This window comes from Amphibalanus amphitrite, unplaced genomic scaffold, assembly GCF_019059575.1.
Source record: "Amphibalanus amphitrite isolate SeventyFive unplaced genomic scaffold, NRLGWU_Aamphi_draft 001744F_arrow, whole genome shotgun sequence".
Taxonomy (NCBI): domain Eukaryota; kingdom Metazoa; phylum Arthropoda; class Thecostraca; order Balanomorpha; family Balanidae; genus Amphibalanus; species Amphibalanus amphitrite.
The window spans coordinates 1-116640 of NW_024883237.1; the positions used below are offsets into that span (position 1 = coordinate 1).

The 116640-nt window shown below is 49.8% G+C and overlaps 8 protein-coding genes and 1 long non-coding RNA gene across 16 annotated transcripts; 3 read left to right on the forward strand and 6 right to left on the reverse strand.

The window, feature by feature from the left end:
• The first annotated feature begins 1432 nt into the window (after positions 1-1432).
• On the forward strand, positions 1433-21445 carry LOC122374942 (ceramide synthase 6-like). Of its 2 annotated transcripts, XM_043354019.1 has the most exons (9): positions 1437-1554; positions 1965-2077; positions 6867-6975; positions 9387-9479; positions 10853-10981; positions 13987-14105; positions 16830-16904; positions 19805-19949; positions 20363-21445. In XM_043354019.1, exons 1-9 carry the CDS (start codon positions 1462-1464, stop codon positions 20522-20524), a joined length of 1038 nt encoding a protein of 345 aa, XP_043209954.1. In that variant the 5' UTR covers positions 1437-1461; the 3' UTR covers positions 20525-21445. The 2 variants fall into 2 exon arrangements, with proteins under 2 accessions (XP_043209955.1, XP_043209954.1); XM_043354020.1 differs by lacking the exon at positions 16830-16904 and having other exon boundaries at positions 1433-1554.
• Positions 21446-21735: 290 nt separating this feature from the next.
• On the reverse strand, positions 21736-35169 carry LOC122374946 (trichohyalin-like). Of its 4 annotated transcripts, none has more exons than XM_043354031.1 (12): positions 35142-35169; positions 29993-30136; positions 29431-29539; positions 29049-29261; positions 28146-28863; positions 27670-27748; positions 25660-25993; positions 25285-25464; positions 24189-24370; positions 23667-23879; positions 23140-23295; positions 21736-22795 (listed from the first exon to the last, which is right to left on the reverse strand). In XM_043354031.1, the coding sequence occupies exons 5-12, from the start codon at positions 28753-28755 to the stop codon at positions 22663-22665; spliced, it is 1887 nt and encodes a 628-aa protein (XP_043209966.1). In that variant the 5' UTR covers positions 28756-28863; positions 29049-29261; positions 29431-29539; positions 29993-30136; positions 35142-35169; the 3' UTR covers positions 21736-22662. The 4 variants fall into 4 exon arrangements, with proteins under 4 accessions (XP_043209966.1, XP_043209965.1, XP_043209967.1 ...); XM_043354030.1 differs by lacking the exon at positions 35142-35169 and adding an exon at positions 32146-32248; XM_043354032.1 differs by lacking the exons at positions 27670-27748; positions 35142-35169 and having other exon boundaries at positions 29993-30142.
• A 4441-nt stretch (positions 35170-39610) lies between these two features.
• On the forward strand, positions 39611-40523 carry LOC122374938. Its single transcript, XR_006255307.1, has 2 exons — positions 39611-39910; positions 40155-40523. It is a non-coding gene; the product is annotated as an uncharacterized LOC122374938 (long non-coding RNA).
• A 4623-nt stretch (positions 40524-45146) lies between these two features.
• LOC122374943 (protein FAR1-RELATED SEQUENCE 2-like) lies at positions 45147-54828 on the reverse strand. Of its 4 annotated transcripts, none has more exons than XM_043354023.1 (4): positions 54714-54828; positions 48493-49421; positions 46308-46448; positions 45147-45888 (listed from the first exon to the last, which is right to left on the reverse strand). In XM_043354023.1, the coding sequence occupies exons 2-3, from the start codon at positions 49390-49392 to the stop codon at positions 46371-46373; spliced, it is 978 nt and encodes a 325-aa protein (XP_043209958.1). In that variant the 5' UTR covers positions 49393-49421; positions 54714-54828; the 3' UTR covers positions 45147-45888; positions 46308-46370. The 4 variants fall into 4 exon arrangements, with proteins under 4 accessions (XP_043209958.1, XP_043209959.1, XP_043209956.1 ...); XM_043354024.1 differs by having other exon boundaries at positions 46298-46448; XM_043354021.1 differs by having other exon boundaries at positions 46308-48177.
• An 8165-nt stretch (positions 54829-62993) lies between these two features.
• Positions 62994-67498, forward strand: LOC122374944 (golgin-45-like). The gene is made up of 7 exons (XM_043354028.1): positions 62994-63087; positions 63439-63684; positions 64017-64355; positions 64653-64852; positions 65152-65280; positions 65567-65798; positions 66242-67498. Exons 2-7 carry the CDS (start codon positions 63454-63456, stop codon positions 66392-66394), a joined length of 1284 nt encoding a protein of 427 aa, XP_043209963.1. The 5' UTR covers positions 62994-63087; positions 63439-63453; the 3' UTR covers positions 66395-67498.
• Positions 67499-70805: 3307 nt separating this feature from the next.
• LOC122374940 (pancreas transcription factor 1 subunit alpha-like) lies at positions 70806-79650 on the reverse strand. Its single transcript, XM_043354017.1, has 3 exons — positions 78945-79650; positions 72699-72828; positions 70806-71821 (listed from the first exon to the last, which is right to left on the reverse strand). Exons 1-3 carry the CDS (start codon positions 79305-79307, stop codon positions 71679-71681), a joined length of 636 nt encoding a protein of 211 aa, XP_043209952.1. The 5' UTR covers positions 79308-79650; the 3' UTR covers positions 70806-71678.
• A 19731-nt stretch (positions 79651-99381) lies between these two features.
• Positions 99382-108358, reverse strand: LOC122374941 (testis-expressed protein 10 homolog). The gene is made up of 7 exons (XM_043354018.1): positions 107882-108358; positions 106450-106653; positions 105608-106151; positions 101380-101489; positions 100725-100974; positions 100146-100377; positions 99382-99796 (listed from the first exon to the last, which is right to left on the reverse strand). The coding sequence occupies exons 1-7, from the start codon at positions 108074-108076 to the stop codon at positions 99427-99429; spliced, it is 1905 nt and encodes a 634-aa protein (XP_043209953.1). The 5' UTR covers positions 108077-108358; the 3' UTR covers positions 99382-99426.
• A 543-nt stretch (positions 108359-108901) lies between these two features.
• LOC122374945 (gastrula zinc finger protein XlCGF57.1-like) lies at positions 108902-112384 on the reverse strand. The gene is made up of 4 exons (XM_043354029.1): positions 112148-112384; positions 111699-111863; positions 110849-111050; positions 108902-110537 (listed from the first exon to the last, which is right to left on the reverse strand). The coding sequence occupies exons 1-4, from the start codon at positions 112343-112345 to the stop codon at positions 109495-109497; spliced, it is 1608 nt and encodes a 535-aa protein (XP_043209964.1). The 5' UTR covers positions 112346-112384; the 3' UTR covers positions 108902-109494.
• Positions 112375-114912, reverse strand: LOC122374939. The gene is made up of 5 exons (XM_043354015.1): positions 114822-114912; positions 113748-114177; positions 113267-113438; positions 112743-112794; positions 112375-112389 (listed from the first exon to the last, which is right to left on the reverse strand). Exons 1-5 carry the CDS (start codon positions 114876-114878, stop codon positions 112375-112377), a joined length of 726 nt encoding a protein of 241 aa, XP_043209950.1. The 5' UTR covers positions 114879-114912.
• Positions 114913-116640: the final 1728 nt, after the last annotated feature.

Here is a 116640-nt window from a genome sequence, read left to right on the forward strand (position 1 = left end):
TTTCGACTGCACGACAGCCCCAAACGTGCCAACCGTGGTCGTCAGTGCATTGCATTTGCACCGTCGCTTTACATTTGGAGGCGTGCGCACTGCGCATGTGGTTTTTGTGGCGACTGACTCCTAATTGGGCCGCGGCTCAGTGGTGTGTGCAATGTGCGTAACCGTCGTCATTTTCCTCCTGATGACAGGTGCTACAGTCTCCTACTCCTATTTCACCACCTGCTGTTTGGAGACTCTCTCTCTCTCTCTCTCTCTCTCTCTCTCTCTCTCTCTCTCTCTCTCTCTCTCTCTCTCTCTCTCTCTCTCTCTCTCTCTCTCTCTCTCTCTCTCTCTCTCTCTCTCTCTCTCTCTCTCTCTCTCTCTCTCTCTCTCTCTCTCCCTCACTCTGTTCTCTCTGCGCAGTCGTGCCCCGCGCCGTGTGTTTGTGCTGAGTTTGTTTGGACGCTTCTTGTTCGCTCCAACTGGCACCCCTTGAGGCCGACTTTGTGAGGTTTTGCCACATCACGACGTGCCTGGGGCGGCTGGCCAGACGACTGAGACTGGTGCTCCCACAGATGACAGGCCTCTCAGCTGGGGCCGGGTGAGGGCCCAGCTTGCAGTCGGGCAGTCGCCTACAGACAGCGCTTCACTCGCTATGTTTACATTGCGATGGAAGGCTGACCACGTGCCCGATCGCTGATCTGTTAGGAACGGATCACGCTTCGCTGATGATGAAACTGCGTCAGATTTACGGAAGCGGAGATGTGAAGCGCCAGGGTAGACAAATTTCTTTGAGATAAAACTCGTAAATGCTCTTTCAAAAACAATGGCACTATGTGTGATACCTTTGTAGCTGCTTTAATATCACCCATCAAAAGCTACATGGTTTCCAGGGAACCATAAACAAGATGTCGCTGGTAGCATGGAAGATAAATGAAGGCTTGTTTACCACGGCTCATGGTGTTAAATCTTGTTGACCGAATGATCTTGAATAACTCGATAGCCTTGATGTCCTGATTCAGTACGACCCTCTGGTATGCCAACACCACCGTCTTGTTGAACATATAATATCTGCCACGATTTCCGGCATGCATGCCATCCCAATCGGCGTCCATCAGTATCCCACACAGGGTCGATCTGCACGACCCATCGTTCTTTGTCTGCCCGCTGAATTCGATTCGGGTCGTCTGCCCCGCGCTAGGCGTTGTTCCTTTGTTTGCTCACCATTCTGCGTCTTGCCTTGCCTCACCCGATCCCTGTTTCGCTGCCGAGTGGCAAACTTCTGTAGTCTTTGTTACCGGCAGGCTGATTCTATCGTATTCGATATGATGAACTCCGTCACACGAACGTCTGAATGTCATTCTCCGTGTGAGGAGCGTCACGGACCATGCTGAAGCCGTGCTGTGACTGTTGTCACAGCCCTTGTGACACATGTGTCTGATGTTATGTCCCAGGTTCATCTGGGCGCCGGTGGGCCGGTCTATGGGCTTGAAGGCGATGCGCCCCAAGCGGGTCGCCTACAACGAACTCCTCGAAGACGCCTACCGGAAAAGCCGGAGAGTATCGCATAAACAGGTAACTAACTGCCGAGATATCTAGTTGTTCTAAGGCCGAATTACGCCCCCATGCCGGTTTTGACGACTGACGGACTACCAGACCGCTTGGTAGGTAGGGTCGAAGGGAACGGGAGGGCGAGATTGATGAAGTCGAAGTCTGAAGGGAGGTGATCTCACTGTAAAGGATTTCACCATCTCGTATCCGTCGTGTCATAGTTATGTACTATTTAATATGAAATCTTTGTTATTCAAGATGATGCAATATGTAATTCGGACTTTTTATCGACATAAATAATCAGTCGTTCGTGCTATTCGGAACTCCTTCAGAGACCAATAGCTGATAAGACTCGTGTAGACGCCGATAGCTTCAGCTACCCGGGCGCCGAGAACTCTAGCTAATTACCATCGCTCGTGTCTGCGTGACTGCAGGTGCGGCAGCTGGCGAAGGAGCTGGACTGGACGGAGCGCCAGGTGGACCGGTGGCTGCGGCTGAGGAAGCTGCAGGACTCGCCCAACAAGCTCACCCGCTTCACAGAGACCGGGTGAGTCGAACGTGCAGCTCATTCAGTGAGCTAATTATGAGATAACCGACCGGGTGTGTTCTGTCTGAGATGTCCGGTACTCGAGACTAACAGGACTCCGAGTGACACAAGATATTGGATAGGTTAAGTCTGTGCAGCGTCTGGCGAACCGAATAGAACTGACCGGCGAACACTGGACTGGGCGAGTCTGTCCAAGTGGATTTGTCCAGCAGTGCCTGGTCCTCGTGTGCTGCGATGTCCCCTGTGGTTTAGTGGGCTGATCGCTGACCTGGAAAGCTTTAATGGACTAGGTGTTTGGTGTCACGGGGCGCGAACGACATAATAGGTTCGGGAAGCATTCTGGATGGAAAACGACCATTGCAGTTGGTGCGCTCGAAAGCACCATTAAACAAAAGTCCGGTAAGTGCTCTTTGCAGTTTGGAATATCGTTCGACGCTTTCGCTGAGACTGGTAACTAATATAGCTCCTGCCGCGTTGCAGGCACGCACACATATCTCATTATGGATGACACTGTATAAAGGTAGACGAGGACAAAGCTTCATATTGTCACTGGGATCATAACATGGAATTAGCTCATCGATCCGCTATGATCCGGCTTATTTTCGGAGATAATGACGCAGAACCCGACGTCAGTATATACGCGCCGCTGCAACAAGGGCTGCTATTTTTGACGTGACTCATCTGAAAGCTCGGGCACATCGGCACAAAAAGTGCCGACGGACGCGGTGCGGCGTTCTTTAGTGCGGCGCTGAGCACGCATGTGTCCCGATTGCAAAGCGGTGAACCGGGAGCTCAATGCTAACCTATGACGTCATCAGAGGCATAGGAGCAGCTCGGGTTTATGGGAGAGCCGATGGCGCGGACTGAGACATTCCTGGCCTCATTCCTGGGTAGCGTCATTGCTCAGTGCCGCGGGCGGTCGCCTGGGCCGATGGGCAGCGGGAGGGGCGGTGCACGTGGTGGGGAGGGGAGGGGTCAACACTCAACAGCTGTTGCTGTGGGGATGGATGGGCGGACGGTAGTGGAGGGGGGGGGGGGGGGGGGCTCGCGCCGTGGTGTGACTGGTTGGCTGACACCCCGTCCTAACTCACCACTGTGTTAGACCGGCCTGATTCACTGGATACCCAGTGAGTCATTGTGAAGGGGTGTGGTCCGGTGGCGACGACAGCGCTGGGAGCTATCGTTATCGATTGCTGATGACAGAAGGGCATATTTATTAGTTACGTCAAGAGTGGAGCTAAACTGCACTGAAAATCAGCTCACGAACTACCTGCTGACCATGTGTTATATGGTTAAAAGGCGGACTTTCGGGACCCAACCCAAATTGCGCGTCGTCACTCCCGGCGTTCTTTGACCGTGCTGCCCGCTGTCACCGCCCCATACCATCGACCCCACCAGCTCGTACCGACCTCAGTACCCGCCGACTCGCCGTCAACCCTCTCCGCGTGCCGGCGGCGAGCAGTGCCTTCCTGCGCGTATCGGAAATCGACGGCCATCGAGCGGCGCCCGTCACGTGCTGGCTGCTGCGATGCGGTGCTGCGACACCGGCCGCCGGCCTGACCTAATCCAATCGAGTCCGGCTCGAGACCCAATAGTCGGCCGGATATGACTGACCCGCCTTAACTGAATTCAACCTGACCTGACCCGACCTGGCGACCGGCCTAATTTGACATAAGGTTCTGACTCGACCCAACCAATGCAACCTGAGCTGACCCGACCCAACCAAACCGAAGCTTCCATTCCATTTCATCCTGACCCACCGATAGCCCTACATTTTTCATCAGACTGCGTTCGACCGTATCCTCCGCTCCGTCCCTACACCTGAAGCACGAGGCTCTCGCGGCTGGCTCCGGAGCGGCAGTGACGTCACGATGGCACCACCGGCGGGCGGGCGGGCGCGGCCAACGCCCCCAGATCGATACGGGCGGACGCCCGAGAACGGTTTTCTGACGTCAGCGGCCGTGCCCCGGGGGCAGAGCGACAGAGTGACGGTCAGGAGAGAGGGGTGAATGGGTTGTGGGGGGGGGGAGAGGAAGGATGAGTGGATTGTGGTGGACTAGAGGGTTTGGGTGAATGACGCGGGTGAAGAGCAGAAGCAGAGGGGTCTAGTGGAGAGGGAGCGGGGAAGGGAGGGGGTACTGAGTAGAGGGCATGGGGTGGGGAAATAATCTGCTGATAATTGGCTGTTCGGGGCATCTGCTGGCGGCTGTAGCAGGTAGCTTCTCTTATCACAGAGGAGACGAATTAGGTAAGAATGGATTCTGCTAAATTGATGAGGTTGATGACATTTGATGGCACAATGAACAAAAGTGGTGCGGCTCATTATTATCCCTCGAGTATCGTGGATATTTAATATCAGCTTGTCCTTTTGCAGTATTTTTTTGTGCTACTGCAGTGTGTTCCTTTGAGGCTTGAGCTAGCCACCAATACACCCGTTTTATCGCTAGATATAATGACCGTCATATTTCATTCACTGTCCTTAGTGTGTGTACACAGTACACCATACAATCCAAAATAAGAACACCAGCCCATTACTGGACGGGCGGGTATGTCGCCAATGCACCGGTAGGTCGGTCGTAAGTTGGGTTGTGACGACCATCATGGCAGTCCCGAGTGCACCACTGTTTTTAGGTTACCATGCCGCCAAAGCGTAAGCGTGACAGCCAGTTCCGTTTACTGTAAAAAAGAAAACTGATAATGGAAACTTCACAAGTTAACCCGCGCCCGGCTGGGGGTCCTGGATTTCCACGCCCTGCTGGGGGGGGGGGGTGTTTGAACACCCCCCCTTGTAACTCGGCTCCTGGGCCACGTAGCGATACGCGGAAGGCGGCGTTCGAAAGAGCGTCAAAAATAATGACGAAATCACTTCGGTCATTTTTTTGGTCAGGTCAAAGGTCAGGTCACCAGAGGTCATTGAAGGCGAAATTTCGCCGATTTCCAGGTCGAATGTCGAAAATTTCCAAGAAGCCAACGCATAACTCGGGAACCAATAGAGCTACAGCGCCGCGGAAAAGCGCATTCGATAGCCCTATTAACGCCCTTTCTGAGTAATTCTCTCAGATTTGACCTAACGTCAACGGTTTTGCCTGCAGGGGGCAAAAACTGCAAAAATAGCCGATTTTTTTTTCGGAAACAGTTTTTCTGCAATAACTTTTGACCCAAGCTTTGTACGAGCTTACTTTTACCGGCATCGTGTTTCTCTCGTCAAGACGCATCGAATGAACTATAACTTGACCTTGAAAGGTCAACTTGAAAATTTGACCTCAGGTCAAGGTCATGACCTGACCGGAAATGGTCATGTTGCATATCAGTCGATCCGTATCGTCGAGCTGAACACATCTAAGGCGTTTTCATCGCTCTAGCATGCCTCTATCAAAAGTTATTTGCGAAAAACTGTTAGATACCATTCGTGACCTAAGATGACCTCAGGGCATAAACAAGGGTCACGGACACCATTTTCATGTTCTGTGTGTCTAAACCACTTGTAATTCGGTGTTTGGGAGTGTTTATAATGTCTTTCGTCCAAAAGAGTCGCATTTCAATTTTCTCCCATTGACTTATAATGGGGAGGTCGCGAAATTGACCTGACCTTAGGTCACCGATATCAAAATTCCGAGATATACATTTTATAGATACTGTTACCCTTATCAATCGCTGAAAGTTTCAAAGCGATCGGTCACTCGGTGTAGCTATGACAGACATTGAAACTTTTTATGAGGTGAGGTCACTTCAAGTGACCTGGTGACCTGACCTTGAATGACCTTGGTCTGAAATTTTCACAACATGTGTAGAATTGATGTATGATAAGGTGTACCAAAAACGGCGGCGCTCCGCGCCGCCGTTTTTGAGATATTCGTGAAAAACCACAAGGGGGGTGTTCAAACACCCCCCCCCCCAGCAGGGCGCGGGTTAAATACTGTACCGGTTGATGTGATAAACAATGCTACAAATAACTAATCTAAAATGAATACGATTTACCTGTTGTGACGAAGCGTCGCCTTCCAAATGCTATAGAACCAACACTTTTAACCAATCTCGTATCGACAAAATTGCATGCGACTCGGACCTAAAACCGGTCACATCGCCTGTGTAGTCGTCATGACTTCACCGAACTTGATGGTGGCCACACACGCATGCCAACCTGCCCGGAAGAAGTCATTTTAGAAGTGTCTCAATCGAAACTTTGATGGAGTGTGTGTATTCAAGAACCTTAGCACATACTTTTGCACTTGTGCACTCGTAGAAGTGCACGGACTTCTACGTGTCGTGCATGCCATGATGTACGCCGATATACCGGCATGCCAGTTCGACGCCGGCGTTACTGATACGGGTAGTCACACCACCCGGCTGGGCCAGGCACGTTTTGTGCAGCCACAGTGTATTTAAATAGTCCAGCCTATGGTGCTGCCTGTATGTGCGAAATGGGGAGGGTATGGAATGAGAGAAGAGAAATGGAATCTGGAAGGGTTGTGGTGTGGTGTGTTAGGGATGAGCGAGTAGTTTGGGCCAAGTTTTGATTGGACTATGGTAGAATCCTGACAGATGTATATTGTATGTAGTGCTATCGTATGACCACGTGTTTTTGCGATTTCCTAGTGTTTGGATGTTAGCTGCTGAACATAAATGTGGGAGGATGTTAAGTGTGCGGACTGCGGAGGAGCTGGAATGTCTTCCAGCTGAAGCACACTCCCAAGGTCCATGTCTGAACACATTTGCTGTTGGAACCTTGGTCTGTAACGCTTATTTCCCTTCATCGAAGCTTACTGACGTGTGTCTGCTGTATCTACAGGTGGCAGTTCACCTACTACCTGTTTATCTTCTGCTATGGCCTGCACACCCTCTGGGACAAGGCCTGGTTCTGGGAGATCCGCCACTGCTTCTACAACATGCCGTTCCACGTGAGTACCCGGCGCGGGCGCTTCTGGGACGCGATCGTGGAGATGCAGCACGCGCGGACTCCGTATGCAGTGTCACACGACGACACAGCCTAGTTTTGAATCCTCGTTGATATGCGTTCCGCTGATGAATGTATCGTCTTTCGTTTTAATCGCAGGTTGTAGTTTACGGTTGACAAGTCCCAGGTACAGGCACTCTTCGGACCTGTCCAAACCAAAAATTACGTGGTTTCTTCAGTGTCCTCTGATTTCGGCGCTGATGCCATATGAATGATGACAGCACTAGCGGTGGATCAGGCTTCGACCGTGAATGTAACAATGTTGCATATCGAAGCATTTCCTATCACAACTGTTTCTGAAATACCTGGTCGCGTAACTAGCAACCCACGTCACCTGTTGTTCCGATACTTATGTGGTCTGGCAATGTGCTACAAGAGTCGACAGACATTGCTTGGATCATCGATTATATCGTTTTTGGAACCTTGCTCCCATGATGAATAGGTAACAGGAATTTCCGGCTACTTAGCCGGTAGTCCGTCCATGCTTTCCCACCTGGCCCATACATTTTTAATGGAATCTTTCATAATATATGCTTTCATTAATGTGTATGCTCCAAGCGGGTCTGAGTTTATTTTGGGAGTGAGTCTACACGAGATACATGCGAAGGGAGATGCCTCCGTTTTTCAATGTCTCGTAGAATAATTCGAGGAATTGGTTCGTTGATAGGCTTCCGCATCCTCGTGAGGCATTGTGTCTACTGGCCCGCTCTCGCTGTACTCCCCCCGCTAAAGCTCCGATCATTTTGCGCGCTGGGAGCTATCCCCGTCCAGTGCACATGCCCGTCTACGGTTAGCCCTTCGGTCGGTCGGTCGGTCGGTCGGTCGGCGGGCGCCGGTCTGGGGTCGTCCGGTCGGCCGGCCGTGTGTGCCTTTACGGTTATGGAAACCAACCACGCCAACCCGGCACGCCACGCCCCCCCCCCCCCCTCACCCCGCCCGGCCGCCGGGGGGTGGGCGTGGCACGCCGAGGGAGGGGGAGGGGTCTGATGAGTCTGCAACTATAGTGTCATTTATCGGGGTTACGTTGATGTTTACGTGTTAGTTAATGTCACAAAATGTGGAGGCGTACATTTTGAATCCGTGTGAAACGGAATGTGTCGTAGATTCCTACCCGGCCATCATATTGCATCAAAAGGAGTAGTGCTGTTTATTCTCCTATCCCTTTTGCCCATTCCTGAATGGTATCGAGCGGCGGCGTCTATCGCCGAAGCCCGCGACAGCGTCCGTCACTGGTCATTGTCGACCGTTCGTCTGTCTGATCAATGCGCTATCGACCGAGTGGCACGCGCCCTGAATGGGGACCACTGAGGGCGTGAGCGCCATTCAGAATAGCCCGTCCTATTTGGCACGTGACTGGGAGTCATTGCGCTGTTTGCTCGACAGTTCCCGTGGCCGGCGCTCTGACCGGTCGGCGTGGGTGGGTCGCGTTCCGCGCTGACCGATCGGTTTCGTGCGTCTGTCGGGAATGTCTGTCGTGCCTGTTGGGTCGGCCGGCCGGCTCCGACGCCGGCCTGCGACCCGGGGGAGTGTGTCGTCGGAGTGTGTGTACCCGGTGGTGTGTGCCGTCCAGCGGCGCCTCGGGTCTGTTCGTGACTGGGTAGCTGGTTCGGTCCGAGGTGCGGGCCGGAACTGGCTGTGGAGGGCTGAGACGCTACTCGCTGACGTAGTTTACTGAGGTGTGGGGCACTGTGTGCCAGAATTCTGGGCAGGCGGTCCACCCATGAACAGCAATGCACTGTCTCAGCGCAATAACAGCGGACAGGGCGATCTGCTGACATGTGTGCTCTAGTTATACGACCGTCACTAAAGCTTGCATGGCGGCGCGACACACATAACAAGCCGTGGGCAGGTGTTACCGCACTTCGCTGACAGTGCAGCTCATCGCCCTCGCCAGCGGCGACATTCATTAGGGCGGCGCGTCTGCGCTAAATATGGAAGACACATGTGTATTTTCCGGCCAGTTCACCGAGCACTCCTAGAAGCTAAATGTAACCTTTGAATAATAAACCGTTATCAGTGACATGCTATGCATTTTGCACCGTGACATGCTGGTAATCCTTTGAGTTACGTTGTTTTATGACCAATTACGTTATGTTTCGTGTTATTTGAGGCATCTTCAAGCAAGATAATTATAATAAATGTGGAGAAATCAGTAATAGTTTTGCGCACAAACCGCATCACGTTATAATTTTTGCATCACTGTTTCTTCAAAACTAACAATCGATGGCAAGGTGTCGGCCTTCTACAAGTTATATTTAGCCGTTTCTATACATTAATTATCTTTTCATTCGACAATATGTTTCAAAACCAACCAACATTTATGGGATGCTCTGATAACCCTTTGCTTTCTTTCAGCCTATGGATAACGACGTGTGGTGGTACTACATGTTGTCGCTCAGCTTCTACTGGTCTATGACCCTGCGGCACTTCTTCGACGTCAAACATAAGGTACGGAAGAGATGGGGGCTTACCTGTTAACCCGCGAGTTGCTGGGGGGGGGGCGTTAAACGCCCCCACTTTTTTCGCCGGGCCATAGCATAAAAACGGCGCGCCGCAGGCGCGCCAAATTTTGGGTACCTGTAGGGAATTGATTGAAGTTTATTGTGACAAAGTTTCAAAAAAATCGGTCGGAAAATTTTTGAGATATCGAGGTTTTAGTGACGTCATGATTTCTGAGTTTTCGACCAAAAACGGCATATGCTCAAAAAATCATATAAAATCACAGAATAGACATACAGACATGCCGTAAACGCCATTAAACTGCCAAAACCATGATTAATCAAATGGCTATCTTCGATTATTGATTATCGTTCCGCATTTTCCATAATCTTGAACTGAATCTTGGCAATTTTTCGTGACTTCTTCACGACCATGATATATGCATTTCTTTAATTGAACTTTTTGAGCCAAACACGTACACATATGATAAAATGAATGTCACCATCGTGTTCTACGCCCCAAATTACCTATAAAACATGTGTCACAGGCTGCGAATATCAGTTTTGATTTTCGGGGATATGTGCGTACCCGGTTGACCTGACCTTGACCCTGACCTATGCTTGACTGACCCCTACATGGAGCTGACACTCTTGTAGGCCTTATATGATGAATTGTGCACCGTTTTAACAGAGTTTATGACGAGAGGCGCCCATTGCGAAGTCCAGAAGTCCATGCTACTGAAAGCCCGATTTCAGGTGTTTGACCTGACCTTGACCCGACCTGTGACCTCAAAATTCAACTTTAAAGTACTCATCTGAAGCGTCTCGTCGCGCTCTTTCGTTTGCCGCCTCGTGCGTTTCGCTGCGCCTATTGGTTCTCGAGTTATCGGCTGGGGGCGTTTAACGCCCCCCCCCCCAGCAAACGGTGGGTGGCGAAATACCCCAGCAACTGCCGGGTTAATCCGTAACACAATGTTCGGCTGTTTGCTTCAGATTCTGCCGCGGATGTACCTTAAGCTTTGGTCGTCGTCGCGTGGATGAAATGATAATGTGCAATGAATAACGTTATAACCCACGGTCGCCGTACGTGCATGCGGCTCAAAAATTGAATATATTTCGAGAGGTGGGAAGTGTATCTGTCGCTGTTGTGCCCGCGTTTGTTGTCTGGAACGCATGTAGCCAGGAGTTTGGGCCCGCCATAAACCACTATCCGCCGGCTATAAGAAGACTGTGTTTGCAAGCCTTTTCAGAAATGGTATTCACGTAATTATCTGCTAACGTTTGCGTTGATTTTTGTTTTCTCTTATGCCCTACTTATGTTTTTCTATAATACCTTTTGGTCGTCTTGGCATATCACTTTAACAAAGTGTGTCTTGTCTGTAGGACTTTTGGGAGATGCTGCTGCACCACCTGGTGACCATCAGCCTGCTGTCGTTCTCCTGGGCGTGCAACTTTACCAGGATCGGCACGCTGACGCTCATCGTACACGACATCTCTGATATCTTCCTGCTGGTTAGTTCTTCACAAAGTGCCACCCAGTCCCCCCCCCCCCCCCCCCCCCCAGAGCACTGACGGTACCGGCTCACACCGGACATAAGGCTCTGTTGGGCGGTCAGTGCTGGTTAAAGCTGGACAGAGCCGGCTCAGTCTCGTCGGTTTTAGTTTGTTGCTGAGTGGTGTGATTTAGTGTGGCTTCATACGCATTGTGAGTTTGTAGATCGAATGCAAAGCACCAAGCGAAATAGCACAAAAGTGAGCGATTTCACATCGCTCTATGTAGCTCTTCTCTAAAGAGTAACTTAATCTGACTTATTCTTGCAGTGCCCATGACGCATTGCCATAGGCGTAATTCAGTATCTAACTCAGTCCGGCGGCGTACTCGTCCAAAAATACCGGCTTTGTCTTCAGGTAATCTCGGTCTCATATGATTTATTCATTGGTCCTTGATAGCAAACTTTGCATCCATCTCATCTCAAACATCGAAAGCTGGCTTGAAACTCCTAAATTAGCTGTCCGTGAAAGCACTGACCACAGGATGTGATGTTCTACTTTGCTTTCCCACCTCGGGATGGTGCTGGGAGCTAAACTCGGGCACTTGATCTTTGAGGGGAATGCCTGATAAGTCGATCTATCTTTGAGTGGCTGTAACGTCTAGTTTACGAAGATAAACGCCTAGCATGACAATCGCTCTGTCGGCCGCTGCGCTCAACTCAGTAGGTGACACGAAACAGCAGTGTTCCCTCTGCCGGCTGACATAATCGGCCGTCGAAACAGGGGCAAAAATCTCTGTGACGTCGCCTTCACCAACAACCGAATGCAGTTTTTGCGACGGATAAAAACGCACACACTGATCGGCTTTTTGCTGTTCGAGACACCATTCAGCTATTCACAAGAAAGGATCCGCCTACCGTATTGACTAACAGCCGCTGCGTATATGGATTCTTTGTCACCGATTACATATTGAAGCACCCATAGTAGATGGGTATTGAATAGGACGTTCAAGATGTAGATTGATTACAGGGCTATTTCTGGATAATGACTGGTAGCCTGCACCTTGTGATTATGAAATAATAAGCGATAATTTCGTTCACAAATTCATTACATTGGTGGTCTGCGCTTGTCTGCCGGCCCTGTGACGTGACTAACTTTCAGTTATCAGGACAGAGTCTAGTCTGTATTGTGTATCACAGAAGTCTAAGTATCAGGTGCATCTTTCACAGCTGATCGACTGAATAACTGCTCATGCGATTGCGACGGGTAACTGCGCGTACCCTATAGCCCGGGTCACGACGCCACAACAGAACTCCCCTCCCCAATTCTGTCTGAGGGCCTCTGACGATCGGTATCTGCTCAGTGCAGAGTAGATGCTACAGAGTTATCTCCGGCCTCTTCAGATAGGCGACAATCTGTCCGCCCGGCCGCGCCACGGTGGAGAACTACTCGCTACTCGCAACCAGCGACGGGGGTTAGACCACGTGCCGCCCGTTCCCCGTCCCCGTGCTGCCTTGCCCGGCCCTTTGTCGTAGCTACATGAGGCGGAAATGAGCGCTCCGACGGCATGATCGTTCCAAATTATGGTAATCGCAGCGGACCGGGCGACAGCTGTGACTTGCCTCTATCACATGTGACGCCTTATGACGCGCTGGGACGCTGCTGCTATTTGTCGCGTAAATCATCCCACAGCTGACTGCTGTTTGGATGAGCGGCCGACTGTCGGGTCTTTTAGGGACACTTAAACCCTGACTGAGAGTGCACTATAATGGGAGAAGGTTGTTAGCGAGTGTCACTTACTGCCGGGTAATGGCCTGATAATAGGTGTCGATCGGATGTCTGGGTTGTTAGGAGCGCGGGTGACAGGGGGTGTGGGTGTCTACGTGATTCATAAGGCATGGCTGTGTTGTGGGAGACTGGATCCTCTCGTGATTGTTGCATGCTGAAGCTACCGTGTCTACGCTAATGGCACCTAGAACTGTCAACACTGTTTTGCATGGTTCTTGTGGGCGCATTTGTGGGGAGACACCTTAGGTCAGCTGGTCTCATGACTAGATGAAAAGGCCGATGCTGCTATAAGGGAGTGTGATAGCTCCCACTCTCACCCTGTTTCAATGGGCACAAATCAGAGGCGATTCATTTTTGATTCGGCGCCTTGGATGGTTTCTGCAAGAGGTAGACAGCTTGATGAATCTTCCTAGACTGGAGAATTCGTTCGCCGGGCTCTCTGGCTCCTTGCCACCCCCGACTCTGACCGGACCAATGTGACCTGAGGTGAACTATTTGCTGATCACATCAGACCGGAAGGGGCTGGGGCACCCCCCTCTTCCCTTCTGGGTCTGGGCCGACGGGATACAGCGTCTGCAAAACCCGGGAGATGTGGGGTTGTAGGGAACGGCATAGCGTGTCTCTGGCTGGGGCGATGAAACTCTGTGAACTTGGGAGGGAGGGGTGGAGAGGCGGGGCAGCACTCAGTGGCACTGCAGTCAGAGTGTGATCTTTAGGCATCTGGGGAGATGGTGTCGACAACCGTTATCTGTGCAGGGACGGATAAAGTCTTATTTTGGGCAGATATCAGTTGAGAGAACATTCCAGGATGTGGGATAGGAATTGAGGGAAGATTTTGCTGAAAATGCGTTCGCTTCATACCAATCTGAGGTATGAAGGAAGGTTTCTTGTCAGAAAGGAAGGCAAGAAAATGTGTTCTAGGTATTACAGACCCGAAGTAAGTGTGAGGTGACAGATAGGGATATAAAGTTGTCTGTGATTGTCGAATCGCTGGAAAATGTTCCGTCCAGAAAGGTCTGTGCAGTGTGCAGTGCATAGAACAGGCGCTAGTGTCCGTATCGGCCCTTCCCTCACCAGTGCAACCACACGTGAGCTGGCCACCGTGGCTGTCCCGACCAGCAGCGTAGTATTGTGCGCCTTTCGCCCTCACCATCCCCTTCTACTTTGCCATCATTCCCACCCCTTATCGCGATAAGCCTCATTCTTACTCAGTCGCCCCCTGCATCCGCTGTCGACAGGGCGCCAAGATGTTCAAGTACCTGCAGCTGCAGATGCTGTGTGACGTCACGTTTGCCGTGTTCGTGCTCATCTGGATAGTCACCCGTCTGGGCATTTACCCGGGCTGGATCCTGTACAGGTAGGGCACCGCCTCCGCCCCCGCCCCTGCCGCCGCAGTCGTCATACTGCTTCCCAGCTCCGCAGCCGCTGTGTCTGTCTGTCTGTCTGTCTGTCTGTGTTTCTCTTTCTGTAGCTCTGTCAGCTCCCGTTTCTTTTTCTAAATATTGATAGGAATTAAGCGGCGTCGGCTTTGCATGTGCCGTGACCCGTGACCAGGTCAAGGTCGTAGGTCAAGGTCATGATCGGTGCTGGGCTGCACGTTTGATTAGAAACTAGGCGCTGAGTTCACTTGATATTTTTGTTGGTGGCTGGTCACGTGACACTGTGGTGATTAGCAGTGGTTGGTCACGTGATACCTGTGTCGATTGATGGTGGGTTGTCCCGCGGTGTGATAACTGTGAACATGACACCATGTTATTCATGGTTGTGAAGCTCTTAATAGTTTTCGGTGCCCTTTGGCCGCTGTTATCGTGTTTCAGTGTGTATTCTTTTACCTCTTTTAGTCGAGCAGGCATGATAATTTTTTGACGTTCTTCATTAGATGTGGGTTATTTTTTCTTCAATGTCATTAAGTGGAATGGTTCACCTTCCGGTTCTTCCTGACACCTTAGGTGCCTTGCATAGCAACTAACCTCTGTGCAAATACATGGCATTGCAACTTCTAACTACATATTTTTCACATGCATCACTGAAACGTGAGTCATTTTTCATGGCATATTGGTTTCTATCAATCACATTTTTTATTGTCTTCCAGTCTTGGCATTCGTTTTCGTGGGGGAAACAAGCGTCACTTCGTATATTTTTGCAAAAAAAGCATGGGATGCGGTAGTGGTGTTGAAAAAAAATAGAATTGGCTGTGGTAGGTTGTGTGGAGTGTTGACATTTACAAAATGCTTACGAAGTAAATCCTTTGGACTCTGTTGTGTCAGCGACTGTGGTGTCGTGCCATGTGTAGTGTCCATAGTTGTCTGTGTCTTCAGCTGTGTAATCAGGGTCAGTGATCGAGGGTGGGGTGTATTTTACGGTTCGATGCAGAGTCATTGGTCTGACTTGAGGGTTGTTCACGCGTCGTGGTCTCGTGTGCACTTGTCTGTGTCTATGCGTTTGTGCGTGGGTGTTCTGAGACAGAGACTGCACTGTGCTAGAGGCGTGTTTGTGTTGGGCTGGTGACGGTGACTGGAGTGTGCACTGTGCTCGAGGCGGAGGACTGGCAAGCGCATGCCGCCGCGGGCGGGGACCAAACCCCCGGCCCACCGCGCTGGCGGCTCCGGCCGACCGGGCCCGTACCGGCCGCATGGGGCGGCAGTGGCTGCACGCGCGCCGGGGCCCGGCCCGCGGCCAGACGCCACCGGTCATACATGTGCCTGTCGCCGCGAATGTCTGACTGTTACACCGTCTAGACATATGCGGAGCCTGGTCGTAAGGCCCTCCGCCCGATTGTTCGCGCGCGTATTGCACTCAGCATTTCGCACTCTGCCTGTCTGTAGACTAGTGTTTGGTTGAGTTTGTTTTGTTGAGGCTGTTTTTCAGAACGGTCGCGTGTTCGATCACGCGCCAGCTGACAGCACGGCTGGCCCGGCCTGCTGGCGCCCTGCTGTGACCTGCTGACCTGACCTGACCCAGCCCGACCCGACCCGACCCGACCTGTCCCGTCCTGCCTCGTCCTGCCTGCCTGCCGCGCTGGCTGACGCCGCCTTTCTCGTGCGGGGCACTGGCTGGGGAGTGGGTCCTGCACTGGGGTCGTTTGGTGAGTCCCCTGAGGTCCCCGGAGGTCACTGGAGGTCACTGGATGTCACTCGAAGGTCGTCGGAGCACAGATCAGTCCAGTCATTATTTCCGCGGCACTGTCTCACTGCTTGGTTCGGGCGGAGGTAACGCGTCGCTCGCAGGTACTAATCTATACTGCCCCGGGCGGGGGTTTCAACCCGCCTGGCGTTGGGTGTCGCGTCGAAACGTCCTTTGTGAACCACGATACCTGCATCCTTCTGCTCTTTCTCGTAACGCAGCCAACTTTCGGGCCACCGTTTTGAAATGAGATGTAAGATCATTAAGGCTTATTTAACCATTTGAATAAAAGGCATTTCCCGGACTCGACGCTGGCTGTGGGCTTCAGGATGTCGCTAAAAGGGTTTTCTTCCCCATTTTTACATGACTATGTGGTTGATTCAGGTCTTCATGTTCCCATAAATGGCTCGTTTTGAGAAGCCTGCAATCCCTAGGTTTTTTGCAGATGTCTTGAAAAGTTTGTTTTTCAAAATGCTTCGATTGTTATCAACCTTGGTACTTGCGTATCTTCGTCGCGAAGTCGAAACGAATTTTTCTATTTCCATACGGAGACCTGACTCAGCACTAGTTGCTTTTGTAAAGATGATAACCCTTTAACTTTGCGATCCGCAAGTCAACTTCCCTTGATGTTATCCAAATAATAATCAGGCTTTCTGTTAACTTTGGGCGCATTTCTGGTAACGCTAGATTGAGGTAAGTACAGCCTATTAGGTAAGTCCGGGCGCTACCTTTCTGCCCCTCGGGTGTCTTTGCGTCCACATATTGCACCAGCGAAGGGCGGCGCAGCAGTAATCTAAGTACGGCTGGCTGGGCAGGCAGGAGAGGCAGGCGGGGTCGGCTCGGGGTCTTGTCGGGGTCAGGTCGGGGTCGGGGTCACAGCGGCGCGCGCGCGCCGGCGGCCGCCGCCCGGCTGACGGCCGGCCGGCCGGCTGCGGCGCCTCTTTCTCTCTGTCTCCAGCACGTACCTGTTCGATGAGCCCCCCACGTGTGCACTGTTGCCGACCGGCCTCCCCATCCTGAGTGCCCCCGAACGGTGAGTAGCGCCGCCGAGCCGCCCGCGAGCGCCGGCCGCCCCTCGCCCGCCGCACCGACCGGCGCTCTTCTTCCTCTGGCTCTCTCTATCTCTCTCTTAGTCTGGCTGTCCGTCCGTCTGCCCGTCCGTCTGTCTGTCGCTCTGCCCTCTGTCTTACGCTATTCCACTGGCGTCTCCGGGTCGGCCGCGACTGCCGGTGTCTGGCTCGGGGCGCGGTTTGTGCGCGTGCGGTGGCACCCGTCATGTAACTGTCTGCCTGGTGGCTGGGCCCACTAACCACACGCTGCTGCCGCCGTCCCCTCACAGACTCTGACCCTGCCCGGGGACTCACTGCGCCCCGCCTCTGATGTCAGCAGCGCAGGCAGTGACGCTGAAATGAAACTGAACTCTGAATGAGGGTCTTTGGACGAGTAAACCGAACGGGAGAGCCGGTCTTTGGCTTGCCCAACAAAATGTGCGATAAGTGGCGTAGCCTGGGACCAAAGGCTCGCAAAGAAGGTCCGTTCTCTCTTAGAACAATTTGGAACTTATTCTTAGCTGTGGGGCAGCAAACTTTAAAAGCCGCTGTAGGCCTCCAGCCTTCCCAAATGATAATGCATGCAGGCGGGTTCTGTAATAAAATGTAAGACTGGAGGGGATTGTCAAATTTTGTTTTGTCGCATTCCTTGTTCATGGGATAACAAAATTGGGGGACCAGAGCCTTACGGTGCTTGCTCCTGCCTTCTGGCCGTGCACCCTATCCGTTTCCGCTCCTGCCTAACTGGACCGGATAGTCAGTGCGGCCGCGGCTGGAACGCCCTCTGTCGGGGTATGGGGCGCCCTGGGTCGGGTCCTCTGGTGGGGTGGTGCCCCGAAGGCGGCCTCAGCCCGGCCCGGCCTGTCCCACCCCGTCCTTTCAGTCCTCGCCACACCACATCAGCCCCTCGTCCGTCCGTTTTTCAGACTGGTGGGCCGGCGGCGGCCGAGCCGGCAGTGGCCGCCCCTCCCGCGGCTCTGTCTCTCTCTCGCGCTCTCTCCTCTCTCTGTCTATGCCCTCCCCGTCTGCTCATGGACGCGGTGCTGGTCATGACACAACATGGGCTCGATGCTGCTGTCTCACCTGGACACGCTAACGCCTCGGAGACAGGGGACGGCGCCTCTGCCCTTCCTCCCGGCTAACCCACTCACAGAGACTCGCTGTGTGCGTGTGTGCGTGCGTTTGGCGGTGTGCGCGTGTGATCTACTACACTGCACAGCCCCCTCTAACCTACAGACTTGCCTATCTCAGGCTGGGTGATGCGTGGCGTTGTCAGTCTTAACTCTAGAAATGTGATGCTAGAAATGTAATGACTAATGAGCGTTTCAGTTCCATGCAGGCCATGCAGTGTCAGACATGGTTGGCTGGTAGACCGTATAAATAGTCAGCCCTTGCTCCTGTTAGATTGATAAAGTTGCCAGCCACTTGCTCGCTCGTGGGTTTGTCATGCCTTAATTTTGTTCGTTGTCATGCTTCTGTGTTTGAAGACGCTGACAACTCTCAAACGCAAGCTATTGGTGCTCATTGGAAACATTTCAATCAGACGGCTTCAAAGAGTTGTCAATGATGCCGGATAACCGTGTTTGCCAAGGTCCGGTTACTATAGAAACCAGCTGCAATTTGCTGTAGTTGCCGTCAACATTGAAACACCAAACAGGATCCAAATTTTCGCCGATTTCGTCTGTTATCATTGCAGAGAAGGAAATCATGTGCAGCGGGTTTCTGCAACTGAAATTTTTATGGTAACACTTTACATCAAAGCAAACTAAGCGTCCTAACGCGATCATGTAAAAATGCGTGTCACAAATTTGCTAAGCTATGTGTATGAATTACGCTGTCGTTGATAACTAAACCTACATTTCACAAACTGTGGAGCCATTTCTAGCTTTTAGCTATGTTGTAAAAGACAATTGTACTGCTACCGCTTTACAGGAAGCTACCGTCTTTATCTAACCATTAGCTTATGCCTTATTGGAGGACACGATCATCTGTGTACGAGTACTACGCTACACTAAGAATTTAACTGCGCCATCCTCATCATCACAATATTGCTTGATACTTGATACTACTATTGCTTGATAGTATATCACAATTCACATGTATATTTTAAAATGTACATATTGCCGCCCTCGTATGCCTTTGCTATTTTGTATTATATGCTCTTTCACCCCATACCTGTAATGAACCTAATCCACCTGACCTTAGTTCCGTGTCCGAACCTCGGTTTCGTCGCATATTCATTTTTCACATTTCCTTCATCCCCCTTCCCTATACCTATGTGCCCTGTCTCTTCTCTTCCGCGCCCTCCTTCCTATTTCATTGCCTGTTTAGTACCTATCATTACTAGCATATGCTCATGTTTGCCCTACCCTCTGTCTTTTACCCGAAACTTTGTTTCATCTTTTGTCCTTTCCGTTCTGCGATGCCACCTGCGCTCCTGACGAGGGATAGCCAATCCGTCTGGTTTGGGAACACTGACTGCATCGTGCGTTTAGAGGTTCTCGTATCCTTGCTTTCGTTTTTTTCCGTTCTCTTGTCTTTTTCTTTGTTAACCTGATCCATGTTTAAAGAAATGAACATAAATTGTTTTGACCAGAGCTGTTTTGTTAATCATTTGATTTTCAGTTTGTAGTTCAATATTTTAGCCGTGACAAGGCTTAGGTGTTTTTTTTTTTGCATTAAAATATCGGTGTCAAGTTCGGTTTTTCGGTTTCGTTACACGCTCTGTGTTAGTGTCTATGTCTGTCAGTAGCCTAGACGCATTTCTCTTCCGTGTCCAAATACCGGCAGTGGTATGGCGCCCTGGCTGGGCCATCTGGCCGCGGACGCCGCAGCTCGACCTTGTCATGTCACATATGACAGTGTGTCTGCGTGCCATCCACAGTACCACCATCGACGCCACCTACATCGTCGAGTTCTTCCCGGCCTACTACATCTTCAACAGCATGCTGATAGGCCTGCTGGTGCTGCACTGTATCTGGACCTACTACATCCTGCTGATGGCCTACCAGGCCCTCAGTGCCGGACAGGTAGGGTCTCTGCGCTGCAGGGGGAGGCGGGGCACGACAGGGGTTGGGAGGGTCCTGAATGGGAGTCTATATGGGAGTGGCACTGTGTGGGTATTGGGCGACTGTGTAGGCTCATTCGCCGATGGCGACCGATAGTCGGTGTTGAAAAGATGCGGGTGGCGGTTTTAAAGGTTGTAAAATCAGCAATAGCTCTGATGTGAGTTGTTGGCTGTTGACAAGACTTGCACCCGCGTACTCAGCTTTCCAATAGTACGTAGCGTATAAGTTAGTTTGTTGCACCTCAGTGCAATTTGCACAACTGACCCGAATATCATCGTTTCGAAGTCCGGAGTATTTGCGTTCAGTGCCCTGAGACCCCAGTCCGCCTGTTCCCGATCTCTAACGACTCCCCGCTATCGTCGGCTTGTTCACAGATCCAGGGCGACTCCCGAAGCGACTCCAGTGAGGAGGTCAGCAGCAGCAGCGAGGAGAACGCTCTGCCCAACTCTACCCCGGCCACCAACGGAGTCTCCAAGCCCGCGGCGGCCGGCGACGGTGGCGCCGCTACCGCCGTAGCGGCCGGCGGAGACAACTAGCGGCCGCCGGCTCATCACTCCGACTGGAAATCAAACCTGACTGCCGACGCCGGCGTTCTCTCTCGTGTTTATCCGTGTGCGGGTGGGGGCGGGGTGTGTACTGTGGGCGTCTGTGATGTGCTTAGTAACGTGATACGGTGGTGTGGCGGGCAGGGCGCCGGACCCGGCCACTGCTCGATCCAGGTACGACGGGTGTTAGTTTGCCACCGGGCCCAACAGTCAGTATAGGTGTGTGCGTGTGTCGCGCCAGGAAAACGTGAGAAAACGTGATTGATACTCGCGGCGAAATAGGGCCGCCGCCGCTGTTCCAACGACCCGCGCCGCGCGAAGAGAAATGTTTTATCCACTGACCGCAATCCATGTGTACAAATTACTCATAATTTTGTTTAGTCCGCGATCACTGGCCGGTTGATTGGCGGATTTCGCAGCGCATGAAAGGAGCGGTCTTGTGATGGAATGGTCGCTGAAACCCAGGAAGCTCTGTCGGTGGCATTCTAGAGCCGCGGAACCCGTGTCGTTTTCCATAACGGGCGTGCCCGACTAGGACAAGAGGCTTATTGCTGGGGCAGCTCGACCACTGTCTGTTCTCCCATTGCCACTTCAGTCTCGTTCCAACCGCACTCACTGGGTGAGTCCATCTTACAGCGCGAGGAGGTCATGTCTGGCCGAGTCGTGGCTAAGGGAAGGTGCTGCGCGATTTATCAGACATCGGGCTCCGCCCCAACATTCCAGAACCACTGCGGGGCTGCCGGTGGACAGAGGCCGTGGTCGCGACAGGTACGAACTGTGGGAGCCGGCTGCTGTGGGGGTTATAGCGGGTCCGGCGCGGGTCAGCCGGCGCACGGCCGGGCCCAGTCCTTAATTATGTGTGTCATAATGCCTTTATGCTGATCCTTGTTAATATAGGTTGTCTGAACTGTGGACCTGGTTTGTTAGCGAAGTTGAGTGTGTTAGTTGAATAAGAGTGAAGTGGAAAACGAAAAGGCTAACCCGTGGCGCGGTCAATTGAGCTAGGATTACGCAGCTTGCCGAATTCAGTGGCTGTATGAGCTATAAGATAATTCGATACCGTTGCAATAGTTTTAGGACCTTGGCTGCATTGGGCTTTCACACAAATGCTCCGGGCACACAGCTACTATCACCACACCGCAGTTTCAGCGTGAAATCAAGTTGTGAACCAATGCGTCTTTCCGAGCCTGAAGATAACCAGATTTCTACAAAAGCTGTATTTCTTTCAATGACGGACCACATCACAACACAATCATCTAACGACAGACATTCAGCGGTGGAAATGCCTCCACAATGTGAGGAAGCGCCATCATTGCACTAAAGAGTCGCCCAAAGGTGACGAGCAGACGAAGCCCGTACGTTGCGGGTGGCAGTGATATGGTTCCTCAGTTTGTACGCGTTCTTCTGCACCGGACGGCAGTCACCGGGCACATAACACGGCGCCCAAAAACAGTGACTAACACCCAACGCTGGTTAATGCGTTTTTCACATATTGCACACGAGTCCTTCGTCCGTCAAAAAGGTGTCCGGTGCGAACACACTGATCGATTCGATGCTCTACACATAAACATTTAGAATGGAAATGAGCTGTTGCACAGGACATCACATACATCAGCTGTTCAGTGCTGAATGCTTAAATAAAAATGACCAATAATTATAGCACCTTAGTGCCAAACGACAAAGGGACAAAGCGACCTAAAACGTACACAAAACATTCCACCGCCGGCAAGAGCCGTCGGTGTGAGGACAACAAAATATAGCAAGCTCTCCAATATCGCGACAGATCAAGTTGATATCACATACAGAAAAAAAACAATCGTACGTTTGACTAATTACAATATCCATCATCCGGTCTTCATATCCTGGAAGATTCCTTACAGAAGCATCCAGCCCATAAGGCAGACACACACATCAAATAATATGGTCGACCATCCGCGGAGCTGATTCTTCTGATAGGCTGGAATGAATAAAATGCAAACAGCACCAATCCACGAAATGCGACTAAAGACTTGCTAACTTGCTAAATGCGACCTGCTAAATGTAATAGACTGCTGCGACGGCTTCCAGCTATTGCCACATACCCAAATCAATTATTTATTGGAGCCACCCCACTTACCCAGGGTTACGGATTACAGGATATGGGTCTGTGAGCGGGGTCTGTAGAGCCTGTCGCAGCCGGCGTGGGCAGGTCCGTACAGCACACGGCTCTCCAGGTCGGCCCGCGCCGCCATCCGGTCAAATGTGGCCGACCGGTCACCTGACCTGGGGGTGAGGTGAACGAACGTGAGATAATAGCGGAGAACGATTTTAGAACGTTCGTTTGAGGAGTCATGCACCGCAAAAACCGTATCTCGGTGAGTGCTAGGACGGACATCTCCCTGATCTGTTGTATACCTAGTCGAGTAACGGGAAGCCGCTCCGCCGGATTCGCTACATGTGAACCAAATATCACATCCAGCTAATGCCATACTGATACGTGACACGCCACATATTTATAACAGTAAACAGACCCTCCCTTTACCCCGGCAGTCGCGCCCCGCTATGCAGGAAATGACCCAGCAGTGTCAACCCATGACACCGCAGCTGTAGTTAACCTACGGCCTCACCTGACAGCCTGTCGCAGGTTGGCGGCCACGTGGGCCAGGTGCCGAGACGACATGACGGCCATGTCGCGCTGCTGTACAAACTGCTCCACGCGGGCCTCGTCCAGGCGCAGCTTGAAGCGCGCCTCGTCCAGCACCTGCTCCTCCATCTGACGGATACTGTAAGGCAGACATAACAGTTATCATTCTGCTAACAGGGAGCCTGTCATGTAAACACGCTACCCAAAATAGTCCCTGACGCAGCGAATAGCGATTCTAGGTTTGCAACGAGCTTACCAAATTATATCAGGTTCCTTTAGACATCATGCAAGCAACCTTTTAGTCATGATGAAAGATAACCTGGCGTTCTGCAGTCGAGCACACGATAAGGTTGGAGTTACTTCAGCATGAGACCACTCCATTTCCCCTAGCGTCGAGTACCCCTTCCTTCCCAGCATGTCGCTTTGTTACCCTTCCCTCCAGACTCCAGAGCCCCCTGTCGCTTATTCACTATCACTCTCCTGCCACTATCTTTATCCTCTATCACTCACTGTCGCAGTGCCTGCTGGTGTCTGCTCTGTCTGGTCAGGTTCTCCCGACTGACAGCCAGCCGGCGACTCTCCGCCAGCTGGCGGGCGACCCGCTCGGCCCGCTGCTGGTCCCGCTGCAGCCGGGCAGCTGCCTCCCTCCCCCGGCCAGCCGACAGCTGCAGCTGCCGCTGCCGCGCCTCCCGCGCCTGCCGGCGACGCTCGCTCTCCGTCGCGCTGTGAGGAGAGATGGGCGACTGAATATAGCCTATCTACTATGGTAAATCAAGGCTGGAGACATGCGAATTGAAACTAGAAATGTTGAAATCTGCCGGGTCTACCAGTTATCCAGCAAAGACTTAAGGGCGAAGCTGATATACATTTTCAGGAATTCAAAAACAGCTGTGGTAAACGCATAGCATTATAAATCATATTGCAATCAGGCTTCTCTAAACAGCCAGTGTCGTGAAGTAACGGTGAGTCCACCAACAAAATATTGAACTAGATGACACATGAGTCGCAGAGTACAGCCGACTGCGTGCGTACCTTTTGACGGCGGCGTGCGCGCGTCTGCCGCGCTCCAGGCGGCGCTGGTTCTCGGCGGCCGACTGAATCCGCCGGCTGAGCTCCTCCCAGACCTTCTGACTGCGCCTCTCGGCCGCATCGCCCAGCCGCTGGATCCGCTCCTCACTGAGTGCCAGCCAGCTGGCGTTCAAAGAAGATACGTGCTGAAACGGTACAGAGATGTCAGACACGGTACGGCTGGATCCGCTCCTCACTCAGCGCCAGCTAGCTGGCGTCCAGCTCAGATACGTGCTGTAACGGTGGCAACAGAACAGTGAGACGTAGTACCGCTAGACCCGCAGCTACTCTCTAATTGGTATTGTGTCTAATCCTAGCCTAGCCTAGCTCTCAACCTAGAATAGTCTAGCACTCTCCTAATGCTTTCTCGGTATTCAGAGTACATTCATATTCAGGGTACAGCTGGTCAAAAGAAGCCGATGAAGTGTGCGAAGTACACGTCAGAATCCGTTCCGTTCATCCTTGGTACTTCTTCTTGAAGGTAACCAGCCGACATGTGTCTCAAGGAGCAGGAGCTCAGTGGACAGTCTGCACCCAAAAAGGTTCCGAACATTATCTCATATCGTCGCAGTCCTGAACCGAGGCCGCGGAATGCTGCGGTTATAGTCATATGTTATGCGGTACAGTATACCTTGCAGGTATTAACACTAGCGCCATCTATTGAGAGATAAGTACAACATTGACAACATGGCATGGCGTGGCAGTGACAACTGTGTAATATAGTCATCTTTGCAAAGCAGTGGGAATTTAAAAGAGCTTAGTGTCTGTGCCAGAAATCTATGCTATCCGTTTGACTTTCATTTCTCCTGCAATATCATCCTAACAGCACTCATAGCAAAACCATTCATCATGTCGTCACTCATCAGTACAGAACGTGATGTAAAAAAGCATGTGCATGCATTCCCTTCTTTTTTCCCACCTCTTCACTCCTCCAATGACTGCTCTGGGTAGGTCGCCGGCCCCATCCCGACTGACTTAGATACACGGCCGCCCGTCCGTCTGCCGCCCACTATTCTGACCTAGGTGCCTAACCCTATCCCAACTCCTATCCCATCCTGACCTGAGTGCGGGCCGTCTCGATGTCGTTCCTGCGCCGCTCGGTCTCGTCCATGCGCCGCTGCAGCCGCCGCTGCTGCTCCCGGCGCCGCTCCCGCTCCTCCGACTCCAGCTGCTCCCGCTGCTGAGCCGTCAGCAGCTGCTGCTGCTGCTCCCGGCGCCGGCGCTCCGCCAGCTGCTCGTCCTGTCGGTGGGTGGGCGGCTAGATAAGGGACTGCGGATAGGCTGTCTGTGCTGAATATATCATTATCGTCTAGTGTCGTCTGTCGACAGAATCCTCTGGCTGATAGGCGATGCCTCACAGACACATCCGACACCTACTCTACTACTCACCACCGGGTTGTACGAGAGACGCCCTCATAATCCCTCGATAACCCACCTTCCTCCCTCGCTGTGCGGCCAGCTCCAGCGCAGCGCGCTCCTCCCGTCCCCGTATCAGCGCCGTCAGGTTTTCCAGGCTCTGGGAGTGCTGCTGCTGGAGCTCCTCCCGTCGCCGGCGACTCTCCCAGGCCTCCGCCCGGCGGCGCGCCAGAACCGCCTCCTCGCGGCGCTCTTGGCGCTCCGACTGGCGGCGCAGCTCCTGCAGACACTCCTGCCGCCAGCGCTGGTGCTCCTCGACAGCGTGCCGCTCCTGGAGCCGCTCCTGCTCCTGGCGACGGGACATGAGCTCCAGGATGCGCCGGTCGGATGGACGGACACGCAGCTCAGAGTCGCTGCCGGACACGGAAGTGAGCCCCGGTCAAGGGTGAACCGGGAAACTGCGTATGAAGACTGAGCACAGGGAGCCAGAAGTGGATCGGGAGCCGAGCATTAGCACTAAACACACGAAATGCTGACTATGGCTACCATACATTCCAGAAGCCAGATAATCTGCTTACTGTAACATTTCCAACAGCATGCCAAAGTCATAACGATTGTAACAAAGTAATTAAGAGTCAGAGGTAGAATAGTGAGGGAGCTAAGCTAACGCAATCAACCACAGCAAACGTCATACAAAAGCTGGCAGTGACAACGCGAAGACAACAGTAATGGCCACAATATCCCCACTAGTAACTACACAGGGTAACTACAGGGTACTACTAGTAACTACAGTGTACGTCCTAACACTGAAATGACGCTGACAGTGAACTTGGTGCACGGAGTCTGGTAGCTGCTGTATCCGGCTGGCTGCCAAAGCCCGTCTGTAATGATGGTTTACCACGGACAGCTGGACGGGACGACACTGCATGCTGTACAGTGTATGTACAGTGTACCATTGCACATGACTGGAAAATGGGAAGGGTGACGGCTACGGGTCGACAGTGCAGACCGATATGGTACAATCATAGCAGCGGCTGCGACTGCCTGACGTAGTGATTATTTCTGGGCTAGAATAGCCGCGACAGGCTAGTCAATGCTGCAGCTATGACAGGCTTTCTCTTACGTAGAGAAGACAGTGCCAAACTGACAAAATGGGAGCTAGGATGAAAGGGTGCACCGGAATAACTACAACGGCGATCTGGTAACGAATGCCGTGACAGGCTGTGGCAGATAGTCACAGTAGCGGGTGGGCTGGGTAACTACAGCTGAGGTTGTGATTTGACAGGCTGCCACAGCAGGCTGTGGATGCTCTGCCAGGCTGCCACTTCTGTCGGCTGTGACGGCTGTGGGCGGGTGGCACCGTGACGGCTGTGTCAGGCTGACACAGTGGCAGCCTGCTAGTAAAGGCTGTGATACACTTTCACAGTGCAGTAACTATTATAAACCAGCGGGCGTGTCGGGCCATCTGCCATTAGCCGATGCTGTGGTAGGTCCGGTCATGTAGGCCTGAAAGCCGCCGCTTTGGCAGTTAGTCTGGCAGCTGTGGTAAGCCAGCTGCCGTGCCGGGCTGACACAGCAGACGACATGGCTCCAAACCTACCCACCTGACGTCGAGGTGCCGCAGGGACGCCAGGTCAGCCACGGAGACCGTGCGTAGGGACGGTACGGAGCTCCAGGCCACACTGGCGGCGTGGGCGCGCACAGACACCCAGTCACACGCCCCACTCCCGGTACAGCCATAAACACTACAGTAATAGTGATTGAATTATCTCCTCCCCCAGCGTCCAGTCCCCCAGCAACAAATGGAAAGGTTTTTAGAGTGTTAGAGTGGCGTTGGCAAAGGCAGCTAGGCTAGGTGGCCAGAGAATCCTTAAAATGGACATAAAAAAATTCAGTCGCACATTTTGCTACCTTATAGTAGCACTTGAGTTGTGAGGTTAAGCTGACACTACAATCAGCTAACTAATCGGGGATATTCAGACTAATGAAACAGACATCGAGAGAACTGAGACTAAAAAGTCCTGGGAAGCACCAGTTCGCCTCTCTCAGTCGCCCTTATTTGATCACAACGGCAAGCAGCAGTACCTACCTGTTCTCGGCGCCAGACATCGTCGCAGTGTCGTGCCGCCGCCCCTCCGCCTTTAAATGCGGCGTAGAGCACCTAGAGGCTAGACGAGGCGGGGGCAGCAGAGAAGCGGTCAGAGGGGCTAGCTAGAGCAGCAGTAAGCACAGTTGTTCGTCTGGCGTACGGAGAGAGAAGTTCTAGCGATACGGGTAGCGGCCAGCCTACAGCACAAGAAACTGCCTCGTGCGCAGGGTACGATGAGTCAGCTCAAGGTATACACTGGTGACGGGTACTAGCCAGCATATCCATTCTGAAAGCATTTGTGGATATATACACAGGACGCTGGCTTGACTTCTAGCAGAATCTGATCCCAAACATCCCTTTTTAGATAGCCGCACAGCAAAAGAAAACAAAAATAAAAATGAAGCGCGGGGTACAGGCGCGACTGGCCAACGCAAACAAATTCAGCCTGGTAGCTCTTCACAAGTCAGGTCTCTTACCTTTGGACCGTGATGAGGCCGACGTGGCACGAGATCGAGGTGCGGCTTTGCGCGCCGACGGTGCTGCCTCTGGCGGCCGTCCAGAGAACGTGACGGAGACTGGCCTGGAGCGGCGCTGGCGGCCCCCGGACGGAGCTGACAGGCCGGGCGAGGAGCGCAGCTCCAGTCTGATGTCGGCCGCGCGCGAGTCTTCCATCCGATACCAGTCCGGTTCACCGTCCCCTTCCTCAGCAGCGGCGCCGGAGTCACTGTCAGAGTCACTACGCCCTCCGACCCCCCTCGGCGCGAGGGGTGACTCCTCCCGGTAGTGGGACGACTCGTAGTCCTCGCGACCCACCTCGTCCTCGGATTCCTCCCCGCCCTCTGCTCTGTCCTCATCTGAGCTCGGATTACTTTCTCCGACCGCATCCCGTCTGTGAGAATACGCTCCTTCTTCAGGAAGGCCACCATCCCTATCCCCTTCCCCACGGACCCATTCGTCGGCGGCATGCTCGTCCTCAGACCGTCTGTCCTCGTCCCTGAGCATGTCGGTCCTCGTCCTCCACAACACTGTCCTCCCCTCGACCGGGACTCGGCGTCTGTCTACCGTCCTCCCGAGCACCACCACCATCGTCCTCGTCCTCGCTAGACCAAACGTCCTCCCGTATTTCGTCCTCCGAGGACAGATCCCCGTCGTCTCCAGGAACGTCCGTAAAGTATTCGCCACTCCGGTCCAGACCTGAAAGAAAAGTAGCGAGATCAATGGTACGGCACGCCAAAGAACGCGGAACAAATTACACTTATGTGATCATATGTGATCGTAGTCGACACAATTCATATCGGGCGCAACACACTAGGTACGGTGTGCACTGTGCAGCTGTGCCCATATGAATCTGATTGTGCTTTCGCTCAACAATTACGCACCTCCCCAGCTGACCGACTTTGTGCGTGAGAGGGCGGCGGAGCGCGGGCTGGCCGTGCGACTGGAGGACGACATGACGGCCGCAGCCGGAGGGAGCAGGTCCGGGCGGACGCCGCCGGCGCACCGGCGAGCTGCGCACCGCCCGCGGCCACCGGGCCGGCGCAGGGAGCGGCACACCTGCTTCAGACGCAGCTTCCGACACACCGACAGCTTCTCTGTGGTGGATGCATGTGTAAGTTAAAATACAAGTGTAGGATCAAAATTGATAAACAAGCGAAGATGAACATGAAGCAAAAAAAATCACACCATGAGACTTCCTATAAAGCATAGCCATATATACTGGTGACAAACAATGGTCAGCTATTAACCACACCACAAGCTTACCTTGTCTGGCTCGCTCATGCCTCTCATACTGGTAGACAACATCCCTAAGTGGAAGGTGAGGCAGCTCCTGTTCATATTCATCCAGTGACTTGTACAACAGCTCACAAGGCTGGTGTGGAGAACAGAAGAAGTTGATGGGTAAAATAGAATATTGGAACTGTTATGTGTATGTGTATTAGGTCTTTGAGAGGAAAGAGAGGGCTGGATCAGATGGGGTGGATCAGAAAGAAAGGAAGAGAGTGGGACAAGGGATAAGAGAGGGGGAAATGAGGGATGGAAAATGTAAGGGAGAGGAATAGGAAAAGATGAGAGATAAGGTCTCAGTCTAAGGTAAAGACAGGCAAGACCAGCAATTAATTTAAACCCATGTACATTGACATTGACAAGCCAGCAAACTGAAAAAAAGAGCACAGTGCAATTAAGACAAGACCTTTGAGCTTAATTACTACAGGCATTTGAATTTCCAGCAAGGCCCAAGCACTGGCCACAGCTATGAATTAATATCTAAAGCTCAATTAAAATGCACTTCAATAACACATTTAAAATATTATTCTCTACATACCTTAATCCCAAGTTTATGACAAGCCTTAAGTGATCTTGGACTAGTAATTATGTAGGGAGAATCTTCATGTTGTGGAAGGTCAAAATTATACAGATTGAGGTAGACTGCATCATGAGGCATCAGAGCAGGCTTCAACAAAATATTCTGAAAACATGAACATGCTGATGTCACTTATAAGTTATAAGTACTTGAGCACCTCACTGATGGAATAAGCATTGAATAGCTGAGTAACAGTGAAAAGATAAATAGCATGGAGAAGAGATCTTTGAGCCCCAAAAGAAAGCAACTCAGATTGATATTTAACCCGCGCGGGGCTGGGGGGGGGTAAATTTTACCCCCCCTCGCGAATTTTTGCGATATCTCAAAAACGGCGGCGCGCAGCGCCGCCAAACTTTCGGTACCTTTTCTTACATCAATTTGACACGTCCCCTGAAAATTTGAGCGAAATCCGTCGGAAATTTTTTAAAAAATTGACGTTTTAGTGACGTCATGTTCGTCATTTTCGCCTCAAAAACGGCAAAAGTTCAAACGCCGCTAACATCTTCATTTTTAAAGGAATCAAGACGTAACAAAAAAGGTTATACGTAATTTTACTTTGTCTATCAAATGGCTATCTCGGTTTTTTGAATATTTTGGATTTTGGCCTAAATTTTTTCAAAAAACTGACTTTTTTGGGAAAATCATTATAAAATCCAAAATTTTGAGTCTATCGAAAAAACCGGAATATATGTCAGAGAAGTGGTCTATGTGCACCTACATACCAAATTTTAGAAGAATCGGTTCAAAAATGTGGGAGTTATTCAAAATTTTATGACGTCACGACACACAAAATTTTTGAAAAATGACTTTTTTGGAAGTTCTAGACCTCGTACGGAAACAAAAATAGCACCATTCGATTCGCCGTGATAAACTGCATCAGATAGACACCTTTTTAGGCCTTAACAACCAACTTCAAAATTTGACCTCACTTGACCTGACCTTGACCTGACCTCGACCTGAAATTCATCCAGAGGTGGTCCATATCACTTATTGAGTGTGCCTATTGAATTCTATGAGTAAAATGACCCATAAAACATGTGTCGCACATGCCCTTTTCTATATTTTGTTTTTTGGTGACCTGACCTGACCTGACCTGACCTTGACCTTGACCTCTGAATGATATTGTATGCAACGAATATTGTCTTGGTAGCCTAAGAACACGTTTTGGGCGATCAGTCTCAGTCCATGACTCCATTCTTCGGCAACTACGGTGCAAGGCCGATACTGTAGAAACTTGCAATTTGTACCCTTGACCTGACCTTGACCTTGACCTCAAACTTTAAATTAAGTACATGTTTTTAGTAGTTCGTGATGAGAGCTTTCGATTGGCGTTTGAATTTTCCAAATCGGACCGTTAGTTCGGGAGATAACAGGGGGGGTAAAATTTACCCCCCCCCCCAGCCCCGCGCGTTCGGCTGGAGACCCCAGCCCCGCGCGGGTTAATTGTAGCTGTATGTAGCCTGTAGGTGACCTGGCAATCTGTCCCTTACACACAGTAAACACAGTAATACTAAGGGAAACAGGGCTAAAACATTTTTGCTGAACCCATCTCAGCTTTTGTTGTTTTGCTATGTTAGACACTTTTGGTCTGAAGACCATTTCAGGGCCAGAAGTGGGGAAAATGATAGGAAATAGGGGGAGACACTGGTCTGGGCGACTGGCAAGCTGGGGCACCCTGGTGAGTTGCTGGCAACAATGCTAGGGCTGAGCCTGTCTTGAGGACCGACCAACTAGCCCCCCCCCCCAGGCACTCACCTCATGACCTCACCCAGCTACGGGCTAGCTCTTACAGGCATTTCCGCATGGGATTTAGTTGCCTGTCCAGCCTGGAGCATGGGCCCGAGGCATAGAGGAGAAGGATATGTCAGCCCTGAGGATGGAAAAGAGGGAATGTTATCCCATTCCCATCACAGCTTCATTCAAGCATTCATATAAGTACCAGCAGCATTCTTGAAACTAACAGGCATCCAGGCCAGTAATCCAAAAATTCCCAATATAAATATGTATCCCCCAAGCAATGCATGCTGCATATAATCAAAAAATTGCCCATATAGTATCCCAACCCTGTCTCCCACCAACACAAGCACGGAATGTAGCAAGAGAAGAGAACTAACCAAGAACTAACACAAGACTGCATTCTATGACCGTGGACTGCACAAGACTCTTGACAAGACTGAAAAACAACTGAGAAAAAGGAGAAGCTTGTTTGAAACCGTTGCCTAGGAACGAAGGAGCACCAGTCAATTACGAAACAATACTGTTTTTGTTTGATTGATTTTTAGGCTTGTTTCCTCATTAGATGTTGTATCATAGTTGTAGTGTCTTTAAATAAAATATTGATTGACAATTACTCCTTTTATTTTTTATTCTTAGGACGAAATGACAGCATTGTGGTACGTTTTTGACAAGAACGTCGGGCTCATTTTTGATACATATCTGAAGTTTGTGTGACCAAAACTGACGCACTTTTCCCATCAGCTGAGTGGTAAACTCAAGGCTATATAAACCAGGTAGAACGCTCCGGGAAAAAAGTTGGAAACAATAAATTAGTTGCGGCATTCCCTGATGACGCGAATGTGGGTCAGCGGCCGGCGGCCGGCCGCCGCTAACACTGTATGAGGAGGAATGCGCGGAACTTTTGCTTGTTGGTGATTGCGCTAGGCAGTTAAATGGTAATATTAGGATATGTTTCGAAAGTAAATTGAACGACGCTTCGAACGCCGTCAATGAATTTGCGATACGACGACTATTTGTTTAGTTAGAGCCGGCGAACTTTTACCTTCCGACCCCGCGGGGAGGCGATATGGTGCCACGCTGGCGGTTTTTACGATAGCTCAAAATTCTTTTGAGATAAAGAGATGAAATTTGACATGTCCTATCTTTTGATCAAGCTGGATCTTATGGTACAAGTCGCATATTCAAGGTACGTCAGGTTGTTGACCTATGTTGTCGCTCGTGAGCCTCTGCACAGTCCAAAAACAACGCAATCTCTGAACACTCAGTGCCAAGAAATCCTTCACAGAAAGATGACACTTGGCAGAAAAAAGAGCTGTCGGTTTCTTACCGTTCGTATGTTTCGTGTTTTCACAAGAGTTTAGTAAGGTCAGGTCCGCCACGTGACCTCCCCTCAAAACTACTATCATAGAAGCGTTTATCAATCGCCGGAAATCTTAGCCAATCCCTCTGGACACTGGATCCATATCCACATGGGGCCCTCCTGACTGGCCACTCCCTCTGAAATCCACAATAACATTGGGCTGCGGCCACGGTTATGTATTAATGCTTTTCACTAACAGAAATACAACAATTTCAACCAGCATAGTGCACGCCGCCACAACAGTCCGACCCACGTCCCTGATATCGACTAGCACCCGGCCGGATGCACATACACGGAGCCAATCAGTCCGAATGTGACCTGCAGCTTACAATTGCTGTGTCGCATGGCGCATGGCACAGGACGATTCCTAGCAGCTGTCGGCTGGAGTGGAGAAACAGCACGTTGCGACACACCGCGCCGGCGACAGAGCTCAGCAGGGCTGGTTGGAGGCTGGAGCCGGAGGTAAGGGCGGACACAGGCACAGACATTGCAGGACAAATAACAGGATGTCAGTTAGGGATATAATTCAAGACGAATGATTCAAGACGGACTGAAATAATACACATTTTGCTCACTTGGATACCCACTTCAAACTTGACGTTTATAGCACCACGGAAACAATGGGCACACAGGAAAGAAACAAAAGATGAGGGTTTTTTAACTCAAGGAAGTAAAACAGCCCGAAGTGCAAACAAGCACATACTTTTGGTAATAGCTATCAGCTGTCCTATACTCCTCTTCTCCCTTCATCAACTACAGGACACATTTGAAGCATCATATATAGCACCAATGTCCATAACAAAAGCTTGCAAGTAGTTTTATGAAGCCAAGGGAAATGTGCACTGCCTACATCATGCATGTAAACTCAAAATTACACACGCATGACAAAGGAAGCTTATGTAAAGAGAATAGTTGACAAAAGCATTTCAGGTTAAAATTATTCAAAACTGCACACAGGGCAAACATAAAAAGCAGCAAGTGTACTGTTCTGTTATGCTAAGAAATAGTCCAAAACAAAATACAATCTTTTCATGTTTGAACTGGTTGTTCTTCTATGCCCCTTCATCCATATCTTGATTACAGATGGGCTGTTACTGTAGGCTGATGAAGTGACACTTGACTGCCTTTGTGCGAGTTTCAGTTGCAGCCTCCTAGGTACTGCACTGGAAAGCAGATTGAATTGAATGCCTCTGAAAGATACGAATATAGGTTAAGTTAGCTGTAGTAGTGTCAATGATAATAGACATGACATTTTTGTCCTTTGACATACATTTGTTGCAGTACAAAAAGGTACAAAATAAATTGGTTTGTTTCAAGACACGCACACTGCACAAAGTCGCACAGACATTACACAAGTATATGAAATTGGTACACATAAAACTTGATGATTAAAAAGGTCAAAACTAGCAATAATAATTGAAGTAAAAGTTACAATCACACACAATCAATTGATTTAAAATGACTTGACATAAGTCACAAGACGCAACGCTCCTATCTATTCACTTAAGGAAAGTTTTTATGCTTTCATTATCCTCCACATATCAACCAGCTTGATACCAGGCTGTGCAATAGTCGGTACATAACCCCATGTTGCCATCTTATTAGAGCAAGTGGGGTTAGTGGTTACAACAATAATGCTAATGCCTCAAACCCACATCTGCAACCCGTACTGCAGTTTCAATCACCTTACAAGAACACCTTCAGCTTCTGGCAGTTTGATAGGCAGAATGGTAATTACTACTTTCTCCTCATATTCAAAACATATTCCCTTTATACAGATACAGTTTAGACCTGGTTATGGCAAGCATTTTCGAGAAAAGATATGATAAAAGTCCAAGACAAAGGTCGAGAGAAACAACACCAACATAAAATACCGACTATGTAGCAGTAATACTATCAAATTCATAAAAATATATACATGAGTCGATCAGAAATTCACTGTAGATTTCGAAAATGGTGTCAAATGCCACTCAAATACCCCCATTCGCATGTACGAAGCAATAAAACACTGACCTCCAGTTCCGCGTGCCATCGTAACCGGACAAATCTTCGTATGGCATTTCTTCGTCGCGCAATATTTCGTCCGCATTTCTTCGTCCGCAAATCTTCGTCGGCGCATTTATTCGTGTCGCATTACTTCGTCTCGCATTTCTTCGTAGGTGCAAAAATTCGTAGCGCATTTCTTCGTATCCGCATTTCTTCGTCGGCGCATTTCTTCGTCAAGCATTTTTTCGTCCACGCATTTCTTCGTCTACGCAAATCTTCGTCCGCATTTCTTCGTCCACGCAAATCATCGTCTGCGCAAATCTTCGTCCGCAAATCTTCGTCTCCGCAAATCTTCGTCCGCAAATCTTCGTCCGCATTTTTTCGTCCACGCATTTCTTCGTCTACGCAAATCTTCGTCCGCATTTCTTCGTCTACGCAAATCTTCGTCCCCGCAAATCTTCGTCCGCAAATCTTCGTCCGCAAATCTTCGTCCGCAAATCTTCGTCCGCAAATTTTCGTCTGCATTTTTTGTCCACGCATTTCTTCGTCCAATCAAATCTTCGTCCGCAAATCTTCGTCCGCAAATCTTTGTCTGCGCTATCTTCGTCTCCGCAAACACTCGTCCACAAATGTGGTTCAATAAAAGCATGAAGAAATATCAGACAGTCAAGTGAATGACGAATTTGATGCATGGAATGGATGATCGAAACTTTTGAAGTCAGGTAGATGAGGTCAGTCAGGTGTTAAGCTATTGTATTTGGAGCCGACAATCGTAACATTCCATATCATTTGTGTCCCGGACATTCTTTTTTTTCGCGGTCGTTGAACGACAATATAATCTCTTGTACCCTCGCCGGCAGGGATGCGGAGCCGGAGCCGGAGTCGGAGCCGGAGCCGCCGGAGCCGGCATATTTTGCCCGGAGCCGGAGCCGGAGCCGGAGCCGTGAAACAATATAGCCCGGAGCCGGAGCCGGAGCCGGAGCCGCCAAAAAAGGGGGCGACTCCGGCTCCTTTTATTTTTTGAAGAGGAAAAAAATAATTGACCTATTTCGGTTTGACAGTACAACGCAGTGAAACATATCGTACTATTGGTCTCAATATAAGTGCCCAGGCGACCTGTAGTTTTGATGCGGTGAATACCCTCACCCTCGCCACAATGCGAGTGGGGGTGGCGCTGGCTGGGAGGAGGGGTGCACTCGGCCCGAGTTGTGGCGAGGGTAAGGGTATTCACCGCATCAAAACTACAGGTCGCCTGGGCCCTTATCTTGAGACCAATAGTACGTCATGGGCCATCAAGTGAATGAAAAAGCCGAATATCCCCAGTATCCCACAGTACGCAATCAACTTCCTGTCTGCTCCTCCTCCCCCCTCACGTCTACTGCATCCCCAGGACATGAGGACCGGTCATCAGGTGACGGCCATTGTTTTGAAGCCAGTGCAGTGGACTGCGACTCCCAGCACCGTCTCTTCCCACCCCCCACCCCCCACCCCCCAATGCAGCCGAGATGGGTGTCAGCTTACGATGGTTCAGTGAACTCCGATTCGCGGCGACTGCGTTTCCAATGCCATCGCTTCCTAGTCCTTTGTTCTGCCAGTTCTCTCCGAGGTGCGTTTGCGCGGGGACGCGATGAGCCGGTCATGGCAAGAGTAGGTAACGCGTATAACCAATCCAATTTTTCTTCCACCCGTATTTAATTGATTGCATAGGGGATGTACTGAGTCGGAGCCGGAGCCGCCGGAGCCGGAGCCACCGGAGCCGGACCATTTTATTCGGAGCCGGAGCCGGAGCCGGAGCCGCCATAACATTTCACCCGGAGCCGGAGCCGGAGCCGGAGCCGATTTTTTTCTCCGGAGCCGGAGCCGGAGCCGGAGCCGTTTGAAATTTCCACGGCTCCGCATCCCTGCTCGCCGGCATAGGCGGCGGAACGGGGAGGGCACCGGGGCACCGTTCCCCTCTTTAATTTTGGCCTTTTAACAGTAGCCCTATGGGCGTTGCATGGAAAGCATATTGGACCATAAGTCGGCAGTGCCGTGCCCCCCTTAATTGAAGATGTTCCGCCGCTACTGCCCGCCGGACCTATTTGTTTTCTACGGTACACGCCGGCCGAGGGGGCGGGTACGACCCCCCATCGCCGTTTCGCCACTGGTGGAGCTAGCGCGTCGCGGAAAAAACGAGCGTGTGCGCCGTTACGAGCCGCAGAGATTAATACCCGATTTTAAGGCCTTCTAGGTCAGGGGTCGGCATACGGCCCGCGGGCCGGATCCGGCCAGGTGGGTGACGGTTGGATCCGGCCCGCGACCATCTGACGTCCGGCCCGCGGCTGGTATCAGCGACTTACATCGTGTTCCGGCCCGCCCCCCCCCCCACACACACACACCGCCTGGAAGGTTAAGCGAGTAGACCACGTGAAGCCGCCAAGTGCACGCAGCTGCAGCAGTCGTTGATGCTGCGCGCAAAAGCTGCTGACCAAATCTTACCGTTGCAAGCTTTGTCTAGAAGTAGAATTAGACAAAAACACCCGCAAATGGTGTTTATAAACTCATGAACTGTGCGAAGGAAGAACCGTTGTGCCAAAGCACATTTGAGTCACTTTTATATCGGAGTCGATTTATGAAGGAACCGCGGGTCGGAACACGATGTAAGTCGCTGATACCAGCCGCGGGCCGGACGTCAGCTGGTCGCGGGCCGGATCCAACCGTCACCCACCTGGCCGGATCCGGCCCGCGGGCCGTATGCCGACCGCTGACCTAGAAGGCCTTAAAATCGGGTATTAATCTCTGCGGCTCGTAACGGCGCACACGCTCGTATTTTTTCCGCGACGCGCTAGCTCCACCAGTGGCGAAACGGCGATGGGGGGGGGTCGTACCCGCCCCCTCGGCCGGCGTGTACCGTAGAAAACAAATAGGTCCGGCGGGCAGTAGCGGCGGAACATCTTCAATTAAGGGGGGCACGACACTGCCGACTTTTGGTCCAATATGCTTTCCATGCAACGCCCATAGGGCTACAGTGTTCTAAAATTGGATTTTGGATGGGTGTGCTGACGGAGAAAAAAAAATCGTAGGATGAGAAAAAAGGAAATAAATAACCAAAGTGCATTTGCAAAATGGTATAATGCCAATTTGTATGCCAACTGATAAACCAGGATTTCATGTCAGAATCTTGACAGGTTGTGAAACAAAAATGTGGGTGCATCAACCTGTCAAGTGACATGTAAACTGGCTGTTGGAAATACATGAAACTTTTTTTTCAGAGAGGAAGCTAAGTCGGTCATTCGTATTTTAGGGATGAAAGTATTTTCCCCATTAGGTGTAATTTGCCACCAAAAAGTCTGAAAAATGGAACACTGTAGGGCTACTGTTAAAAGGCCAAAATTAAAGAGGGGAACGGTGCCCCGGTGCCCTCCCCGTTCCGCCGCCTATGCCGGCGAGGGTACAAGAGATTATATTGTCATTCAACGACCGCAAAAAAAAGAATGTCCGGGACACAAATGAGGAATGTTACGATTGTCGGCTCCCAAATACAATAGCTTCACCTGACTGACCTCATCTACCTGTCTTCAAAAGTTTTGCTTATCCATTCCTTGCATTAAATTCGTCATTCACTTGACTGTCTGATATTTCTCCATGGTTTTATTGAACCACATTTGTGGACGAATGTTTGCGGAGACGAAGATAGCGCAGGCAAAGATTTGCGGACGAAGATTTGCGGACGAAGATTTGATTGGACGAAGAAATGCGTGGACGAAAAATGCGGACGAAAATTTGCGGACGAAGATTTGCGGACGAAGATTTGCGGACGAAGATTTGCGGACGAAGATTTGCGGGGACGAAGATTTGCGTGGACGAAGAAATGCGGACGAAGATTTGCGTAGACGAAGAAATGCGTGGACGAAAAAATGCGGACGAAGATTTGCGGACGAAGATTTGCGGAGACGAAGATTTGCGGACGAAGATTTGCGCAGACGAAGATTTGCGTGGACGAAGAAATGCGGACGAAGATTTGCGTAGACGAAGAAATGCGTGGACGAAAAAATGCTTGACGAAGAAATGCGCCGACGAAGAAATGCGGATACGAAGAAATGCGCTACGAATTTTTGCACCTACGAAGAAATGCGAGACGAAGTAATGCGACACGAATAAATGCGCCGACGAAGATTTGCGGACGAAGAAATGCGGACGAAGAATTGCGCGACGAAGAAATGCCATACGAAGATTTGTCCTGGAATCGCGTGCCATTCTCCATAGGCCACTGTGTATTAAATAACGCGTTCACTGATCGCAAAAAATGAGACCCACATATGACGCGTTTGCTACCAGCCAATCAGCGCTCGAGATGCCGAGCGCTGATTGGTGGAGAGGGCCGTCGTCAGCAGTCCATCACACGTCGTTTTCCTTGAACATGTGCGTGAGCGCTGATGCTGCTCACGGATTGTTGCCATTTTTCGTAAGCATATTTACGTCTGGACAACGAGTTGCGGGGAAAAGTGCTGATTTTGTCGCAGTTTTAGGAGTCGGTGATTAGGCTGGTTTTTTGGGTTACTTTTTCGCTCCGATTCCTGTATTTCATAGTGTTTGGCTTTTGAATATTTTAGTTCTTTCAGAGAAATATTACTTGCCTTACAGATTTTGTAAAAATGTTTCAATTTTTATAAGCCGAACGTTAGAGTCCTAAAACAATACATCAGTACTACTATTATTGTAAACAAACAAACGGAGCACCACTTGGGCTCTCCACTTGGCTCTGTTCCAAGGCCTTTTTCGAGTTCATCTGGAGGTTTTCGTACTCGTGTACTCGTGTACGTTTTGTTGGATGTCTTAAATCTCTTGTGATTGACTTATAGCATATTAAAGAAGCATGTTGACTGAAAACAATCCCAAGTATCCAGGAGGAGGCTAAGAGAGGTCCTGATCGTCCTGAGCAAGATCAAGTTGAAGTTATGAAATGTTGGTTGATAAACGCAGGTTGATCTGGCTCACTTATCAGCAATAAAAGTAAAATTAAAAGAGCTTATTGGCTAAAAACAAGCCATATTATTGCAGGAGATCAATACTGAAGAGTACGCCGAGCAGTATCAAGCCAGAAAATGTTTGCTGATGATGATTGCATATTGTCTATTGATGTATTGGGATGAATAATTAATTATAACTTATAACAGCAAGATTATAACTATGAAGCGCTGACTATGAAGTGAAAAAATCTAGAATGAGCGAACTCAGGCAGCTTTACTTTGCTATGCAGATGGTAATGTGCATTACTCAAGTGTCTGGCAAATGAAACTTTGCATTTCTTGAAAAAGGATTTCAGTAAAATTGTGAATGTGACAAGCCATGCAACGATATGATCATATAATACGTGTTAATAGTCATTCGTGACAATGATCTTTGGTCCAATATACAATAGCAAAGCTCTCAGCGCTTCTTTCTGTGGATGGCCAGAAGTGTGACTCAGGATTTAGAAGTATTAGTCTTCTTCACAGGGATGTTATAAAATGTACTGGAGGGTTATCTTCCAGCAAGGAACTTTATTTTGAGTTGGTATGAGATGTAGGCACAAGAACTTAGGTGCTTAGTGCCTATAGTTAGTAGTTGTGTAGGTTTAGTTTGGTCAGGTTAGATTAGGTTATGCTAGTTTTTAGTTAATTTGCCAGGTGTCCATAAAAAATGTGACCAGGGCGGTGTTTCACGGGATGCTGCTACCACGCTGCTATCCAATTGCACGAACTGACGTCACACTTGTGGTAGTGTTGGAGCAATGGGCCTGTTGATGTTTCCATGGAAACCCAATTTGACACGTGTATAAGCAGCGTGCTGCTATCACTGGTGAAACAGGGCCCTGACTAACCTAACCTAACCTCAATCATCACACATATTTGCAATCTACTCATAGCAGAAGCACCCAGTTATATGATAGATACTCACCATGACTCAATCTTACCTGCTAACAACTTAAAAACAGCTCGCGTCAAGCCGTTGCCAAGTTAGCTCACCTTTGCCAAGCCGCATCCATGGAAACAGCCAAATGAGGAACTGGCTCATTGGGTGGCTGGTGTCAGTCTGTGCATTGAAAGTGTTTCTTCTCTGAAGCTGCTCTGCACTGCTGTATTGCCATGTTAGATGCTCAGAAAATGTGGGAAATGATAATTGAGATACTTTAGTGCTTTGTTCATGCTCCAGACATCAACAAGTACAAATTCTGCAGGGTACACCTATGAGCTAGGTGAGTATTTTATGTGAATGTGATGTTTGACTGTAGTAAATACACAAACAAACACAGGGTCACAGTTATATTCAATCTCCACATAAACACAACAAAAACGCCCAAAGCCTCACTCCGCGAGCACACCACAAATAACGCAAGCCTTTGCAGGCACCAAAATGCTTTGATTTACAGGATAGGTATACTTTTTATATCCTTTATCCTCTGGGATCTTGCTGCCAAGTTGAAGTAAGATGACTGAACTTCAGTATTTATCAACCTTTTCTTCTTATAGCCACTGCTATACGAGAATGACTAAATGCTTGGTTTGATTGATTAACTGCCTTGAAAATTTAATGATCGATCTTCAATTCTCAATGAAGGCACAAATAAAATAGTTTCCTCTCCTCTTGGAATACACAAAACAAAATATTTAATAACTTCTTAGTGGATGGACGAGAGCCTGATGCATGTTCGCTTCATATTTTGTAACAAAAGCGCAAAAACTGCAATATAACAGCACTATATGTTTCTGGACAAAATGCAGCGGCAGTAAAACCTTCCCTGATGGCATTCATTCTTAGCCAAATGTAATGACAAAAATATTTTGTAGTAACTATTAAATTCCGGCTAAAAACAGTGCACGGTTTGAAAAAGAATCATTCCAATGACGGTCCATTCTTGCGGTCCAGAAATCGCCACTATTTCCGGCCTCTCCAACGCAACTCGTTGTCCAGACGTAAATATGCTTTTCGTAATGCTGAAGGCACGGGAGCGAACCCCCCTGGGTAAACTGAAACATATGTTTATAGCAATTACAATTTTCATAATCGCTTTTGATTTTGGTAATCGAACTAGGGTGACCCGCGTGCTCCGCAACGCGAAAAGGGGTACTTACGATCGGCGGGTGTTCGGTTGTTCTTGTGTCGGTTCGGTTATCTATCCATTTCGGTCGATTGCTTTTTGACGGCTAAACGTTTTGGTTTGTGGAAAAAATATCCACCGCATCGAGGTGCCCGTGTCTGATAAGCATGCTTTCCACTTCAGAATCTGTCAAATGTGCTTTATAATTGAGGTGCGTAGTTTTAAGACAAATGAAAGGCGTAGATAATTTTCGCTAGGACGCGTGTATTTCGAGTCTAGAACGTCATTTAATAACTGGCAGCCTGTTGCTTAAATCAACTTCGAAGTAGATTTACACAAAGCAGGTCTCCTGATTAGATCGACTCAGATTTGAGTAGAAATACACAGGAAACCGCTTTGCAGTAGATCGACTTCTGCATGTCGATTTACACACGGACCGGTCGCGCGCTAAAATCTACTCGGATCTGAGTCGATTTACACCATGACGACTCTATGCGTATGTTACGTCGGGAGTTTACACACGGACCGGTCGCGCTAAAATCTACTCGGATCTGAGTCGATTTACACCATGACGCCTCCATGCGTATGCTACGTCGGGAGTAGTTCTGACGTGATTTAATCAGGAAGACTGATTGGTGTTTCTGAAGTGCGGAGTAGTTTTGACGTGATTTAATCAGGAAGGCTAACTGGTGTTTCTGAAGTGCGGAGTACTTCTGACGTGATTTAACCCGTGATTCGCTCGTATTGATGTTTTGCAAGCCGCGAATGTATAAGGGGGTCCAACGACGCCCCCCACCCCCACCCCATTGCCTTTTGGCCCCTGATCGAGCTAGAGCTTCGCGGAAAAAAAACGAGCGTGTTGCCCGTGACGAGAGGAAGCCGATGATACCCAATTTTAAGATCTTAGGTCATTGGTCAGTTCAATGACCCACACGGGAACATCGGGACCTGTTAGAACGTCGTTAAGTGTGGCTGCCATGAGGTTTTTCGGGGTGCTGATGCCTGTTCAGGAATATCATGGTTGTTTTGTTCCCCGGGGAGCTAGGAAAGACACCATGCCGTGGGCCCTCCACGCGGACCTCCATAAGGCGATCCAGGAGCGCCGGGCAGCCAGAGACAACGTGAAGTCGGGAGACCCCAATCGAAAACCCGCTGGATCGAGGCGAAGCTCCGGGCCAGCCAGGTGGAGAAACGAGTAACCGGGACGAGCAAACGAGCAATTCCGGGACTTCGTTACGTTATACCACCGTAGTCAGCTCCCCTCCCCTTCCCAGGCGCCACGTGTGGGCGGCGGGAAGAACGCAGTGTCCGACGCAGTGGCGGCGGAACACCTTCAATTAAGGGGGGGGGGGCACTGCCGACTTTTGGTCCCATTCTTTCCATGCAACGCCCATAGGGCTAATGTTAAAATGCCAAAATCAAAGGGGACACGGTGCCCCGGTGCCCTCCCCGTTTCGCCGCCGATGGTCTGACGGACGGTACATGCCGTCTCGCTGATCAGCTGGTGTCCTAGCATTGCGGTATCTGCATTTGCGGCTCGGCCTGACACAATTTGGGGGAGGGGGGGGGGGTAAGCGTTCCTCCTTGCTCCAAATGAACACTATCACCCGGAGCCCAGGGCCCCAGCTGTACAGCAAAATCCGATAGTGTGGTCCCGGACTTGCCGCACCCGCACTCCGCAGGACGTTATGCATGGGTATACCGGACCCACTTGCCAGGTCACCACGAACAGTGCCACAGGTGGTAACACAGGTTAAACGCAACGCAATGTCTAAGCGAAATGTTAGGATTGGAAGTGCTGATTGCAGTAGGCGATGCCCCGAGACGTAAATGAGGTGCAGTATTTGCTTGCGGAACCTTTCTCACGCTTGTCCGATATTCAGATGTATGAACATATGAGAGGCTATACGAACGGAAGGTAAAATGGTCATTTTCTACGACATGCTAACTATGTATCGACGCTATGTAAGTGGCCAAATTGTTCTCTTTTACTTCGTCTTCCTGTCGCCCATGCCAAAATCTTGGCCGACAAGGCATCCCTTAGAACGGTAGGCAACGCCTCAGACTACGGAAGGCGGTCTCTGTGTGAGCTTACGATGGAGCTTTAGTTTGTCTTACGATGTGGGTTTGGTGGTGAAGCACCAACCACCGTAAATCGGTCGGGTGGTGTCGTAATGAAAGAGCAAGGCAGTAGGATACACATGCGCTAGCAACAGGAACGAGTTTCTTAAAATCGCAAACCGGCTACGAACGGTTTTACAAGAATCTTCAAACTGAAAACCACGAAGTCAGCGCCCCGGCATGCAGTTCAATATCGGGATTGTGCATTGTCGCAGCGATTGAGCTTCCACTTTTGGAAAGAGCTGTTACTGCTCGGGTGCGTGATGCAGTACCTAAGCTTCGTCATCGGTTGATAATGCCCCGGTAAGAAATGAGCATGGGGTGTAATGGTGTTACGTGCTTTCAGTCACCTGAAACAGCGGATAATCTGGACTGGTTGGTCATATTTAGAAATCGGTCTCGTTATATAGGATACTTCATCCATGATATAGGTCTGGTCGTCCTCGAGTTAATCCAATGTTTTCGACATTTGGCTTTGATATTCTCAAACCAGTCATGAGACCCATACCAATAAAAGCGGGTGACGCCTGTGCATTTACATATGTATAATTATTCGAGTGTACGGTAACGGGACCATCGTGTGCACGTTTATGTTCGACCCGTGAGTTCGAGCTAGGTACGCTTCTGCCATCGGAGCGGCGCGGGGCGCGATCATGGCGTGAGTCAGCTGTTGCGAGGCCTGCGAGGGGCGTGGGTCACGGGCCAAGGCCAAATACACAGATGGGTATCGACTCTCGGTGTGTGTGGACCGCGGTCGTACGTGCGGAGCTCAAGGAAGTCCAACATATCGCGCCGTGAAACCTTTATCGAACCCATCACAATCATGTGCCATCCATGCTCAAAGTTCGGTCGACTTTTCTGATTTATATTAAAGCTTTGGACCAAAGGCCCAACTTGGATAATCAGACGTGAGCTCGCACCCATTCCATTCACTCATACAACACATATCGATGCATCCCATTCTAAACAGCAGCAGTCGGCGGAAATTCCAGATGTCTACATACATTCCAATGTACATTAAACAAACAAAACACGGAAGAAGGCGAAGAGAGATACTTTTGGAATTGTTAGAATGTACATTATGGAAAGAACGGTTTTTTTTTTGCACGGCCGTATCCCATGTTGACTCCAAAAAAGGTAATTCGCTCTAAACTTAACTGGCACAGTAAAGATAAGTTGGCAAATGAATAACCAAAGAGATGTGCGAGGTTTAATCCAGTCATATGTACAAAACAGTAAACACGGTCGTAACTTGTCCTGAGTGGGTGGCAGGCAGAGATCAACGCTTTTGAGAGATACACAAGATTTCTTCGCGACATCGCGGCACTGCTTGACTAGATATGTTGTTCTAATCAAATTGAAAGACAACACATTTAAGCTCATAAAAGCTACAGGTACAAAACGGTACAAATTGCGTATATACAAAAAGGTTCGTTGTCGTATTCGTCGTTGTCTTGGCTGGTGTCATTTCGCGCGGGATTGTCATTTGATGCGAGACAAGGCCGGCGTCCTCGGGTCAACTGAAGAGCTTCTGCTACTGCTACGGTCTGCCTGTCGCCTTCAGGTCCACCAGCTCGCCAGCATCCGGATCGGCTGAAGACGTAGTCGGTAATTAACAAAACACATTTACAGAAATGCCAGTGGGTACTGGGTATGGAGATAATCACCGTCGTTTAAATACGGACACACACACACAATGATAAAAGCACCACAAAACAAATTACTCAACGGAAATGTGCTACGCTTTTAGGAGTCATGCTACCAATGCCGCGGTTTTCGAAGTGACATAATTTGAATGCATGCATAACTATAATATCATTTGACATTTAGGTCGTGCTTCACAAGGTACGGAATGGTATTAAACCCAAGGCCATATTAAACCCACAGACATTACGCACGTTGTTCTAGTATTAGGTAGATTAAGACGAATTGTATTGTGTTGTATTGTAATTTGTAGTACAATACAATAAAATCAGTAACAAACGCTATAGTATCCGTTTACATGAGCATACCTCATTTTCTTAGCGCTCCTATCACAGTCGTCTTGCTGCCTTTGGGCCGTCCGCGGTTCTTAGCTACCCTTGGTGGCATGGTGAGCGTGTGCAGCTGCACGTTCCTCGCATCATGAGTTGAGATCCGAGAGGTGGATGGACCTGCAACGGAAGGTGGCACAGTCACCGTCCTTACGGGGGGGACCCCAACTATGGGAGACGGGCCGATGCCGATAATCGGGGACAGGGAAACTTCCGCCCGACCAGCGTCATCACACTGTGACGGAGACTGCGACTGCGACCTGTGGACAAGTCCAGAGCCAGACGGCGCGTCAGAGGGGCCACACGGGAACACAAGATTTCTGCGAGCTGCAAGAGGCTTGGTGGCGCCGTGTGAGCCAGCCCGAGGGGCGACCACTGACGGCGACATTACCCCTGTAAAAATGCCGCGATTAGGGGTTTCCGCCGGCGATCCAGCCCACGAAGGAGACACCACTACGCGGCGTGGTGTCATTCGGCCGCTGTAATCAGGCGTACGTGTTTTGGTCAGTGGCGATGGTACTGCCGGCTTATAACCCTGAGCGGTGGGACGAGAAGAGCAAGACACCTGATCAGGAGATGGGATCTCAGCAGGTGGAGCAGCGCCAAGCCGCAGTGGACTGTCGAAAAAGCCGGCAAATATGTCAAAGTTAGGTCGCTCATCTTCTGCTGGCCTTGATCTGCTGGTTGCAGTGAGCAGAGCTCTCCCGGTCGGCTGTGACTGTCCACCTGTTGGAGAGTGGATATCAGTCAGGTCGGCGTCGGCTACATCGCTGGGCGGTGCATCTGTCATGGGCAAATCAGAGTCGTTAGTTGGCACGCCATCGACTTCTTCTACGATGAGGAAGGAGCGGCGCTGCTGTAAAAAGTGGAGCATGCTGGTAAGTTTATCCAGGAGTTGGCGGTGCTCTGCTCCGGTGAGCTCGCAGCCCACGGATGCGATCTGCGAGGTGACGTTGAGCAGCTGCCGGTACCGCTCACGCTCCGTCCGTGGAGGCTTCCCTGGTGGCAGTGAGCGGGTGGACACAGACGGAGCGAATGGTACTCGACAATCCAGCTGGGCCTCCAGGTGATCGGCAGCGAACGACAAAAGCCATTTCTGCCCCACCAGCTCCTGAGAAAATAGACACATGCCTTGCTCGAGTCGCACTGCCATGATATGGCGACAGGGCAGGCTGTAGTGCCGGTAGAAGAGGCAGTCGCACGCTGTGGAGCTAACGGCCACCCTTCCCGCCCGGTCACATGCAGTCAGCCCTCCCGGTGAGTCGACCAGTGTTACGGTGGCAGACTCCACCAGCTCGTCCTGCAAAAGGGACAAGGCAAACGAGGTTACGTGACGCTGGTATTGGTCCAGTTCGGCGAAGCGACAGCTGGTTGGTCGTTTGTTGACCTCTGCATGAATCTCCGCGTTCCTGTCGGCACGCACTGTGGTCAAGACGGTCAGGTAGGACTGAATGAAGTTTGGCAGAGTGTCGTTAGTTCTGCAGACAGACTTCATTTTGCCGTGAAGCGACTCTAGGTGGTTGTTTGTGAAGACACCAGACATGGCTGCCCCAGACAGACCTCGCACCCATTCCCCTCTAATTTCGTCCCAGTTGTCCTTGAGATATCTGTCTGTGGCAGGATGTCTGATGTCTTCACGGAGACGCCTATACTCAGTCTCGGAACTGGCGAAGACGAGCTGCTGCAGAACCCCCAGAATTCGCTCTCGCTCTCCCTTCTCCACGCTGGCGAGGTTCAGCTCTCTTCTGAAGGACTGCAGGACGTGGAAGCTGCAGAGGAACTGGTCGCAGTCCGGGAAGACGTCCTTGATGGCAGCTTTCTCCGCACGGTCCTTGTCGGTCAGCCACACCTGAAAACAGAAGTTGCAGCTCATTAATTGACACTTGTGAAACAGCTCTTATCCTAACACCTAATCAGGCTTAGCCTCTGAACGTGATGATCGACATAAGGCCGATTTCGAATTTATTCGCCCTGCAACATGGCATAGCGCAGGGTACTAGTTGGACGATATTCTATGAAAAAAAACATAATAACGCGTGAATGCCGAAAAGTATTTGATGCATGTACCTTATACAATATACATCTTAAGCCAGCCGAGTAACTGATCTTACATGATCAAATAGTATCAATTTGTATGACCCATTTATTCTACACGCATGTTTACTTTGGTGATAGATGCTGCAGCTGTGTTGTGTTCCCGGAAAACACGAAGCATGGCGCCAATCATGTGAGCCGTCTCGTTGGTCACCAGGAAGACGGCGAGAGGGACGCCACGTCCAAACGAATCTACAGTGAGAATCGTGAAGACTGGCGTCCGGATGTCCAGAAGTTTGTAGGTCGAGTCCATGAGGAGAAGGTCAGGAAACTTCTCGTAGGCGCTCCGCATCTCCTGGTCCTGAAAGAAAAGGCCGCAGACAGTACCGGCATCCTCGACGACAGTGGATGCAAATCCGCGCTCGCTCAGAATGGAAATAGCGGCTTCCAGATCAGGTTGTCCATTTTTCGGTACGCGCAACACGTTGTTCAGGTCGTGGCGAGTAAGCACTTTCCCATACTGATCTAGCATGTGCTGGCGGATACGCTTTTTGTCAGCACCGACCCGATGGAACTGTCGGGCAACTTCCTTTTCGTCCTCCGTGAGGCGGCGGTTCTCAGGCTCGAGCATGAAACTAGCCTTGGAAACTGTGTGAGAATGCTCGAGGTTAAGTTCTTTCACCACAAGTTTCAAGGACTTGTCCAATATCACGGTGATGAGCACGGGACAGTCTAACTTCTTAGTCTTTGTGCTTCGCACACGATCGGCTTTACCGGCGTACTTCCGTCCCCCGTGAGTGCACGCCAACTTAATCAAACGATACTTCTTTTCCTCTATGAAAGCATCCTTGTCATCCCTGTTTGAGATTGTCTTTGAAATGTAGTGACCAGGGGACGATTGCAAGAAGCTACGAAGTGTCACTGAACTGGACTTGAAAAATTTTGAATTTGTTTCCTTTTCCAGAACACTAATGCACGCTTCCAGATCGCCAAAAGAAGAGAAAGAGTCACCTGCCTTTAACGCGGCCATGTCTTTGCTGTCCACAAGATGCCGGTCGTCTGAAACAGCAAAACATAAACATTAAACATGTACAGCAAAAGCAACATTCTGCGATTTGTGAAAATGCCTAATTTGTGACATGACATCAGACATGACAGAGACACAGCATTGATAGTGGCCAGGGGGCGGGTACACTAGCATGGAAAGCCGAAAATCAACAGGACTAGACCAGAAGCTAGGAACAGAGTCACCAGGGGCAGAGGCAGAGCCGTAATAGGGCAGCTAAAAGCATGTAGAACCAACAGTGGGTCCAAGTAAGCCAGGACCAGGGCTAAACGAAGGATCACACGGAACAAGGGGAGCGCATGGTCCCCTGGAGCATTGACTGGATCACCAGGAGCAAGAGTTGGGCGGGCGGACGGACGGACGGAACGACCGACAGGCAGACAGAGACAGGCAGACAGACAGTGTGAGTGCCAGGGCTGTAAGGGCCGCCAGAGGCAGGGGTAGGACTACCAGGGCAGGGTTAGGGCAACTAGGGACAGAGTCAGGGAAACCAGGGCAGGGGTATGGCTAGGACCACCAGGGGCAGGGACGGGGACACCATGGACCAGGGTAGGACCACCAGAGGCAGGGATAGGGAGGGAGGGCCACCAGGGGCATGGATAGGGCCACCAGGAGCTGGGGGGGGGGGGCAATCAGGGAAAGGGTAGGGGCTAGGTCAACCAATACCCATTCATGCAAAACTATCAACTTTAAAATTTGACCTTTTTTACCTTTTTTGACCTGACCTTGACCAGAAAGTGACCTAAGCCGTACCTGATAGCCTTATAACCAACACCATTGAGTTGGAAATGAAAAATTGGCCATAAAACATGCATCACACAACCTTAGTACCTAAAGTTAGGTTCATGTGACCTGACCTGTGACCCTTGGTGACCTGACCTGTGACCTGACCTGGTAATGTCAGTGACCTCTTATAGCAACATATGTACTAGGCAACTGACGCCCTATCGCTGATTCTCGACAAAATGCGTTTTCTTCGGTGTTATAGCGCATTCCCTAGATGACCCGTGAACGGTGAAACATTTCATCTTTGACCTGACCTGTGACGTCATCGGTGACCCCGAGGTCAATGAAATTTGGTTTCCCTCAGCAAATTTGACAGGCCTTTCGAACGCCGTTTGAATTTTGCGGATCCGTCCAGTAGTTTCGGAGATACGAGAGGGGGGGAAATAGCCCCCCACCAGGTCGCGTTATAAACAGACCCCACCAGGGCGCGGGTTAAGGTCACCAGGGACAGGGTTAGGGCCAATAAGGGCAAGGGTAGGACTACAGGGGCAGGAGTAGGTACCTACTAGGGCAACCAGGGGCATGGATAGGACCACCAGGGACAGGGATAGGGTCATAAGGAGCTAGGACAACCAGGGGCAGGGCCGCCAGGGGCAGGAGTAGGTGCTAGGGCAACCAGGGGCAGGGGTAGGACCACCAGGGACAGGGATAGGTGCTAGGTCAACCAGGGGCAGGGGTAGGACCACCAGGGACAGGGATAGGTGCTAGGGCAACCAGGGGCAGGGGTAGGACCACCAGGGACAGGGAAAGGGCCATAAGGAGCTAGGGCAACCAGGGGCAGTGGTATAGTTAGGGCCACCAGGGGCAGAGGTTAAGGCCACCAGGGACAGGGGATTAAGGCCAACAAGGGCAGGGGCAGGGATGGGCCGCCAGGGACAAGAGTGGGAGCTAGGGCAAGCAGGGATGGTGCCACCAGGGACAAGAGTGGGTGCCACCAGGCCCAGGAGCAAGGTCAGGGCCACCAAGGGCAGGGCAAGGTGCTACGTTAACCAGGGGCAGGGATAGGGCCAACAGATGCTGGAGTAGGACAACCAGGGGCAGGGATAGGGCCACCAGGAGCTAGGGCAGCCTGGGCAAGGGTAAGGGCTAAGGAAACCAATACAGGGTTAGGGGCTCTAGCAACCAATGCAGGGTTAGAGGCTATGGCAACCAATGCAGGGTGAGGGGCTATGACAACCAATGCAGGGTTAGGGGCTATGGCAACCAGGGGCAGGGTAAGGGCCACCAGACACATGGATAGTCCCATCAGGAGCTAGGTCAACCAGGCCAGCGGTAGGGGCTTGGGCGCCCCACCAAAGGCAGGACGAGGGCCTAGGACAGCCAGGGGCAGAGATAGGGCAGCCAGGGACAGGGTTAGGGCAGCCAGGGGCAGGGTTAGGGCAGCCAGGGGCAGGGTTAGGGCAGCCAGGGGCAGGGTTAGGGCAGCCAGGGGCAGGGTTAGGGCAGCCAGGGGCAGGGGTAGGGCAACCAGGGGCAGGGCTAGGGCAGCCAGGGGCAGGGAAACCACGGCCAGGGTAGGGCTAGGACCAGGGGCACGACTTCTAGGGGCAGGGACGGGGACACCATGGAGCAGGGTACGGGGTAGGACCACCAGGAGCAGGGATAGGGCCACCAGGAGCTGGGGGCAATCAGGGAAAGGGTAGGGGCTAGGGCAGCCAGGAGGGGTGGGGATAGGGCTGCCATGGGCAGGAGTAGGTGCTAGGGCAACCAGGGGCAGGGATAGGGTCACCAGGGGAGGAGTAGGGTACTAGGGCAACTAGGGGCAGGGTAAGGCCATCAAAGGCAGGGAGAGGGCCTAGGACAGCCAGGGGCAGAGATAGGGCCACCAGGGGCAGGGCTAGGGCAACCAAGGGGCACCGGGCAGGGGTAGGGCAACCAGGAGCAGGGCAGTGCTAAGGCAGCCAGGGACAGGGGCTAGGGCAGCCAGGGGCAGGGAAACCATGACCGGGGTAGGGGACCACCAGTAAGTAAGGCAACCAGGGGCAGGGACGGGGACACCATGGAGCAGGGTACGGGGTAGGACCACCAGGAGCAGGGATAGGGCCATCAGGGGCATGGATAGGGCCACCAGGAGCTGGAGGCATTTAGGGAAAGTGTAGGGGCTAGGACAGCCAGGGGAGGGGTGGGGATAGGGCTGCCATGGGCAAGGGTAGGGCTAGGGCAACCAGGGGCAGGGATAGGGCCACCAGGAGCTAGGATAACCAGGGACAGCAGTAAGGGCTAGGGCAACCAGGGGCAGGAGTAAGACCACCAGGGGTCAGGGGAGGAGTAGGGTACTAGGGCAACTATGGGCAGGGTAGGGCCACCAAAGGCAGGGCGAGGGCCTAGGACAGCCAGGGGCAGAGATAGGGCCACCAGGGGCAGGGGTAGGTCCACCAGTGACCAGGGGCAGGGTTAGGGCAGCCAGGGGCAGGGTTAGGGCAGCCAGGGGCAGGGTTACGGCAGCCAGGGACAGGGTTAGGGCAGCCAGAGGCAGGGAAACCATGGCCAGGGTAGGGCTAGGACCAGCAGTAGGTAGGGCGACCAGGGGCACGACCACTAGGGGCAGGGATGGGGACACCATGGAGCAGGGTAGGACCACCAGGAGCAGGGATAGGGCCATCAGGGGCATGGATAGGGCCACCAGGAGCTGGGGGCAATCAGGGAAAGGGTAGGGGCTAGGGCAGCCAAGGGGAGGGGTGGGGATAGGGCTGCCATGGGCAGGAGTAGGTGCTAGGGCAACCAGGGCCGGGGCAGGGATAGGGCCACCAGGAGCTTGGACAACCAGGGGCAGCAATAAGGGCTAGGGCAACCAGGGGCAGGGATGGGAGTTGGGACCACCAGGGGCATGATTAGGGCCACCAGTGGCAGAGTTCGGTACACCAGGGGCACAGGGTTAAGGCCAACAAGGGCAGGGGAGAACCACCTGGGGCAGGGATGGGGCCACCAGAGACAGGAGTAGGTGCTGGGGCAACCAGGGCCAAAGGCTAGAACAACCAGGGGCAGGGGTAGTACAGACAGGGGCAGGGATAGGACCACCACTAGAAGGGCCACCATGGGCAGGGGTAGATCAGCCAGAGGCAGGGGAGGGACCACCAGGGGCAGGGCAGGGACCAACAGGGGCAGGGCAAGGGCTGTAATGGACAGGGGTGTGTGAGTGTCAGGAGCAGGAGTAGATCTAGGAGCAAAGGAAGGGCCATGTGGGACAAGGCAAGGGCTGTAAGGAACTGGGATGTGAGTGCAATCACTGTATGGGTCTGAAGGGGCAAGGACAGATTTTCCAGGAGCATGGGTAAGACCAACAGGGCCAGGGGCAAGGCCTCCAGGAGCAGATATGGGGCCACAAGGGCCAGGGTGTGAGTGAAATGGGCAGCAGCACTAATGACGGAGGTTTGGCCACATCCAGGGGCAGAGGTAAATCCATCTTCCATGCGCAGGGGTTAGCTGCCGAGGGCAGGGTGAGGGTTTTTGCATGCAGAGGGGCGAGGGCAGGGGTGGGCCAACTGCCAAGCCTTGGGACTTGCAGTGGCACTGGAGAGTGGAAGGAATGTTCATAGCAGCTAGAATTTGACTGGTGAATTTGAAGATGGTTAAAGGATGCATTTTACATTGGACATTCCAATTGTAAAATCAAGCAATACAAAGAAAGTTCTTTTTATAGTAAGGGTCAATTTTCGGAAAGTTGAATAAAATACATTCAAGTGGGAGATCATTCATTTTATGAGATTAATTTTATTTTTACTACGACGCTGCAAAATATTTTAAGCCATATCAACAAAATTATTATGAGCACACATCGGGCCCTGTTTCATGACAACACTGACCCTACCCAGGTATTGGCACTAAGGTTCCATGGAAACTAAAGCAGAATTGCCAATTTTGTTTTACATTTCCATAGAAACTGAACACCAGTGCCTGCTAGCATCGGGTAGCATAACACATTAAAACATGGCCCAGGTGCCACACAAGGGGTGCTCCTTACAATACCTAGTCCTAGTAGGTGCTGGCAGCATGTCACTCATGGCACAGGGTTTTGATTTAGCAGTAATATTTTTAATTGATTGTTCCGCACATATCGACTTAGGATGAAATGAATTATAGCTCAGAGAGACGAGACCACAAACTAGCTAGGTGATGCAATGCAAAGATAAGTACCAGGTGGCATCACAAAAAATTACGCACAGGCCATGCTGACGTCACAGTGTAAACACCGAGCTGCCTGGATAATACTATTTTACGAGAAAGCTATCTCATCAACTGGGCCACAATGAAAACTGCTAGCTTACAAAAAAGCATTAGAAAATAGCATAGCAAAATAGCAAACAAATAACACAACTTTTGTATCATAGCCTCAGCCTCCCTTGGGTCAATCAAGCCAACTGAAACTGCCTGCAATTAATTCTACATTGACATTGATCAAATCAAAGTACAGGTAAGTACTTACGCTAGGAATTCAAGTATCATTTGTGTACTACACTAACCATTGTCAACAAAAATCATGCTTTCAGCAAATTGCTCACCCTCAACACTCCAGATTCACCACAGACGCCTCCAGCTCGCCAACCGGTCCCCAGCCGAACGGACGCGGAAAGAAAAACGCGCACCCCTCGTCCCGCCGCCGACGCAACCCTTTCTTTGTTAATTCGCGCGGGACTTTGTGCGCATGCGCAGGCCCCATTACGTCACAGACTGGACGTGATTTTAGCACGTCAAGCCGCTGGAGTAAATCTACTTCGATCTGACGTGATTTTGGTCGCATTTTCCCCTGTGCTTAAAACTACTCCAGTCGGACGTCATTTAATCCCATGCAAAGCCGTGTGTAAAACTACTCAGAACCGAGAGTTGACGTGAAATAAGCAGGTACCGGTTGGTGTGTAAATCTACTCAGAACCGACGTGAAATACACAGTCGGTGGCGTTTTGAGTAATTGTACTTCTGACTTCATAAACACGCTTCCTTTTCGCTAAAAATCGTTTTGCAGAGGTTTAAAACATTTATATTTTTAAGAATACTGTTGCTTGTCATGCAAACGTGATGATTGGATCTTGGAGAGAATTGAATGCTCTTTCCAATGATAGCAATTTCAATTGTCAAGCGTATCAGGTTAAGCAGCAAATCCCGTGTATCTTTTTAGTGGCACATTATGGACAAATACCATTTTAATTCAGCGATTTTTCCACATTGTTTTTGATCAATTAGCTGTCCACAATTTTTCCATGAGAGGCGGTACATTTCTCTTGGCAATTGACGTTGTTTCAACTCTCTCAGTCTGATGGTCACGGGAAAATAAAATAAAATCCAAAATCCGTTTAAAATGGCACTTTTTGAAATGAAATTGCCCTCACACTTGCACGTGGCGCGTGCCACCCCTGCACCGCACACTATTCGATTGCCCGTTCGATTCTCTACACGATGCTGTTTTCCCCGTGCCGATCGGGCGCACGGCTACCGAGATATTGCACGGGGAACGGACCCGTGTCGGGCAAATTTAGCCATTTTCGCCCGTTTTTGCCAGCCAATTTATACATGTAAAGTCTATGGTGGCTATCGATCCGATCGAGCCGAGACCGCTCAAAGGCACGTTGTCCATCCTTGTTCTATAACTTGCGCAAATTTCAGCGCGGTAGGTGCAACGGTGTGACCTGTAACCCGCGCTACGTAGCACCATGTCGCGACCTTCGTAATAGGCAGAAACTACGCCTTCCTCAAATAGTAATATAGACAAGCGGCTGCGCCACTTGCTTTGCTGCGTGGTAGGAAAAAATTACGGCACCAGCCAATTTGCTTTCGAACGGTGGTCGATTCAAATCGATGTGTCGTCTAGAAGCATAGATATGGACGGAAATGTGAAGAGAATTTAAAAAAGAACTGTTCTGAGGGTGTTTTGGGATGAAATTTGGGTGATACGGAGTCAAGACGGGTCAAAGGGATCAGCCCCGGTCACTTTGGGTCAGGCCAGGTCACATAGGTCACCTCTCGTCCGCTGGGATCAGCCCGGGCCATTGTTCTGCTTTTGCCTCCACCACTACCCCTACCCCTACCACTACCCCTACTCCTACCCCTACCACTACTACTACCCATACTCCTACCCCTACCACTACCCCTACCACTACCCCTACCGGCCCTACCACTACCCCTACCACTACCCCTACTACTGCCCCTACTACTACCCCTACCACTACTACTACCCCTACCACTACCCCTACCCCTACTACTACTCCTACCACTACCCCTACCCCTACCCCTACCACTACCCTACCCCTACCACTACCCTACCCCTACCACTACCCTACCCCTACCACTACCCCTACCACTACCCCTTCCCCTACCCCTACCCCTATCCCTACCAACACCGCTGGGTCATGCCAGGTCAAAGAATAATTGGATCCATTCAGTACTAAAATATCAGACTTAAAGTGTTCCTAGCCCTGCCCCTATTCGTGCCATTCCATTACGCTTAATCGTATTTGTCGGAAATGGCGCTTTGTGGCATCTGTGGCGCATTGCGACAAACGTGGCGCATTTTCACCCGGCGATTGAGCATGCATCTTGGCACCAAATTGCACCCATATCGGACCATATTTGACAAAACTGTGCGAGTTGCGGCAAAAATGACGCCCTGTGACCAATGTGACGCATTGCGGCAAAGCGGTGCACTTTTATACTTGTATCATAAATTATTCTCATTGAATGAAAATCAACACATTCTCTCGCCACTTTTTATTCAAATTAAAAACTTGCCCATCCGCCAATGCGAGGTACTCGCCGCCGATCGGCATGCATTTAGCTCACAAAGTTTGTCGACCCCGGCTCTCAATGAAGATATAAGAACCGATCAAAATTTCATTGGCGTTCTTCCAGCGCGCCCCACGCGCGAACCGTGCACCCCAGCGAGCCGAAACCTAGAAAAGGCGCTGACCCGTTCTGTCACCTATAAGGTGTGCAAATTTCAACCCCCTACGATATACCGTCTGCCCTGTAGGCCGGCTAAATTGAACCCACTACACGGCGTGGCGGACAGACAAACAAACAAACAGACGGATCCTGTTCAAATAGTAGTATAGACAAGCGGCTGCGCCACTTGCTTTGCTGCGTGGTAGGGAAAAATTGCGGCACCAGCCTATTTGCTTTCGAATGGTGTTCGTTTCAAATCTATGTGTCGTCTAGAAGCATAGATATGGACGGAAATGTGAAGAGAATTAAATAAGAACTTCAGAGGGATTTGTTGGATGAAATTTGGCTGATACGGGGTCTAGAAAGGCCAAGGGAGTCAGCCCCGGTCACTTTGGGTCAGGCCAGGTCACATAGGTCACCTCTCGTCCGATGGGATCAGCCCGGGCCACAATTCTACTTTTGCCTCCACCACTACCCCCTACCCCTACCCCTACCACTACCCCTACCACTACCCCTACCCCTACCCCTACCACTACCCCTACCACTACCCCTACCCATACCACTACCCCTACCCCTACCACTACTCCTACCCATACTCCTACCCCTACCACTACCCTACCACTACCCCTACTACTACCCCTACCACTACTACTACCCATACTCCTACCCCTACCACTACCCCTACCACTACCCCTACTACTACCCCTACTACTACCCCTACTACTACCCCTACCGGCTACCACTACTACACCGCTGGGTCATATCAGGTCACAGAATAATTGGATCCAATCAGTACTAAAATATCAGACTTAAATTGTTCCCAGCCCTGCCCCTATTCGTGCCATTCTATTACGCTTAATGCTTAATCGTATTTGTCGGAAATGGCGCTTTGTGGCATATGTGGCGCATTGCGACAAACGCGGCGCATTTTCACCCGACGATTGAGCATGCACCCTTGCACCAAATTGTACCCTTATCGGGCCATATTTGACAAAACTGTGCGAGTTGCGGCAAAAATGGCGTGTTGTGACCAATGTGACGCCTCGCGGCAAACGCGGTGCATTTGTAAATTCCTATCACAAACTGTTGCCATTCAACGAAAATCAGCACATTCTCTCGCCACTTTTTATTCAAATTAAAACTTGCCGATCTGCCAATGCGAGGCACTCGCCACCGATCGGCATGCATTTAGTCCGCAAAGTTTGTCGACCCCGGCTCTCAATGAAGATCTACGAACCGATCAAAATTTCATTGGTGTTCTTCCAGCGCGCCCCACGCGCGAACCGTGTACCCCAGCGAGTCGAAACCTAGAAAAGGCGCTGACCCACTCTGTCACCTAGAAGGTGTGCAAATTTCAACCCCCTACGATATACCGTCTGCCCTGTAGGCCGGCTAAATTGAACCCACTACACGGCGTGGCGGACAAACAGACAGACAGACAGATGGATCCTGTTTAAATAGTAATATAGACAAGCGGCTGCGCCACTTGCTTTGCTGCGTGGTAGGAAACAATTGCGGCACCAGCCAATTTGCTTTCGAATGGTGTTCGATTCAAATCGATGTGTTGGCTAGAAGCATAGATATGGACGGAAATGTGAAGATAATTAAAAAAGAACTGTTCTGAGGGCTTCGTTGGATGAAAGTGGGGTGGTACGGGGTCAAGTCGGGTCAAAGGGGTCAGCCCCGGTCACTTTGGGTCAGGCCAGGTCACCTAGGTCACCTCTCGTCCGATGGGATCAGCCCGGGCCACTGTTCTACTTTTGCCTCCACCACTACCCCTACCCCTACCACTACCACTACCCCTACCACTACCCCTACCCCTACCACTACTCCTACCACTACCCCCTACCACTACCCCTACCACTACCCCTACCCCTACCCCTACCACTACCACTACCACTACCACTACCCCTACCCCTACCACTACTACTACCCATACTCCTACCCCTACCACTACCCCTACCCCTACTACTACCCCTACCACTACCACTACCACTACCCCTACTACTACCCCTACCACTACACCTACCCCTACCACTACTCCTACCACTACTCCTACCACTACCACTACCCTACCCCTACTCCTACCCCTACCTCTACCCTACCCCTACCACTACCCCTACCACTACCACTACCACTACCTACCACTGGGTCATGTCAGGTCACATAAAAATTTGATCAAAATTTTTTTTTTTTTAATCGGGCTTTAATAGTTATTCTATCCCTTCTCCTATTCGTGCCATTCCATTACGCTTAATCTTATTGGTCGGAAATGGCGCATTGTGACAAATGTTGCGCATTGCGGCAAATACGGCGCACTTTCACCCGGCGATTAAGCATGCATCTTGGCACCAAATTGTACCCTTATCGGACCATATTTGACAAAACTGTGCGATTTACGACGAAGATGGAGCCTTGTGACCAATGTGACGCATTGCGGCAAACGCGGTGCGTTTTTATACTTGTATCACAAACCCTTCCCATTGAACGAAAATCAACACATTCTCTCGCCACTATTTATTCAAATTAAAACTTGCCCATCCGCCAATGTGTGGGACCGATTCCCTTCTTCCATATCATGATAAAGAGAGTACACGTTCAAGCTTTGTTACATAGAAATAGCCGTCACTTTCCCCCACGTGTCGGCACCGTCCACCGACCCAGCGGGTCGGCGGACCGGTCCTTGATTGTGCAACCACCTTGTATATAACGCACAGGCACTGGCGAATCAGAATCAGAACCACTGTTGGAATACAAGTCTCGGCCCGCTCAGTCTTCTCTCCTTCCGCGCCTCCGCGATAATGGTGGCAGCGGCGGTCGAGGGGACTTGTGCCCCTCACCACGGACCCCAGCCTCTACATCTGCACTGACATCGCAGACTGGTTAGTCCGTGCTCCGTGACAGTGTATCGCCCCTACGTCACGTCATCGACTAGGGAGCTGACCATCCTGGACTCGTCATCGTCCGACATCACCGTCTCCAGTGAGTAGCTCTGCCCGGCAATACCATCTGCCCATGCGGCAACGTCATCAGCTACCCTGGACTACTACGGAGCCCGCCGACAGCGCACGGCTCATCAGCCCGCGCCGTCCTCCTCAGCATCATCGAGTGATGGACGCCACCTCGCTGAAGGACTCAAGATCGGAGGAGAGAAGAGAAGAGAAAAAAAATATCAACGCTAAATTCAAGACAAATTGACACCCAAAATCAAGACAATTCACCCATTATGAACTTTTGCTGTATTTTCGTTAAAAAGTGACAGTGAAATTGTGCTGTGAAATTTGTTTTAACTTCGATGTGTTTCACAAACCGTACTGTTTCATTATCCGTTTTCGTCAGTGTTCTGTCGTTTGTTGCGCTTCATTGTGGTTGCTCACCCCAAAATTCACGGAGAAATTGCAAATGCGCTTAATTTTTACCTGCATTTTGCAGTGTCACTTTGACACTAATAAGCATAAAAAGAGCATATTCTGAAGTCGGTATGAACATTCAAATACGTTAATCGTGGTCAATTCACTGAAATTATATTGTATTGATATTCGGCCAGAGATGCCGAGGGCCATGGAGATGCCCAGGGACGGTCCCCGCCAAGAGTGCGGAGGGATCGCCCGGTAGTAGGTGTAATTGTCACGAAACTTACTTATCTGTTCATACCATTTTGTGATACGCTCATATGGAAATTTCTTTCTCCGTCAGCTAAACGTTTCCTCTCTTTGTTATGATCGCTTCGGTTCCCTACGCTTCCCTGGGGGAGGGAAGATAATGTGGGACCGATTCCCTTCTTCCATATCATGATAAAGAGAGTACACGTTCAAGCTTTGTTACATAGAAATAGCCGTCACTTTCCCCCACGTGTCGGCACCGTCCACCGACCCAGCGGGTCGGCGGACCGGTCCTTGATTGTGCAACCACCTTGTATATAACGCACAGGCACTGGCGAATCAGAATCAGAACCACAGTTACAATACAAGTCTCGGCCCGCTCAGTCGTCTCTCCATCCGCGCCTCCGCGATAAATGCGAGGCACTCGCCGCCGATCGGCATGCATTTAGCTCACAAAGTTTGTCGACCCCGGCTCTCAATGAAGATCTACGAACCGATCAAAATTCCATTGGCGTTCTTCCAGCGCGCCCCACGCGCGAACCATACACCCCAGCGAGCCGAAACCTAGAAAAGGCACTGACCCGTTCTGTCACCTATAAGGTGTGCAAATTTCAACCCCCTACGATATACCGTCTGCCCTGTAGGCCGGCTAAATTGAACCCACTACACGGCGTGGCGGACAAACAGACAGACGGATCCTGTTCAAATAGTAATATAGATTTCGAATCCCTTGTTACCCTCAGGGGGGCGACACGGCTATTCACGCAATGTATTCATTTGCGGGCCCCGCGGGGCCTCGCGATGACGCGGCTGGAGGCAACCACTCAGCGCGCTAGGATCCTTCTGGCGGTGCCGGACGCCGTAAGGTGTGCAATGAATGGGCGGGCAGACAGAGATGAGGTATGTATTGAATTTGAAATGACATCATGAGCAATTGGATGGGGAGAGAGAACGTTTCTAATGGAGCTGGGGATGGGGGAAAACCAAAAATATCACGGTCGGTTCAGTGCTCCGACGGGGCTGGGCGCCGTACGGTGCGTAGTAATTTAGACGGGCAGACAGAGATGAGTTATCGGATTCGGCTCTCTGGTGGGATTTTAAGACGTTTTTAGCTAAGCTCAGGGCGGGGCAACCCGCTGGCGGATGCAAGGGAAGGCATTTGAGGCCAATGTTATCCCCCACAGGCCCACATCCGGGGCAGCGTCCGAAATCGTTTTTCGAGAATAAAACGAAAAATTCACAACTTTTATGAGGAAAAGTGTATTGATAGAAGTGCACAGTAGTGCGCAAGCAATCGAAATCCGATGTTTTTTTTTTTAATTCACAGAAACCTTATTTAGGGTATATGCCCCCCGATGTGTTCAAGACCGCTTCCTGGATCCGCCAATTAAGAATATGTCACGGTCGATTATCGAGCTTCGATGGGACTGGGCGCTGTATGCGTCGTACCTACAATGAAGAGGCGTACAGACACCTCACCCCATATCCTACTGCTCTACCCGTGCCTCTGGGTGAAGCACTGAAGCATCACGGAAGCCCACAGGACCTGCGAGTCGACGAGGTGGCCGCCGGATACTGCAGCTCCCTGGAGTTGCCCGGGACCGAGGGTTTAATCTAACAAGGGCCTTGATCTAACAGTAGTAATTTTCACTGGTGGTGAATCCTCGTAATGTAGAGATAATATCCTCAAGGACCTCCGTTACGATTTTATATTCCTAAACAATATGGCTGACCAATTATGCTTGCCTACGTTCAGGCATTATCCCTGATGCTTATCCGCCCACTACAACATGTGTTGTCTGTCAATCAACCATCGCTCGACGACGGGATCAATTCTAACCATCGGTATACTCGGTTGTCAATTCACCCACCCCGTTTCCCTAAAAATAGACGGGTCAGACTCGGCCTGGGTCCTAACGAGTCCTACAGTAGAGTCCTACTGTAGAATCGCCAGGGACGGGGTCGGGTCGCCGTTATTGCACCGGTCTTAGCGTCTTTTGGTACATGTAGAGTAGACGGCTTCGACCACGGACGTAGGACCGTTCTACGAATGTCCGCACCATCCAGGCCTAAGATGCGTCGAGCTTTATAACAATGCAGTCTAGATCAATCAATATAACCATGGTGGTATGCAAACGTTAAAATCTCTCCCCGGCTCCCGCAACGTCCAACGCTCCTCCGTCATGGATTAGAGACCCTCCGTTATACGCTCGCTCGATGCGTCCGCCGAGCCGGCTTGCCTCCAATGACGTCATCGGCCGGCCGGCGGCGTTCAAGGTCAAACGGCTGGTGTCCTTACCTGGAGTTCTATAGCCTTGGTTACCCTCAGTTACCCTGTCTCACGTCAGAATATTTGCAGAGTGAATAGAAAGGGCGCAGGGTGTATAAATAAGAAAGGGTATGGATGAATCTGATATCATATCATGCTATCATAGTAATGTTGATATGGCCTTGTGGATGAATAACGATCTTGATCTTCACGCATTTCATTTGATGCGTGAAGATCGTTCATTTGATTTGGTGCTGCTCTTTTGCTGGATATCAGAGCATCAGCACAGGATAACAATAAGGCACTGAGTTCTCTATATACTGCGCAATAAGGGAGGTATTTAGCATTGATGGGTTCAGGTCAAGGTTGTGATGCAATGCCATGCTGCATGTTGTTCGTGGTATTTTTTATTGAGTCCTGCTGTAAACTATCATCTGTATTATATTTTCTTGATCATTTCTTTTTATTTTCTTCTCTCAGTGGTACAAAGAGGAAATGGCAGCAGCACTGAGTCCGCCAAGAACAAGTGGCGATGGCATGGAGTCTGCGGTCAGCAACCGACCTGCTGACTGCCCACTGTTGGAGCCAGTGGAGCAGCAGATGCTGAAGATAATTACAGACCAGCGATTGCAGGGAGCATCTCTGTCTGACATTCTAGGAGATCTGGAGCTGGCCTCTGGTGTGGATCAACCAATCTTCAGACTGGCACCAGCCATTGAGCAAAGGGTCAGTTTCTGAGAGGGATATGGATAGAAGATTGCAGTTTTATTCATGGAACAATAGGTTCAAGAGCTTTTCACTAAGATGACTTTTAGCATCTAATTATTAATTTTATCAGTAGGTAGGTACCAAACTTATATGGCTGTATTTGGAAACATGTTGATCAACTTTTCAATGCTGTACGAAAATATACCACAGCCTTCTGAAGGGTCTTTTTCCTTGTCAATCGTGTCACATATTTATGGCTCAAATTATGTAGAAGCTAGACCACCTAATGGATGCTTCTCAGCAATCAGCATGTCCTCTGTCCTTCACTAATAGTTGCTTTCTTTCCCTAGTCTGCTGCACATCACCCAGCCTCAAGAACCACTGCTGTACCGGCGATTCCCACCAGTCCCAGCGGCGGAGCGCGGGAGGCGCGTTTCGTCCCGTACGAGCCGTACCCGGGCTGCACCTCTCCTCTAACCGCCGGCGCTGCTGAGGCCGCGTCTCGCCCGGTCGAGTCGGGTCCCCGTCGAGTAAGCGGCGAGAGCGACGGGTCGGCGCCGTCGGCCGCGGCCGTGGCGGCGGCGGCGGCGAGCGCTGCCCCAGCCGCGCCGGAGGAGGAGGATGTTCGCATCACGAAACTACGGAGGGAGAAGGATGAGCTGCAGCGCGAGCTGAACGTCGCCATGGAGGTGGGTGAATTAGCATCGGAGTCTGAATTGCGTTATTAACAGTGGAGGCCTTGACTACACTGAGATAATAATATGTGTTTAAAATCGTCACGTAATTGATGATAGTAATGTCGCACTTCACGCTTTCGCCGATATTTTTGGAAAAAAAATAACGTTAAAATCATTCAGAAGTCGCAATTATCTTGAATAATGTTGATGACATAGGTATGACAAATTAATTATTAGCCTGACTGCAGCTAGCCTCCCCACCTACTCCTCTCTCGGCCCTCCTTCCACTGACTCCATCTCCACCCCCAGGTGACGGCCGAGCTCAAGAAGCTGCTGGTCGCCTCGATCGGCGAAGACATCGAGTCGCGGCTACACCTACTCACAGAGGACAAGGCCCACCTGGCGCAGCTGGTGCGCACGTTTTCCGCCCAGGCCGCCCAGGAGGGCGAGGGACGTGACCAGCTCTCCATACAGTGCGATGTCTGGAGGTCCAAGTTTATGGCCTGCAGGTGAGGATGGTTGTCGGTTGGTCGGGAGGCTATTTAAGCGTAATTGGCCATTTGCACTAAGCAAACTGTACCGGAATCTGTGTGAAATGTTGTATTTTTTGCTTACTGATTTATCCATATCGGATTTAGCAGCTGGGCATGCGGTTACTGCAGGAACTACTGCAGTGCAGTAGCTCCTTCCAGGGCCTTGACTTGTAACTGCGAATTCCCTGCGATCGATCTGGTAGCTGAGGTAGCTAGCTGAAGGACGGTGCTGTGAGTGAGTGACCGTGACTGCACCCCCTCCCCTTCCCCCGCAGTCTAATGGTGGACGAGCTGGCCGGCTGGAAGGCAGTACTCGGTCGCCGCTGCCGTGAGTCGGAGGCGGCTCTGAAGGCGCTGCTGGAGGAGAGACGTCAGATCGCTGACCAGCTGCGCGCCTCCGCCAGGTCAGTCCCCAGGCCCGTGTTACTCTCTCGCTGCCACACTTCGTGCCGATAGTAGCATTTTATGCGCATTTCATACGATTTTTGCAGAGTTCGGCAGTCAACCATTATTGATGAATATAAAGTTAGCCTGAATCTTGACTGAGCATGAATACTTAAGTGTTTTCAATGAGTAATTTTGGGATAATGCTGTTGGTTATTTTGAAATCGTTCGATTCATGTTTATGATAATTCTCTTATGATTCGTATGATTCGTTCATGATTCGTATGATTCCTTCTCGTTCCCCAGGTCTCTGACCGCTGTGCGGGACGCGTTCGACCCCCTGTCGGCCCAGTCAGGCCTGGGCTCACCAGACGGAGACGCCGTACAGCTGGCTGAGCGAGTGACCCAGCTGAGTGGAGCGCTGCACGAGCGGCTGCTGGGCCGGCCGCCGGCGCCCGCCCCGGCCCCCGGTCAGGGACAGACTGAGGAGTCGGCACAGACGCACGTACAGACACCCGCTGAGGAGGCGGCTGAGAAGGTGGGTACTGGGTAGGGATGATAGAGTTGTGGTCTACCGTCTCTTTATTGTGAGTGACGCTCAATATGCTGGGGACGGATTAATCATCAGTCCCGTTTTGTGTATTCGGGTTTACAGGTGCGTTGGCTGGGTGGTCATTTACCCTGGGAATGAAGTATTTTGCTGAGACGTGCAGCTGTACTTAACTTAGGAGGACGTTGTATAACCGCGCGCCCCTACTTTCGATAGCCTGATTACTTTCGGCGGTATATGAATGTGGTAGTCTCTTACTCTCGCTAATCGCTGAAATTTTGTTTGTATTCATGTTCTGTGACGGCCAGAGTTTATTCTGAGTGGTTAACTAATGGATCATCCAGCCTCCAGTCTGATTTTCAGTCATGTGTCGCCCATGGCCTGCCGCTGGTGATTTGAATGAATGACTAACTCGCCCCATCTTTCCACAGCTGCTATCGACGTCGGCGTGTTACCAGTACCAGGCGCAGCGGGACTCCTGCCGGGACCGCGGCATGGCCGACCGGTTCCACCCGCAGGCGCGCCTCGAGCACCTCACCATGACGTGCTGCACCCACTGCAGCGGCGACATCTATGTGGTGTGATGAGAACCAGCGGTTGGCCGCGCCGCCGCTAACTGGCGCTGTGAGCACGACTCGCACCGGCCGAAAAAAAAGGCGAGTCTCTTGAACTGTGCGTCGTGTCCAGACGAAGTGAGAATCGCTGGTTCTGTGGATGTGCCTATTTGTTGCAGCTAAGAAATCGTGCACACGTTTGGTAGGGGTTACACCTCTCCCTTTGCTGGGTATAGATCATTTCACTTTTCAGACATTCTAGAATGATTTCGTGATGCATTCGTGGAAATAGCCGTCAAGTTCGCCGTTCCGTGCTTCTATCCTCAGGATACTGAAATCCTTCTCCTCCACGCCGCAACCTCTCTCCGGGCTGGACAGGCAACTTTATCTCATGCGGGCTGCTCCCTTGGAGCGGCACCGCTGCTCCCGAGGGAGCGCACCCCGTAGCCGGGTGCAGTGAGTGCCTTGGGACTGGGTGGCCTGTCCTCTGGACGGGCTCAGCCCCGGCGACTCACTAGGATGCCTGCCCAGACCAATGTCTCCCCCTATATCCTATCATCCTCCCGGTCCTGAAATGGTCTCATTGGACCGAAAGGGCCTAACCCAACAAAACAAACAAGCCGTCAAGTTATGCGTATGCTATTTTGGTTACAGGTAGAATTGTTACAAAAAAAGCAAAAAAAAACTGTGTTGGATCACTAAGAGAAGTGGCGATCTGGATTATGAAAGTAATGTTTGGTCCCAGACCCTGGAGGTCTGCTATGCAAGGTTTTGTACTGTCATGGGTTAGATTGGGTACGTAGCACTTAGCAGAGGTTTTGTACTGTCATGGGTTAGATTGGGTACGTAGCAGCGGTACTTGTTATAGACACTGGGTCCGGAGTTGGGTTATAGACTTGAAACAGGGCTAGGTGTTATTACATCTGTATATTTTTATGGGATGCGAGCATTTGCTGTCCTTAATTCTTATGCGTATGTAGACATATGTATGATACGTTAGGAACTCAGGCAATATTTATATATTAGTTCCTGAATTACTTAACCGTAGTTACCATGCAACTTTGAAAGTGCTCAGTTCTGATGGGTAAAACAACAAAAAGTTTTCGTTTTCCACAGGGTGCACTTAGGCTACGGGGAGCTACCATTACAGTTATGTTATGCTTTAAGGCGATCCGAATGAACTTTTTTGTTTATTTGATCATATATTTGTTATTTAACTGCAAATTTATTCAGTTTCATTGCATAGTTTTTGTATGTTATAGGTAAGCACGTCTTGTTTTGTTATCGAATGTTATGGGTTTGCGGTGTATAATTGTTTTGCACGTTGGCAGGATCAAATCGGAATCTACTTACCTAACATGCTCATTTTAGCGGGATTTTATATGCGAGCTCGCTCTGAGTACGACTTCTTTCGTAAGCGTGCGTGCTTTGACCGTTATTTTTGCACGCGTTGAATGGCACGGTGAACACACGAACAATATCACCTTCTGGCGGCTGTGATGAGCTTATATACCTACTGGATGTGATGTTGTTATGTGTCGGTCAGTTCGTCCCAGGTACGTTCCCTAACCATCTCCGCGTACTAACTAAATAAACCCCTGTGCCGCGATTTACTGCTGTGTGAAAATGTGATGACTGTCGGCCGTCGTCAAATAATACACCGCGCGTGGTGTTTTGACGAGGGCAGGTGACTGGAAATACGCAGTTTGTCTCGAATGCACCGGCCCGTATATTTATGTGGAATACATGGCTTTATCACTTCATGCAAATACAATTGTTCCGAGACCTTTGTATTTTATCAAGTTGAGTAACGTAGTAACATATTCAAACATGCTATTCAGATTCACCCTCATATGACGTCTACCATTACCTACATCTGTGTCTGGCCAATCGTAAAACATTAAACGGAAAATCATGTAGTCCATCTCCCTTACTCCCTCTTCTGATGCTGCCTCAGACATCCCCGGTGTTTTCCCTCCGTTCGACACCCTCCCCGTCCACCCCTACCGGCGGCGCGTGACCAAATAGTGGCATCCCGCGGCCGCCCGTGTCACGGGACACTCGAGCCTCCCGACCGGCGGCGGCGGCCGATTCGCTGCCCATTAGGCGTCTGTTTGCCGTGCAATTTGCTGGGCGGCTCGGCGGGCCGGCCCGGGCGGCGGCGCGGCGCGGCGATCGATCTGTCTGCGCGCCGCTTTGGCCGCATCCTCCTGGGAACGGGCGCACCTGGAGTGAGGAGACATCGACCGTTCCCAGCGCCGGCAGACGCCATCTTTACCGACGCCGACGACGTCTCCGGCGGCTACAGCGCGCCCCGCGGCACGGACAATGTGGGAATGTTCCGGAGTGCATGGTGGTCGGAAACTATTTTCCAGCTAGAGAAATGTGGTGTACAAGTTTTTTCACATCCTCCACGGGAGTAGCGGCAGTGCTTTGAGCAACACTTGAATTCCCTGAGCCGCTTCATTTTCATTTAGTTTTATTTTGAAGAAAAAAAATCGAATAGCACAATGACTCGATTGCTCATTGCAAAAAAAAAACTGATGATGAATGTCAATCTCTGTGTAATCCGACCATAGGCCTGAGCCGCCTGAGTGAGTTTCCTGACATCAGTTAACCAAACTATAGCCGATAGGCAAACGGAAAATCTGACTTCGAAACCCTACGGATTCACAGACAGATTTCAGCTTATCATGAGCACAGCACGTTTGACGTTACCTTAACCTACAGTAGTTACCTACCTCACCATATCTCGGTGTTTTGTTTCGCTAATCTCACCAAGCAAAGCTCGTCGTTCTACCGTGTTTGCGTTTGATCTTAGTCTGATTGAGGAGCGACTGTGTGTCATTCCGCTAACAAAAGCCATGCGCAGTCTCAGAAACAGGAATGTCCCGTGCGGCGAAACGTTGACATGGTGACCTATCTCAACATAGTAGCGCCTAACATCAGGTGTGTGATCAATTACATCACCACGTGTATCGGTATGAGATCAAGTTCTGCGGCAAGTGTTTCAGTGACCTGTTTGATTTCATGGTTTCATGGTCAATAAGCGAAAGCAATAATGCAGGTCGCGAAGCTGCCACTGCCTACCCATTACATTTTACTAGCGCATCCGCGGACCGCGAGACGCTCGGCCGTCGGCTTCTCTATTCCAGTGCCCATTGCCCAGCGGATGCACGCCGGCACAGCATACTTTCAGGCGTTCGTCACTAGTGCCATCTATCGGCAGTTATATAAGTGTGTCGGCGATACGGCTGTACTTTATTTTGTTGTCGTTTTTTATTGAGACCATTGGCTTGCGTCTGTGAAGATCATTTCAGTGTTGTGGAATTAGAGGATAACCGGATAAGGTAGACTCTGAAATGTCCTAATCACGTGAACTGAGTGGTACGCCGCACTCCGCAGCCCAAGTCGGCTGAGCCCGTCCACTCAGGTCAAGGCCTGTTTCACTAAAAACTTGTATTTACAAGTGTTTGTAGTTTACAATTCATAAGTATTTTTACCAACTACGTAAAAACCGATTTCACTAAGCTTCATCGCCAGTGGCACCTCCGATAAGAAAATGTTTGCAAATAAACTTGTAAACAGTAAAAATGCTTTTAATCAAGAACTATAGCATGTTAAAGATATTGCTTCTTTGTATCAAATATTGTCTAGTATTCATGTCAAAAGCTGCCTAATTAAATTATAAATAATGATGCTGTTGGAAAAAGAAATAAATGATAATTCACATTGTCCTTTTATTGAAAGAAAATAACACGCAAAACATTTGACAGCAGAAGACTGTTGAATGCAATTATGGCGCGCGAATGACAAAACATGACGATATTTTAATACCGATTAGTTTGCTTCTTAGGGTGTGTGCTAAGTAAAAATTGAGCATGAAACGACTCAACAAAGCATAGTTGTTCTAAATATATGACTGTTTTGCATTATTGCACAAAAAGTATCAAAATTCCGAATGTCAAGACCACTGGAATTTCAGGTTTGTAATCACGATGTTTTCTTTCAAGTTTCTGGTCTTCGTGAAACAGAAAGTTTGCGATTCCCATGTTTTCTAGCAAACTTTTTCTTGTAAAAAAGTTTGCAAATTTTAAACTCAAAATTCATGTTCAAAGGTTTCGTGAAATCCAAATCTCAAATGTTGGTAATTATTTCTTGTAAACTCAAGCTTTTTCTTTGTAAATACAAGTTTTATTTGTTAGTGAAACAGACCTCTGATCCCAACGGTCAGTGCTCTCCCGGCATCCCCTGTGATGTCCCAAAGTTCACTTGCAGAATGACCAGTGCCGTCGAGATTTGAGGCTGTTGTCTCTAAGATATCCAGGAGCCTGCTTCTAACAGGGTTTATACGGTTCAACGCAATAGATAGTGAACTGGTTATCGTCGTTCTTCTACATTCGATGCACTGACGCGTCTAAAACAATCCCGAAACTGCATGTTATGGAAAGCAGTATGCATGTATTACCGGTTTGAAGAAGGAACTCAAAGAACCATCGAAAAGCTCCCATTGACCGGTCAGCTATCCATACACATCTACATATATCGATTTCACTTATCGGGCCGGGACTTTTTCGTAAGCGTATCAGATAATCACATCTCAAGCAAATTAAAATGTACAAGTTAATAATTAGAAAAAAAAAAAAACAGATAAATCTACCCGAACACCCGCAACCTGCGGCACAAAGAACTGCCAACCAATTGCACAATGACTAGACAAGAATGACCATACGGTCTTGCATGCCGGTATGGAATGTCGGCGTCGTTGATAATTTACGCAACCCAGTTATGACTATCCCATCACAAGCTCTTCGAATATGTATCCCAGTGCCGTTTGCTTTACAAGCTACCCCACTGAATCCGGCCTCCTGACACTTTCAGGCTATTTACCCATCACTCATGATGTTTGGAGCGATATTTACTCCTCATCACACGACCGGTGTTTTCGATTGTCACAATATCGGAATACACACATCTGGAACATCGAAGTTCATGCATGATATGTCTAAAAACCGCTCCGTTCCAGTTATACACTTTTACCATTCACATACACACTCGCACTACACTGATGAGCAGTCACGAACACAAGCCCGCGAACACAAACACTAGTTCAAGCCCCGTCCCAAAGCTCCCCAGTCAGGTCACTGCGCAATCAGAGCTCTAACTCTTGACTGAGTCCTGGTTGCGCCCACCATCAAACAGTGACAAAATTACCACTTACCCACCCTCCCAACCCCGCCCCACATCACTCGTCATTCCCCAGTGTCTTCCCGCCGCGCCGGGAGGCGCCCTCCCCAGCCCGCTCGGACTCCCCTCACGCTCCGAACGGGAACTCTTCGAGCGGTTTGTCGCGCGGGTCCTCCGGGTGCCACAGTTTGGTGGTCACCTGGCTGTTGTTGTTGGTCAGCGGTCGCTCGTGAGACCAGGAGAGCGAGTGGCCGCGCAGTTGGCCGCCGTCTGCTGGGTCACAGGGCACGCGGGGTCAGGTGGGGTTTCACATGGGTCAGATTAGGTCGCACCATGTCAGATCATACTTCAAGCTGCTTGGGTAAAAAAGGAAAATTGAGATATCAGTGGGATCGATGGAGGAGAATTCCTGAACTGCTTAATTTTCAAACTTGAGGAAACGGCCACTGAATTTGAGGCGTAAAATGAGTATTAACAGGGTAGATAACGGATAATGTAATATCACGTCGACTTTGCGTAAAAAGGTTCACTCAAAGACAAAAGAAAAATCAGAGCATAGTCGATATAACATGGACCTTTATCTTTTTGACATGTGCCACGCAAATTCTGCGAGTCACCACAAGAGCAGCATCTGCTAACAAACGCACACAGCACGCTAGCTGCCCACCCAAATATGCGCGTCATTCCGCCCCATGGACCGCCGTGCGCCGGCGGGGTGTCGCCTGTTGTCTGCCCGACACCGACGAACAGAACAACAGACGAACTCGCCCCACGCGACATATTAACGAGGCTTTAACGGCGCCCGCTATCGGCACACAATAACGACGTCATCAACTATTCACGAGTCGCCGCGGCGCCGTGTCCAATTTGTCCCCGCGGCGGCCGCGACGGCACCCCAGGGTCGCGGAAGGCACAGGGGGTCATAGTGACGACAGGGTGCCACCGGCTTAGAAAGAACTAGAACGGTAAATAGATTGCAGCGCATGATTTTGACCGATTTTATTCACTTCACCATTTTATGCAAAAGCCGGATACTTGAAAAGGTACCTACCAATCCTACGCAGCTACCGTCCTCATCATGATGATTCATTTCAGATTTATTTTGGCGTGTTGCATGAACGTCTGCTCACATAAGGTGGATACTGACCTTTTGACTGGAGGACGATCTTTTTGGGCGCGTCTCCGTTGAGTTTGTGCGAGGCGTGCTGGCCGTCGTCGGAGGAGATCATCTCGCCCAGGAAACTGATGTAGCCGATCGCTAACCGGAGAGTGTCCACCTGTCGGCGCACAGCGAAACATTGTAATGTACAGGAAGACAGAAGTAGGTACTAAACCCTCGGGATAGATACGATAGGGGTCAGATGAACCCCATCGGTTGGGTTTTTTTCACGAATTATTCGCCAAAAAATCAGCGGCTAACTTCGAAATTTTCAGCTTTCTCGTTTTGCTAACTTTAAACCAGGGCTGCGGGGTCGGAGTCGGAGTCGGAGTCGGTCGGAGTCGACAGTTGTGACCGGAGTCGGAGTCGGAGTCGGAGTCGATTTTAGAAACCCGAGCCGGAGTCGGAGTCGGAGTCACCGAAAATCTGTCAACTCCGCAGCCCTGCTAGGTCTGCGGAGTCGGAGTCGGGAGTTGGAGTCGGTCGGAGTCGACAATTCTGCCCGGAGTCGGAGTCGGAGTCTGAGCTGGTTTTTGAAAGCCAGAGTCGGAGTCGGAGTCGCCGAAAATCCATCGACTCCGCAGCCCTGCTTTAAACATAGGGGAAAGTGGGGTAAATCTTTTATTTTGATTTCTTTAAAACACTCATTTCATTGAAAACATCAACAATGTATTGTGCAAGCTTTTGTGTGCAGCACTATAGAGTTAAGTGGTACACTCATACGCCACCAGTGTTCATTTACGCGGATTTGCTTTGTCTTCATCAAATTGTCCACATAAAAAATCGTTCTGAACTTCTGACATTGAGTTTGGGGAAGACGGGCAATTTATGAATCCAATGGGTCTGCAATGGTGAAAATATTTTTGCTGTTGTAGGAAAAAAGAAGCATTTCTTATAAGAATATGTTCGATCCCGATAATCACAGCATGTTGGCAATATTCCTTCGGCACAGTTTATTCTCGAATAATGAATGTGAAAAACGGTTCTACATGGCTTCTGAACCAGGGTCTATAAACGAGCATACGCCTTCTGCACGTATCTCGTATACTGCCATTTCCGAAGCACTTGAGACCAACGAGCGACTGTATCAATGCCGCTAATCTCGGGCATTTGTTGCGAGCTGTGCTGATCGTTGAAAGAAGATGGTCGTCTTGCCCTACCCATGTGACCGTCTTACCCCATGGGGTGGGGTAAGACGGGTTTTTGCAAGGTTTTGCAAAAATAGCTGCAGTTTATTTGTTGAATCAGGTCTAAGTCTCATCTTCTGGTAAATGGAAGTAAAATGTCTAAAAAAGATTTTCACTCAGTTTCCCGTTTCTATGATGTTTCTAACCGGCCGAAAAATGGCTCCAAAGTTAAGGTGCCCGTCTTACCCCACTTTCCACGACCGAAAATAATAGGTACTAGAAAATCCCAAGTGGTGACCCTGACTCAAGTGGCTTTTCACCTGTGACGTCTTTCTCGAGAATTTCTCGAGTCAGGTTTCGGAATGGTTTCAGAATGGCGATTCGAGGTATCTCAGCGCACATTATCTGTACACTTCCAGATCTTTTTTTTGTGTAATTGGCAACGTGTCAAAATCATGAAATATTGTTTGTCCTGACTCCTGTGGATTAGGGCGGGTGTCTGTGTAACATGAAAGTCAGGTCCAGACTCCAGGCAGTTGACAACTTTTGACAACAACAACATTGGTAACTCCCTCTCGGACAACTTTGTATGGCAGTTTGTGAAGCTTATTACAAATTTAACATTCATTTAAGCAATTAGGGACTAGATTTTTTATCTCGCGATAGTCCACACTTATGTGGCGAGGTTGCCAGTAGTGGTAAACGCCTGGCTTTTCTCTGGCAAGACGCGTGAAGTTGACCCGATCTGACCTGCCCCGATCTACCCCCAAATGCACAAACACATCATTTGTTTAACAAAACGAACGCCAAGCTCGAAATCAGGACCACAAGAAATCGATGGCAAAAAATGATCTGGCAGGCAAACCAATGCACCCAGGACCAACTGACATTGGTTACCGCTGGTAACCAATCTTCTTGGTAAGCTTGTTTTTTCCTGCGAAGCTCCAGCTCGATCAGGGTCTGGAAATTCAATTGACACCTCCCTGCATTCCTGAAACGAGTGCTAAGTTCCATATCACTAATCAGCTCCTAAAACTACCCTAAAAAGTCGCAAAACTCGAATTAAGTCACCCGAAGTTACCAAAGATCAATGACCTTGACCTGACCTTCAAGTGACCTGAACACCCATCATAATGCTTGGGAAAAACATAACTTCACATGTCGGCACGTTTCTTATCTGGAAGTCTGGAAACGCACGGATAGTGTGCGTCGACATCCATCCGACCGACGAGTCCATCTGACCCCCCCCCCCCCTCCCTCCAGTGCAGTGGTGCGAGGGGGATTATATCTGATTCACTGGTTGCCTTTTAAATTTAAGGTGACCCCCTTATGAATCATTCGATTCCGTAATAAAAATATTAGATACCTAATAAAGTCAACTTGTCAATTGTCATTTAGGTAGGTATCCATTGAAACAACAGATCCTGAAACTTTTTTTACGAGCGAGCGAGCGCAGCGAGCGAAGCGAGTCTTTTCAATATATAAACGGAAAAATCTCAGTATGAGCGGCCCGGCCCGGCCCGGCCCGGCCTGTAACGCTTTTGAGAGGCTTATATCTCAGCGACCGCTGGGCCGATTGGCCTGCGGTCTTTTTTGTTGGGTAGCCCCATCCCTTCTACCCCGTAATTGACTACTTGTGATACATCTAAGTCACCGTCGTGGCACGTGCCACGTGAAAAGTCAAGGGTGTTTAAGCAGTTTTGCAAAAGTAGTGATTTTGAGAGGCCCATATCTCAGTAGCGGCTTGAGCAATTGTCTTGCGGTAATTTTTATAGGGTAGCTGCATCCCTTCTACCAAAGGTCGGATACTCTCGATGCATGTGGGTCACCCCCAGTGCACGTGCAAAATACAACAATAAGAGGTGTCAAATTTGTTCCCATTTCAGTAACTCGGTAATTACTGGGGCGATTTCGCTGAAACTTGGCATACAGGTAGGCACCCACCAGGCAATGCATTCCCACGTGTTGCGGTTAGGGTGCTACTGCACGTGCGCACGTGCAGGGGGCGTTTCCAGATCTCGAGAACGGCTGGGCCGATTGCGCTCAAATTTGGTACACGGTTGGGGACCGGTTAGTAGGGTGCCGTGCAAAAGTCATTTTGGACCCCGTTTGCACGTGCGCACGTGCAGAATGCCGCTTCCAGATCTCAGGAACAGCTGGGCCGATTGCTTTCAAATTTGGCACACCGCTAGCGACCGGTTAGAAGGGTGCTTTGCACAAGCCCGTTGGAAGTACCCTCTCGCCCTTCCGCACGTGCAGGGCTCACTATCTCGCTCGCTCGTTCTTCGCCCAAAAGGCGTTTTACTGGTTTTAGATTTTAACTTACCTACCTTTTGTGTGACGAGAACGATATAATTTTGAATTTTGGTTCACTTCAGACGTCGTAAGGGTAAATGCCTAAAAAGCCCCTTTTGTTCGCCTTTGATAATATCACAAATTGGAAATTGGAAATTTGTTCGCCTTTGATAATATCACAAATTGGAAATTGTACGAGGTCATAAATTGTTCATAACTTCATAAGGGTATCCATGAAATCAGCTTGGGGTTTATCGACTACGGCACTGACGAAAGCAGATCTGCCACAAGTTGGGCAAAGTTGTGGAGTGGACAGGTCAATAGGCAGAATGGCTTTTGTGGCGGGGCGACATCGGAAAAGGCGAAACATCAGGAAGAGATGAAAAGGTTCTATGGAACTTTTGCTTATATTTTGCTCTTTCCAATCGAGAGTTATTGGCAAAAATCTGTTTGTAGCCTCAAATGACCTCGGATGACCTTTCTAGAGGTTAACAGCAAAAAAAAAGACACCATGGTCGTCACGGGTGGTCCAAATCATTGTGATTCTGAAATATTTGGACTGTTCCTATGCGTACACACGGATCTAGAGGCATTTTCATTTTTCTCCATTGACTTGTAATGGTAAGGTCACGCCACTGGCCTGACCTTAGGTCACGGATATAAAAAACCCTGACACCAACGGACAGAACAACAGACGAACATCAAAGAAACATCAGGAAGAGATGAAATGGTTCTATGGAACTTTTGCTTATATGCAATTTTTGCGCGCCTTATATCCACGATGTTCAGAACCGTCAACTTTTAATCTCAAAATCTACATGTAGGTAGCTTAATTGCTTTTAAATTGATGATTGTGTTTTTTTCACTTTTTAATCATGTGCCGATCTTTTCAATTATTTATCTATGTGAGGCAAACACCGTGACTTGGAATCTAATAAAAGTTTCATCAGATAGCTAACCAATGCACAGTGGGGATTTTTCCGATCTAGCACGTATTTAATCGTAGAGGGCAAACCATAGGTAGAATTGTAGCCAGATTGTGCACAGATGTTGGCTGGTGTGTCCTGGTGAGAATTTTACCTGTAAATGTGCATAATCAACATAGTATAGGGGGTTCAATTGGACCCCCGCTCAGCTGTTTGGCCCCTGATCAAGCTAGAGCTTCGCGGAAAAGTCAAGCGTGCTGCCAATGACGAAATTAGGCCGAATATATCCAATTTCAAAGTGCAAGGTCATAAGCTGACTTTCCAAGTCAGTTTAATGATCCAACTAAAGTTGGGAAATCGAGACCTCTTGAAACTTCGCAAAGTTAGGGTGTTACAGGGTATTTTGGGGTGCTGATCACGAATTTCATGTTTGTTTTGATCACAGACGATGTCTTTATGCATTTAGGCCAGGTCGGGTCAGGTCAGGTTAGATCAATTAGTAGGCGTCCTGCCGGCCATCCATAGAAGTGTCACCTACTACTGATAGCTTCGTAACATGGAACAAAGGCACTAGAACTACTTCGTAAATATTCAAATGGCTGCTAAAATCGAAATCAGCACCAAAAACTACCCTAGAAACAAGTAAAACTCGAAAAAGTGAACCAAGGTCATCAAAAGGTCAATGACCTTGACTTGACCTTCACGTGACCTTGACACCCACCATTATGCATGGCACCAACATCATTTCACATATTTGAACGTTTAAAACCACAAAAAGACTGGAAACCGCGGATAATGTGAGCTGGCATACGCCGAATCGCGATTCCGGCCAAACATGGTCTCGAGAAATATGCCACAGGTCAAAGGTCAGTTGGGTCAGAGTCATGAAATTTTTAGGTTAGATGTAAAATTGATGATCTCGAGGGTACCGAAAGTTTCGGCGCGATCGGCCGCTTTTTGCGCGAGTAATTTGCGGAAAACCATGGGGTTTTATCCGACCCCTTCCCCTCCCCCTCCCCACAAGTGCGATGGTTAATAAGGTTACGGTATCATAGGAGTACCACTTTTACGGTTACGGTTACGGTATGTATAATTTACGCTTGTCATCCTATTCCTAATGAATGTGTCTCAGAAAATATGCATCATATAAATCACGAAGTAAAATTATTCGCCTATGTCCGGAACATACCTATATCGTGCTGTTTGCCCTAGCGCTCCTCGAGTGGGGTGTTAAGATACTCTAATGTGAATATTCCGTGTTCAGGCAAGTTTCGGCAGCCAAACTAGGCGTTGTCTTGTGCAGAAGAAAGTGGCGAATTCGATAGGATATATTTCGGAGTGGAAAAGTGTGGAGAACATTGTTGATTTCCTACATTTATTTAGAATACCATTCCTTCAATATGGTGTCTGTAAGGGTTTTTTGTAAAGGGCATTTTTGTGACCTTAGTAAGGTTGTGGCATACTTTCTGTTTGCCATTCCATTCCTAATAAAGGTGCCTTTCAGACGATATGCAACTTTAAGACCTCGCAAGATTAAAACCAACAGGACAGGACAATGAAATTGAGCTATACTTTCGGGCCTTGCTGAGCCCATTGAGTAATCACGCATGAGTGTGAACTTTGGGCGCATTTTTCCTAGTTTTGCTGTGGGCATACAGATGAAACAATGCCATATATGAAAAATTCAGACATTTCTTAGCCCTACTGACACAAAAAATAAACAAAAATCCAAAAAATATTTTTTGAATTAATAGGCGCTAGATCGGAAAAATCCCCACAGTGCAATGGGGCGAAGAACTACTCATAGCCGTCTTCACACACCCAAAAAGCAACATTTTCGGCTCCATTAAAAAACAAAATAAACAAGCGGCATCACTGTGACTGACCTTGCTAAGTTTCTTCTCGTAAGGCAGCGTGGGGATGTGAGTGCGTAGTCCCTCGAACGCGTCATTGATGCTCTGCATTCTCCGTCGCTCCCTCATGTTGGCCGCGTGCCTCTGGTGAACCTGCTGGGTGGCGCCGGACCGTCTCCTCCGCCGCCGCCGGGAGCCGGCATCCCCGCCGCCGCCAGTGCCGCCGTCCCCGTCAGCGCCGCCGCCGGTCCGACCCGCGTATGAACCGTCATTGGACGAGCACGAGTCGTACATTGGCGACTCCATGAACTCACAGAACTCGTGAGACTCGAAGAAGCAGCGGTTGAGCGCCTCATAGTCAAGGTTCTCCATGGCGGAGTCGCTTCGCACGATCATGGGGCGGCTGGAGCTGCGGCAGACACCCTCGCCAGCACCCGAGTCCCGACCTGGCCCGGCCCCACGCGCGCCGAACGCCCAAGTCCCACTGCAGTGCCGTAAGTGAGTCCGAGAAGCCGCCTGAGAAGTCGCACTGACTTGCGTAACACGTTCGCCAATCAAGGTGAAGCGGATAAATCACAGTTCACTTGTTGCGAAAACTGCACGTGCCGGGTAAACAATGGCACCTGTCAGGTGGCTACACGTGTAAGCAAGTCTGCCAATTGATTCAACACGTGCACGACACGTGTAACGAGGCAAACGGCGTGCGGCCGGCACGTGTCGCAATGAATGTGACGAACGCCGCCGGCACTCGTGGAAACTGCGATAGGGGCGGGGCTTCACCGTGGGAGCCGGCGGGCGGCGACCAATGGCGGCTCGGGCCGATGCGCTGCTGCGCTGTGATTGGTGGAACAGGATGAGACTGCGGAGGTGGGCCGGGCCTCTGAGCTCCAGACGGGAGATAACGTTGCAAAGACACCATGACGACGGGCTTAGCATTTTATGGAGTGGTGATGAAACAGCCGTCGGGGAAAAGAAAAGGCGTCTGAGTGAGGGTGTTAGCGGCTCCATCAGACGATGTTATTACTCACAGCTCACGCGACAGCCGACAAATGGGAAAACTGGGGACTACAAGAAACCAATCACCGTCGCCTTTATGAAACGGAGAATGCACGCAAAAATGAAATAGGCAGAAATGCAGAAAGTTGTGCAAATGATTCTCCTTTATCTACTGACTTGGTTTATGGTCGTTTAGGACTCGGGCCTACATTGCCCTCGCTCGCATGATGGCCCCAGCATCCATAATATTACCCTGGGTGTTCCATTTCATCCTACCTTTTGGGAACCAAACCGATGAACTAAAGGCTTAATTCATCAAGATAAGATGACATGCTGCTGGATGCAATATCTTTTCTACGGCCGGCGTCAAAAAGGCGGCTTGATAAAAAAAAACATTGAGACGTTTGAGCGAGGTAACTGCAGTCTGCAATGGCTTATTGGACTATTGAGAAAAAAAATGCCTACGGATGACAATCTAAATATTAACGTAGGAGTTTTTACGCTTGAATACCCTAGGTCAATCTCAGTTTCCACATCCAACCATTAACTGACCTGAAAACTTCGCCATTATAGGCGAAGAAGAAGGAGGAAAACTTCGCCTACAAAGCATTTTATAGAAAATTAGCGTTATAACGAATACCTACCTACAAATTTGCAAGAACACGGAGTGGTGTAAGCAAAAACTATATGAAATTAGTTAACTATGTATGCATCCCGTTAAAGGTAGACTGCCACCTTTTTTCCACAAAACGGTTTTCACTAGAGCTGAGCCACCTATGTCCCAGACTGAAGTCGGTTTTCCGAAATTCGAACCCGTTTGCGAGAAATCGGAGACCAAAGTTCAGTTTGATGCCATTTTTTTAGTCCAAGAAAACCGACATCTCTACTGTTTATCGATAACTTTGAAACATGAATTTTCTTATCTTTTGGTAAATATATGTCAAAACTTTGATTGTTTCGAGATCAGAGAAGAATTTTGGAGAGTCAAAATAAAAGTTAAACTTATATATTCAGTAGTTCATTTTTTCCAAAAAAGTGTGGGAAATGGGGTTTAACATGGGCCAGACCCATTCCAAATGAGCCATGATTTTTAAATGTTTTACGAGCTTAAATGCAAAATAAATTAAACATGGCCAATTTCTTATGAAATCATATATTAGTAAATCATAAAATACCTTACTTTTTCAAATAAAATGTAATAATCTTATGACCTTGAAGTCTAGTGATGTGTAAACATTGTCGCTAGACATTAACCGATTGATAATTGTATGATAATCGACAATTTTTTTCGCGATTCACGTGATGATACTTTGTCAGGTGAATTCTAAAATTTTGTTTTGTCCAGGGAATAAATCATAGGCCGATCTGAGAAAACTTTTTGAAGGTGGCAGTCTTCCTTTAACGAAGTGGTTTCACCTTTTCAGCTACTCTCGGCGGATATCGCACCACTGCCACCGCAGTTCTGCTCCAGCCAGCAGCCAAAATTATTGATAAGAAGCTTCATTCAGAGTTCATTACAAATCAGCGGAACGACGATAATGACAGGTGACTCGCTCGGGATACTGCCGTTATTCTTTTCTTTTTATACACTTGAGCTTATATCCTGGACAGCCTCGGTACGTGTCAAGTCCCAAAACCTGTGTCATCCACACAGCGCTTGCAGTCCCCTTACAACAGGTTTGCACTATATCCAGATAAAGTCCGCCCCTTGTCGGTCACACCAAGTAAAAAGAGCACCCCGAACACGTAGCCTTTCGCCGGGCCGACCCCGATCGGACCGATAACGCCCAGAAAAACGACACCGTTCGTATGGTAAACAGACAACTCCCCTCGGCGGCCGGAAGCGTGGTGGCAGCTCACCGGTCGAACACACAGCCGCCCGCTGACTTGCGGTATTAGTTTCCAATAGAGTGGGTTGGCCCGTTAGTTACGCTCCATCAGAAGGCATTGTGCAGCGGGCCGGCAGGGGAGGCCGGGTGGGGTGCTGAATGCCGCGGTTCCCCCGTCCGCCCCTCCCACACACCGGTAAACCACTGTCCCACCGCCAGATTGAGCGACGCAAGGGTGGCGACTCCGCATCCTTGGTCTACTGCATAGCACAGAAGAAAGGTAGCGATTGCACATTCCAAAACGCATAAAACCACATAGCCTGACATACTTGCATGCACAAACCTCAGCAGATACTCCCATCTAGACAGCGACAGGGCGCCCCCCCCGACCCTCAGACGCCCCCGGGGCGCCCCAGGGTCGGCGCCCGGAGTACAATTAGTGGCCCCGGGGGCGTACCGCGGCGGGGAGCATCCCAGATTGTGGCCGCCGTCCAGCTGGCGCTGATGGTCATTAGCACCTCGCCGACGGCGGTCACGTGTGACGGACCGTGACGTGACGGCGATGCGATGGTGGGATGGTGTGATGGTGGGATGGTGGGGTGGTGTGACGGTGTGTTGGTGAGATGTGGTGTGATCACTGATACTATGATGGTGTGATGGTGTGACAATTGCGACATCTATACTATGTCTAGGCCTGAAGTATTCATCCGCCACGATGTATTTATTTCTGTCAATCGGTTTGGTCCTTCTGGCCGGATAGGTCGTCAGAATTATCTGAAGGTGCCTGAAATGTCTCGTTAGTGGAAAAAATGTCTCGTTAGTGGAATTCCACTATCTGGCAACTAGCCCTATGTAAACGCGGCTATTGACGAGACGGTGATGTTATGGTATGACGGTATGACGGTGTGACGGTGATGTGACTGTATGATAATGTGACGGAGTGATGGTGCGGTGTCGATCAAATATGATGTCTGGTTAGTGTGAATAGGTGACACTGAGTTTAATATTCTGCATTAGGCTGTCAATGTGGGCTGAAAACCATAGGCGGCGGAACGGGGAGGGCACCGGGGCACCGTGCCCCCCTTTGATTTTGGCATTTTAACATTAGCCCAATGGGCGCTACATGGAAAGATGGGACCAAAAGTCGGCAGTGCCCCCGCCCCTTAATTGAAGGTGTTCCGCCGCTACTGCTGAAAACGGACTTATCTAATCGAGATGGGACTGTAGGTTACTCTTCAGATTTTATTCCACGAGTAACAGCAAAAAAATCCAATAAAACAAATATTCGTTAGTCGTTACGTCATTGGGAAACTTTGAAACAAAGTTCAAATCCCGCTGTCTGTTTCCAAACACAACACCACTTGTCCTGCTGGCCTCCAAATTACACTGGCGGGACTGGCTTATCCGACACTTTTCTGAAAGAGCCGCAATGTTTTCGCTCTATTGTTATTGAAACGACCTACCGCGCTGGGCAGCTCTCACACAAAACCCACTGTCTGATCACAGACAGGGGCCCGGCGGCCTACCAAATGATCAGCGGCCCTGGCGCTCGGGGGGGGGGGGGGGGGCGGCGGGCAAACCGCCGCGCCGGAAGGGTTAAACCCAATAGGAGTATTTTCACCGTGATTGACTGACAGTTAAAACGCAGCTGGCAGCTAATGAGATTAGAATTACTCGTCCGTGCGCCGGTGGGGAGCTGGGGATCACGGGATCAGCGGCTCAGCGTGGGCAGGCTCCGGCGGGGGACGGCAGAGTGCAGGGATTAAATCCCAGCGGCACTACACACGGGCGCGGTTTAAACCCGGGGCGGGCGGGCTGTATTCCAGATAGGTGCTCAAAAGTCGGTGGAAGACCATTTCGGCAGCTAGGCAAGGTTCCAGTTGCACCAAAGAAATTCATTAGAACTTGTAGAGGTAAAGACGGAAACATTACAGAGTCGCAGTTATTTACAACCGCTTATTTACAGTAGCGAGAAGGCAAGATACATTTATCGAGAAATGGTTTAATGCTTTTTAATTATAGAATATGAAAATAATATTCAGAGGAGAACTCAAAAGAGGTCGAATAGCTAAACCAAATCTGGACGTTTTAACTAATCCAACCAACAGGACCAAAACGGACGCTGGCCGGCCCCGCTGTGCTCATCAATTGAACATTATCTGGCTGATCCTCCAGGTGCGATCTGTTGGACCACGACAGGACCAAACTAGCCCCATTGTTTGGTCCCATTTACCCATCGTTCCCATCTGGCTATCGCGTGTCGGACACGCGGGCCAGGTGTGAGAGCGGCCACCAGAGGCGACTCTGATGACACCCTCCCGACAGGGTCCGTCCGTTCGTCCAGCGGGGACCGTCCGCCCGCCCCAGTACCGGCGTCAGCGCCCCCCGGCCACCCCGAGGGCCCAAATAACCGGGGGCGCCCTGGGAGCGCCACAGACAGTCGGCCGCTCATCCATTTGGCGCGGCGCACGCAATCCGTGACGAGCCCGGCGCGCCCCGCCGCACACCGGCAATTGCGGCGCGTTTTAATGGAATCGCCAGCCACTGATGAGCGCAGAATAAGCGGCGATTCTCTCCCCCGCGCGGCGGCGGCCCGCTCCCCTCCCGGTGGACCTGAGCGGTGGTGGCAGGTCCGATTTTTCCGGGAAGTCTGAAATTAAGTGGGGTGGGCGGTTACAGTGGGTGACGGCCGCTGGCCGCTATGTTTTATTAATTGCACCGCAGGTGTGCGCCCGCCCGTCGGAGGCTCCGGGGGCGGGGCGATGGGGAACATCATTTGACCCCGGGCAGGGCAGCGCCAGGCGTTATCCATTGACGGCTGCTCGCTAGTCACCCACAAATGCCCTGCATTAAATGTGAGCGGATCCCGCGGCGGCCAAATCGCAGCCATTTGTTATGTGTCAGCGTAGGCCGGACTCGAGTGGCACGCGACCCGGTGTGCGAAAAAGCAGACATCAGCGCGCATTAGTTGTGCAGCTCGCAGCTGCTCGGTGCGAGCTGCCGTGTTTGGCGCGCGTGTTGGTGAAGCAGTTGGCGGGTGCGTGCTGGATATGATGAAACGTAATGACAGGATAAAATAGACAGTTAAAATAGATAACCAGGGATGCGCAGCACAAATTACAGCCACAAACTGGTCATCATTCGACATGTGCATGCGGCTGTTCCCGCAAGGGAAAAAAGATAAAACGCAAGTCGCAACCCGTCCGTATCAAAAGACATGCAGGGTATTTCGGATGGAGAGCAAATGATATGCGGAGGTATTTCGGATGGAGAGTAAAGGATAAACGGTGCAGGGTCACAGACTAGCAGTTCATTGTCATCAGTTGGTACATCCCGTCTTGCAGCGTCATAGTTCTTCATGCATCGCCCATCGCTCGGTCTCAGAATCTAATCCGCCGCCGCCGCGTCGGGGACGACCCGTCTCACCCACACGCGCACGCGCTCACCAGACCGGCCGTGGCAATCGCATCGGCCAGGCTTCATCAGGCGCTCATTGGCGGCGGTGGCGCGCTGCTCGCGGCCCGCGCCGCTTTTGTAACCGCCGACAATGGCGCTCGCGCCGCAGCTGTGTCGACACCGACGCCGCTTTCAGCCATTGGACACGCCGGCGGGCCGGGCCGCGTCGCAAACGACGCACCGCCACCGATTCGACACACGGGGCGAACTTTAAACCGCAAACGGGTGTACGAGGCAAGGAGGGGTGCGGAGAGGGTACATAGGCGTCGGTCGGCAGGAGAGGGTTCGCTGTGGCGTGGGGATATAAATCCATCTTCTGTAAGAGGTGTAAGGACCGTATGTTGAGAGACCACGAGAGGAAGGATATAAGTATTAATATGTTGGGAGTAAGGTTCAGATGGCAAGGGGGCATGCATGATAGAAAATTCAAATGTCGACTGCAGTCAACTGAACTGACTTCTGTCTAGAGTCATGTGTTCTGCTTCTGAACCTATAAGTGTCTATAAATAAGGATATACGAGTACGGAAGCCGTACGTATAAGTATTAATATGTTGGGAGTAAGGTTCAGATGGCAAGGGGGCATGCATGATAGAAAATTCAAATGTCGACTGCAGTCAACTGAACTGACTTCTGTCTAGAGTCATGTGTTCTGCTTCTGAACCTATAAGTGTCTATAAATAAGGATATACGAGTACGGAAGCCGTACGAGTATGGATCCTTGGCTCTTCAGCATAAATATTTAAAACGCTTATCATCATAAAATAAGCGAGTGTGACAACTGACAAGTTACAGGCAACGGCAGGGTAGTTCCCAAATGAGCCATGTTTCTAAAATCTAACCAGCAACCGGATTCATCAATGACTTCAAATCGAAGCGAATTTATTTTTTCGCTCATCTATAAAATGATTTCGGAGCCTCATAATCGGGAAGCTCCTGTTTGATTACGAGCGAGCGAGCGCAGCGAGCGAAGCGAAGTGTTTTCAATATAACGGAAAAATCTCAGTATGAGCGGCCCGGCCCGGCCCGGCCCGGCCTGTAACGCTTTTGATAGGCTTATTTATATCTCAGCAACCGCTGGACCGATTGGCCTGCGGTCTTTTTTGCTGGGTAGCCCCATCCCTTCTACCCCGTAATTGACTACTTTTGACACAGCTCAGTGATCGTCGTGGCACGTGCCACGTGAAAAGTCAAGGGTGTTCAAGCTGTTTTGCAAAAGTAGTGATTTTGAGAGGCTCATATCTCAGCAGCCGCTTGGGCGATTGTCTTGCGGTAATTTTTGTAGGGTAGCTGCATCCATTCTACCAAAGGACGGATACTCTTGATCTATGTGAGTGACCCCCACTGCACGTGCAAAATACGAAAAGAAGAGGTGCCAAATTTGTTCCCATTTCAATAACTCGGTAATTACCGGGGCGATTTCGCTGAAACTTGGCATACAGGTAGGCACCCACAAGGCAATGCATTCCCATGTGTTGAGGTTAGGGTGCTACTGCACGTGCGCACGTGCAGGGGGCGCTTCCAGATCTCGAGAACGGCTGGGCCGATTGCGCTCAAATTTGGTACACGGTTGGGGACCGGTTAGTAGGGTGCCGTGCAAAAGTCAGTTTGGACCCCGTTTGCACGTGCGCACGTGCAGAATGCCGCTTCCAGATCTCAGGAACGGCTGGGCCGATTGCGTTCAAATTTGGCAAACCGCTAGCGACCGATTAGAAGGGTGCTTTGCACAAGCCCCGTTGGAAGTACCCTCTCGCCCTTACGCACGTGCAGGGCTCACTATCTCGCTCGCTCGTTCTTCGCCCAAAAGGCGTTTTGCTGGTTGCTAGGAATTGATTTGACATAAAACGGTACACCGGTGTGTCCTACACATCCTATAATTGCAATCGATAACACTGTATAAGGCGGCTCGCCGTCACAGTTTAGAATACCTATAGAAAATAAATCGTAGGTACAAGAAAAGGACAGATGCCATATGTTAGATGTAGGTATACGAGTATAAGTGAGCATGAAACTGAACCACCATTCAGGGCGTGGATCCTTTACATGCTTTTGCCGTAAGACTAAAAACGCGGTATCACTAATGCATATTACTACGCATGAACTATAAAAAATATTCTAAAATTGCACATCATTTCAACATTTCCACTACTGATGAGTCGGCAGCCTGCAGTTTCAGTCGCGTGCCTTTTATTCAAACTAACTCACATCGGGCACTCATTATGAGCAGCTCCTATAAACAAACATTACTTGCGGCCTGTCGCAGTGACGTTTTGCAGACCCCCAATTACGGTAAGCATTAACTCGTCATGAGCGGCCACAATCGACAGGTGGGCGACGGCGGAATGGCGTGTCGTGCAGTCATCACTCCGCCGTCAGTTGCAGCCAGCTAACCGAGCTCTGGGACCGCACGCGCCACCGCGGCGCTCAATTACTGCACCCGTGCGCGCCACGTGCCGCCGTGCGGCCACGTGATACACGAGCGGTGCAGTTTGCAACGGTGCACCGGTCCGTGGTCGGGAGCGTGTCAAACTATTAACAAACCGCCGCCCGCAGAGGGAGCGATATAGATGTCTGACATGTCATGACGTACTTTGCAGAAGAGTTTGCGCAGCTGGGTGCTGGACAGTGATGGGTACTTTGAAGCGTAGATGATGACTGAGTCTGTGACAAGGGTACATTGCGGGGTGCATATGCAGCAGGATTGTTTTTGTAACGATTGATAATCATATTAAGGACAGAGCCAGGACAATCTTTTTAGTTGCAAGACGGATGTTTTTAGTTGCAGCACCATTTTTTTTTTTTAGTAATATGACGAAGGAAACAAATGATCTTTAGGTTGTCACAGTTGGTATTCTATGTATACTGCGTCATAAATATAGGCACTGGAATATACCTTCCCATGAGGTTTGGAGCAGCGGCAACAGGCAAAATTCCAACCTGAATATGCAGAGCGGCCCGACCATTGAACTGAACTTGAGGCCGAGCTCCTCAGCAGAAGTCAGGGTGCTTGACGGCCTTTACTCAGCTTTTGCTGAACTTAATCAAGCCACTACTCAACTTTCGGAAAACTTTAAAACATGTTCTAAACATAAATCAAGCAGAATGGAACTGATCTGGCACGGCACTAGCTGTGTGCGGTGTCTACCAGACTGAACCTATACAATTTTCATGTGAATGCTTTAGGCGCATTAAAACGGAACCCACACAAACATCACATGTTTTAATAAAACGAAGAACCACGGGCCATGGCCATTAAACATGAGCTGAAGAGTGATATCATCCAGGATATCATCATCTTCCCTACCCAGAATCACTGCGTATAGACTGTCCCAGAGGTTGGCGATCTGAAAGATTCTCCCTGCATTTTCCGATGTTGTTTCGCCGGCTCTGTCCTCGCCGGTAGTCAGCGGACTGGACCGGTGCAAGGCTGGTCCGTTTCCCAGGGCCGGCCAGTGGCGTATCTTCAGCGGCGCCGGGACTCGACACAGCACCTGTGACACCTCCCACGCGCCTGTCCCACGGACCAGCTACTGTGTGTGTATACAGACAGAACGCTACTGAGCGCTGACAATGGGCACTGAGAGAACAGCCGGCCGCAGCTCCGAACCAGTGAACTGTCAATTTGACTTTTCTTCAGAGTTGCAACGCCACGCTAAGTACCTTTTTTCTTCGGAATAATGATGGGAAACACTTTTACTCTGCCTCATACGAGAACCAATATTGGGATTTTCGAGCACTACGAATAGAGGTAAAAATGAACCGCGCCGCATAGTAAATATCTGAACTGCTTTTACAGCGGCACTGTAGTCCGTAAAAAGTACCGCCACCGCCACTCACATTTATAGCACGAGTTGAAGATATTTGTCAAGAATTGATGACCTACGCATGTGAGCAAGTTTGTTTTAAATTAACCCTCGCCCGTATTGGTGTTTTTCCAGCCGCGAACGTATAAGGGGGGGGGGGTCCTTTGGACCCCCCTTGCCGTTTCGCCCCTGATCGAGCTAGAGCTTCGCGGAAAAAACGAGTGTGTTGCCCGTGACGAGAGGAAGCCGATGATACCCAATTTTAAGGTCCTAGGTCATTGGTTGACCTTGCAGGTCAGGTCAATGACCCCAAAGGCGGGAAAATCGGGCCCTGTTAGAACGTCGTAAAGTGTGGCTGCTATGGGGTTTTTCGGGATGCTGATCACGAATATCATGTTACTTTTGATCACAGATGATGTCTTCATGTATTTAGGCCAGGTCGGGTCAGGTCAGGTCAGGTCAACCAGTAAGGGTATTCGTAGTAGGTGGCAACCGCCTCTGACAGCTTCGTAACATGTTACGAAGGCACCAAAACTACTTCGTAAATGTTCATATGGTTGCCAAATTCGAATTCAGCTCCAAAAACTGGCCTAGAAACATGTAAAACTCGAAAAAGTGAACCGAGGTCATCAAAGGTCAATGACCTGACCTGACCTTCAGGTGACCTTGACACCCACCCTAATGCATGGGAGCAACATCATATCACATGTTTGAACGCTTGAAACCACGAAAAGACTGCAAACGCGCGGCTAATGCGAGCCGACATACGCCGAATCACGATTCCAGCCAAACATGGTCTCGAACAGGGGCGGCGGATTCGGGGGGGGGGGGCAGGGGGGGCAGCTGCCCCCCCCCCCCTGGCAAACTCGTGGGGGGGGCAAAAGTATCTTTTTGCCCCCCCCCCCCCATAATTTGTGACAAAGCTTGGACAAGAAACCATATACCTGATTATTCTGTTCGATCATCTGAAGATGTAACCAGATGCCCAAATACTTCATCATACGTTGCCTTTCTTAAATGGCAAGCATTCACGTTCAATTGCAGTCTTCCTCTCTTCAACCTAGTTTTGGAGGCATTATAAGCGTCAACGTGACGCAGCGGCAACCCAGGCCTTCAGTGACCGCTTACTGGGGCGACGGATACGGGGTGGCAGAGGAGGCGTCGTTCCCTAAGAAACTTTTGGAGGAGAGGCAAAGGTATACGAGGGGGTACCCAAAAGAAACGGGAATTGTTTCATATCTGTTCATTCACTGATCCCTACACATCGTCACTCATGTCATTCTTAAAGTACTCTCCCTGCGAGACAATGCACCTATGCAGACGCGTTTTCCAGCTCTCAAAGCAGCTCTGGAACTCTTGCAAGGTGATGCCTTGCAGAGCCATCGTCGTTTTTGCTTTTACCTTATCAAAGTCGTCGAAATGGTTTCCCTTGAGGTCTTTTTCATTCTGGGGACCAGGAAAAGGTCACAGGGTGCCAAATCCGGTGAATAGGGAGGGTGGATCCGTGGGTTCATGCATTTTTTGTCCAAAATTGTCTGACACTCAAGGCGGTGTGCGCTGGCACACTGTCGCGATGAAATCGCCACTCCCCGCTTCGCCACCTGTCGGGGAGTTTTCGTCTCACCGTGTTTCACACACGCCGCAGAACGTCCAAGTAAAACGTCTTATTGGCAGTTTGACCAGTGAGGAACAATTTCCTTTTGCACACTTCCCATTGCATCGAAAAAACAAATCAGCATTGTCTTGACATTTGACTTCACTTGACAAGCTTTTTTGGGGCGCTTTTGGGATAACATTTGACCACTTTTGAAGTGCGAAAATCATTCATAAACCCGCGTCTTGCTCACGGCAGCATATTTGTATGCTACTTGAAGCATTGGAACCGTTTCAGTCGCGGACTTCCCCAGCAGGAAACAAAATTTCACAGATGCGCGTTGTTGCTCAGTTCCGCTATGCATAAAAAACGACGGATCGGGCGGGAGTGCTTCAATAAATACGTGCGCCACGCGGCCGCGCTTCTTTATTTCGTCACCTCACGGTGCAGGCTAAGTCCCAGGGGCCAGACTGGTTTGCCCCTAGCAGGGCAATGCCGAGCTACAACTGGCTTGGCCTACAGAGAACGATTCCCGTTACTTTTGGGTACCCCCTCGTATTCTTGCCCCTCCATAATTTGTGTCCTAAACATGAGGAAAATTTCAATAACCTGATATTGCAGCTATGCGCTCCTACAGTTTGTCCAACGGTGCCTTTTGAATACGTGTAAATGCTAACCATTTCCGCTTTATATCATTTTTTTTTTGTCTTTTCAGATTCGATTTATAGATGTGTTCAAGAGACGCAACGCAACTCATACCTTCAGTGGTCGTTTGCCTCTATTTTGTACCTACATAAATGCCAAATGGCAAGCGAGCGGAGACGGAAGGGCTAGCCATTCGCTTGCGGGTAGTTAGGAGTCTAGGACTGATGAACGCTCATAATAAGCCACTCCCCTGATTTTTTTTTTCGAGCGCAACAGTTTCCACTCCAGCGCATAAAATGGTAAACGCCGAGGTCGTATGTCGTACACATTGACGACATTGACCAATACACGGTATGGTATAGACACCCAAAGGCCAGTCCTCAGAGATCTGCTTTGGCCGGCTTTGGGCATTTGGAGGCTTGTGTGGGGCCAGTGTAAAAACTGGATGTTCAGAGTTCAGTATCCGCTTTATTTCAGTTTCACTATTAAAAAAGTAAAAATTAATGTTGGAAACTTTTGAGGGTTAGGGCACTGATCATTAGTGCCCCCTCCCCCCTGTCTAAAGGCTGACTATAGAATAAAGAGCATCAAACACGAACAGTAGCGGCGGTACACCTTCAATTAAAGGGGGGGGGGGGGCACTGTCGACTTTTGGTCCCATTCTTTCCATGCAACGCCCACAGGGTTGACGTTAAAATTCCAAAATCAAAGGGGGGCGCGGTGCCTCGGTGCCCTCCCCGTTCCGCCGCCCATGAACACGAAAGCAAAATCTAAGGCATTTTGGAAAAATGAGTAGGGGAGAGCGGGGCCAGTTGAAACACGGGGTCAGATGAAACATGGCTTTATTTTCAACAGCATGCAACATATGGCGTTGCCGACACCACTGCGCATCCGCGCTCGACCACTTCCTTTGTCAACGGCGTTTGGGCGGCAGACGGATGGTAATTTTGATTTGACACTTGTTTTTGTGTTTTTGAGGGGCGTTTGGGAGAAATCGTTTTTATGAATATTTTGTGATATCTCATATACCTTTGTTTGCTGAAAGAAGAACTCCTGGCTCCGGAATAACACCTTATTTGGCCCTTCATTCAGCATGATGCCGTCCCTCCAGCTCGTTTGACATGTGCTTTACGGCGCGTGCGAGATGGCGGGAGCGGATGGGGTCAATTGAAACGCTTCTCTGAGGGTCAGTTGAAACAGGGCCACAGGCCGTTTCAATGGACCCCGGTGACCTTTGCAATGGTTATTGTTCAGGGGCTGTAAACATTAAAGGAAATAGTCCACCTTTGAAATGAGCTTTTAAACTGAAATAGTAGTTTGATAGAGCTCAATTTTTGACCCCTTTTCTCCAGCCTTTTGCTTGAAAGCACACTACAGCCTGAGATATTTCTCATTTTCCTCATCCGCCCATTTTACCATAGTCTATGTACTTTATGTCACCTATTATGAGGAACTTTGCACTTTTAGCTTTCCAACGACCTATTGAATGTAGCATTTGGAAAAGTAAACCGGACAAAATATCTCCTTAAGAAAGTGGCCTTGAAGAGGAAAACATCCCATTGTTAAGGATAGGTGCAATTGACCCCTTGGGCTGGTTCAATTGACCCTCGCATCGGGGTCATTTGAAACGGGCGTAGAGCTGTTTTATAAGCATGCGTTTGGCAGCAAAATATGTTTGAAACATAATTTTACATATCTTAAAATAAAGCCAAAAGAGCATATTTTTTCATGGTATTGGGCATTTTTCGATATGACAACTAGATCTCGCTGTGCATGTCAATATATAAAAAGTGGTTCAACTGGCCCCGCTCTCCCCTATGCCCCGCAGCGTCCGATAACTACCACCTTCCAGTGGGTCAAGCCAACGGGGCCCAAGTCTATAATGGCACTATAATGGCAGCACTAACCTTGTCTCACTTTTCGTTGAAGTCTGTTCCGAATGGTTTCGGCCACAGACTGGCTGCACTGAGGTCGTTTGGTATGTGCAACTGTAATTAAAGCCACCTGAGGCGCCCTGACACCAGGCTGAAGCTGGGTAAATGCTTCGTCTTTGCAGATATCACTGGCCGCTGATTCTCGAGTGCCTGAGCCGGTAGATGTCGTGGCAAAATTTGGTGTGATAATTTGGACCTTACCGCAGTCAGCGCACCCTAAAGTCCTAATTAAGAAACGCCCTACCCAGAACTTCTGGATTCTCGTTCCAGTCCAACGTTCCTTCACCCCAGCCCACCGCCGCGCTCCATCACCTCAGCCCTCCGTTCCCAGCTTGACGAGCGTTTGGGCCTTGGTTAAGCCTTACTGTCGGCTAACTGTATAAACCCATCGAGACAGCCCGTCTCGGTGAGCTTAGTTGGCGAGCGGGGAGGGTTTCTGGCGGATCGCTGTCCAATAGGTTTAGATGCGACCGACTGTCTCTGAATGTTTGAGCGGTCTCCTCCCGCTGTGAACTAGTTTCAGTTGATATCAGTCTCAGAAATACTTTTTAAATGAGGTTAAACGGAAATCGAACGTAAAATGAACAGAGGAAATGGCAACGATAAACGAGTTAACTCATTGACGAATAGCGCTCGCCTACTTCAAAAGGTTTGGAACCGTTCTTCAACATCTAATATGCGATCGGGTTATGGCACAATTTTTCCCATTGGAGCTTTTTTTCTAATACAGCAATACGAAAAGCGTTATCATCGTCCACCGGCGGATCCAGAGAGCGGGCATTTAAAGCAAATATTTACTCCCCCTCCCCTGGCCCCTGCATCGCCCGAAATAGACAACTTATGTTTCCTAATAATAACACTTTTATCAGGATTTTTTTTTTTGCTTTATACTGTTCAGCAGTAGATCCGTAAGGAATCGAAATCCGAGGAGTTTTTGGATTTTGGACACTTTTGGGGGGGGGTGTATGTCCCCTACAGCGTCGAAAACGCCTTTCTGGATCTGCCTACGACATCATCTCGACTGGGATCTTGCCCCCCCCCCCCACGCCAAAATCGAATCCGCCGCCACTGGTCTCGAAAAGTAGGTCACAGGTCTAAGGTCATTTGGGTCAGGGTCATGAAATTTTCAGGGTAGGTGTGAAATTGATGTACGCGAGGTTACTGAAAGTTTCGTCGCGATCGGCCGCTTTTTACGCGAGTTATTCGCGAAAAACCATGGGGGGTCCGTTCGACCCCCCCCCCCCTATACGGGCGAGGGTTAAGTCTAAGGCAAAGCAGCATTACACAAAACCGTCTATGGAAGATGCAGCCATCAGCTACGCCCGTTTATCGCCTGCCCCAGACCATCAGTCTGAGAGCCCATCAGTGGGTAAATACATCCCGCCCCCGTCCCTGCGGCCCGGGAGCTATTCCGGAAGTGATCGCTCAGGAGCGGCGCTCCAGGTGTCACGCTCGGCCCGTCACGCTGGCAGGCTGTCAATGTTGACAGACTCGGACGCCGCCAGACATGAACTCAGGTCAGATAACGGTGCATGAGACATTGGGTCCGGTAGCGCCACAGACGCCGGGGCAGCGCGAGGGGCAATTTTCCCAGCTCGGAGGAGATAAACTGAGTTAGGCAGCGCGCCGCCTGTCGTCGTTCCCAGAGGTGCGCCACTATCGCGCCGATATGCCAGCCGCGCCGCGTTTGTCACACGTCAACATAGACAACTGAGACTCACTTTTCTCACTTGTTTGACGGGGCTGCTGTTGGTAAATATTTGGATAAATCTGAGGTAGGGTGAACTGGGTCAAATGTGCTGTGACGAATTTGGAAGCAATGTTAACCCTCTCGGGTAACCAGCTTTTCATGTGTTCCACGATGCCTAAAGCTGCATAAGGTGAACAAAATAAGCGCCAAAAATACCAGATTATTGTCAAATATAGGTACCAGAGTAAGACAGGAAAATGAAACACTACAGGGCCCGTATAATTATATGCCCGCAATGTTCGATGTGTGGTTTCCAAGGCGCGTATAAAGATTGCACGTCCCACCCCATCCCGCGATCATCCTGCCCCCCCCCCTCCCCCCCCCCGCCTGCCCTGATGTCGGTGTCGGCTGGCGGCGGCACACCCAAACTGCGGCCGTGGGCTCCCCACCGGCTGTGTTTGATTGGTATAATTGGGGGATGCGGCCCGCCTGCGGCACCTGGCCGGCGGGCGCGTGCCCGCGGCGCATCAGCGACACTGCAACAACCGCAAGCCGCTTACGGGGCGGTCAGAGCGCGTGCAACGGGCCGATCGGTGGACGGGCGCAGCTCTCAGCTGGCGGTACTCCCAGCGGCCGGCGGCCGGCGAGGTGAAAATGGGCCCGCACCCCGCCAGAAGCGACCACCAACATGCCATTTTCACCGCAGCGCACTATATCACGATGGGTGCATAAGCGGCTGGACGGACACTAACGGGTCATGTGTCCGACTGGGGGAGGGGGCAAGGGGGGGGCAGTCGATGATGTTATAGGTCGTAACGGGTATTTGCTCCGGTGCAGGAGACGAATGCGAGAACGACAACATAAAGTGAGGAAATTGAAAACGTACGGAATGTAAAATAGAATCATGTATGTATGTATGGTCGATAAAATTGTCATCCTGCAACGAAATAAGCATTACCCAGTAGGACAGTACCTATATCAAATGATGCCAAGCAATATCGATCGATGGCACCCATTGTTGAATATGCTAAATCCGATTGAAGCATTACCACCGAGAGTCTAATTCAAATAGGGGCCTCCTCACGGTACAGTAACTGCTCGAGTACCATCCATCCGCTCTATCCTGGCGTCTGAATCCTCTGTATATTCAGACGGGCTTCACTCATCACCGGCCGACCCACGCACGAGCGTTCAATTCGAGGACCTCTTCAGAGCCATCCAATTCAGGCGCGCGCCCCGCCTCGAGTGCCTTTAAATCGGCTTAATGTCCCAATTAGCATACTATGCCGCTCAACTGCTCCTATGCAGTTGGTTCAGTGGCAGAGGATAGCGCCATCACTGTCAACGCTGCGTCACGATCGCCGCCGCTATCACGGCCGACTGGGGTGGCGAAATCACACACCTGCGGGGCCGGATGAGGGAGCCATGGGGAGAGCAGTCGGCAGGGGAGAGAATCAGGGTGCCGGCAGCGCTGGGAGGCGGCAGATCAAACGGCAAACTGCCGCGGAAGGGATGTAGGGGTTCAATGCATTACAGTCTGGACCCCGGAGGCTGGGCGTTAAGAAGTCTATCAAATACAGCTAAGATGTGAGCAGTCGGTCAACTTGCCTAATTAAGCCGATTTCCAATACTATAGCGTTTGAGTTTGGTTTCAATTGTATGGTACAATTAATTTGAATGCTAGACTAGCAACAATCCAGCAATATTGCAATCAAATTATCATGGACAACGCGAACAGATGAGCTTCTTACTGTGAAGAACTGAAGACAGTAGGATTCACGATGGCCCTGCCCCTGATTGTCTTTCTTCCGGCTCTGCAGTCTACCGTGGGGTCAATTATGATCGATAAGAAAATTCTGCCTATAAACTGTACTGAAAATGTGATGTGGGCGTAAGAGAGCGCCAAAGGAAGACGTGCTTCAGGGAGGGTGATTTCTCTACCCTTATTGATTTACCCATGTTCAATGTCTGCATCGCCGGTCATCACGTCAGTCATAAATAAAACATTCCTGAAATGAGGGAAGCGGTCTCGGAAAATGTGAGTACTGTGGACCCTCGGATTCGGATGTGGTCTGAGGGTTGGGTGTGGTCCTATAATTAATTTGACGTGGTTGTGACAGGAAGGGAAGCCATATAAACAAAGCAGATAATTAACTTCCACCTAATGTGTCAATAATTCATTGTGTAATTGGGGATAGTTGATGCGAAAATGAAAAAGAGGTCAACCGCTCTCTAATCTCAATCAACAGCGATGCACTGGGGCCTTATACGTAAAAAAACTAACCAGCACCCCAGGAGCTGGTTGAATGGAAGGACAACAAGCCACGTCACCTTGATAGCAAAACATATAACAAAACAAAACCAGCCGTCACAGAGCGTTGCACCCGGCGCCGGCGCCTCTACATCTATTGTGAGCGGTTTGCGCGGTGACGGTCTGCGGCTGCGAGGCTGTGGGCGGCACCTAACGCGACTGTACGGACTCGAGAGGCACCCCGAGTTAAGTACTCCGGCACTTTTACGCCAATCGAGGTGATACTGACTGTTTTCAATGAATGTGTTATATATGTGATGAGATGAGATAGGATACGCAAGGTTTTGATTGTGAGCATTTAAGTCTTGACGAAAACACCCACTCACCATCACAAGGTTTTACGCAACTCGACACATAATCATCACAGAATCCATAAATTCCCTTTGCCCCCTTCGTCCTCCCCCGACCCCCTCCGCGCTTCCCGCCGTGATCTCAGCGGGCCTCACTGTCGGTCCCGGGGGCGGCAGCCGAGCACGGGGGCCGGCTCCGCCACCTCTGGACATCTCTATTACCCGGAGGCCGATTTAGATGCTATCTCCTGATGCCCGCTGATGGTGAGAAAAGCTGTACCGATTGCGGCGTGCGCCACAATTGTGCTCGCCATAATCACCCCGAGCGGAGCGATTGACGCAGGGGCATATCGATCGCAGGAATTAGCATAATGTATGGAAATATGAGCAAACAAGGGAAAACACAACTGATAACATCATCAATCGACGAGTTGCCCTCTGGCACCAGGGCTGGCGGTGTTTTGAGGGTAAAATGCGGCATCGGTGCCCGGTGGGGGGGGGGGGGGGGAAGCAAGATCGTCGCGATTGGTAGACGCAAATATGAGTACAAGTCTGGGTAAAAATGGCTACTTTTCCCGTGTGGATTATACTGAAATATGTAACAAATACCGGACGAACTGGACGCAAGCGGTACGCATTGTATTCCATCAAAAATGTTTCAAGATGGGCTAATAGCGCCACTGGGCACTGACGCCCTGGCAATGTTTTATATATGTATTTTTATAGAATTCGCACCTAAACAGCGGAATCTAGCTCTCATCCACCAAATCCCGGCGACAAGTGGCACCGATTAGCCTCCAGCCACGCCCGGCGCTGCCGAATCCCGTTATGTCAACAGGAAGACGGCGTTTGCCGACTCCGTGGGTGTTTACTCCTCACTACGAGGGTTTCCGGGGGACTGTGTGTACGCCACCTCAGCACTTATGCACGCCTCTGTTACCGGCTATCTACTGAGCAAACGGAGCCCACTGCCGGGGCCCGCCTACCCAGGCTGTATCACTTTTCCAGTGTGTGCCCTACCGCCCTGGTACCGACGCGGGCAGGCCCGCCGCGCGTGGCTGTTTATCCAAACTGTTGTCAAGAGGAGGTTCACACGCGTGTCTGACGCTGTGATTCGTGAGAAAAGAAGACAAGGACGAAACGGTTGTTGAAATATAAGAACCGTTAACCAAAGTTCCTAGCCATGTAAGTAAAGGAATCTTGCATAGTTAGTACGACCGTCACAGTAACAAACAAGATACAATGGCGTACGAAGATGGTCCTGTCGTTGGATCTACCGTTATCATTTTATTGAAGAGAGTTTATAAATTATTCTTCCAGTTGGGAGACGTTATGGATTGAAGTCGAACTACAATCACGGTTCAGGCCGTTTATGCGAGGGTGATGTCAACAGGAGCCCAAAGTTTCGAACGCGTGAAAAAGGTCTGAAACCGATTTGGACTGCGGACGGTCAGAGTTCTGGACTCGAAAGGGCATTACATACATATATAGTACATATATATGGCAATGTTTATCTCGCACATAAAATGACTGTACAATGCATAAAAACAAGATAAAATATACACCTACCTATTGAACATCCAAGTGGAAAGGTCCTATCCATGGCTCATCGTAAGAGGAATACAATTTCGGGACACCGGGATGCTTTGGGTATTCTTTGGCCATTTCTTCTCATGTTTCAGACTTCGGATCGGACACAATAAGGAAAAATCGGAATAACTAGTATCACTTGCGCTCAAATGGACCAATAATGATTGTCTCACTGTCGAAAATAATTATTTTTGAATTGCATTTTCCAACAGTAAAAAAGACAGGCTAAGAAGAAAGCTTGCTAGCTAGCTGAAAAGCAAAAGCGTGGAAAAATCAGTCTACCGAAGGAAGGAAAGGACCAGAATTGACTGCAGTAGCTCACGAAAGAACGAGAGAAAACGATAGAGCATATATTTGGTCTTGGCCACATTGTCTTAGATCAAGCAGCTGCGACTACCGGCGTCCCCTGCCCGTACCTGTCCTGCAGTACCTCCTCCGCGTACCGTTTCACAGCATCATTCACACCCTGCGACCCCAGGAACGCAGCGAACGCCGCTTTAGCGTCCGGCGCGACATCTGCCGGCCAGAACAGAAGCTCTACTACGCCGCGCTGCCACTGCGCGTCGCCCTGAGCTGCGGCGGCCGCGCCGAGTAGGTCGGCTGCCTGATCTCTCAGGGCGGAGACGAACCTGTGCCGACCCATGGCGGCCATCCGACGGAGCAGGTTCAGCAGCTCGGGGGTGCTGCCGCCGTCCCCGGGCCGCAGTGAGGGCAGCAGGCGGACGGCCCAGTCCTCGACCTCCTCCGACCTGGCGCGGCAGAGGGGAGAAAGCATCCGGTTAGCATGCAATACGCAATATGCAATGCATGCAACACGCACCATGATGTGGCACAGCATAAGGGCATGACAGATAAGCGGAAAGCAAGCATGCTTCCCCGAAATTAAAACATTGAGAAGAGAGAAAATGTCGGCCAGATTTCATCGTCAAAATACCAAGAACGGATACGTAGTAGGTAAGTAAGCACATGCGTATAAAAAATAAACTAGTCCCACAACTCCCAAGAAGAAACTTTCTTTTGCCTATAATCATTCCCATGTCAACTGCACCCTAGTTCCCCGAAGGGTCACAATTCGCCCCACTCCGCACCGCCCCCCACCTGGCGAGTCGGTCGTATCTGGGCTCTGTGACGAGCGTGGCCAGCAGGTGGGTCAGCTCCTGACCCTGTCCGGCCGGGTGGAGCCTCTGGTGGCGCTCCGAGGCCGCCCGCACACAGGCCAGCTGACGCTCCAGATCCCCGTCAGCGGCCGGGCCAGCGGCGGGACAGAGGAGGGACGCCAGGAGACGACACACGCGGTCCAGCTCGCCACTGCGGTCCGACTCCAGATACGCTGTGCGCGAACAAATAGCACAGTGGTCAGCATATTGGGCACTTCTTCGTGGGAAGCTAAGAAATTGACGCTTCAATTAAAGCAGAATCTTGTAAAAGACTTTTCTTACTGAGAAAATGATTCAATAACCGCGGTAAAGCTAAAACGACAGAAAATTTAGAAAAGACAAAAATAAGGTAAACATCAAATATGGTTGGTCTCTCACTCGAATTAGGCACGACCACTTATGAGCATTTTTATTATTTATCCTGCAGCGGCGTCATGTCTATGATACCAGCGTCTCCATACCACCAAATGCGGCATCACCCCTGCCAGCTGCACCCATACATCCATTTCCACTCACTCACCAGTGAGGTAGTCGAGCACGCTGTGTCGGAAGTGCGCCGTCGTCTCGTCCTCGGCCAGACTAGCCGCCAGCTCGCACACCAGCGCATTGATGACGTCACTGCCCAGCTCGGAGGGTGCCGAGGGCCCCGCTGAGGAGGAGCTCGCAGAGGGGACGGACTTCTTTCGGCGTCCCACCAGCCGAGAGAAGGGGAAAGAAGCGAACACGTGCCGCCGGAGATCGGGGTAGTAGGTTTCTGTGAACCTGGCCACCTAGGGACAGAGTGGGTGGAACAGTGGGGGAGAGGTGCACAGGTAAGCTTCTCGGAATTTATTCGACAGGCGGGGCAACTGATGACCAAAAAATATATCAAAGCATTCATTCAGTCATTCATGCATTCATTCATTCATTCATTCATTCATTCATTCATTCATTCATTCATTCATTCATTCATTCATTCATTCATTCATTCATTCATGCATACATTCAGCTGAGTGATCCAATGCCAAAGAACCCTGAATGATGACCTTACCAAAAAAAAAAACAATTTCAAGATCACGAATAAGCCATAAGAAAAGGGCGCAAAAATGCATCAAGCTAAACCGACAACAGTGCCGTGAAGACGCGTCAAATCCCCAGAGTTGGATTCCGTACACCGTACATCCTCCGTGTCTCACCAGGGTTGTGTTTTTGGTGGCGTCCAAGTGCCTCATTTGACGGAGGATCTCCACTAGCACTTGCAGCACGGCCGCCAGCGTCTCCGCAGCCTCGTCTGAGAGAAGGCTTCCTGGAAATGGAAGAGTTGGCATAAAAAAACAGCGATGAAGCAAGACGTTGGAGGAGAACCTTTGATCGGTGCCTAGGAAACCTTAACGAATAGTCACGACACTGATGAGCTATGAGGTGCCAGCTACAAGATGAGATATGCTATGAGATCCAAGGTGAATTATCAGGGCACAATACACGATTCCCGGAGCCAATACTAATTCAGACGTCATCCCACCACCCCACAGCAGTGTTCTAAAATTGGATTTTGGTTGGGTGTGACGATGATGACCAAAAAATCTAGGATGAGAAAAAAAAAACAAGTGAAAACCTATATCACTTTCGCAATAAATGCATAACGCTACGCTGGCTGATAATAAGAGAACATACCATTCCTGACCACCAAAACTAACCGAAAAAGACGATGCAAATACGTAAGGATGATCTACGGCAGAATTATAACTTTAACATCTGATCGCCAAGTGTTTCTAAATCCGTCCCATTTTATACCAACATTTGTGTTTGATTGAGACTAATGAATTAAGAATCACCCTTGTCTCTTATACAGCAAAGAATGAATACCTACTTCAACCAGTGAGATTTCATTTTCCTCACAAAATGCATTGTCACAATTGAATGACTGTCCAGTGGCCATCCTTCTCCTAGCCTTAAATCAATGCCTTCCTTTCCGTTTCAGATGCAGACAGCAGATATTACCGTCAGCATCTGCTAAGTTCCTACTCATGCTTACTGGCACGGATCCAGGACGGTCCTTCTGCCTGTATATTTCTCCTAAAGAGCAGAAGATGCAATGATTCTGTTGAAATCTGTTGTCACATCTTAAGGAGGGTGGGGGAGGGGCGGGTGAGAGAGCTCTCCCTATATGCAGGCTTTGGTACTAGTGCCATGTGGAGAAGTTTTCTTTCTTTTTTAAGCAAAGGAAGTGGGAAGGAACCTGTCATTGCCGTTGCAAAGGGCATCATTCGGTTCCTGTATTATTGATTTAGTGCAGTTGACTCAGACTGTGTAATGCGTGAGGCGTGGTCATCACTGTGACACTGTCAGAAAATCTTAGGTAATCATGATACCCTGATGGGCAGTTTGTTGACGTACAGGGTGTCCAGAAAAAACGGATACTATTATTGTTTGCTATAATTCCGAAAATAAACACCGCACATTTTAAAATGGCACATGCTTGTATTTGTAAAAATATGGCAAAGCAAACAGCAGGTGCCACATGGCATATAAACCCTTTGGTTAGTCGCGGCAGCTCCTCAAAGCAGATACTCAATGTGAGCGGCCTTCCGGCGGATCAGCTCCAGCACTAGCACGGTCTGCAGGTGACTGATGGTCATGTTGACCATCTCGGAGGGCAGACAGACAACTTCCCAATGACGCATTACAGTGCTCATGAGTTTTGCCAAATCTTGCACTATAAGCACATGAAGTTGGAACAAAATCGGCACGTGTGTTAATGAATGCGACTTAATTTCCGTAGTATCTTTTTTTCTGGACACCCTGAACTGATCGCTATGAAACCAGAAACCGTATAACTCATGTGTTCTGGCCTCTGGGACGTTTTGCGCCTACAATATGGCAGCACCGCTTCCAAGATTACTGTATATTTGAGATAATATGCGGCAATATAAGTATGTAGTTTTCGTTCGCATCTGATCTGGTAATATTCGTACAGTGTACACAGTATAGCTTTGAGCTTTCCATTTTCAACAGATATGACAATGGCCGGATGATACTGGAAATGGTGCCTTTGCTCTGAGCACACGGAACGGGACGCAGTATTGAGTATGCAATTGCAGTCGCACTATGCAGCATGACATACGCCGGAAATCTCCCGGCCCGAACGCCGGAACGGCCAGCGGTAGTCGGTACTCATTACGCATAGTGAAAATGGAAACGGTGTCAGCGCAACTCTTCGAAAGGAACGGTGCACTACATGAGACTAGAAAAAGGGTCACTGATTAGGGCACCCCAAACGGAACGATGTGCACTGCGCAGCATAATACGCAACATCGCAATAAAAAGTGTGCAACTAACCAGTAACCAGGGCATCCGTATCGGAACGGAACGGGATGCAAAAAAAAAATGATAGTAGGATGCCACCGACCTCATGGCCGGCCACCGAAATGGAGCGGTAGCTTCGTATCATGTCACGTGGTAAGTGCTAGTGAGAGCGTCAATGATCAGTGACCAGTGATCAGAGCACCCGCAACAGAACGGAGGGCATCAGTGATCACTGATCAGAGCAACTGCAACGGAACGGAGGGCATCGCTGATCAGGACACCCCAAGCGGAAGGGAAAGCGAGAGCACAACTGACCAGAACACCCGAAACGGAACGGACGGGAGTGAACGGAACGGAACGCATTAGCGGCTCGCCGAATCGCGATTCCGGCCAAACATGGCCTCAAGAAATAGGTCACAGGTCAAAGGTCATTTGGGTCAGGAATATGAGATTTTCAGAGTAGGTGTCCAATTAATTGACTCGAGGGTCCTGAAAGTTTCGTCGCGATCGGCCGCTTTTTACGCGAGTTATTCTCGAAAAAAAAAACGAGGGGGTGGTTCGTTCGACCCTCCCCCCCCCCTATACGGGCGAGGGATAATTTATTAAAAAGCTAGGGCCTTCTTAATCCCATCTACCAGCTTCAGAACATGTATTGGGCAGATCTGGGAATACCGTATCTTAAATTTATCCCTAGATGTGTGCCAAGGTATCCTTTCACTCATCTTGGCTTTCCCTCGGCCGAACGCTTCGTGTTTAAAAACCTCTAGAAATTAATTGAAGTGAATAATTGGCGGTAAGATTATTGCAAAGGCATGAGAAATTAACGTAAAATACATCATTACCGGTCTTATAACCTCGTTTCGCGAATGAAACCTGTCAGAGTCCCAGAGTTTCATATTCATCCCTAGGGTGTGCCAGGGTGGCGTGTCAGTCATCTCGAACCCCTGCCCGACCCGACGCCTCGAGTTTTAAAGACATCTAAAAACTAATAACGTAAATAATTTGTGGTGAAATTGATATAATATGATCAGAAAAAAACGCAGAATAAATTAGTATCGGTCTCAAAACATTATTTTGCCTATGAAACCAGCCAGAGCCCGCGGAGTTTTAGATTCATCCCTAGGGTGTGCCCAGGGTGGCTTTTCTCATCTTGGACCTCTACCAGGCGCGACGCCTCGAGCTTTAAAGTCCTCTAGAAGCCATTGACGGACATAATTTGTGGCGAAATTGATGCGATAGGATCAGAAATAAACGCAGAATAAATTGGTATCGGTCTCAAAACATTATTTTACCTATGAAACCAGCCAGAGCCCACGGAGTTTTAAATTCATCCCTAGGGTGTGCGCAGGGTGGCTTTTCTCATCTTGGACCTCTGCCAGGCCCGACGCATCGAGCTTTAAAGTCCTCTAGAAGCCATTGACGGACATAATTTGTGGTGAAATTGATACAATAGGATCAGAAATGAATGTAGAATAAGTTGGTATCTGTCTCATACCCCTATTTTGTAAATGAAAAAAGTTAGAGCCCACCAAGTTTTAAATTCATCCCTAGGGTGTGCGCAGGGTGTGCCCAGCTGACTGCGGGTCCAAAGATGAAAATTTTGTAGGCGTATCCTGCGTAACTTAGTCAAAAGCGAATTGCAGAGGTAGTGTTTAATTTGCGCAAGCAGCGGCTCATCCGTTTTGCATTGGCAGCAAACCACTAATCATAGTTGTTATTAATATCCAAGAGCATTTATTCAGAACACAAGCCTTTTTTTACAAACAGTTGAGGTAATCAAGGTCATTCAAAGCATATTTGTTATTAACAGCTGGAAGTGTGCAAGGTTATTTTCTTTCGTTGTCGGTCAGGGTGAGTTGTTGGGTTTGTGCCTTGATATAGCTTTTTTTCATGGAAATTATGTATTATGTAGCAAACCTGTAAGTTCTAACTGTCTATATGGCGCTGCTAGGTATATCTGGTAATCTGGCTGTTAATTGTTGAGCATGAGTTGAGCATTTTTCAAAGATGAATGAATTCCAATTTACCTGGTTTTGGGGATGAAAATATTTTGCCCATTAGGTGTGATTTTCCACCCAAAATTCCCAAAAATGGAACGCTGCCCCAAAGAGTACGTACCGTCTTTGTCTGCGTCGGGCGCCACCTCGGCGTATGCCTGGAAGAGCACGTGCGTCAGGCCGTCACAGTACTCTCTCCAGGAGTCGGGCTCGCTCAGCAGTCTGCGCTGCTGGCCGGTAGGCGGCGCTAGCAGCGGGGCCTCCTCGGTCGCCGCCGCTGTTCGCCGGTACACCGGGCAGAACGCCGCCACCGGTACGGAGCGGCTCGGACCGGCGCTGTGACCGCCCCCGCCGGCCGGCTGGGCGGACAGCAGCTGCGCCAGCTGCTTCAGCACCGTCACACGCCAGCTGGCAGCCGACAGCTTGCTGCCGGGGTCGGCGAGCAGCGCGCGCGCCCCGCCGCCGCCGCCGGAGCGGGAGATCTGCTCCAACAGTGTGGGCAGCAGCAGGTCTACTGAGGCGGAGAGTAGGGCAGGGAAGCGGCGCAGCAGGGTGGCCAGGAAGGGCAGCGAGCTCTGCTGCACGGCGGCGCGGATGTGCGTCATGGCGCAGGTCAGGTGCGTCACCAGCGCCGGGAAAAATGGCGCGATCTGCGCCTCCGTCACCTGGCAAGGTAAAAAACCCAGTCATGATCAGCTGAACTGTGAATGGGGACAGCTCAAAGTTCAAACACAAAGGGAAACAATCTTGGTCCTTAAAGTAGTTGAAAATGTTGGCAAGCAATGTCCTGTACTCTCAAATAATGTGCTTTAGGTTGTAAGGCAGGTACCTACTTGCACAAGGAGACAATGACCATTGAACATCAAGAAGACAGACATGAATAAGCAGCTCAATGAATGTTGTGGATTTGGAAAAAAATTGAAACTTCTTTAAGATTACTTAATCTTCTAGTAGAACACTGACCTGCTCGTTGATCTCAGTCACCAGCTTGACTGTGTCTGTGCGCAGCTGGTAGTCCTCGTCCACTAGCAGTCCAGCCAGAGCTGGCAGTATCTGGCCAAGAGAGGGCACCACCAGCTCTGGGTGCGCAGTCAGAAGCTCCCGCAGCCCATTCAGACCATCCTGGCGCACATACACGCTAAAGTGCTGAAGATGGGACAGCAGCTCCTGTGGAAAAGTGTGGGAAAAGTCGAAGAATGATCAATCAAATACCTCCACATTTGGATGCTTATTTGGTATATGGATAATTCATTCAGGCACACTCCATAATAACTAATAAGGTATAATTCCATACTACTAGTGATTCTGCATGCTAGTAGCACATTTACAGAAAATCAATTTTAAGCAGACAACTCGGTACCGTCATTCGGGGTGACTTTGTAAAACTTTTGCTATTTTCTTCAATGCAGGGGAGATCTGAAAAGATATTTTGAACCAGGGTTTGTTTCAAGATACCAAATAGGGAATTCTGTGCATGATGGTGTATATCTGAATATTTAAAATCACTCCCTTATATTTTATTTTTTTGGTTAATAAATTATCATTGTCACACCAAGGTCGGGGTGACTATGATACCCCTCATTATTTGCATTGTTAATGAGTTGACTGGTCAAACAAGCACAGCAATGGGGGTGTCTATGATAGGTATGTTTGTTTTAAAAAAAGTATTTTGCACCAATGCAAACTTGATGTCTTTTTTCTTGAAAACATAAAGTGATCACAATTCACCCACTTTCGGACGCATGTGGTCACAAAACACTTAAAATTAACACTTTAAAAATGTCAAACTGTAACTTTTGTGGGCAAGCACAACTGGCAAGGAGCCAAACATGTCACAGATGGTCACATCTTCACGTCTTGTGTGGTTTTCCTTCTCACCAGGTACAATCACAGTACTCTTCCACGACTGCGGTAGCATCGTTCATTTCACTTTGAATGCATGACACATGGTACCATTTCTGGCAGTTTTCACACCCTTCCCACTTAATGATCTTGTCCCCTGTGGCTCCAGGGGGGTTCCACCTCTCACAGATACTACACTTTTCCTCCTCCCCTGAGTCTGGCTCCTCTGCTGACTCGTTTTCTTTGTCTTGCTCAGCGAAGCTTCGCTTCTTTGGTTTTGTCCCTTGCTTTGTCCTTTTCTTGTGTCCCAGACCCTGATGGCTTGAGGTGCTGTGCCTGTACTGCCATCCCTGCAAGAGCAGAGATCCTTTGCCCCCTTTTCCTGTGGTTCTGTGGTTTTCCTGTGGGCTATCATAGTCACCCGGGGCATTATCATAGTCACCCCGACGATCTAAGTCACCCCGAATGACGGTAAATGTCAAATTGAATTACTGAATCCAAGCAAGTTACAACATTCATAACAAACTTCACACACGATAAATTATGCACCTACCTTCAAGGAGAGTTTCTTCTTCGTTACAGGTGTTTCATTATCTTGCTTCTTAAGTTGATTGCCGATCACAATCTTCTTAGACTTGAAGCTGGTGTCTGTTAGGTTCTGACCTTTTGGAAGCTTCTTCCCAACCTTCAATTTCACTTTAGTAAAATCTGCCTTCTTTTCTCGTTTGGCTTTGTTACTCTTTCCCATATTGATAAGTAAATAGCAAAAACAACTACGAATCAATTTTAAACTAATAATAGCATCCCAAGCGATCGGGTCGGGACCATCGATCGGCGCAAGGCCCTATATACCGTACGTTTTCACTTGCCTTGTTTTCCCCCCATGGCCAGATTTTTAGTGTTCAGAAGCCGCTTGTGATATTTTCGGTGGTCTATACTAAACCCAAATTTCCATGGTAACGAGAAAAACAGGCCGATCATTGGGTAACATGTTGCAAATGTTTACGCTAGCATAAATGCAGAATGAATATCACTTGAAATTATATGTCATAGCTGCGTCATAAATGTCCTTTGTTGAGATGCCAGATGCTGGCATATTGTTACTGTTACGAGAAATTTCGTATCGGAAAGAAAACTTGACTTGACAGACAGTGCAGTGCATATAAGTAAAGTAATCTTGAGTGCATTGCTGTATTCCTATGATCGTTGTTGAGCAATGAGCACCCGTTGCTCCGGATCATTCCTGTTGTCATTGGTTATAATTTTGATTGATAAATTCAGAATTCAACCGCATCGGCGCATCCGTTTCCCCAGGATCTAAACCAGCCGCCGATTGGCCCTGCCCTAGACTGGTACCCAATGAACGAACAAAGCTGAAACTTGAAAGCGTTTCCACGACTGCAGAGAACTGAGAAGTGCGAAAAAGACCGGGGACACATGAGCAGAGAAAATACGTGTTACAAACGGATCACAAAGCCGAGCGAATAGGAAAATTCGTTCCAACTTGCTCATGTAACGTCGGTACTCGGTATAAGAATAAAATCCGTACAACCCACATACGAAAAAAAAGCTATAACATTTAACTGCTTGTATTTCAGTCACATCAGCGTCACAAAAAATCCAATATTAGGAAGAAGCTACCTTCCTCAGATATTATCCATCCAACACGACGCTGAAATGCGACAAATATCACATAAACAACAGCCCATATAAACCATGAAAGGGGACACACCATCCAGAGTACCCGCATGCCCCCACTCGTTCAAATTTCACCCAACTCCCTCTATCATGGTTCATGACCCTGTGAACACCCAACAAGCAGTCGTGTAAAAATTGCGAGCAATTCACAATTGCCCTGACATTTACTCGTGATTACAGTTGGTAGCGCAATAACGCCATCCGGATTCCAATTGAGCCGATTCTCAGAAAACGCACAATAAACTTCGTGAACAAACAAGCACGTCGCCCATCGCACGGTACGTATCGACTGCCGGACGGGGCTCAGGGCGGTAGCATTTGATTGAAGCTCAATCCCTGACCGGTCGGACACCAATACAAACAAACCGGTATGGTTACCCCGCACGGTTAGACCGAACACACATCGCAGCGGGGCGAGCGACTCTGCCGATCCCAAAAGTCTAGAGATACACACCCGTTCGCCGGCGCTCACACCAGTCGGCTCTGCTGAGACGAGCGGATGGTGGAGGGTGGCGGCAGGGTAGCGGTCGGCTCCTGCGCCGCCCCCGCCGCCACCAGCTCGCCACCCCCGCTCACATCCAACTGACCAGACAACTCACCGGCCGGTTTTAGCACGATCGATCTTGATCCGTCGGCGAGGAACACGGCCTCGGTGTTGTAGATGCCCTGGGGTAGGGTGAACTCCTCGGGTAGCTCCTCCCCAGTATCGACAGAGTACAGCCTCAGCACGCCCTCGTCCGGGATGTAGGCGACGCCGTGCTCACTCATCAGGCCGCTCCACTGGGCGGGCTCGCTGACTGCGGCCTCGGTGACAGTCTCCGGTCCGCCCGAGTCACCGCCGCCGCTGCTGGCGGTGCCGCCCCCGCCACCACCGCTCTCGCCAGCTCCGCCGCCGCCGCCGGCGCCAGTCGATCCCGTGCCGTCCGACCCGCTGTCTGAAGAGGCCGCCGCACTGCCGTCGAACCTCTCAATCAGCCTCGTGCGCGTGCGCATGTTGTGCACGGCGGTCATGTGCCGACGCAGGTGGGACATGCGCTTGTACGAGTTGCCACAGTAACACTGGTAAGGTCGGGTTTCCGAGTGGACACGCATGTGACGGTTCAGCGAACTACTCGTCTTGAAAGCCTTCTGGCACTCGCCACAGGTGAAGCGTTTCTCCGTGGTGTGAACGTACAGCTGGTGGTCCTTGAGGGTGCTCAGTGTGTGGAAGGCGGCCGCGCACTGGTCGCAGACGTACCGCCGTGCCAGCTGCTCGTGGGCAGCTATGTGTCGCCGCAGGTTGGCCGCGCTACTGTTGGTGTAGTCGCAGTGGGGACACCGACCGACCTTGGCCGGGCCCTCGCCGTGCGCGCGCACCAGGTGCTTGCGGAGCGCGAAGTGAGCGCAGAACTGCGCGCCGCAGTGATGGCAGATGAGCTGCGGTGAGCGCGAGCACAGCGAGCGGCGCAGGTGACGGTGCAGCTGAGCGGCCGTCTCGAACTCGGTCTGACAACGGGAGCACTCCAGGGACACTGCCGAACGACGGCGGAGAGCAGTAAGTCAGTGGTCGGGTAACGGGTTACACCAGCAGAGAAACGGTACCTAGCGTATAACTTGACCCAGTAGCAACGAACACCGCGCTAAACAATACGATACCATACAGAACAATGCGCTTATTTCAACACTCAACAGTTCAGCCCATCCTTTTCCGATCCATTGATTCTCTCACCATCGATGGCGTCAACCTAAACCACGTCACCCAATTCGTGATGCCCATCCCCTAACCAACACAATCTAACCTACCCCAAGACACTGACACGATCCCGGTCGCCCACTCTCTCACCGTCAGGATGTGAGTCCAGATGCTGGCTGAGCTGTGTGCGAGACCAGAAGGCGGCGCCGCACACCTCACACCGGTAGCGAGTGAGCGCCGGACCGGTCAGCAGATCCGGCTGTATCTGGTGTGCGCTCTGCATGTGAGCAGCGTACTCGGGCTGCGTGACGAATGGCTGTCCGCACAGCGAACAGTCGTACTGCTCGTGCAGCTGAGGGAGGGGAAGGGAGGGTCAGTGGGGGATAGAATAACTAGCCGCACAGCGAACAGTCGTACTGCTCGTGAAGCTGAGGGAGGGGAGGGGAGGGTCACTAGTGAGGGATAGGATGGCTGGCCGCACAGCGAACAGTCGTACTGCTCGTGAAGCTGAGGGAAGGGGAGGGTTAGTGGGGGACAAACGGCAGCTGGCAGCACAGAGAGCAGTCGTACTGCTCGACGCTCGTGCAGCTAAGGAGATGGAAGAGGGAGAGTCAAAGGGGGGACGGGGCGGACATGAAGAACTGAGGTACATGAATCTGTACCTCACACAAAAACGAATCTGATAGAAGAATGGCCAAAGGCGCACTCGCAACGAGCATGATTGTGACATGACTGAGGATACATAACACAAGCCCATTTCACATCGGTGGGAAAAGTACAGAGTAGGTGCGAAAGATCCCAGAAACAAGACCTGCAAAAGACGATAGTTAAAAAAGCAATTGAAGATCATCACACGAAAAAACGCACCATCCACAACTAAAATCCACAAAAACGCACGACCAGCCCCGGGATTCTACCCCCAGTGATCCATCCTCTACTCAAATTAACCCACTCCAAAGTTACCCAAGAATCAGGTCTGCACCCCACCGTCGGCACTCACCCGCATGTGCTGCAGGTACTGCTGGTTGCGCCGGAACCGTTTGTGGCAAGTGGCACAGGTGAACGGCTCGTGTCCGTGCTCGGTTTTGATGTGCTCCGCCAGTCGCTGTTTGCTGACCGTCAGCCCACACCGGCCGCACTGCGTGTCGTCCTGGGTGGCGTGGACCTGACGACGGCGGAGGGGACGGGTTATAAAAACAGGTACTACCAGCTGATTATTTTGTAACGACTCAATATTGGTTTAAAAAAAAGAATGGAAACGGAAAATATACAATTTCGACACAACACATTCAGAATGTGTTGGTACAAGAGCTATTTGAGAACAGTCTAACGAAAACAGCGCTATGAAGTTTTGATGATCACCAATCATCTTTCCCGGCATCACATCAAAATCAACAGGTCACAAAAGATTATGCTATCAAACACACACAAAACCGTTCACTCCCTCACCTTCGAATGCGTCAGCCAGGAGCGTTTCTTCATAAACTTCTTGGGGCACTTGTCGCACGTGAACCACTTTTCACACTCGCGGATGTGCTCGTGCCGGAGGTGTTTGACGAGCGCCTTCCGACTGGAGAGTCGCTCGCCGCACTTGTGGCAGGCGTTCAGCGCGTGGCCGGCCAGGTGCCGCTTGTACGGCAGCTCCATGGTGAAGCGGGCGTCGCAGTCGGGGCAGACTAGCGCGCTGACGCCTGCGACGGACCGAAGCAGTACATTCAGTAATTATTGGGAGTAGGACTTGAGGATACAGAGGAAAGTCCATAGGTATTGTGGATACTGCATTTAGAGACTAAGCTTAAGCAGTAGCAATTAAGCATCACACTTTTCTTGCATCAATGTAGAAGTTCGCAAGTAAGACCAGGATCCTCGATAAACCACGCATGCCACACATCTTTATCAAAATCAAACACTGTACGATTGTCCTGAGATTGCACGCTACTTGTTTCGTCCGCATCGCATCATTGCACCCTACAGCCGTTGGGTGCAGCCGTACGCATCGATCGGAATACATCGTACTTTTAATCGTACATCGTTGATCACACACCCTGAAGCAGGTGCGGTTGTGGTAGAGGAAGTGGGCGTACGTGTTGAGCTCGCTGCGGCAGGCGCGGCAGCAGACAGGCGCCTGCAGGGGTCCCACTTGACGTGCAGCACCAGACTTGCGGTGTCCGCAGGGCCGGCCGCAGCCGGGCGCCGACAGACGTACCGGGCGGCGTCCGGCCGGCGAGCCGCCTTCTTCCGCGGGCCGCTGCCGCTGGGGGCGGTCGGTCTCCTGCGGGCGGCCGCAGACGGAATGGTGAGCTAGTGTGGGAATGAGTATTTGTTTCTCTGTAAATGAACATCACTGTTTACCCATATTGTTTTTTTTTCAAGAAAAATGAACACTTATAGATCATTACTGACATTACCAAAATATTGATTCAGAGTGTTATTTTGTAATAAGTGGTTCTTTCATAATGCCAAAGCGATAACTATGAAATAGGTCATGCCAAGTCATATTGTGAACCCATTATTTCCAGTGCTGCCCAATCCCTGCATCTCTCTGAAGTGCATGTATTTTGCACTTGCCTGCTGGTTGGCAGCTGCTGCATTCTTGGTGGACTGGTCCCACTCCTGCTTGGCAGCTCCATCAGAGGCCTGCTGGGGACCAGTCTCAGCAGCTTCCCCTGCAGGCTGCCCTTCAGAGCCAGCTGGGTATGTCTCGCAGGGCGCCATGGGTACATCTTTATCGGTTTGTGGACTGAAAACAAAAGCAACACTAGTGTAACAACCTGCAGTGTAACGCTGAAAGGTAAATGAAATGCATCCAATTCATTTCCAGCTGTACTTAGTCAGTGCTCCCATCAACAGAACTACTGAAATTCTTATAATACAGCACACAGGCTGAACATGAGAAAAGCAGATCAAGACAAAAAAGAACACTAATTCTGCTGGCCCAGGGGGTTATATTTCATCTTTTAAATCATTCAGTGGGAACTGTAGCCTTTAAATTGAAGAGGAAAATCTTAAATCAATGAAAATATGCAAGCCAGCATGCAAATTGCATTACCTTTTAGAGGCAGGCTGCAGACCACCAGTCTCTTGCCTGTTTCCCCAAGTGAGTCATCCTCTTCCTCTGCTATTTCATTATGCTCTGAGGTCAGAGGTTCAGCCTCAACATTCATGTCATCTGACTCATCCTCAAAATCATGATCTCTGGTGGCCTTCTGACTTTGGTTGGCCCCAGTTTGCTGCTCCTGGCCCTCTGTAGTACACTGGTGGTCCTCTGCTGCCTGCAGTGCCACCTGCTGCACAGGTGCATTCTGAGCTTCAGCAGCAGGTTGGTCTGTGATGATCAGCTGCTGGTCAGACTGCTGTCCTGACAGGCAGTAGTCGGCAGGTACGGCCAGCAGAGGCCCCAGAGAGGCCTGCAGCAGGTGAAAGGCAGCTGGCTGCTCACCCTCAGGCAGGTGCTGATATGTGACCATCACATCTGAAAGCTGAAAAACAGCGCACAGTCACAACAAACTTCAATTAAATAAGCAAGCACACCTAACAACCTTCATAGTTCATAGATGAATTTGAAGCTCATCTGCCCTTAAACATTTAACACATCTCAATTTATTTTAAATAATATGGTATAACTTAACCTTTATTAAATGCTGATAAAAATACAGCAGACAAGAAACTTAGAAGCTCAAATGCAGACATATCAATAAAGATCTTTGTTAAAGACCACTGTTTTGCAAAAGATATCAGATCTTAGTTAAGTGCTGCAGACAAAGTGCCATGATTATAAATAATTAGCCCTTAAAATTGATAAATAACAAATCCAGGGCCCTGTATCATCAATCAGGCATACTGCTAGTCGCTACAAGCAGGTTCTATGAACTGACAGCGTAAGTAAGTGGTCAATATGCACAGCATTATGTGACTCAGGCCAAACCACAGCTTTTAATATGGTCCAAAGCAGTGTTAAATTTACCTACTTATGCAATGATATCCCTCAGCATTACAGCAACCAAAATTGCTGACAACTCCAGGAAACCAAAGAAGCAATAGTGCACAAGTGCTAATGGCTCTAGTAGGGTGCTGTTAAACAGAGCCCAGTATTGGGACATCAAATGGCCATATAGGTACTAACCTGTTTCTGAAATTCTCCTAAATGTGCATGACTGAGCCCAGAATCAGAATCGTCCATTGGGATTGTCAAACAATTGAAGTTAAAAGTCAATATTGTTGCTAACAACTATTGTTGTAAGTCGACCATTGCATTTCTATTAGGTTAGCAAAACACTCAAAATATTGGCAGATATAATTAAAATTCAGTCTTTTAACACTTGGAAACTCAATACAACAACAACACAGCGACTTCATATTGACGCTTCATGCAATGTATTTCTTTTGCAAACGGTAAAGTGTACTACTTGGCGTGCTTTTCTATTTTCTCTCAACATGAGGACTTTGTGACCTTCTTTTCACACTTTCTTCAGACTTTAGAACAGTTCAATACTTTTTTTTCTCTTATTTTTGATTCAAAAAGAATAAAATGAATGCTTATTTATAAGATTAAATTCATTGAAAAGAGTGAGTAAAAATATTTTCGAAACATGCGAAAATATTCCCCAACCTTTCACACGAATATCCTCACTTCGTACCATTATGGTGTGCTTTTATAAATATTTTGTCGTGATTCTGACGCGCTTTTGACATATCACATAAGTGAAATTTCCTCAAAGCAATCAAAATAAAGAAAATAGCCAATCAAAAACATATGCCAACCAGAGTGGGTAAGTTTTAAATGAAAGTGTCTTGGTATTCATGAATTAAATCTATGCTGGGCCCTATGCTGCATGAAATAAGAATGTGAACACATTTGCTTGCATGGTATTGGCCTAACGTATGGCCCGTATGGCTAAGTTGGAATAAAGTAAAATGGGTAGGTACAGGCTACAGTCCACCGCTAAAGTAATGTTGATGTGCGGTTTCACCAATCTCAATGGATGGCTTTGACTTGCGATTTTAATACGGAGTGATTGGAAAGAAATATTGATAGATAAAGTTGCAGCTGCAAGGGTGACGATACATGTAAGCTATGTTCAAAGGTTCATTGTAGTCTGGCTAATCGTTCCTAGGCTTCAGAAGCAGACCATACCCATGACTGAAATGGTACATTACTTCTGCTGTGGACTGTACGTATCCACATTCCTACATCTTATGTTGTGGTGTATCAAACCATGGCATGGCTCTTTACATAGGTAAGTTTTGACATGAAGTACTTACAGCGGGGTGGCAGCAATGAGAGGCCTGCCATTAGATAACCCTTTAATTTAGGCTATGAAGACTGACTGAATGTTAATCCTTCCATGAACTTGGCCTGCGTTCGGACATGCTGTTTTTCGTGCAGAATTTCCATTTTCCACTCTGAGGAATTCTTCATGAAAACAGCTGTTGGGGGATTGCGAAATGCAGGAATCCCACGGGATCCCTAATTCATTCTGTAAATGCACTGAATAGCTCAAGGTAAATGGTAAGGTCAGATGATGACGTATACCTAACCTAAGAAATTGGGCATCAGGGAGGCCGGCCCCAGTCCATGAACATATCACTTGCATATTGTAAATGACCCCACCTCTATGCTTGCTGATAGGGACAATTGATGAAGTGCCCATTAACAGGCTCTGCATGACAGGACCTTGTGCAAGCTGAAGAGAAGCATGCTGCTTGGTACATACAGTTACCTTAGGTTAGTCCAGTTGCTGGCACCTGTCATTCTACAATATGCATCCTCCCAATGAACAAGGGATATTTGCAGAGTGTGCACTCCTTTCACATTTGGCCCTTCATCAATCTATAAATTTGTAAAAAAAGGAAGCTTACTCTCCACATGTAAGCTAAATAACAAATACTACCTGTTGCAACTTCTCAGGCAAACTGCTGATCATGTCAGTGACCCAAAGATA

Coding starts and splice junctions, on each gene's coding strand:
- LOC122374940 (XM_043354017.1), bottom strand. CDS start 79,307: ATGATCGTGCGAAGCGACTCCGCCATGGAGAACCTTGACTATGAGGCG. Junction 72,829..78,944: donor ACGAGAAGAAACTTAGCAAG/GTCAGTCACAGT, acceptor GTGCGCCGACAG/GTGGACACTCTCCGGTTAGC. Junction 71,822..72,698: donor GATCGTCCTCCAGTCAAAAG/GTCAGTATCCAC, acceptor GTGACCCAGCAG/ACGGCGGCCAACTGCGCGGC.
- LOC122374944 (XM_043354028.1), top strand. CDS start 63,454: ATGGCAGCAGCACTGAGTCCGCCAAGAACAAGTGGCGATGGCATGGAG. Junction 63,685..64,016: donor CACCAGCCATTGAGCAAAGG/GTCAGTTTCTGA, acceptor TTCTTTCCCTAG/TCTGCTGCACATCACCCAGC. Junction 65,799..66,241: donor CTGAGGAGGCGGCTGAGAAG/GTGGGTACTGGG, acceptor ATCTTTCCACAG/CTGCTATCGACGTCGGCGTG.
- LOC122374946 (XM_043354031.1), bottom strand. CDS start 28,755: ATGGTGGTGGTGCTCGGGAGGACGGTAGACAGACGCCGAGTCCCGGTC. Junction 25,994..27,669: donor ATGTCTGGCGCCGAGAACAG/GTAGGTACTGCT, acceptor CGTGTCCGGCAG/CGACTCTGAGCTGCGTGTCC. Junction 22,796..23,139: donor AACCTGCGACAGGCTGTCAG/GTGAGGCCGTAG, acceptor CCTCACCCCCAG/GTCAGGTGACCGGTCGGCCA.
- LOC122374941 (XM_043354018.1), bottom strand. CDS start 108,076: ATGGGAAAGAGTAACAAAGCCAAACGAGAAAAGAAGGCAGATTTTACT. Junction 106,654..107,881: donor AGAAGAAACTCTCCTTGAAG/GTAGGTGCATAA, acceptor ACTTTTCCACAG/GAGCTGCTGTCCCATCTTCA. Junction 100,378..100,724: donor CGTGCTCGACTACCTCACTG/GTGAGTGAGTGG, acceptor GTTCGCGCACAG/CGTATCTGGAGTCGGACCGC.
- LOC122374939 (XM_043354015.1), bottom strand. CDS start 114,878: ATGGACGATTCTGATTCTGGGCTCAGTCATGCACATTTAGGAGAATTT. Junction 114,178..114,821: donor TAGGAGAATTTCAGAAACAG/GTTAGTACCTAT, acceptor GCTGTTTTTCAG/CTTTCAGATGTGATGGTCAC. Junction 112,795..113,266: donor CAGCAGCTGCCAACCAGCAG/GCAAGTGCAAAA, acceptor CGCCTGCCGCAG/CGAGCTCAACACGTACGCCC.
- LOC122374943 (XM_043354021.1), bottom strand. CDS start 49,392: ATGGCCGCGTTAAAGGCAGGTGACTCTTTCTCTTCTTTTGGCGATCTG. Junction 48,178..48,492: donor CTGCAGCATCTATCACCAAA/GTAAACATGCGT, acceptor TTCTGTTTTCAG/GTGTGGCTGACCGACAAGGA.
- LOC122374942 (XM_043354019.1), top strand. CDS start 1,462: ATGGGCTTGAAGGCGATGCGCCCCAAGCGGGTCGCCTACAACGAACTC. Junction 6,976..9,386: donor TCTACAACATGCCGTTCCAC/GTGAGTACCCGG, acceptor GCTTTCTTTCAG/CCTATGGATAACGACGTGTG. Junction 9,480..10,852: donor TCTTCGACGTCAAACATAAG/GTACGGAAGAGA, acceptor TCTTGTCTGTAG/GACTTTTGGGAGATGCTGCT.
- LOC122374945 (XM_043354029.1), bottom strand. CDS start 112,345: ATGGAGCTGCCGTACAAGCGGCACCTGGCCGGCCACGCGCTGAACGCC. Junction 111,864..112,147: donor CCTGGCTGACGCATTCGAAG/GTGAGGGAGTGA, acceptor CGCCGTCGTCAG/GTCCACGCCACCCAGGACGA. Junction 111,051..111,698: donor AGTACCTGCAGCACATGCGG/GTGAGTGCCGAC, acceptor CCCCTCCCTCAG/CTGCACGAGCAGTACGACTG.